Genomic DNA, 144,179 nt, shown 5'->3' with positions numbered 1-144,179 from the left:
GTTATGTACAATAGTATCAATACACAATAGGAGTGTGAAATCAAAAATAAATTACATTTATAAACTTATATGAATACAAATAACTAAATGAAATTCAATAAATAACTTCCCATTCATGTCCAGTATCAACAGTGATTTTGTCTTCAAGTCATATTGGATTCTAATAATGAAATTATTTAAACCACAAATAAACTATTTAAGAATTGAAAATGACAAAACGCTAATATGGATTGGAAAATCAATGTCCTATGGTGCAAAAAGTTTAAATACAACCATTTTTGACCCATCTCTTTAATGAGTCTAGATGGTCCACTTAACACATAATTTGTTAATTAATTATTCCATGTTTTATTAAGAAGAGAATTTTGTTTTGCATAGAGTTTTGTTTCAAAACAATACAATATGAGATTAATACAGTCTTAATAAATTACGTGATAGACAAATAAAAGTCAATAAATGGATTCCTTATTAAATTAAATGAAATGAGATGATTGCATATACAAATAGTTGATTTAAGAATATATGAAAAAAAAAGATGCCTTAAAAATTGAATACCCTACAATTTAACGAGTAGTATTCACTTATGAGCCATCACCCATTAGCCTAAATAGTCAACTTAATACTTATTATCAAGAAATTAAAAGACTTATTTTTCGAAAAAATGCATCATAACATATGGATATTATAAATCACATTTATATACTCATATTAATGGACATAACTAAGTACAAGTCAATAATATAATTCTAGCTCAAGTGATGATTTCAGTTTATTTAAAATATGAATTTACAAAAAAATGACTTTAAATAATGAAATTAGATACCTTACAATTCAAAAATTTCAATGACATAATTCATCCATGATTGTGTCTAATCAAACCTTGATAATCCACTTATCAATTATTATCATCATATATATGTTTTTTTAAGAAATGCAAAATTATTTAGAATACATTTTTATCTCAAAAATTACATATCACATTTATGCACTCATATTAGTGCATTTTATATGTAAACAATGAATAACTCACTTTGTATCTTGTTGATTTTCAATATGATATGATTGCAGTTACAACCATTAATTGATTCAAGCATATAGATTTATGAAAACTATCGATTGAGAAATCACATATCTTATGCTTCAAAAATATCAAATCATTTACCTATGACACATTTCTCATTAGCCTTACTACTGAATTATGCATTGTGAATAGTGAATATTGCACATAACATTTATCAAGTAAATTATTATAATTTCTTTAGTAAGAATAGCACCTTTGTTTGCAAGTATTTTATTACAAGGCCTTCAACAACATTCATTCTTTTGTAAATCATCATATTAACTTGATTCAATATTAAAATACTTTTAGTAATTTCAAACCAATTAGAGATCATGAATAGGTCAAACATGTGGTTGTTATGTACAATAGTATCAAGACACAAAAGGAGTGTGAAATCAAACTGTTAGAAGAAATTGATTTAAGCTAAATCATATTAATATGGCAACTCTAACCCCCTTTCCCCAAACCTACGGGGGATTTGTTGATTGAATGATGGTGATTTGAAGGTCTTATTGTAAATGACAATGATAAGTGTCCCTTGCATTTCTTTGAAACTAGTCTACTAAAACCTTAGTAAAATGTTCTTGTGCTCAATTTCCTATGGTCCCTATGTGCCTTTACGAACCACTAATGAGGGGGTCATCATTCATCTTCATAGCATGCAGACATCCACTATAATAGTTATACATTGTTGATCTAGGCATTTCAAGAAAGTTAGACACCATTGATCTATCTCCACTCAAATCCAAGTACATCAAATGAGAGTTCTTAAATGGGTATTCAAGTCATTCCATTATGATGGACAATGTCACAAATTGAAGTAAACAAGAAACTTTAGTAGTGACTTCTTGTAAGTAGTGGAGGCAAGGGTTTTCAAATATTAGCACAGTTGATGGTAGTGTGGATATTGATCTCTCCTTGTCAACATTGTCAAAACCAGTAATAGTCTCGATGTAAATCTTAATATGAGATTATTACAATCTTAATAAATTCCATGATAGACAAATAAAAGTCAATATATGGATTCCTTATTAAATTAAATGAGATGAGATGATTGCATATACAAATAGTTGATTTAAGAATATATGAAAAAAAATATATGGGTTAAAAATCGAATGCCCTACAATTTAACGACTAGTATTCACTTATGAGCCATCACCCATTAAGCCTAAATAGTTCACTTAATACTTATTATCAAGAAATTAAAAGAAGTATTTTTCGAAAAAATGCATCATAGTATACTCATATTGATGGACATAACTAAGTACAAGTCAATAATATAATTTTAATTCAAGTGATATGATTTCAATTTATTTAAAATACTAATTTACAAAAAAATGACTTTAAATAATGAAATTAGATGCCTTACAGTTCAAGAATTTCAATGACATAATTCATCCGTGATAGTGTCTAATCAAACCTTGATAATCCACTTATCAATCATTATCATCATGTATATGTTTTTTTAAGAAATGCAAAATTATTTAAAATATATTTTTTATCTCAAAAATTACATGTCACATTTATGCACTTATATTAGTGCATTTTATATGTAAACAATGAATAACTGACTTTGTGCCTTGTTGATTTTCAATATGATATGATTGTAGTTACAACCATTAGTTGATTTAAGCATATACATTTATGAAAACTATCGATTGAGAAATCACATATCTTATGCTTCAAAAAGATCAAATCATTTACCTATGACACATTTATCATTAGCCTTAATAGTGAAAAATGCATTGTGAATAGTGAATAATGCACATAACATTTATCAAGTAAATTATTATAATTTCTTTAGTAAGAATAGCACCTTTGTTTTTAAGGAGTTCTATTTCAAAACTTATATTTCACATTTATATATGATTATTGATACATATAAGTAAACATAAGTCATTAACAATAAAATGCCTCGATGGTTCATGTAAGATAATTTGAATGGAAAACAATTCATTTAAGAACACACGCACGCGTGCACACACATCTTAGAAAAAAAAATCAATACAAAAAAGTCATTGCAAAAACAATTATAAATAATAAGAAATATACATATTAATATAATTTGCATCCCATATATTTCAAAAAATATAAAATCATACAAATTGATTCAACAAAAACTATGTCCAAAATGTATTGAAAAATTGCAATGTACTTTTCAACAAATTTATAAAGGAAATTATCTCCATCAACTACAATGAAGTACATGTTCTATTGAACATTCGAATGTACTCATGTTTTTGTTTGATACGATGAAGTGTCTTAAGAAAGGGGAATAAAACTTGTAGAAGCCACATATCTTGCTCTTTTCCTGTATATGATTTTATCAAGATGTGGTTTGATCGATATCCGATGAATTGAGAAGTATGCTTTTTTGTATCTATTAGCAATACATTTGATTCTTCATAACTATCTCCATATTGGGACCACACATCAATCAACTTTTTCTCATAAAATTGTCTTGTTCTCCTTGCTTCCAATTTTGTTTGCAAATGACAATGAGCCCTGTCCCATGCAAATTTAAATTCCTCTATATCAATATTTGATTTTTCAAGTACTTTTCAGATGTACTTGTCAGTGACATTTAATGTCCATATTGCGACATCATAATTTTTTAAGCAATATTTTAATACTTCTGACTGAAAGGGCCTTAAAAAAAAGGACTTATCACCAAACTGCCAATCTGGTTCTCTTTGGATATGAAAATTTTGTTCATCTTTGGTGTATGATTGGAAGAATACTCCTTCCATTTCAAATATCAACAACATCTTCTGACTTGTAGTAATGCCCATCTGCATCTGCACTGTAACCACATGTATGATATTAACATATCTTCACTTCAACACTTCATTGCTTAAGGACATAAAAACCTATCATTTTAAAAATGATGTTAATATTTATTATGAATTATTTCCATTTGTATGCTAAGATAATTTTACAATGAGTTCATAGTATCACAAAATACAAATACAATTGCCCCATTAAAATGAACAAACAAATAATATGTTTACTTTATACATACAACCTAATACCTTTATTTAATTTGTATGGAATAAAAGTCTTATAAGAATGCATTGACCCACCATTTAAATCAATGATTTTAAGACTTATAATGATTTATTTAATTGCAATTGAAAAATATAATTAAAATGGTCTAGTGCAAGTAAACAAACTAATTATATATTATTTTTCACATAAAATATAATACAATTTTTAAATTTCAAACCTAATTATTATATGTTAGTTTATAGAGTTTCTACCTTAGTTTCTTTTGGTTCTTCTTTTAGTACAAATTGTATGTTTATTGTTGGTGCTACATACAACTTAATATAGTTTTTCAACTTATTTGGAATAAAAAAGGTTATAATAATGCAATGGGTCATCCTTCACATTACTAATTTATAAGAGGTATAACAATAACTTAAACCACATTTAAAGCAAATAATTGTAATGATCTAATTAAAACAAATAAACCAGTTATCTATTAATTTTACATACAATGTAATCCATTGTAAAAAAAAATATAGCATGGGAAATTTTGATATGAAAACATTAAATGACCATTCATCTCACCAAAAATAAAGAAAATCAAAATATTTTATTTTTGGTAATGACAAACCAAATCAACAATTCTTTTATTAGTGTTGTGAAATAAAAATAAAAATTCATGATGTCATACATATAATAGCATGAAATAGACATCAATAATCTTAAGGTACTTCTAAATGTAATTGAACATCCTTCAAAATAGCTCGCACATCCGTAGCCTTGTTGAGTTTATGCAATATTCTCCATAGCCCATTGATCAACCAATTATCCCCTTGATTTGCTCCAATAAATGGAGGGGCAAGAATCACATTTTCTTTTGGATTCTCTTTCACTCTCTCAATTAAACAATCAACTATAATAGTATTGGTTGCGTCATATTGGGTATGCATTTCCCACACTTTTTTTAATGATTTAGTGTGTATAACTTTCGTTGGATTGTCATTGACCTTATGTCCCTTTTGTGGTTTACAGTCTGAAGCAGTCCACTTAAACAAAAGTTTATCTTGTAATGTTTCTGAAACCAACTTTTTTAGAAATCTTGTTGTGCTTTGTTTCAAAGCTGTCGTCCAAATTGCAATGTCAAGAGATTCATTTTTGAAACACATTTCAAAAAATGATTTTGCATGTGGATGAATCCAAAATATTTTTTTCTCTATTGTGTAATCAGCATCAGCTCCCATTTTCTCAATATGCCCTTTGTTTGTTGCTTCATCATCGATGCTATGATAAAAAATGTCCTTTAGTTAAAAAATAACTAGTTTCTTTTCAGTTATTTTGGCTGCACACAATGGAAAATAATCTAGTCAAACCATTTTATTAAAGTTACAAAAATTACTAATTTTTTTTTTGGAAATGATACACTTACCTTGAGAGGTTTTCGTTCTTTTTATAGATGAAACAATAATTTCTTTTATCATCTTGTTAGAACCTGGAGTAAACATATTAAACCTTCAATCAAATACCAATTGTACTTCCTATTAAACCTTCAATCAAATACCAATACCAAGAAAAACATTAGTAATGCAACCTTTAAAAAGAAAAACACACACACACACACCTTTAACATTATTTTGATTGTTAATTTTATCTTTTTTATTTGTTCCTATAATAATAATATACAACGTTATGGTAGTTACAAGAATTAGAGTTTGAAGAATAATAAGATAAACAATAAGATAAGTTATAAGTATCTGATATGACATTATCTTCATATTTGTAACATTGCACCTCATCATCATCTTTGTTACCTTTAGCTGTCTCCTAATTAAACATATAAAATATTTTGAATTGTGAAAATGAATGGAATCATTAAATAATAAGGAAAACAAGTGGACAAATTATAAGTACCTGATGTTATATTTTGTTCTTGATTAAAGTTTTGTTTAACTTTCATTTGATCAATGTCTTGGTTCTCCTTGCTTGTCGCTATAATAAACATAAAAAAATGTTATAAATTGTGATAATGAACAAAATTCATTAAACAACTATACAAAAAAAGAATCATCTATAATCGTCCATAATAATATTTTGGTCTTGATTGTAGTTTTGTGGGACAGTCCCCTGGTCATTATATTCATTCTCTTTATTTCCAACTACAATCAACATATGAAATGATATGAATCACCATAATAAAAATAATAATTTAGCATAATAATAAAATAAATGAAAATGATAGAGTTATGTTGATTAATACCCATTTCTATCTCCATCGTGCCATGGTCATTGTCTTGATTAATTCCATTCATCTCATAATTCCCTGTAATAGTCATCCAAAAATATTATGAATAAGGAAATTAAATAAATTGAAAAATTATCAAGAGCAAAAACCAAAAAAATTATGTACCTGGTATGATAACTTCTTCGTCTCCTCCTTCTCCTCCTATTTCCATCTCTATACTTTTTTCAACATCATGAGCACTATGTTGACTATTTTTTTGCTTACCACTTTCATCATTCTCTGTTTTAGAATCTCCATCATTAATTATTTTAGTAAACACTTTGGATGTACCAATCAAACCATTTTATTCATGTTACAAAAATTACTAAAAAATTTGTTGAAACGATACACTTACCTTGAGAGGTTTTCGCGCTATTTATAGATGAAACAATAATTTCTTTTATCATCTTGATAGAACCTGGAGTAAACATATTAAACCTTCAATCAAATACCAATTGTACTTCCTATTAAACCTTCAATCAAATACCAACACCAAGAAAAAAATTAGTAATGCAACCTTTAAAAAGAAAAACACACACACACACACACCTTTAACATTATTTTGATTGTTAATTTTATCTTTTTTATTTGTTCCTATAATAAAAATATACAACGTTATGGTAGTTACAAGAATTAGAGTTTGAAGAATAATAAGATAAACAATAAGACAAGTTATAAGTATCTGATATGACATTATCTTCATATTTGTAACATTGCACCTCATCGTCATGTTTGTTACCTTTAGCTGTCTCCAAATTAAACATATAAAATATTTTGAATTGTGAAAATGAATAGAATCATTAAATAATAAGGAAAACAAGTGGAAAAATTATAAGTACCTGATGTTATATTTTTTTCTTGATTAAAGTTTTGTTTAACTTTCATTTGATCAATGTCTTGGTTCTCCTTGCTTGTCGCTATAATAAACATAAAAAATGTTATAAATTGTGACGATGAACAAAATTCATTAAACAACTATACAAAAAAAGAATCATCTAAAATCGTCCATAATAATATTTTGGTCTTGATTGTAGTTTTGTGGGACAGTCCCCTGGTCATTATATTCATTCTCTTTATTTCCAACTACAATCAACATATGAAATGATATGAGTCATTATAATAAAAATAATAATTTAGCATAATAATAAAATAAATAAAAATGATAGAGTTATGTTGATTAATACCCATTTCTATCTCCATCGTGCCATGGTCATTGTCTTGATTAATTCCATTCATCTCATAATTCCCTGTAATAGTCATCCAAAAATGTTATGAATAAGGAAATTAAATAAATTGAAAAATTATCAAGAGCAAAATCCAATAAAATTATGTACCTGGTATGATAACTTCTTCCTCTCCTCCTTCTCCTCCTATTTCCATCTCTATACTTTTTTCAACATCATGAGCACTATGTTGATTATTTTTTTGCTTCCCACTTTAATCATTCTCTGTTTTAGAATCTCCATCATTAATTATTTTAGTAAACACTTTGACAATTAAGAAATATGAACAAAATATTATCCAAAGTATTATAAGAAAAAATAATGAATTGTAGTACCTGAATTTTCAAAGAAGTTAATGGATCCTAGATTTGATAGTTGAAAAGATTTGTAAGTATTTAACATGATTGTCCTTTGTGTCTCTGTTTGCACAACACATGAAATTATTCTTCCATATGTACAACAGGCCTTGATTAAATTTGTCCCTGCATAAAGAGAAATGACCACTTTTGCATCACTACATTGTTGGTGTTTTTCCAATAAATCCATCCAGAAATCATAATCTCTCTCATTTTCATCGAATGTGTCTTCAAATGTGTGAGAGTATTTGATAGCCTCCAAAATTTTTAATTCTGAAGTATAGAAATGTATAGTAAGAACTATATCATAACTATAATTGTTTTGGGACTTATATTCATAAATGCCACTAGTCATTTTATAGTTGAACTTGGAGTTCTTTATGGAAATTTCCAAAGACTGGCGTACATCATTACAAAACCAAAGTTCTACTAAGAGAACTGTAGTAAAGTCATTCAACTCATTTTTTTCGATAAGAAATCGAAAAAATTCAATATAATATCCCTTGTGGAATTGTTCTTTTTCAAAGATAGTGTATCCAAAACAACAAGGTCAGTATGTAAAACTGGTTGCAACTGACATGGAAAAGAGTGCAAAAGTGTTGACAAAAGATCAGGGCCCCCAAAATGACAACCAAATTCAAAATTGTTGTCAACTTGTTGAACACTTGTCGATCCATTTATTATTCTGTCAAGGACTCCACATGCTTGCTGAGAAAGGGACTCTATCTTTGTATTACGTGTTCCTTTGACATAAGTAGACCCCTCCACCGTGTTGCAAAAATTGGTAAATATGATATCATTAATTTCATAATGCTCAAGAATGTTGAATGTGGTAAGAGTCATCTCATTCAAGGTCTGATCATGACTTTGACAATATGTAACCATTGCATCCAATATTGTTCTGTTGGTTTTCAATTTAGAACAATAATCTTTTAATTTTGTGGCATTTGATGGATGATTATGTGGAATAGAAAACCAAATGGTTCCATCCAATAGCTTATCTGCTACTGAAGCAATTTCTTCCATGGTTAATCCCTGAAGGGGCCGAAGAGTAGTTGCTGTCAAACTGTGTAGACTATTTCTCTTGTAGTTCTCAAAATCAGGTTGGCTTGGAGAACACTTTAATGTGCCTAGTTGGTAACGACTAAAAACAGTGTCCCATTTATCCCAAATAGGTTCCTCAAGATATAAGAGAATTTTTTTATCAGAAAAATTTGTAATTGGATAGTCGAAGAATGAGCACAACATTTCATCATCAACCTGATAAAATAAGAAATATAAACTAATAAGAATTCAATATAAAAATGAAACTAAATAAGGTGTTACAAACTAATGAGAATTCATTATAAATATGAAAAAATATGACTTATATTATCAATTTGAGTCATTTATCTACAATAAAAATAGATACATTAATAAAATGTTAAATGTAAAAATAATTAAAATTACATACCTTGTCTTCAGCCGTCTTAGAACATCCAATCCTCCTTTTCTTTAATTTGTCATTGGCAATTAAGAAATGCCTTGCCGAGTGCACACAATCAATAAATGGAGTTTTGAAGAACACCTTATTTGCAGAATTTAATTGACAACAAATGCAGATCACCTCAGTGGGTTCAACTGATGGATGCAAGAATCGAGCATTACGTTTTTTATATATATTTTTTCGCTTCTGTAGATACATTATATTTAGGATTTGTTAAAATTTCTTTCGCTGCTTGAATGGTGTGTTGACCATCAACTATCCAAAAATTGATATTCTTGGAATTTAGATCTGTCTCATTTATAATTTTGATAGAGTTTACCAATGGATTAGACTCATTGATGTCAAATGGAATCAGAAGAGCATCAGGTAATGAGGTTTGAAATTTTTCTAGGAATGATTTCACTAATACTTGAACATTTAAATCATCTCGTGATCTTAATTTGAACACTTTAGGGGCTTCTATACATCTTTCAACAACCACTTTTCTACTAAAGGAGTTTGAAAATAGATAGCAATGCTTGAAGGCTTCATGAATCTCATCACATTGATTTGCAAGGTTTGTTGTCTCATATTCAACTTTCCTAGTTTTTTGAAATTCTGTAGTAGGCTTGAAATCACTTTCTGTTATGTTCTCCTCCAAATCAGATAAATATACTCTTCTCAAAGCAAGTAATTGAGAATCAAGTTTATCATCTGGTATTTTATCAAGAAATTTACCTTTTTGTTGTAAATGAAGAAGTACAAATGATGTTTTTTTACTTCTTACATAGCGATATCTCAGAACGGTGGCAATGCGTTTTAAAAGATCTGCGCAACTATTTAGTCCAGATTTAGATAAGCTCTCATAGTTATCCAACTTGAACATTGAATTCTTTATCGTATTTGTTGAATCAGTACTTGAAGCTTCAATCAAATCTGGTCTAAAATTTGTATACTCCACTTGACATGAAATTAATTTTACCTCATTTTCTTTAATCATTTCCACTTGAAAGTCAATGTCATTTTCATTGCAAGCATAGCAATTAATTATTATTCCTAATATCTCTGGTTCTTTTCCATCTATTGATCCAAATAGATACATATCAGGAAACATATTCAGGGGAGCTTCTATTTGGATGTACCAGTCTTGCACAAACTCATATTTATTAGATGTATTGTATTTTTTAATCATTTCAAAAGTAGAAGTGGAAGGTGTTATTGATACTACCATTTGAGTTGAATAACTTTTCTTTTTCTTAAGTGATATTTGTAACATTTCATTTGCTTTAGGGCCAACCAATTCTGCAAATAACAACAAAAAAATATTTGCATGAATCAAAATGAAAATATAATTTCAAATATTGTCACATAATGTTCTTTTAAATATTGAAAAATCACATAATCTAACCATTTCTAAGAGAGTGTACATAAAATATAAAACCACATACCAGTTGAAGGAGGCATCGTTTGTATATCACTTATTTTTTGTTTCTTCTTCACTACTTTACTTCGAATTTCAGGCACACGAGATTCCACATTTTCTAAAAAAAAAAATTATGGAATACATAAAATACCAAATATTATTAAACAACCTTATAATACACGATTTCCATTTACATGCACAATGATAAATGAGTACATATTTTAGTGCAAGTTTACTATATGACACCAAAATTTATCACCTGGGTAAAATTGCTAGGAAAAGAAACCACCTAATCCAACCATTTCTAAAAAAGTACAAAAAATATAAAACCACCATACCAGTTGAAGGAGGCATCGTTTGTCTATCACTTGTTTTTCTTTTTCTCTTCACTACTTTACTTCGAATTTCATGCACACCAGTTTCCACAGTTTCTAGAAGAAAAAAAATATGGAAGACATGAAATACCAAATATTATTAAACAACCTTATAATACACGATTTCCATTTACACGCACAATAATAAATAAGTACATATGTTATGCAAGTTTACTATATGATGCCAATAGTTATCACCTAGCTAAAATTGCTCTGGAAGAAAAAAAAAAATTACCCATGTTGGTATGGGTTGTCCTCATTAAAACACCACTCCTAAGGCTATTTCCATGGTTTTTATTAATCAACAACTAGTTATTAACATAATGTCTAACAATTGTAACAAAGTATAAACTAATTTAAAATTTTCATACCATTTAAAGAATTTGGTGTCGTGTTTATTGAACTTCCTTTTTCCTTGGATGCTTCCTTTGAATTCTCAGTAGCTTCATAGTCCATGGTTTCTAAAAATAAAGTAAAATAATATTATCACAGTCTCGATTTATTGAAGAAAATACGAATTTATAAATACTATAACTACTCGCATCATTATATGTGTAACAAAATGAACAAGAGCAATAACAAGTGTAGAACTCACAATAATAGCTAATCAAATGTAGAACATGTGTTAGATTTCCTCTTAGTGCAAACTCAAGCTCCTAGAAACATTGTAGAATGAGAAATCTAGCAAGTGCTAGATTTATGTCTACCATAAATACATGTTTCTAACAACAACATTGTAGAGTATAAGAATTCTAGATTGTGTTAAATTTTCTTCCAACACAAACACAAGCATATTTTAATTTGAAAGAAATCTAACACATGTTATATTTCCTTCAAGCATAAACACAAGAACATAACAACATTGTAGGACTAAATAAGTCTAATGTGTGCTAGATTAACAACATTGCAATGTAAAATAAAATGTAATGTATGTGTTAGATTTCCTTTTAGCGCAAACTCAAGCACATAGAAACATTGTAGAGTGAGAAATCTAGTAAGTGCTAGATTTATGTCTACCACAAATACAAGTACATTGCCAACAACAACATTTTAGAGTATAAAAAATCTAGCTTGTGTTAAATTTTCTTCCAAGACAAACACAAGCACATTTAAATTTGAAAGAAATCTAACAAATGTTTTATTTCCTTCTAGCACAAACACAAGAACTTAACAACATTGTAGGACTAAATAAGTCTAATGTGTGCTAGATTAACAACATTGCAATGTAAAAGAAAATCTAACATGTGCTAGATTTCCTTTTAGCACAAAATCAATCACATAGAAACATTGTAGAGTGAGAAATCTATCAAGTGCTAGATTTATGTCTACCACAAATATAACCACATTGCCAACAACAACATTGTAGAGTATAAGAATTATAGGTTTTGTTAAATTCTCTTCCAACACATAGACAAGCATATTTGAATTTGAAAGAAATCTAACACATGTTATATTTCCTTCGAGCACAAACACAAGAACATAACAACATTGTAGGACTAAATAAGTCTAATGTGTGCTAGATTAACAACATTGCAATGTAAAATAAAATCTAACATGTGTTAGATTTCCTTTTAGTGCAAACATGAGCACATAGAAACATTGAAGAGTGAGAAATCTAGCAAGTGCTAGATTTATGTCTACCACAAATACAAGCATGTTGCCAACAACAACATTGTAGAGTATAAGAAATCTAGCTTGTGTTAAATTTTCTTCCAACACAAACACAAGCACATTTAAATTTGAAAGAAATCTAACACATGTTATATTTCCTTCTAGCACAAACACAAGAACATAACAACATTTTAGGACTAAATAAGTCTAATGTGTGCTAGATTAACAACATTGCAATGGTAAAGAAAATCTAACATGTGTTAGATTTCCTTTTAGCGCAAACTCAAGCACATAGAAACATTGTAGATTGAGAAATCTAGCAAGTGCTAGATTTATGTCTACCTCAAATACAAACACATTGCCAACACCAACACAAGCACATTTAAATTGAAAAGAAATGTAACACATGCTATATTTCCTTCTAGCACAAACACAAGAACATAACAACATTGTAGGACTAAATAAGTCTAATGTGTGCTAGATTAACAACATTGCAATGTAAAAGAAAATCTAACATGTGTTAGATTTACTTTTAGCACAAATTCAAGCACATAGAAACATTGTAGAGTGACAAATCTAGCAAGTGCTAAATTTATCTCTACCACAAATACAAGCACGTTGCCAACAACAACATTGTAGAGTATAAGAAATGTGGCTTGTGTTAAATTTTATTCAACACAAACACAAGCAAATTTAAATTTGAAACAAATCTAACACATGTTGTATTTCGAGCACAAACCCAAGAACATAACAACATTGTAGTACTGAATAAGTCTAATGTGTGCTAGATTAACAACGTTGCAATGTAAAAGAAAATCTAACATGTGTTAGATTTCCTTTTAGCGCAAACTCAAGGACATAGAAACATTGTAGATTGAGAAATATAGCAAGTGCTAGATTTATGTCTACCACAAATACAAGCACGTTTCCAACAAAAACATTGTAGAGTATAAGAAATCTGGCTTGTGTTAAATTTTCTTCCAACACAAACACAAGCACATTTAAATTTGAAAGAAATCTAACACATGTCATATTTCCTTCTAGCACAAACACAAGAACATAACAACATTTTAGGACTAAATAGGTTTAATTTGTGCTAGATTAACAACATTTCAATGTAAAAGAAAATCTAACATGTGTTACATTTCCTTCTGGCACAAACTCAAGCACATAGAAACATTGTAGATTGAGAAATCTAGCAAGTGCTAGATTTATGTCTACCACAAATACAAGCACGTTGCCAACAACAACATTGTAGAGTATAAGAAATCTAGCTTGTGTTAATTTTTCTTCCAACACAAACACAAGCACATTTAAATTTGAAATAAATCTAACACATGCTATATTTCCTTCTAGCCCAAACACAAATACATAACAACATTGTAGGACTAAATAAGTCTAGCGTGTGCTAGATTAACAATATTGCAATGTAAATGAAAATCTAACATGTGTTAGATTTCCTTTTAAAGCAAACTCAAGCACATAGAAACATTGTAGAGTGAGAAATCTAGCAAGTGCTAGATTTATGTCTACCACAAATACAAGCACGTTGCCAACAACAACATTGTAGAGTATAAGAAATCTAGCTTGTGTTAAATTTGTTTCCAACACAAACACAAGCACATTTAAATTTGAAAGAAATCTAACACGTGCTATATTTCCTTCTATCACAAACACAAGTACATAACAACATTGTCGGACTAAATAAGTCTAATGTGTGCTAGATTAACAACATTGCAATGTAAAAGAGAATCTAACATGTGTTAGATTTCATTTTAGCGCAAACTCAAGCACATAGAAACATTGTAGAATGAGAAATCTAGCAAGTGTTAGATTTATGTCTACCACAAATACAAGCAATTTGCCAACAACAACATTGTAGAGTATAAGAATTATAAACTGTATTAAATTTTCTTCCAACACAAATAAGCACATTTTAATTTGAAAGAAATCTAACACATGTTATATTACCTTCAAGCAAAAACACAAGAACATAACAACATTGTAGGACTAAATAAGTCTAATGTGTGCTAAATTAACAACATTGCAATGTAAAATAAAATCTAACATGTGTTAGATTTCTTTTTAACGCAAACTTGAGCACATAGAAACATTTTAAATTGAGAAATCTAGCAAGTGCTAGATTTATGTCTACCACAAGTACAAGCACGTTGCCAACAACAACATTGTAGAGTATAAGAAATCTAGCTTGTGTTAAATTTTCTTCCAACACAAACACAAGCACATCTAAATTTGAAAGAAATCTAACACATGCTATATTTCCTTCTAGCACAAACACAAGAACATAACAAAATTTTAGGACTAAATAAGTCTAATGTGTGCTAAATTAACAACATTGCAATGTAAAAGAAAACCTAACATGTGTTAGATTTCCTTTTAGCGCAAACTCAAGCACATAGAAACATTGTAGAGTGAGAAATCTAGCAAGTTGTGATGGATTTCTCACACAAAACAATCTCATACTCATCTCCATATCCATCCACTTACTCCTCCCCATCAAGGAGATGCATATACATGTTTATAAAGCACATCAAGTAAATTGTCTCTCTCACCCGTGTGAAATCCTAGTCTTTGTAAGATTTTCCAAACTTTGCAAATAGAACAAACTCTAACATTATCATCAAGAAATTAAATCCCCCTCTATGCTCACTAAATCTAGAGTTAAGATGGATCTAAACGAAAAGCATGCACCTTAGAAATTTGATCCCTTTGTAGGCTCAAAATAGTTTAGAAGATTTTAATTTGAGGGCTTAGATGATTCTTATCAATAATTTAGATAAAGAGTCTTACTTTTTAGTTAACAAATCTTTTTTTCCCGGAAATTTGAATCATGGTTAGACAAAAATTGTAGTATAAGAAATTTAATTCACATTCAAGACTTTCTTAACTCCATGTAAACATAAGCAAATTCTCAATCATGATTCTAATTCTCATTCAAGAGATTATTTAACTCTAAGAAAATATAGTAAAAATTACATAGCTACCCCAAATTTCATTTGGTGACTATGTTGTCTGTCTTATTTTTTCACCCATTAAAAAAAAATAATAAAAAAAAAAAAAAAAAAAAATTATATATATATATATATATATATATATATATATATATATATAATAAAATAAACTCTTATATCTTAATAAAACATGCTTGTGGGGGCAATTCAATTAGCAGTGGTCATGTTATGAAGTATTATGTAAACTATGAGATTCAAGATTCAAAACCCCTCTGGGTCAAACCATAGACCATAAAAAACCAACCATTTTAAGGATTGGTATGGCCGAGATCAGGTGCAATACCTTAGTGATTTTTACAGTTTAAAGAACCATGGGTTGCAATTTCTTAGACCATACTTTAATCCCTTAAGTAATGGACATGTTAACACACACACATAATATTATATGTGTGTGTGGGGTTCTTAGCATGTCTATTACTTAAGGGATTAGTTTTTGGTCTAAGAAATTGTGACCCATGGGTATATAAACCGTCAAAAGCACTTAAGTACTGCCCCTGATCTAGATCATACCAACCCTTAACAAGATTGATATTTTTATGGTTTCTCCTCTCAACTACCACAAATTTCAAACCTTGACCACCTTACAAAACCAAACCCTCAAAATCTAAAACATTAAAAAAGTTACTTTAAAAAAAAACTAACTTTAACCCACTTTTATACACGACCCATAAATAATAAAATATAACAAATATTTATTTATAATAATTTTTCATTTTAAAACTATTTTTTTAATAAAACATTACTTTTCTTATACCTTTTATTAATAAATATTATATCTTTAAAATGTTTTCGCTGGAGTATAACAATATTCAATTCCCCTTCATTACAACTCTAAACTTTCTCTAATTTTAACCATTTATCTTTATTAATCTTATGGTAAAGAATTGGCCATAAAAAAAATGTAGTTAGGCATTAAAAAGATATATAATTAGGCTATTTTCAAATTTTTATTTTGGATTATTTCTCTATACTATGAGTGGGAATCTTATTAGAATTTTATGAAATGATCAATCATTGAAATAGTCCTAGAAAAGTGGAAATTACTCTAGGCATAGAGCTCGGAAGGCTTGGAGTAAGAAGATAGCCACATATGTTGGTCGGACAACCCTCAAAAGGTGAGTAGTGGCCGTAGTAGAAAATGATGTATGACTAGAGATACACAAGGTTGCATGCGCAAGAGGTACTATGTACGGTTCCAATATTAGGAATTACTTTTAGGCATGGGTGATCCTCGAAGCATGGGACCATGCAACTCATCATTTGATGTTACATGATGGACCTATACACCTAAAACTTATGGGTTGAACCTTAATAATAGTGTACTTCACATGAAATTTAACATGGTTAGTTATATGTGTGCATTTTGATCTCTCCATGTATATGTTACGTAGAATCAGAATTCTCTATTTTATAAATATAATAAAATAAATATATTATAATTTTTTAATAAACTTTGTAATTTATTTTGGTATCTAGAGAAATTAGAGAAATTGGTAACGGGTTATCTCATACTTATGTGATACAGATAGGATCTCATATTCATGTGACATAGATAGGATTGATTTAAATCATTATCATTATAAATTCTAGTGGCGTATGTATGTTTTTTTAGCACATAAAAGGAAATTAGAGAGAAATGAACACTAGACCTCATACTCATGTGGCCTGTGGCCTAGATAGGATCAATTCCAATCCGTATCATTATAAACTCTAGTCGTGTGTGTATGTATTTTTAAGACATAAATGTAAATTACGGAGATTTGAACACTAGACTTCCTCACACATAATACGTCATTCACATAACCATTTCCTCTTGAATGTCTAGAGGCTTATAAGCATGGAAGTTTGAGGCTAGAGATTCTACTCGCAGTCATGCTTAAGAGCCTACCATGAGAGGCTACCTTCTGACAGATAGATAGTAGGGAGCTTTTAAACTACTATCAGTAAGAGGGAAATGGCTGCGTACTATGTCCTTAAAGAAAGAGGAAGAGTGGACCATCATTTATGACAGCCATCCGGCCATCGGCAATGAAAATTCAAAATTTTCCTGCGCCTGAATAACTGATACAAGCAGAGAAAGCCCCTGTGAAGATTTTTGCCTCATGAAGACACTTCCTGGCAGACCAGACAGCAACAGAAAACCTTATACACACACCACCACGAGCCTATTCTGATTCGGAAGTCGGAGCATGGTTGGAAATGATAATGAATTTTTTGAGGAAATTTGAAGTATGCCCCCACCAGACAATAAAAACATGCCGCAACATATAATCGTAGAACCAAGGTCAATAGAATTTTTTGACAGGTCCCTTGGCGAAAACCAGAAAATGAGCTCTATAAAACAGATGGGTCATAATCCTATTCTATACCATATAATCTAACATATAGAAAAGTTAAAACTCAGGAATCAAGCTTGTAGTATTGATTCCTGACCTATACCTGGAGCAATACCGAGCTTATAGGCCAGATGGGGTACCAAAACCTTCGACAGCATCTGAAAGTGGATATATATGAGAATGGAGATAGTATTAGATTGACACGGATGGAAATGGAGATGTGCCAAGTGTCGATCCAGAAATTGAAAGGGGAATGCCATCCACGTTCATGAGAGCATGCTTGGGAAGAGCTTGCAGCAAGAAGCAACTCCCCGAGCAATGCTTGGGAAGAGCTTGCAGCAAGAAGCAGCTCCCCAAGCAATGCTTGGGAAGAGCTTGCAACAAGAAGCAGCTCCTCGAGCAATGCTCTTATCCGCATTATCTGCCGCCATCGCCACCCAAAGAAACAATTAACCCTCCTGTTTCAGAACAATATCTTTGTTGTCACCTTTCAAAACATTTGTTTCTTGTGCTTCCGAGACCACGAATTTCCTCCAAAGCCGAGCAGAGATTATCTCTGACGTGCGTCCAGGCAGGTGAAAATTGTAGCATTAGGATTCAACTTATATATGTCAATATATTTGTCTGAAACCATACTAAAGCTAAAACCCTGAGAAAACGGATAAATTTGGGCAAAACTTGAGGATGAAGTTGTACAGTAGTTGTGAGGCATCTCTAGCTTAGATGTGTAGATTAGGGATGCATCGATTTGATGGACTTTCCAACATTGAAGTGCAAGAATTACATCATAAACTGTTCATTGAGGCTAAACGATCCCCAATTTTACAAAAATGAATATGGGCTCTTTTCTATCATTCCAGGTCGGGCCCTGTTATACATCTGTATTGGCCTTAGCAATACCAAGAAATGAAATCACAACAAGGTGCCACTGAATTACAGGAGGAATGGCCTAATTGGGATCTCTAGTTAGCTGATTCTGTGAGATTATATGCTACAGGTGTGCAGTATCCAAACCAAAACGAACCTTCAGAGGCCAAGATTTTCTGTGGAGTATACCTGCTTCCAGGGTTTATCAATCATTCCTGCATTCCATCTGCATCGAGATTCTGCATTGGGAAATACAATAGCTTGTTTATGTTATTATTTCCACAAACCCCAAAAATCATATTTATCCCCCCTCAAGCCCCCTAAGAAGAAGAAACAAAAAACTTGAACTACCTGCTACCAACTCAAACTATTAGTTGCTTCTAGTCTCCTTTATTATTAAATGTGTTTGTATTTTAATATATTGCATAGACACAAACTTTTGAGAGCAATTACTTCTCCAGATTTCATGTTTTTCATGATCTACTAGTATCACTCTGGCAGTTGGGTGTTCATAAACATATGTTGTGGAAATGTATTCTGATCATATTCACTTTAGAAGTTGCATTCATGGTTCTTAGCCATGTTTTACATTGTCCAGTGACTGGAGCTTCTTCCCTGGTCATCTCAATTTCAGCACTGTGATTTGATGCCAGCCTTGATCACAATTCATTGCAAGCTGCATTTTGGGTTTGAGTCAGCCTTTCTTATCTTGGATAACGTGTCTTTCTTATGTAAATATTTATGCTTTTCTAGATGTGCTATGCTACCTCTTCTTACTTCATGATGTCAATTTAATATTGACTGAGGTTTTGGGGTTGCAACACTTAAATCATTCTTAACTTCTCACTCAAACAATAGTCTTTTCATCCATTTGTAATCTATTTTTTCCCATGTTTCTAGAAAGCCCCTTTCTTTGGTGACTGTCGTGTATGGCTATATAATTATTTCTGATATTTACATGTCAATCCAAATTTGATTGTTTGGTCTAATATATAAATCATGAAGTCAAATCTGCATAGGTAAATGTCTGTTATAGTCATAATCTCATCTAGTGTTTTAATTCACATTTATTCAGAATAAGATAGGACAAGGTGAGGAAATTAACTTATCAGACATCAACGTAATCCTTTTGGACCATGCATTTCCAATATGTATATATCATGATTGTAAGTACTCACTTGATCCAGAAGGTGATATGAAAGATCTCTCATTCTATCATCAATAATACCATAATGTCCATGCACATGAATATTCAACAGCAACCCTAGAGCATTCAAGTAAACCTGAGAACCCAAAAGACAGCCGATTGCAAATGAAAACCAAGAGCATGTAATCTTAAGAATATCTTAGACCAGGTCACTCTCCCAATTTAGCAAAAATGGAGAAAGGTTATAGTAATCATGACGTGTGAAGGATCAACATTCTCTCTTTGCAAAGAAGCCAAGATATGGGAGTCATATATATGGAGCTCTTTACTCAAATGTGCATGGCCTTCCAAGTAACATAACGCTAGATGCCACCAACTGTGAGTATACCTGGCACCCTAAAATATGTCAGTGCATGATCGAACCCACTTTGCAAACTACCTACCATCTGTAATGTATGGATCACTGAACAGTGATAGAAGAGGGAAAAGACTACTTCACATGAATGAACAACAAGCATTCCATGAATTCAAACATGTTTTCATAAATTGGATTGCCTCCTTAAAGCAACATTCACGCTGAAACACATGACATAGCTGTACTAAAAACTAATGGATATCAAAGACATGTTGTAAAATGATTAACACAAATAAAGTAGGTGCCCCCAACCAAAACAAAATACTATTTCTCAAATGCAATGCAAAAAATAAGCCATCAATCTTGGATAAAAATTTAAAATACAACAGGCTAAGTGTCTGTTGTTTTGTGGCACACACCGCATGCTGAGACCATGGGCCATCACTTTTGATTGTCAAGCCTTTCCTTGAAGCCAATTCTGCATCCCCCATTCACCCAACCTCTAGTAAAGAAAATGAAAGCATTCCATATATATAGTTTTCACCTTGATTTGCTGGCAAAACCTGCCTTGATAAGTCAGAATCTATGAACAGAAAATCTCAGACTCTTCCTTAGGAACTTCTTCCTTAGCTTAAAGTGAGAAAGGCAAGCCTACGAAGATGACAATAGGTAGCTTGCGTAAGTTGCCTATGGGGTCTTCACCCTTATGGTTAGGAATTTTCCACCAAGTGAAACTTTGGGAGGTAATACTCCCTCGTGGAAGGTATATCTTTGTTGAGGCTATATATCTCCATTGATCTCCTTCAATTTACCATGTTTTCCTTCTTGGAATAATCTACTTGTTATGTCTATGTTTATGTCATTTAATTTCTTTTTGATCTTGTACTCATCTTACATTTCATTTCATCTCATTTTTGAGACAGAAGTTTCAATTTCAATCTCTCAACTTGGCATAAATTATAACTCCGTTCTTGGCAATTTCGGGAAGGGTTTTTCATTTCGGGCCTGGGAGTCCTCAAATCTCAATGGGTGTCAATCCATTATGTGGTTTCTAGATTAGGAGGCATAGCCCTGTGACACTTAAAAAAATATACTAATTCTCTATTGTGTCCTTGTTGCGTACTTGTTTTGTAGAGGAAACAACTATATGAGTGTGCTACACCATATCATTCAGAAAGCCAAACCCACAAAAATATTCAGGAGGCTTTCCTCGTTACCATGCTTCTTCCTTGACATAGGTTTAGGTTTTCATTCCTGTATACAGGAAGAAGGAACATGACCAGATTTATCTCTTTTGGATTTGGTGCTACAATCAAACAAGGCATTACTTGTAGAGTCCTGTCATAGGTTGTGAATGTGTTTTATGTTACATGTGCATAATTGCAAAGCCTTTTTGTGACACTGGTGAGGGGTGCATATGCAAGCAGTTGTAACTAGACAACATAGCACATAAAAACTTTTGGACATGTTCTCAAGGTTCATGCTGTTACAACTTAAAAAAGCTAGCGTAAGGTATCTATCAGCTTAAGCTTGACAATAATCTAAATCTTCCAGTCGATATCTAGAATTTTAATTTCTTTCCATTGGTAGGGACAGATTTTTCACTTGGAAGAATAGATCTAACATCGCTTCAACATCTTATATTTTAAAGCAAGATGGATAATCAGTGATCATGTGTTTTGTATAACTTCACTCTAGACACCATGGGTTATATTAAGTTATTAACAAAATTATAATCTCTTCTGACAGTAAAACATTTATAATCTCTAAAATCTCGTATCTTTTCCTTCAGTATTCTGGATGAGTGCTGCTGTCGCCCAAATCCCCACTCTTTAAGCCCAGCTACCTCCTTGATGGCTATGAGAAGATTCCTTTAGAATACCTCACCCAATCAATAAGAACAATGCCTTAAATTGGATCTATGGGTGAAACAGAGGAGTTAACTATTTGTTGTCCTACTGGCTGACTTTTAGTCATCAATCCCTTTGACCTATTTTGGTGTTTAGTGGACACTGACAGAAGTTTCAATTTCAATCTCTAAACTTGGCATAAATTATAACTCTGTTCTTGGCAATTTCGGAAGGGTTTTGCATTTCAGGCCTGGGAGTCCTCAAATCTCAATGGGTGTCAATCCATTATGTGGTTTCTAGATTAGGAGGCATAGGCCTGTGACACTTAAAAAAATATACTAATTCTCTATTGTGTCCTTGTTGCGTACTTGTTTTGTGTAGGAAACAACTATATGAGTGTGCTACACCATATCATTCAGAAAGCCAAACCCACAAAAATATTCAGGAGGCTTTCCTCATTACCATGCTTCTTCCTTGACATAGGTTTAGGTTTTCGTTTCTGTATACAGGAAGAAGGAACATGACCAGATTTATCTCTTTTGGATTTGGTGCTACAATCAAACAAGGCATTACTTGTAGAGTCCTTTCATAGGTTGTGAATGTGTTTTATGTTGCATGTGCATAATTGCGAAGCCTTTTTGTGACACTGGTGAGGGTTGCATATGCAAGTAGTTGTAACTAGACAACATAGCACATAAAAAATCTTGGACATGTTCTCAAGGTTCATGCTATTACAACTTAAAAAAGCTAATGTAAGGTATCTATCAGCTTAAGCTTGACAATAATCTAAATCTTCCAGTCGATATCTAGAATTTTAATTTCTTTCCATTGGTAGGGATAGATTTTTCACTTGGAAGAATAGATCTAACATCGCTTCAACATCTTATATTTTAAAGCAAGATGGATAATCAGTGAGGATGAGGATGGAAAGTTGGATGACTGGGAGGCTGTAGCTGATGCCCTAAATCTTTTTGAGGACTCTTTGGAATTGTCAGGAAAAAAAGTGAGGGAGGAAATACCCACTGTTGCTCAGTGTCAAATCAAAATTTGTTATTCAATTAAAGCAGAAAACAAAGAAATTCTAAACCACAGTACAAAATCAAGCCCGTAATGATTCCAAATCCTGTCTCATTGCCCAGTCTCTCTAAACTGCACAGCTTTCCAGCACAATCTGGGAGGCTATCTGCATGCGTATCAACTAATAGGACTAAACAAAGCGATCAAACCTATATCAACTAAGCAAATTGCAAATACTTACAGCCCAGGATGAACAAATTCTATGTAAAAGTATTTTTCATTAACAGAAAAAGAGAGTATATTAAAAACATATAGCAAAAACTGTTTAAAAAAAGTGCACATGTAATCAAAATTACAATCAGAAGTAGGAAAAAACCTATATTTTGCATGAACTCTCACTTCCAAAAGGGAAAAATCTGAACCAAAAACTTGTGCTGCTTGTAAATTTGAAGATTTGTTCTTCTGAATCAGACAGAATCCTGTATGTAAATATCGTGCTTGTGAATTTGTAAATCTCCGTACCTTATTGCTTTTAACGATTTGCTGGGTGCATTAATGGAAGTAAATCTAATAGCTCAGAACTGCCATATTTATTAATTCATTACAGCCCGAACTGTCTGATGACATCAGATTAGATATTAGATGGAGTGGGAATCAACACTTAGTTTACTAACTACTTTCAGACATCAGATTAGATATCAGATGGAGTGGGAATCAACACTTAGTTTACTAACTACTTTCACCTAGTTCAATAGACTATATTTACTGACAAAAATGTGCATGTAGATAGATATCGGGTATATGAATGAAAAATTTCAAATTTTAAAAAAACATGTATATTTTTTATATATGGAAAAAATAGTATTTGATCAAATTATAAGTAAAAGTTCAATACGCATGTAATGAAAAATCTTTTTTTTTTTTTTTAATGTTAAATAATATATTTAGTAATTATTAAAAGAAAAAAATAGATTTTTCAATTTTTTTTTATTTATGTTAAATAATAAATTTAGTAATTATTAAAAAAAAAATAGATTTGGAATTACTTCAAATACAGAATTTAGTAATTATTAGAAAAATTAAAATTAGAGGTTTTTTTTTTTTTTTTTTTAAATTCAAATAAGGAATTTAGGAATTTGTTAATTATTTTTTATCTCTATTTTTCTAGCAATATATACTTGTCTCATATAAAACCTCATGCAATAAGTTTGGTAACACCCTTGAAATAATATTTACTCTCATTTATTAAATATTTTGTATTTCCACTTTTCAACTTCAGTGACAAAGAAATAATAAATTTAGTTAACAATGAGTAAAATCCATCAAAAGTGTTGCCTAAAGTCATAGTTATTTGATCTATTACAGATGATGAAACTATTAGTGAAATGAAAGATTTCAATATGTGACATAGTAATCAAGATCATTTATAAGAATTCTTACCTATAACTATTCATGTGATACATAACTTTGGTTCCATTACAAGAGATATTGAATAATTAGGCCATGTTCATTTTAGCAATGATATAAACAATAATGTTCATTTTAGCTTACCTATTCAATTAATTTGGCTATTATATCCACTATCGACCACTTGGGAAATATCACATTAGTTTAAAACTTGCTTACTCGGTCCTCACATAACTAAACAATGGGTCATCAATTAACACAGTTACCTTTCCATCATCTAGCTTATCCATCTGCCAGATCACTAGCCGCTATCCCCCCAGGACACTTAATGCTCTATACATACTTACTGTCTCGATACTCGACACCTAACATACAGACAAGCTTGTAGATTGAAGCCCTAATGTCTCAATACTCGATATCTTGAAAGGCCAATGGTCGGGCTATCAAGCGATCAGGCCCTCAGAAGAGGCTAAAGAGTGTCATTAATACTAATTAGCTGATATATTAACATCCAAAAGCCCAACATCCATGTCATCGCTATATGGTTACCACTTAGACATCACCTCTCTGCCTAGTCAACCTTCCATTGCCATGTCTACATGCCACATCACTTGCCACATTGGTATGCCATGTCATCTAGACCCACATTAGTGCCACATCATAATGAGACGTTAGCATGTCAAATCAACTGCCACACAATTGACTGTGGTATCCCCGGATCCACGTCCACTCACCACATCATTACTCTATTGATACCAAGGTTTCTTGTTGGTGACTAGTGTCCTACTTACTAATGTCTACTACCCAATATTGTGCCATTTTGATAGGTTGATGTACCAACAACTAATACATTGCATTAGTGTTGGTTGACCTCGAGGTGTCCTTAACATAATTAGCCCGAAATTTGACCTCTCGATGGACTATAGTCCCAAACCATCAAGTGAGAGTCCTTGAACCCTCTATCTCCATGAGCTAATGGATAATGTAGGGTGATATGCTAATATCAAGGACATGTTTGACATGGCATCTAGGTTAGTTGGGGATTTTTGCACAATTAAGTGATGGGGAGCACTATTTTCCATCATTATAAACCATAGGTATATAGATGGTGTATGGGTGTTAATGTGAGGATAATTTTGCCCCACAAGGATGGCTTTGTTTGGGTCCTTGGACATCATCTAAGGAGAAACACCATTATCATGCTAGGGTCTAGTACGAGTGGTTTTTAAGGCTTAGTAATAATACAGACTATGCACATGGTACAAAACCACCCCCCAATGCCTCTAAGGTGAATAGTTGGCCTAGTGGTGCTCATGGAGACCATCTAAGGGATGGTTCTTAGGCCCTTGAACATTTTTCAAGGATGAAAACTAGTCCCTGAGGGCCTAAAAGAGGTGTAAGATAATGCTCATGGTCCATGTATAAGCTCCCAAGCCACTTCAATACAACACCTACAAAGCAAATATTTTCCCCACGTACGTTGTATGGACAATGTTTATTTCCATTTAGTGGTTAATTCCTATTGAAAAGTGTTTGAAATTTTTCATGTTATATGTTGATGCCTATTGCTACACTTTTTATCTTTCAATCTCTATTCTTCTAGCAATATATACTTGTCTCATATACAACCTCAAGAAATATGCTTGGTAACACCCTTGAAATAATATTTACTCATTTATCAAATATTTTGTATTTCCACTTTTCAACTTTATTCAAAAAGAAATAATAAATCTAGTTAACAATGAGTAAAATCCATCAAAAGTGTTGCCATAACAACAAATGGTTGTACAAGATTCTCCACCTCCTCCTATGGGTATTGGGGGGAAATGGTAATATGCTCATAATAACAATGCGTAGGTCCTCATGTTAATTCTCACATTTATTTTACCACGAGAGAAAAATCATATGACCCTCCTGAGTCAAGTTCTACTTCTAAGGACTTGACCACCCCTTTCGCTTCCACTAGATCTCTCAGATGAGATAAGTCTATGGAACTGCTATATCACTGGTGTAGGTGGGTGATATAGTTGGTTGATTTGTAGAAGGGATTTCTACATGGTATCAGAGCTGTTGATCATTAGAACTACTATTCAGGAAGTGTTTACATTCTATTTCTCCAGGCAGAGCCTGTAATCGGGCCAGGTAGCCTCTGGATTCATCCTTCCTTTGGAAGGTGAAATATCCGCTAAAAGCCCATACAGTCAATCTCTGTACGAGAAATATTTTGTTCTCACGAATCTTAGATCCGAGGCAGTTGAGTTGGTTGCTGGTGGAATTCAAATTTGCAGCAGTGTTTTCTTGGTGGCAACGCAACAATGTCTTTCACAAGATTGCGATTGGAGTATGCCCTTGAGGGTAGTACGAATTATATTGCATGGAAGGACAAGATGGAGGCAGTGTTGGATGATAACGGGCTGAAGGAGTTCATAGATACGGATATCCCAAAGCCTACTGATGCTACTCAAGCTGATGCCTGGCAAAAGAATACCGCAAAATGTCGAAGGATTCTGTTGGAGGGCGTGAAGGATCACATTGTGTCCAGCCTCCATGGAAAGGCTACTCCATATTTGATGTGGAAATCATTAACAGAATTATTCCAAAGCAAGAGCGATCAGAGGAAGCTGGCGCTCAAAGATAAACTCAGAAACATCAAATGTGAGAAGGGTGACAGTATGCTCAAGTATCTCACGAAGTTCACTCAGTGTCAAGATGAGCTGGGAAGTGTGGGGGTTACTGTCGATGATGAGGACTTGGTGAGCTTGGCTCTCCTTGGTCTTCTGAAGAGTTGGCATTCCTATCAGGACTCTGTCAATGGTCGGGAGAAATTGCCGGGATGGGAAAGACTGTGGTCAGATCTTGGGGAGAAATTGCCGGGATGTGCCACCCCATCTGAATCACTTTGTAGATCCATCTCGAACCCACCACTGATTTCCCTTCCGGTCTAGGAACAATCTCCCATGCACTGTTTCTGACAATAGAATCATACTCTTCCACCATGGCATCTACCCATGCGGGTTCCTCCACAGCTTCCTCGAAAGAGGATGGCTCAGTCACAACACACTTGCTCATAAGAGCCATGTATCAAGTGTACCAATCAGGTGACTGTCTCTGCCTGCGTTGGGCTGTAGGTGGTCCTACAACTTTCTCTACATCTTGAGCCAGTTGCTCAGCTTCTGTCAAGCGCTTTCGCCCTCTGATGGTTGGCGTTGCATGAGTGGTCTCTTCCACTCCATGAACCTCGTCCTGTGGCTAATCCACATCCTGAAGCTCATCCTTAGGAACTAATAGCTCCTCATCTGCATGCACGTGTAGTTCCCTCTCAAGCGAACACTTCATGGCTTTCTCCTCCTGAAATTTTATATCCCGTCGCACAACAGTTTTACCACTGTCTGGAAAATACACACGATAGTTGTGGGGCGTATCAGTGTACCCCACAAATATCCCAACCTCAGCGATCGGCTCCAACTTCTTCCTGGCATCCTTCGTCACATGCATGTAAACGTTAGCACCAAAAATCCTCAAATGAGAAAGATCGGGCTTCTTACCAAAATAAGCCTCCTCGGGTGTACTCATGCCAAGTATCCTATGAGGACAACGGTTCTGCACATAAACTGTTGTATTGCATGCTTTTGCCCATAAGTGAAGGGGTAGGCCCTGATCATGCAACATCGCCCGTGCAACACCCACGATCGTTCTGTTCTTCCGCTCAGCTACCCCGTTCTGTTGTGGGTTATGGGGAGCTATGAGCTCTCTACGAATCCCTTATGCCTTGCATAAATCCTTGAACTCGTCCAAGATGTATTCACCACCATTATCGCTCCTAAGAGCCTTCACCTTCTTCCCCGACTCCTTCTTGACCAGTGCTTTGAATTCACAGAACTTTGAATATGTCTCGCTCTTCTTCTGCATGAAGAAGATCCAGCACTTACGAGAGAAATCATCAACAAAAATCACATAATACCTGTGTTTTGCTGTCGAAGCAACTAAGAAAGGTCCACACACGTCTGTGTGAATTCTCTCAAGGATCGTCATGGCATGACTATCCTTCTCGTGAAAGGGAGCTTTCACAAACTTCCCCAAATTACACCCCTTGCACTGATCTGACTGCGCAAGAGTGCCTTTAGGAAGCCCTGTAGTGATCTGCTACAGTATCTTCAAGGCTCCATGGTGAAGGTGACCCAATCTCCTGTGCCACAAATTGCCATCATCCTGGCTCACCAATCCTTCTGCCTTGCCTGCCATTGCTGCGCATCCATCTAGATGCAACTGATAAAGGTTCCTCACTCGAACCCCTATCTTACGGGCCTCACCAGTTGTCTTGCTGCGCAGGAAATCTTTTCCCTTGCTGAAAACAACATCATACCCCTTGCCTTCTAACATCGCCACTGAGATAAGATTCTTCTTCAATCCTGGAACATGCATGACTTCCTTCAATACGAAGGGTTTACCAGACTCCCTCTCAAAGGAAATGGTACTGATACCGTTCGCACTGTATCTACCATCATCGCCCATCTCGATGTGCACTCCAAGATCTTTGTCCTCTAGATCAGAGAACAAATCTTTATCTCCCATCATGTGAAAAGACACACCACTGTCCAAGAACCACACTGATCCCATCACACTTGAAACCAAGCATGTGATCAATGAAAAATCAAGCTCAAACTGCGAGGCTAGAGCCTCTCCTGCTGAAGATCCAGCAGCCTGCTTGTTCTTCTTCTTCTGCGGACAATTAGTGGCATAGTGTCCGTGCTGGTGATAGTGAAAACACTTCACCTTGGACATATCCTGCTTCTTGCCTTTCGCACCAAACTGAGAAGCTTTCTTACTCTTCCCCTTCTTTGCTTTGGCAGCCAAAGCGCAATTTTCTTCATCAGCTCCCTTTGATGAAGATTCGTCCCTGGTACTCCGCCTGATCTCCTCCTGCACAAGATCTGACCACAGTCTTTCCCATCCCGACAATTTCTCCCGACCATTAACAGAGTCCTGATAGGAATGCCAACTCTTCGGAAGACCAAGGAGAGCCAAGCTCACCAAGTCCTCATCATCGACAGTAACCCCCACACTTCCCAGCTCATCTTGACACTATGTGAACTTCGTGAGATACTTGGGCATACTGTCACCCTTCTCGCATTTGATGTTTCTGAGTTTATCTTTGAGCGCCAGCTTCCTCTGATCGCTCTTGCTTTGGAATAATTCAGTTAATGATTTCCACATCAAATATGGAGTAGCCTTTCCATGGAGGCTAGACACAATGTGATCCTTCACGCCGTCCAACAGAATCCTTCGACATTTTGCGGTCTTCTTTTGCCAAGCATCAGCTTGAGTAGCATCAGTAGGCTTTGGGATATCCGTATCTATGAACTCCTTCAGCTCGTTATCATCCAACACTGCCTCCATCCTATCCTTCCATGCAATAAAATTCGTACTACCCTCAAGGGCATACTCCAATCGCAATCCTGTGAAAGACATTTCTGCGTTGCCACCAAGAAAACACTGCTGCAAATTCGAATTCCACCAGCAACCAACTCAACTGCCTCGGATCTAAGATTCGTGAGAACAAAATATTTCTCGTACAGAGATTGATTGTATGGGCTTTACCGGATATTTCACCTTCCAAAGGAAGGATGAATCCAGAGGCTACCTGGCCCGATTACAGGCTCTGCCTGGAGAAATGGAATGTAAACACTTCCTGAATAGTAGATCTGATGATCAACAGCTCTGATACCATGTAGAAATCCCTTCTACAAATCAACTGCTATATCACCCACCTACATCTTGGGTAAGGGTTTCTTTACGGTAGTCTTCACAAATATTGAGGACAAAGACAAAGTGTTTGAAGGAGGGCCCTACTTCTATGCAGCAGCAGGCCTTTATATGCGACCGTGGATGATGAACTTTGTCCCTGAGAGAGAAACATTCACTTCTGTCCCGGTCTGGGTAAGACTCTAATCGTTACCCCTTGATTACTGGCAAACGGAATCATTATCTGCTATAGGAAACAAGTTAGGGCATTTTGTCAAAACTTCTGAAGCCACCCAGAAGGGTAAGTACACTTCCTTCGCAAGAATATGTGTGGAGATGGATCTCTTTGGAGCTCTTCTGGATGAGGTCATTTTAGAAGTTTTGGATGAAGAATGGGTGCAAACAGTTGACTATGAACATATTCCTTTCAGATGCTGAAAATTCCATGAGCATGGGCACCTATTTAGAAACTGCCCTCTCAGCAAAATAGAGAACAAAAGTAAGGCGAACACAAAGAAAGATACTAAAGGCTTTCACAAAGTGGTTCATAAAGGAAAAGGGGGCAGGAGGGGGCTAAAGCAGCAGCAGATAGAAGGACCACAGACTAATCTGAATAGGTTCCAAGTTCTGGAAGAAGAAGAAGAGATAAGAAAGATAGATCAAGTAATGGAAGGAAGCCCAGGGGAAAAGGAGAAAGAGGAAGACACATATCAAACACAGGATAGTATCAAATAGAAAGAGACTATGATGAATGATGCAGAACCAGAGATGGACCAAGAAATGACCCAGAGTGAGATGGAAATGGAAGATCATGAACTACAGGAGATTCTTGACAGGGAACACCTAGATCTGGAAGGATTCTTGAAACAGGGGACCATGAGTGGGGTAGACTCTTTACTGCCAAAAGAATTTAATAGGGTACAACAAATGTTCCTATGGAAAACTCCGGCTATAGGGCTGGACAGACAAGGAAAAAGTGAAAGGCAGGGCAACGAAGGTGTGAAAACCATGAAAAACACACCGAGATTAGCTCCCAGAATTCCAGGAAAGAAAAGAGGCAGGAAAAAGCATAACGAGTTATTAATGGAATGTGGAAAGCTAATGATAGATTCAGGTAAGATGAAAGATCTAACCAGCTACTCCTTTACAAATCTTTAATAATGAAGTTTACATCTTGGATAGGTGCACTTTCAATTTTCCCACTTCTCCTTAGCATCATTGCCATCCAATATCACATTTAGCATATTCACCTTCACATTACACTGTTTCTTGTAGAAAAATAAGGACACTTGTAGCAGTTTGCAACCCGACTTCTAAGCTTGCCCAAATTTACACGAAACACATGATTTTCCTTAATGCTCTATACATACTTACTGTCTCGATACTCGAAACCTAACATACAGACGAGCTTGTAGATTGAAGCCCTAATTTCTCAATACCCGATGTCTTGAAAGGCCAATGGTTGAGCTATCAAGCCACCGGGCCCTCAGGAAGAGTCTAGAGAGTGTCATTGATACTAATTATTTGATATCTTAACATCCAAATGCCCAACATCCACGTCGTCACTATATGGTTACCACCTATACAACACCTCGGTGCCAAGTCAACCTTCCATTGCCATGTCAACATGCCACATCACTTGCCACATTGGTATGCCATGTCATCTAGACCCACATTGGTGCCACATCATAATGAGACGTTAGCATGTCAAATCAACTGCCACACAATTGACATGCGGTATCCCCGAGTCCACATCCACTCATCACATCATTACTCTATCGTTATCAAGGTTTCTTGTTGGTGACTAGTGTCCTACTTACTAATGTCTACTACCCAATATTGTGACATTTTGATAGGTCGATGTACGAACAACTAATACATTGCATTCGTGTTGGTTGACCTTGAGGTGTCCTTAATACAGTTAGCCCGACATTTGACCTCTTGATGGACTATAGTCCCCAACCATCAAGTGAGAGTCCTTGAACCCTCTATCTCCATGAGCTAATGGATAATGTAGGATAATATGTTAATATCGAGGACATCTAACCTAGACTAGGTTAGTTGGGGCTTTTTGCACAATTAGGTGATGAGGAGCACTATTTGCCAGCATTATAAACCATAGGTATATAAATGTTGAATGGGTGTTAATGTGAGGATTTGCCCAACAAGGATGACTTTTGTTGGGGCCTTGGACATCATCTAAGAAGAAACACCGTTATCATCTTAGGGCCTATGAATGGTTTTTAAGGTTTAGCAATAATATAAACTATGCACATTATACAAAACCACTTCTCGGTGCCTCTAAGGTGAATGGTTTATAGAATGCAAAAGTATGTTTATATAATTTATAGGATGCATAGGTTAGTTAATATTATATGGTTTGTATTAATAAAATAAATGGACAAATTAATAGAACTGCTGGAAAATGAACATTTAAAAAATTATTATGATGAAGACTTTTCAAACAATTTTGTGGGAAAATTCAATTAATAGAACTGTTGGCAAATGAACCTTTAAAAAAATATTATGAAGCAGACTTTTCAAACATTTCTGTGAGAAAATTTAAAATTTTGTGGGAAATTTTAAAATTTCACTTTTCCTTGGCTGGGCTTGGCTTGAATCAGCTGTTCTTATCTCCTTGTCTCGAAGTCCCACCGCCTGAACATTCTCTTCCAACGATTGATTGAGGTGTCGCTGTCAGGGTTCACACCCAGTAGGAAAGCTTATTTTCTGAACCAGTTGTCTTATATTATTATATGATATTTGGCAAGGTGGGCTCTAAATATCTGGTATTCAACGATTTGGGAAACTTTTGAGCAGACAGATCAGTGTGCTTTGAGGAGAAATAGCCAAGACAGGTTTACCAGCTCTGCATTTACTGCTATTTTTTCTGTGAGGCTGATCTTCCATAGTTTTTGCCTAAAACAGGTATGTGTTTTAGCTTTCTCTTTGTTTTCTTAAAAAATAGCTCCTTGAAGATAGGGTGTAGAAACTGCAGGCAAAATTTTCATGTATGTTTTAGCTTTTGGATCATCTCCAGTGCCATTCCTGCCTCCTTTGTAGCCTCCTCTATATCCACCTCACGCACCTCCTTAGTTGTTCCTGGGCTCACCTCCTCAACTCGAAAATAATTTCTTTTGAATCATTTTTCGATTGTATGGAGGGCGCAACAATTGTTCCTGGGGTTTTCGATTGTATGGAGGGCACAAAAGTTGTTCCTGGGGTCACCTCTTCAACTCGAAATAATTTCTTTTGAATCAATTTTCCATTGTATGGAGGGCACAACAGTTTTCATTAGTATTAGTATTTGGAGGGCATTTCTCTGCCGAGGCGTACCATCCCACTTTCTTTGGTTATCAAAGAGTTTTCCCTGATCAGTTCCTGCCCTGCAATCATCTTTGACATTGCTTGCATGCCCATCATAACTGAAAATGGGCGGATGAATTCAAAGGCATCTCCACTTCCCCTGAATTGCTTTTGCTGTTTGCACATCAAATCGAAGGCTTGAGGAGATGATTGATCAAGTGGGGGCACATGTACGCCTAGTGCCGATTTTGGTGGAGATTAAGGAGGGGACCCTCCGCTCTCATTTTTTGTAAAGTTATGATAATGCTTAGGGCATATCTTATGAATCATTAGGGGAGATGGATCCTTTGGGTAAAAAACCTTGACAAATTAGATCTCTTTTGTGGAGAGTAGAGTGAAGGTTAGCCATTTCGTCTGCGGACGGGGAAGATTTGTGATCGCACACACAGACATTTGAATTGCAGAGACGGAAGTAGAAGAGATAGGGACCATAGCCAAATGAGGAAAGTAGAAAAGACGCACAACAAGCAATATCATAGCAGAACAAGGAAAGTAGAAGAGACAGGGACCATAGCAGCTTCCTCTCACTCCAGCGAGAATCATTACATCCCGTCGTATACCCTACCGGATTCCCAATCGTTGCAGATTTCGTCATAACCTGTCATCTCAAGGTTAAAATTATATTAAAACACCCGGGACTATTGACCTTCCAAAAACTCATAAAAAATTTGTTCTTGGCACTTCTGCACTTGCTAAGACAGTGATGAAGGAAAAAATACTGGTTGTGGCTGAGCAGTATATGGATATCTACACCAAAACCCAAAACTGGTTGAATCTAGCCGATCTTGCATTGCAAGACCTTGATAGGGGTATATGGATGATAGGGGTATACCGATTTTATCAATAGGATGCATATGTTTGTATAGTTTTTTATTGTCTTAATCATATGACGAAAACCAGAGTACAAGAATATGGGTTTCAATGCTTTGCAACTGTTGAGTTCTTGAGGCTCGGTTGCAACTTGGAGAACTAGGAATATTTTGAGAAGAATATATATATTCTTTTCAATCCATGTCCTTGCCTTGCAGGACATTGAGAGGGGTATATAGATTCTTCTCAATGGAAAACAGTTGCCGTTTGTGTGGTTGTTTATGATCTTGCCATTTATTCACGTATTTTTGTAATATGTAAAAAGTTGCAACCTCATTAAATGACACTTACACAGCTAGAATACACCAGTGCTACCTCTAGAGAGATAAAATTAGTTGCGTTCATCTGATTCCTCAGTGCTCAAGATACTGGCCCATTGTATAAACATAATCGAAGGGAATATCCTTCGCTTTGACAAGTGAAATAGCTAGTAAACTCAAGGCAGCAATATCAAGATGAGTCCATATGTGCTACATTATTAGATTGACTTGGTAAACTGATATCCTGTTGCCTGTTCAGATTGTTGGGGCTACCTTTAGATTCTTTCTTTTTGATTGTACAAACTTTAAACACATACCCAACCCATTTCCTTGTAAGCATTACTAAGCATAGGATGATAATATGGGGAATTTTCTTGGATCGGATTCCAGCGTAGTTATTTCCTCTGCTTTTGGGCATATGTAAAGTTAAGTGCATTTTAATGGAATGTGATTGCTTGTTTCTGTGTTAAGATATCTGCAAATTTCCTTGCTGACACTTTCACATCAATGTAAGAGAAGTCCTTATAATCAAATGGGTATTTATCCTAGGAGTTTATTCTTGCACATTCTCACACTTTCAAGGCTTGCATATGTGCCATAAATCATAGACAAGTACCCAGACTTGGAAGAAAACTCAAAGTTAGAACCTCTTTTGACAGCGTATAGGTCCTCCTCATAAGACAGTTGTAGAGACTTCTACCTTCAACGCGGTTGGGCTTTAAGACTATGGCTAAGACATGCTAGGTCTCCTTACTTGAACAACACCTAAAACACATCCTTTAGGACTGTGTATTGAGTCTCTTTCTTATTGTGGATTAGGGGTTCATTTAGGCTCCCTTTGACTGCGTCTTAGCTGTGAATAGAAGACTGCAGTAGGGCTCTTTTGGAGCTTCCTTTGACAGCGTATGGAAGCCTCCTTGTTGTGATGAAGAGCATTCTTTTGGGACATCGAAGGAGCCTCTCTTCACTGTGATTTAATCACTTTAGGACAGCATATAAGGCTTGTGGCTAGGGCACGTTGTACAGCAACTAGGGCTCCTCCAAGGCTGTCCTAAAGGGCTCTTTAGATCAATCCTACACCTCTTGACGAGACTGTCCTATTGTGCCACTGCTGCACTATGTCATGGTTGTCCTGTTGTGCCACTACTGCACTATGTCATGGCTGTCTCGTTGTGCTTTTCCATACCATAACAACACCATGAATTTGCTACACTAAATACTAGTTGTGCCATGTTGTACCATTGTACCATTGTGTCCCATTGTGCACTATATGCCATTGTACCATTGCTGTCCCATTGTGCACTATATGCCATTGACCATTTTTGTCTCATTGTTGTAACATATGCTGCACCATACTGCACCAAGTTGCCTTTGTTGTCCCATTATTGTATCATTGCAGCACCATGTAGCATTGTTTTCCCACTGCTGCAACAAACATCTTGTTGTCCATACTGCTGCACCATTGTTGCACCATACATCTTGTTGTCCATTCTGCTACACCATAGATCTTGTCGTCCATACTGTTGCACCATACATCTTGCTGTCATCGATAGTACTACTATGGTCCCTAACCCCATTTCCCTGCTCATTAATCAGATGAGAGGTACTTCCAATGAGTCTCAGATTGCATGGGTAGAATGCCTCGATAGGGGAACTGATCATCTATCCTACAGGAGAACTAATCATCCTGGCTCACAGGAGAATGAATCATCCTATCCCAAAGTCACCTTGGGGTATTACAAGGGAAGGCTAAGCTATTAATCTTGTACACAGTGCACCATTAGGGGAGGGTGAGTTGCCCTATGGTCGTGTGTTGCTCCAGTAAGTACCCCAAGCCCCTTAGATCTCCCAGAGCTCAATGCATGCAACATGCAGGACCCTTATATGAAGGTCTCTCAACGACTCCAGGTTGTTCGGGAAAGTCACAGATTTGACCTTTCCCCTGGGCTTTGACAAAATGTTTGCAACCTGTACATCAGTCTCAATCTGAGGGAGCCTCCTCACTCATCAACTTACCATATTCTAGATAAGTTAGTATCTGATGTCTATCTAATGGAGAAATCATCGAATACAGGATTCCTCAACAATCGAATCCCCCCCTGGTTGTCACAGAGGATCACAGTGGTATTCATCATGTGTACAAACAACGCACTGAAGAGCTTCCACAACTAGGCAGCTTCACACAAGATCATACTCGTAGCTATGTATTCGGTCTCGGCGGTGCTTATAGCAATCGACTTCTGCTTCTTGCTCATCCATGATATCGAAGCAGAATCCAAAGAGAACTAACACTGAGAAGTTCTCTAGTGACCCTCCCCATTGCCTGCCCAGTCAACATTCGAATAATCATGCAGCTTCATATTTCAGGCAGTGAATCTCAATCCATGAGATTGTGCTCCGAAGATATCTCAAAAGATTCTTGGCACCAATCTAGTGAGGCTCAACCAAATATGAGCTCACCATGCTAACTATAAAACATATATACGGACGAAAGTTCACCAAGAACATCAATGCAAATGAGTTTATGAAACTTAGAGGCATTTCCCAAATCTGGTCCGGCATCATCACAATATAACTTCTGAAAGTTAAGATCCTCGAGGTAGTCACGGTCTTGCAGTTTACCATTCCACATCTGGAATCCAACTCTCTCTTACTTTTGCAAGTGAGAGGGTCTGCACCTATCAGAAATAGGTCGTTCTTAGAAGGTGTCGGTATGAGAGGTCTATCATCCAAAATCTTCAAACAATGGTTTGCATTGGCTTCACTCTTAGTGAATCTCAGCTTCATCTGACAATTATCAATCCTCTCATATCAAACCCGGGGTGATTTGCTTCAAGCCATAGAGGGCAGCATATTTGACGCAGAGGCCCAGAGAGGCCAGCGTATTTGATGCAGAGGCCCAGAGAGCTAAGGCAGGGCCTCCTGGGGCTGACAAAGGCCTAGATAGGCTGACGCAGGGCCAACGCTGGGCAAAGAGAGGCTGACGCAGTCCAGATTGGCAGACGCTGGGGTTTCAGTGCAATTCTGTGCTGAGGAGCTGCCGGAATGATTATCTGAGGTTTCCGCCAGGAGATCTGTCAGAAACTGGGAGGTATTACTGCTAAGGAAATTCTCTGTTGGGTAGGCCAGTTTTGACACCCAGATTGTACTCTTATATTGCTTAGTAAAAAAAACCCTCAGATAGTTGCACCGGTTTTCCCGCATTGGGTTTTTTCGGGGACATTGGTCCAAAAATAACAGTGTCATATGGTGTGTTTGTTTCTATTTCTTTTAGTAGCCTTTTAGTAGCCTTTTGTGTTGCAAAAAACACCTCTTATACTCCCTTTTTTTTCGACTAGCCTTTTGATAGTAATATATACGAAGGTCTCTCAACGACTCCAGGTTGTTCGGGAAAGTCACAGATTTGACCTTTCCCCTGGGCTTTGACAAAATGTTTGCAACCTGTACATCATTCTCAATGCGATGGAGCCTCCTCGCTCATCGACTTACCATATTCTAGAGAAGTTAGTATCTGATGTCTATCTACTGGAGCAATCATGGAATACATGATTCCTCAACAATCGAATCCCCCCCTAGTTGTCACAGAGGATCACAGTGGTATTCATCATGTGTACAAACAACGCATTGAAGAGCTTCCACAACCAGGCAACTTCACACGAGATCATACTCGTAGCTATGTATTCGGTCTCGGCGATGCTTATAGCAATCGACTTCTACTTCTTGCTCATCCATGATATCGAAGCAAAATCCAAAGAGAACTAGCACTGAGAAGTTCTCTAATGATCCTCCCCATTGCCTGCCCAGTCAACATTCGAATAATCATGCAGCTTCATATTTCAGGCAGTGAATCTCAATCCATGAGAGATTGTGCTCCGAAGATATCTCAAAAGATTCTTGGCACCAATCTAGTGAGGCTCAACCAAATATGAGCTCACCATGCTAACTATAAAACATATATACGGACGAAAGTTCACCAAGAACATCAATGCAAATGAGTTTATGAAACTTAGAGGCATTTCCCAAATCTGGTCCGGCATCATCACAATATAACTTCTGAAAGTTAAGATCCTCGAGGTAGTCACGGTCTTTTAGTTTACCATTCCACATCCGGAATCCAACTCTCTATTACTTTTGCAAGTGAGAGGGTCTGCACCTATCAGAAATAGGTCGTTCTTAGAAGGTGTCGGTATGAGAGGTCTATCATCCACAATCTTCAAACAATGGTTTGGATTGGCTTCACTCTTAGTGAATCTCAGCTTCATCTGACAATTATCAATCCTCTCATATCAAACCCGGTGTGATTTGCTTCAAGCCATAGAGGGCAGCGCATTTGACGCAGAGGCCCAGAGAGCTAACGCAGGGCCTCCTGGGGCTAACACAGGCCTATATAGGCTGACGCAGGGCCAACGCTGGGCAAGGAGAGGCTGACGCAGTCCAGATTGGGCAGACGCTGGGGTTTCAGTGCAATTCTGTGCTAAGGAGCTGCCGGAATGATTATCTGAGGTTTCAGCTAGGAGATCTGTCAGAAACTGTGAGGTATTACTGCTAAGGAAATTCTCTATTAGGTAGGCCAGTTTTGACACCCAGATTGTACTCTTATATTGCTTAGTAAAAAAAACCCTCAGATAGCTGCACCGGTTTTCCTGCATTGGGTTTTTTCGGGGACATTGGTTCAAAAATAACGGTGTCATATGGTGTGTTTGTTTCTATTTCTTTTAGTAGCCTTTTGTGTTGCAAAAAACACCTTTTATACTCCCTTTTATTTCAACTAGCCTTTTGATAGTAATATATACGAAGGTCTCTCAACGACTCCAGGTTGTTCGGGAAAGTCACAGATTTGACCTATCCCCTGGGCTTTGACAAAATGTTTGCAACCTGTACATCAGTCTCAATGCGATGGAGCCTCCTCGCTCATCGACTTACCATATTCTAGATAAGTTAGTATCTGATGTCTATCTACTGGAGCAATCATCGAATACAGGATTCCTCAACAATCGAATCCCCCCCTAGTTGTCACAGAGGATCACAGTGGTATTCATCATGTGTACAAACAACGCACTGAAGAGCTTCCACAACTAGGCAGCTTCACACAAGATCATACTCGTAGCTATGTATTCGGTCTCGGCGGTGCTTATAGCAATCAACTTCTGCTTCTTGCTCATCCATGATATCGAAGCAAAATCCAAAGAGAACTAGCACTGAGAAGTTCTCTAGTGATCCTCCCCATTGCCTGCCCAATCAACATTCGAATAATCATGCAGCTTCATATTTCAGGTAGTGAATATCAATCCATGAGAGATTGTGCTCCGAAGATATCTCAAAATATTCTTGGCACCAATCTAGTGAGGCTCAACCAAATATGAGCTCACCATGCTAACTATAAAACATATATACGGATGAAAGTTCACCAAGAACATCAATGCAAATGAGTTTATGAAACTTAGAGGCATTTCCCAATTCTGGTCCGGCATCATCACAATATAACTTCTGAAAGTTAAGATCCTCGAGGTAGTCACAGCCTTGCAGCTTACCATTCCACATCCGGAATCCAACTCTCTCTTACTTTTGCAAGTGAGAGGGTCTGGACCTATCAGAAATAGGTCGTTCTTAGAAGGTGTCGGTATGAGAGGTCTATCATCCACAATCTTCAAACAATGGTTTGGATTGGCTTCACTCTTAGTGAATCTCAGCTTCATCTGACAATTATCAATCCTCTCATATCAAACCCGATGTGATTTGCTTCAAGCCATAGAGGGCAGCGTATTTGACGCAGAGACCCAGAGAGGTCAGGGTATTTGACCCAAAGGCCCAGAGAGCTAACGCAGGGCCTCCTGGGGCTGACACAGGCCTAGATAGGCTGATGCAGGACCAACGCTGGGCAAGGAGAGGTTGACGCAGTCCAGATTGGGCAGACGCTGGGGTTTCAGTGCAATTCTGTGCTAAGGAGCTGCCAGAATGATTATCTGAGGTTTCAGCCAAGAGATCTGTCAGAAACTGTGAGGTATTACTGCTAAGGAAATTCTCTGTTGGGTAGGCCAGTTTTGACACCCAGATTGTACTCTTATATTGCTTAGTAAAAAAAAAACCCTCAGATAGCTGCACCAGTTTTCCCGCATTGGGTTTTTTCGGGGACATTGGTCCAAAAATAATGGTGTCATATGGTGTGTTTGTTTCTGTTTCTTTTAGTAGCCTTTTGTGTTGCTAAAACACCTCTTATACTCCCTTTTTCTTCAACTAGCCTTTTGATAGTAATATATACGAAGGTCTCTCAACGACTCCAGGTTGTTCGGGAAAGTCACAGATTTGACCTTTCCCCTGGGCTTTGACAAAATGTTTACAACCTGTACATCAGTCTCAATGCGATGGAGCCTCCTCGCTCATCGACTTACCATATTCTAGATAAGTTAGTATCTGATGTCTATCTACTGGAGCAATCATCGAATACAAGATTCCTCAACAATCGAATCCCCTCTAGTTGTCACAGAGGATCACAGTGTTATTCATCATGTGTACAAACAACGCATTGAAGAGCTTCCACAACCAGGCAACTTCACACAAGATCATACTCGTAGCTATGTATTCGGTCTCGGCGGTGCTTATAGCAATCGACTTCTGCTTCTTGCTCATCCATGATATCGAAGCAAAATCCAAAGAGAACTAGCACTGAGAAGTTCTCTAGTGATCCTCCCCATTGCCTGCCCAGTCAACATTCGAATAATCATGCAGCTTCATATTTCAGGAAGTGAATCTCAATCCATGAGAGATTGTGCTCCGAAGATATCTCAAAAGATTCTTGGCACCAATCTAGTGAGGCTCAACCAAATATGAGCTCACCATGCTAACTATAAAACATATATACGGACAAAAGTTCACCAAGAACATCAATGCAAATGAGTTTATGAAACTTAGAGGCATTTCCCAAATCTGGTCCGACATCATCACAATATAACTTCTGAAAGTTAAGATCCTCGAGGTAGTCACGGTCTTGCAGTTTACCATTCCACATCCGAAATCCAACTCTCTCTTACTTTTGCAAGTGAGAGGCTCTGCACCTATCAGAAATAGGTCGTTCTTAGAAGGTGTCGGTATGAGAGGTCTATCATCCACAATCTTCAAACAATGGTTTGGATTGGCTTCACTCTTAGTGAATCTCAGCTTCATCTGACAATTATCAATCCTCTCATATCAAACCCGGGGTGATTTGCTTCAAGCCATAGAGGGCAGCGTATTTGACGCAGAGGCCCAGAGAGGCTAGCGTATTTGACGCAGAGGCCCAGAGAGCTAACGCAGGGCCTCCTGGGGCTGACACAGGCCTAGATAGGCTGACGCAGGGCCAACGCTGGGCAAGGAGAGGCTGACGCAGTCCAGATTGGGCAGACGCTAGGGTTTCAGTGCAATTCTGTGCTGAGGAGCTGCCGGAATGATTATCTGAGGTTTCAGCCAGGAGATCTGTCAGAAACTGTGAGGTATTACTGCTAAGGAAATTCTCTGTTGGGTAGACCAGTTTTGACACCCAGATTGTACTCTTATATTGCTTAGTAAAAAAAACCCTCAGATAGCTGCACTGGTTTTCCCGCATTGGGTTTTTTCAGGGACATTGGTCCAAAAATTACGGTGTCATATGGTGTGTTTGTTTCTGTTTCTTTTAGTTGCCTTTTGTGTTGCAAAAAACACCTCTTATACTCCCTTTTTCTTCAACTAGCCTTTTGATAGTAATATATACGAAGGTCTCTCAACGACTCCAAGTTCTTCGGGAAAGTCACAGATTTGACCTTTCCCCTGGGCTTTGACAAAATGTTTGCAACCTGTACATCAGTCTCAATGCGATGGAGCCTCCTCGCTCATCGACTTACAATATTCTAGATAAGTTAGTATCTGATGTCTATCTACTGGATCAATCATCGAATACAGGATTCCTCAACAATCGAATCCCCCCCTAGTTGTCACAGAGGATCACAGTGGTATTCATCATGTGTACAAACAACGCACTGAAGAGCTTCCATAACCAGGCAGCTTCACACAAGATCATACTCGTAGCTATGTATTCAGTCTCGGCGATGCTTATAGCAATCGACTTCTGCTTCTTGCTCATCCATGATATCGAAGCAAAATCCAAAGAGAACTAGCACTGAGAAGTTCTCTAGTGATCCTCCCCATTGCCTGCCCAGTCAAAATTCGAATAATCATGCAGCTTCATATTTCAGGCAGTGAATCTCAATCCATGAGAGATTGTGCTCCGAAGATATCTCAAAAGATTCTTGGCACCAATCTAGTGAGGCTCAACCAAATATGAGCTCACCATGCTAACTATAAAACATATATACGGACGAAAGTTCACCAAGAACATCAATGCAAATGAGTTTATGAAACTTAGAGGCATTTCCCAAATCTGGTCCGGCATCATCACAATATAACTTCTGAAAGTTAAGATCCTCAAGGTAGTCACGGTCTTGTAGTTTACCATTCCACATCCGGAATCCAACTCTCTCTTACTTTTGCAAGTGAGAGGGTCTGCACCTATCAGAAATAGGTCGTTCTTAGAAGGTGTCGGTATGAGAGGTCTATCATCCACAATCTTCAAACAATGGTTTGGATTGGCTTCACTCTTAGTGAATCTCAGCTTCATCTGACAATTATCAATCCTCTCATATCAAACCCGGGGTGATTTGCTTCAAGCCATAGAGGGCAGCGTATTTGACGCAGAGGCCCAGAGAGGCCAACGTATTTGACGCAGAGGCCTAGAGAGCTAACGCAGGGCCTCCTGGGGCTGACACAGGCCTAGATAGGCTGACGCAGGGCCAACGCTGGGCAAGGAGAGGCTGACACAGTCCAGATTGGGCAGACGTTGGGGTTTCAATGTAATTTTGTGCTAAGGAGCTGCCGGAATGATTATCTGAGGTTTCAGCCAGGAGATCTGTCAGAAACTGTGAGGTATTACTGCTAAGGAAATTCTCTGTTGGGTAGGCCAGTTTTGACACCCAGATTGTACTCTTATATTGCTTAGTAAAAAAAACCATCAGATAGCTGCACCGATTTTCCCGCATTGGGTTTTTCCGGGGACATTGGTCCAAAAATAACGGTGTCATATGGTGTGTTTGTTTCTGTTTCTTTTAGTAGCCTTTTGTGTTGCAAAAAACACCTCTTATACTCCCTTTTTCTTCAACTAGCCTTTTGATAGTAATATAATATGTGGTAAACCTGGTGTCACAAGGCCTGAGCAACTCTCTAGATGCATTATTCTTGTACAAGCTCAATGTGAGTTGATGGTTAAATATGAAGTGAGAAATTTGTTTCCCCCTCCGAACTGTCTCATTAATCCATGGAAACTTTGCCAAGTCATGTAACAATAAGTCAAGACAATGAGCAGCACAAGGTGTCCAATATATTTTTCTGTATTTATCCATGATCATTTTTCCTGCTCCGACACAATTTGAAGCACTATCAGTTATAACCTGGACCACATTTTCTTCTCCAACCTCAAGAATAGCTTCCTCTAAAATCTTGAAAATAAATTCAGAGGTCTTCTTATTCCCTGATGCATCAACTACTTTCAAAAAAAGTACCCCTTTAGGGCAATAAACCAACACATTAATAAGAGGTCTATGATTCATATCTGACCAACCATCTGATAAAAGTGTGCACCCTGTTTCCTTCCAAGAGTCTTTGATCTTCTGCAAATTGTTTGTAACTCTTTCTTTTGACCTCTTTAAAAGAGTGGTCCTTATAGTCTCAGAACTAGGAGGGACATATCCTTTACCAAAACCTGCCATCATCTTACACGCATTGATGAAGTAAGGGCTTCTTGCCACATTAAATCGAATTGCAGATTCAAAAAACATATCAGCTACAACATCATCAACTTCTTGTTTCTACATGGGCTTCCAAAGAGAATTTAATGTAGTTGTCCCACTTGATTTACCGATCTTTGACTGAGATGAACTCCCAACACCAACCGTGAATTTTTTCCTTTTTTAGATGATTGCAATGTAGAATATTAATATATGTCCAAAGTTTTGAGTCGTTAGCTCAGATTCTATAACTATAAGTTATTATATGATGGACTAGAGGGTCGACGGTACCTGTGTTACGTGTAACGTGTTCTAGTCGTGCACACTGCAGTCAACGCTGAAGCTCGAATGGAGGTGCAGCAAATCACGATTCACACTGCACAGCCTACGGCTATAGCTTACAGGCTCACACGGTAGTGGGCACGGGCTCAAGCAGCCACGTAATCAGTGACTAGCAGTGACTGAACTTGCAAGGTGTCGGCGTGCCGCTGCAGGACCACACCGATCTCCTCAAGGCTCACACTGCATAGCGCAATCAAATGCACAACAATATGCCAATACAAATGCACTCCTACTATGCCAATACAAACACTCTGCTAACTCAATACTCTATTCACTCGACCGACCGCACAACTTGTGCCAAATCCTTAGAGTGCCATTGTTTATAAAGAAAAAATTGGCGGGAATCGTTGCAGAAAAGCAGTATGCGGCCCATGGTTTTTCACGTAAACAGGCAAATAAAACCGTAAAAAAAACTGGCGAACCCTAAGTCGAACCTCAAAAAAAAATCGATCAAATTCGCGTTCAGGTTCGTGTTCGGATGAGGTTCAAATTCGATTAGGTTCGCCTTTTGGGTTCGAATTTCAGGTTCGGCGAACCTGAACGAATTTCAAATTTTTTTTTGAGGTTCGCCGAATTTCGAACCTGAACCTTCAAATTCAGCGAACCTTGTGACATAGCCTGCTACATGAGGGGAATGGTCCCTTTGTAAGATTTTCCTTCGGTACATCTCAGACATGTACCTTCATGCTCCTTTTGAATTCAGGCATCCCAGTCACCATCTGACTCACATCGAGTAAGGCCCCACAATAAGTAGACCTTTGGTGCTATAGATGAGATGTGTCAACTAACATGGTCCCCAATGGACCATCTTGCAACTTGGTACAAATTGCCAACGCTGAACCCATGAGTAAAAGCATCTTTGAAAATTCTATTTTCAAACACGTACCTTCCCATCGATGAATGCCACCCTGAAACCTTTGACTTCCATTGCCGAAATGGACACCAGGTTCTTCTTGCGATCAGGTACATAAAAGAGATTCTGTAAATGAATTGAGTTACCCTCATTCAATTGAGGGGTAACATTTCCTACACCCTTTCCGGGATAGGTGGCATCGACTCCAAGTATAATCCCACGATTGTTTCTTACCAAATTCAAGAGAGCACCCTTCTATTCGATGAAGTGCCTTGAAGCACTATAATCAATAAGCTAGCTTCCCACAGAATCTGAAGGAGAGGGCCAATACAAGATAACGCTTCTTTATCTTATCAGAAACAACATTTGATTCTTCATACCTGGGGTTCCTTGCTTTCCTTGAAGAGTCAGTCGTTTCCTTGATGACCTTCATTATCTGTCATTCCTTCGATCATTGAAGATGTCCTTGGAATGATTGTTATCTTCATCAATAGATGTGTCCTTGCCATTTGTACACTCCTTCGCATAATGGCCGAACTTATTGTAATCTGCCTTTCCTTTCACCCTGAGATCCAGACTTCCCATTGAAGTGATATGTAGGTAGGCCATCAGAAGCTTCCGCTGCGCCATTCTGATGATATGCTCTGCTTCGACTTTACCCTTGGTGAATTTGAAGAGGGATGAGGAATCCATGGATCCTTTTGTCCTTTCCCAACTGCCTTCAGTGATTGCTCTTTCACTCATGACTGCGTATGGGATAAGGGATTTTCCTTTCATGACTGCATATAGGATAAGGGCTTTTCCTTTCATGATAGCAAGGGCATTCCATGTGTAGAGCACTTCTTCTAGGACGATGTTGAGGTGCCATCTCCATTAGGCAGCGTAGCGACTAGGTTTAGGGCATCTCTTCTCCTTAGACTTGCGGCTAGGGTTTATGCCTTCATTTCCATGGCTGCGTATTACTACTTCTTCATAGGGCAGCATTTAGGGCTTCTCCATAGGGCAACATTAGGGCTTCCTTCACCGTGCTAGATCTCCCTTTCCTCCCGCATCTAGGGCTTCTTCATTAGTGCAGTGTAGAGCCTAGGGCACTCCCTCTAGACTAGTGCTATAATTGGTCACTTTTGATGATGGTGATCCTCTTGAGCGTTCATTCTCCACACTAGCAAATGCATATATTGGATTAGGTATAGAGAAGGAGGATGATGGGTGAGACAACAATGGTAATACACAAATTCTAATGATTATGGCATCGAGGAGGACTACTGATAGTCATCGGCTATGAGAATCTTCCATCTATGGTTCTAGTGTCCATGCTATTTTGTATTTTCCATTGGCATTCCAATCTGTAGTAGCATTGAATCAATATCTATGTTGTATGTTTTCTACATTCTGATTTTTATGACTTAATGAGAAGACCACAGTTTGTGGTTCTAACTTCTTGTGTTTGCCATTTGATCATCATTGATGTAGTACTAGTAAGTACTAGTTGTATGATTGAATTTGTATCATGTAAATGTTCTAGTTTCTAAATTCTAAAATAATTGAAATCCTTATTGTCATGTTTTTAGAGTCGATGTGTCTTGTCTCACATATGAGAGATGAAACACTTGGTATTACCTTAGATTGGCTATTTATTTGGTATTTGCCACTGTAAATGGGTTGTTGTTATTTGGTTGCTTCAAGCTGTTCATGTGCTGTAGGTGTAGAATTTCTTTGCTAACAAAATTCAGAGTTGATTTGCCTCCCAAACAAATTATTGTTTGTGTGTGGATTTTTTGATTTGTTGATCTTATATGTCTTGCCATAATATTACAAGTGTCCACAATGAATGAAACTCTGTGATTTCTTGTTGGGGTTGCACATTCTCTAAGCATGCTCCTATTTGGATCGCAGGAAAATCAAGGTTATGGTCTTGAATACCAACATGATTGGACCAAGAACCAATAATGTATGTCTAACAATAGACCTTAGGCATCACAAAGGACACACCTCCAGTCATATGATGGTCTGATAATTGATGCCAAAGAATTTTTAAACTCCAGTATCAGTTGTAGTTGCTTTAGTTTCTTAAATAGTTTCTTCTCCTGTGATTGGGTGCATAGTTATACTTATCTATTGATCTGATTTTGTCAAAATTTGGGTTCAAAAACTATCTTGAATTCATGTCTGGAGGGATATAAAGATAGTGGTCACTGCAAAAGGTAAGTTATTAATGGTAGGTGTTGCCCATATTTCAGAAATTTTGATATAAATCCTGAGAGAAGCTTTGTATCCTAAATTGAGTGGGGCTTTAGGATTGAGAGACTTGGGGATCCTAAACAAAGCATTGGGAGAGAAATTATGTTGGGATTGACTTCGGGTTAGAGATGAACTCTAGAAACAAATATGGGATATGAAATATGGCCACTCTTCTCAATCGAAAAAGTTGCAAGCAACCAAGCATCCTCTAAGATCTTCCATATGAAATTTGCCACAGGCCAACTAGACCTTAATTCAAAGTCATGTTTTTTGAGAGACCTGGAATGGTCACACTAGTGACTACATTATTCTCAAAAGATTCTTGGCAATAGATGCCACAATTGAGGGATTGTTAATCTTAGAGATTTAATAACATTTACTTCAAAGCATCAGGGTCTTACTGTAGAAGAATTTTAGAAACTGATTCAATCCCCTAGGCTATGGAAGGAATGGAAAACAGTTGAAGATTGGCAATCACATCCATCTTTCTCTCCCTGGCCTATTTTAGCTCATGAGCTTCAAAAATGAAAAATATCCAATGCTCAGGATGAAGACAAACTCTGGCGAGGTTCTCAAACCAAAGGGATGTTTACTCTCAAGGAATCCTACTCTCTTATAGTTGGTCATCAAGACATCCACTAGGATCCCATTTGGAAGAAAATCTAGATGAATGGTGTTTTCCCATGGTCCTCAATTCCTTTGGCTAGTTGGATGACGTAAGATCCTCACATGGGATCAAATCAGGAAAAATGGATTTTAGGGCCCCTGACTTTGTACTTTATGTTGGAATTATGAATATTCTATGGAGCATATATTGAATGTATGTCCTTCCATTGAACATATTTGGATGCATATTTGACTGCCTTTTGGATCCTTGTACTGTAACTTCAACAGTTTTTTATACTTGTACTCCCTCATAGATCCAGCATATTCAATAGTCCAGTTCAAAATAGAGAGTGGATTATTTCCCGTAGTTTTGTCATGTCGATGCTTTGGAAAGAAAGGAAAAACCAAATATTTAAGCAAAATAAAGAAAGGACAAAGTCATGGTCTACATCAAAGTGCAACATGGGGGTTACATTACTCCTACTCAAACTCACAATGAAATGCTGAGGTGCCAAGTGTATTACCATGAAAGTCTACAGCTCCCTTACTTTCAGTGTCTGTGAAAATAGGATTAGTTTAATGAACTGTATTTCTGTGACCTCAAAAGTGTTTTCAGGATTTAAATTATCAGCAAGGAAAGCGTGATCTTCACCATACTTTTCATATGGTTGATTTTCTTCCCCTACCTTTGCATGTTGTATATGTACTTGTATGTTTCTTTGGTAGAGATTTCTCCTCCATGAGAAAGACCGCCCCAAGAATGCCTATCTGCCCTCTTAGACAGAGCAATATCTGCGTGATAGAGATGAGATCTGTAATTTTCCCATTTGACATTGAGCTCCATCAGAAGAGCCAAATTTTCAGCATGTGGCCAACTGGAAGAGGAGGAAATGACAGATTGTTGGCAGCCAATATCAGCAAGAGTGAACAGCTCATGCCTGTGAAGAAACTGGATGATTGGGGGAGGAAGAATGTGATTCCCAGCCAATCCAATGATTACTAAAATGGCTTACAACTTCCTGTAGGATGTCTTTCTGAGTAGTTAGTATTATATTGTCCATATTTCTAATATACCAGATTGTGTTGGAATTTTTTCTTTTGGAAGCTATCTTATGAAAGTACTTAGTATTATTATCTCCCCTAGAAACCTGCGTCATTTTTATTTTTTGTCTCCATTCCTCTGCCTGATAATTTAGAGAGCTCCAATATTGTATTTTTGCTTTGTTCAGATAGGAAATTAGGACTTGTAGGGTCCATCAATTCTGAAATCTCTTTATCTATAATAGAAAACTCCCGAGAGAGTGTCTTCTTGCACTTGATGATGCATGTCTTAACCTTTGACTTTAGCCTGTGCAGTTTTTGAGTGACCTGATACATCATTTTATTTTTCATTATCCCTAAAGGCCTCATCCAAGATATCTTAATCAGGTCCACTAAATATTTATCTTGTAGCCATACTTGATTGAACTTGAATGGTAATTCCTTGGCTTCTTGTTCACCATTCCATTCCAAAAAGATTGCATTATGATCGGAAACTAAAATTCCTTGGGGCAGAAGCAGATGCAACTCAGTTGCTTGAAAGCACAAGTGGATGTAGAAGGATCGAGTTTTGTACATATCCTATGGGGAATGAGCCTGCCAAATCAAACAAGAATCTAAGAGAAACAGTTCAGGAGGATGATGAAGTAAGAGATGGTGAAGGGGGTTTGGGAGGAGAAACAATGCAACTTGAAGATGAAGAACAAGCTCCAATGGAATGGGCGAGGACAGACTTAGCTGGTGAAAATCAAGGGGAAACATTAAACACCAGGACTGGTGCTGAACCAAAAAGATTACCTGATACATATAACAGTGGCCAGCATTTGGTGAGAACATCCCATCCTATTGGAAACTTGTTAAATGGGGAGAGGCAGAGTCAATCTCCTGTCAGTCAGCAGCATAGAGATGAGATAGATGCTAGAAACAAGGGAGATAAGCATTCGATAGCAACAATTGATCTATTAGCATCAGAGGTTGCTGGTAGTTGGGCAGTCAGTACAGTTGGTTCAGTTCATGGCGACAATGAATCTCTTCGGAGTGATGACAGACAGCCAGGGACAGGAAGGATCAGTGATGAAGGAATTAATCAAGATTTTGATGCTAGTCAGATTGCAGCAGCAGGTGAGAATATTAGGTCCAGGCAAGATCTACTATTAAGTAGCTTGAAGTGTCAACACACAGTGCCTGAAGATGCAGTGGCAGGAAGTCAAAATTCTCCACCTCCCAAGTTAGCTTCTCGGCAAAGCTATGAGCACCAAGCTTTGAATGAGATGCTTGATATTGTTGCCCCTGATTTCAGGCAGCTTCATGGACTTAGAAGAAATAACGATAATGCCCCTGACACTGAAGAAGATATTGAAGGGGAAGAAGATGATAAAAATCATGATGATGATGACACTGAGGAGGGTTCAGAAGAACCAGAATCTGAATAGGAAACTGTCTTTCTATTAACTCTGGATGTGTCTGAACACATGCCAAATGCTTCTCCTGTCATGGCAGTGCAATTGTTCTTTGGTAAGCCATGCCATTATTTGGTGTTTTTATGACTTCCATACCTAATGGTTTGAAAGTTTGACTACTGTAGTTTGGTTGAAGCAATGATCCATGGATGGTAATGCCCATTAGATGTATAAGCGTGCTAAGCTTTTGCTTGGAAGGTGCTTAGAAATCTTTTGGCTCTCTGAACATTGCGATTTCTTGTATAACTGTAGATGAGTTCCTATTTATTGACTGTTATTCTACATAAGCAGAGTACACTTTGGCACTTTGGTGCATAAGCACCTTGACTCTGCCTCTGTAATATTGATTATAAAATTCTAGCAGACAAGATCTGTGAGGAAGTGCTCCAAATTTCTAGGAAAACATCATATATTTATGATGATATACCATTGCTTAGTAAACTGATGCAAACAAATAACAGGTTTTTTTTTTTTTTGGGCAAACGAATATATGCATTTACTGGGAACCAATTACAACTAACAACCAAAGATACTACTTGAATCTGAAATCTTCCACCTTTGCTTGCTAAGAAACTATTTATCTGTTGATATTTCTTCATCCTTTTTCATTCTCACTCATCTTGTTCTTCATTTCTGTGCATGATCCTTCTTTCCTGCTCACTTTGTCATCTTAATTGCTCCATCTTAGTCATAAGCTTCTCTTCTCATTATTCGCCAAGTTTCCCCATCCATATGGCCTCTCTTGGGAATCTATTTCTTGAGTATTAATTCCTAGAGTCGACATACTGTTATCCTTTCTACTACTATTGTTTATAGGAACTTATTCTAGCGTAGGCACCTACACTTCATTTGGCAGCTCCCAAGGGGCATGTTCTTTCTTGGGAAAAGTATGATTCTGATTTATGCCTATAGCCTTACCATACATTTTGATGTCATCCCAATCAAGTCTACGTAGGAATTTCGCTATTAGATGTATGGTATTATGGCATCCCAAACATCTAAAAGGGATTCCCCAGTAATCCACTCGTTTTATGATAGATTGTGTACTCTAATAGATATCAAGGGTAGCCGAGAGACCTTCTATGGAATCTGGTTCAATGAAAAACCATGCTACTCATTTTTCTAGAAGGCCAGCACTCCCTTCATCGACATAATAGAATTTTCCTATCTTGTTGGCAATTTCCATGATTTCCTTCTTGGTCCATAGTTCCAAAGGAAGGCTAGGGAGTTTAACCCATATGTATTTTCGCTGGGGATCTTCTTTAATAGGATTAAATCTGACTGTCTAATTCTACAAGCATAAAAATCCCCTACCTTTCACACATGAGATTGAGCCAGTCCTATCTGCATCTTCCACTGTCATGAAGTGGAATCCAAACCAACTATTGAGGAGCATGCTTACCTTCGGTCTATTTCCAACAATACAGAACCAACATTTCTGCACCCATTCTTTCATTTGTCCACTAGACATCCTAATGTGTTCCCAGTGGCCCACCAATACCTTATGCTTCATCTTTACCACATTATCCCAATATATATCAATACCCATAATGAGTTTTTGTATCTGTTCCTGGTTCTTGATCGATTTCTTTTACGTTTGTCTATTTTTTTTGGATCGGGTTCCATTTGAAGATTCCTTTCCAAGATATGTATCTGAGTCCTCATGTTGGGATGTTTTCAACAGGCCAATGGATGTGGGAACTTGATTTGGTCTTCCCAGTCTCTCTGCAAATTCATTTTCTATGACTATCGATACTTCTATAATTTTCCTGTCATCATAAATCTATTCCATAGAAAAAGATTGACCAACCATGTCAATATTGACTATTAGAACTGCATTACTTTTTAAAGCCAACGTATTGGTCACCACAATGCTACTACATATGGGTGAAAATAAAATCCAAATAAAATATGAAAGTGTGACCAATTTTATTTGTACTATAGAACAAAGGCTAGTGGGTTAATCTCCTAAAAAAAGGTGTTAACATAGTCTGTCGAAAGGTACATTTTGCATCAGGATAACCCCTAGACTGCTATCTTTTTATGAGGAAGCAAAAACATGGAAAATGTTTGGTTAGGTAGGAATACAACTTGTCAATTTGGTCTAGCTTGAGTGATTAAAAGAGAAGGTTGTTAGGCTCTCCACCATTTCATGGATTGATATAGTGATGAGACAAAAGAAGCTCTCTCTTGAGACTTGACTAGGTGATTCATAACAGTTGTGGTGTTGGTGCCTTAACTTAGCCAGAAAATGCCAAAACTCTATTGATGCACAAAATTTATTACTGAATCTACCTCAGAGTATGCCATAGTCACTGAATATGACATGCATGGTTTTACCAAGGAGGCCCTAAACTTTTGAACAATGAAACTTTACATTGGTATCTTGGCAGTAGCTGCATTGGTCTTATTAGCATTACACCACTTTTAATATGGGTCTTCACAACAGAGAATCACCATTACACTTTGTTGATTTGTGTTAAAAAGAAACATAACACGCAATAGATTTCTTTTGGCATGCAATGTTGTTGTTGGTAGTTTTCTTGTATTTGTGCCACATGTAAAGCTAACATGCGTTAAATTTCTTTCACCTTGCAATATTTTTATTGGAAACGTGCTTGTGTTTGGGCTAGAAACTATGCTAGATTTCTTTTTCTTTGCAATATTGTTGTTGTCAATTTGGTTGTTTATGATAAAAGGAAATCTAGCAAGTGTTAGATTTCCTTCACCTTGGCAATGTTATTGGAAATGTTGTGCTTGTGTTTGGGCTAGAAGTTGTGCTAGATTTCGTTTGCTATGCAATATTGTTGTTTTCAATTTGGTTGTTTATTATAGAAGGAAATCTAACACGTGTTAGATTTCCTTCACCTTGGTAACGTGCTTTTGTTTGTGTTAGAAGGAAATATAACATGCACTAGATTTCTTCTGGCATGAAATGTTGTTTTTGGTAGTATGCTTGTATTTATGCTACATGTAAAGCTAGCACGCGTTAAATTTATTTTACCTTGCGACGTTGTTATTGGAAATGTGATTGTGTTTTTGATAGAAGTTGTTGGATTTGGTTTTCCCTACAATATTATTGTTGGCAATGTGCTTTTGTTTGTGCTAGAAGTAAATCAAGCGTATGCTAGATATCTTTCACATTGCAATGTTGTTTTTGGCAATGTGATTGTGTTTGTGCTAGAATAAACTTTAGAATGTGTAAGATTTCTTTTACTTTGAAATGTTTTTGTGAGTAATATGCTTCTATTTACGTTAGAAGGAAATTTAGCATGTGGTGGATTTCCTTCGCCTTACAATATTCTTATTGACAATGTGCTTGTTTGTCCTAGAAGGAAATCTAGCACGTGCTAGATTTATTTGACCATGTAATGTTGCTTCTAGCAATATGCTTATGTTTGTAGTAGAAGGAATGATATTGATTGTTAGCTTTCATTTGAGGAAACAATGTTTCATTACATACAATATTACTACCATGCTATTTTAATTTTTGCATCTATATTACTTTTTCGTAAGTTGTGTGTTTTTGTGAAAATATAAAGTCACAATTTACACGGTTCAACCTTTTAATTACAAGTTACGATTTAATTGTTGTTGCAGAATTGATACAAGCTACAATGGAAAATATAATTTTGGCAAAAGGGGACTATGTTGATCTCCTTATTAATGATCAAGTCATTGGGCTAGGAAGGGTCGAATCTGCAGAGTCTGGAACTTATTATGTTGGAGAAAGGGTTAACGCTGGTTATGTTACAATTTTGATAATTGATGTAACTCAACCACATTTGATTGATGAGGATGTTAATGAAGGGGACATACATCCATGGAAGATCATGGATTTGAGACACAACATAGGTAAATCAAAATATTGAAGCATGTGTTATATATTATTGATAGCATAATAAATGTTTTTTTTGAGTAAATACTAACCTTATTTACATTTGTTTATAGGTGCAAATGTTTCTTCCACATTTTCTATTGGAGCCAAGGTAGATCTTCTGCAACATGGAGTGAAGGTGGGCGAGGGCTCCATATTCAATACAGAGCTTGGGCATAAAGTGCATGGAAAGATGGTAAAGAAAGGATGCATAGTGGTTAAAATCGAGAAGGTGTTAAAACATAATGCTCCTCTACCACATCCAACAGGATTTGAGCATACACTTGGGGGTGCATTAGAATCTTATGAAATTTGGCCAGAATCAGATTTGGAGCCTCACTGTCATGATCATGCCACAAATATTCCCCAAGATAGGGTTAGATTCATATGTACAAAGGTTTCTCTTACACATGAATGCATGGGAACAAGCATGTGCATTGCCAAAGGAATGCTAGTTAATGTCCGCGAGGATGACATTGTTGAGGGTGAAACACTAGGTGAAATGGATTTTGGTGTTTTTCTAGAAGAGATAGATGGAAATTGTGAGATATGCAGAATTGGGGATAAGTCTATACATTGTTTGGTTAGATGGCCAATAAATAAGTTGGTGGACAACAAAGGTGTGATATTAAGGGTTAAGGAAAAGTTCAAGGAGCCACCCAAGGAAATGGTGATATGGGATGTTATAGAGGACACAAATCCCTTAAACAATTGGGATGGGTACTTTTGTAATGTAAAAGATAGAAACTCAATTCATATGCATGTAACAAGGCCATATAAAAGGATTAAATGAGTTATGGCTACAAAAAAAATTTCAAAATGTCAAACAAAAATAGATGAAGAGAAAGAAATTCGAGTTTTGGCAGCAGATGTATGTTGTAGAAAAAATTGTCTTCAACATGTTGATAGGAAGGCCATTGTAGGTGCTAGAATGGATATGAGACAAATAAATAAAAATGGTATTAGAGAATTTGTCTTGAATTCACTCATGTCAAACAGTCATGTCAAAGGGCCATGGCCATGGACATGGCTTACCACCTATTGCTAGAAATGTAAAGGACATGAGATTTAATGGGAATATTATTTGTAAGAAAGCATGGTATAAGATACATAAAATTCCTCAAAGCACATTCTATAACTACCAGTATTATTTCCAACATGGAAAAATCAAAGCTATTCATGGTAACACCAACACATGCAAAGCAGGAGCTCACACAGTGGCAGCCATAGAAATATTGCACAAAATTGTAATGGATAATTCATATTTTTCATCAAACCAAACACGTCAAGTTGAAGAAGATGGAACATTTTCTCCTTTAAGACTGCTTCCTTCGACTTACACACAAAATTCTTTGTTAAAAGAGATCAATGAGGGTCTTCAAAAGCTCAATTACCCATCAATATCACAGTCGACAATGAGCAAGATTTGGAATACTAAGTTTCGAGATGTGGCATTTTCAAAGAACACTAACTTCAGTAAATGCAATGAATGTATTGTGTTGAAAGCACAAATGAAGTCAACAACTACAAAAGAGTTGGAAGAAAAGGCACGAAGTAGGTTGAAGAAACATAACAAGATTGTTATGTGTGGAAGATATTGCTACTATGCCCATAGAATTATGTCAGAGCGGTTTCCAAAGGAGTATTTGAGCATTATCCATGATAAAATGGACAAAACAAAGACTTCAATCCCAAGGCTACGTGTCAAATCAAAATCTATTGTAGGAACAAATTTAGGTTTGTCATTGAAAGGTATGCTTACACATGGGCATAAGTCAGGAGGTTTTGGTCATTTCTCCTTACCATTTGTCCATATGGGATCACAATTTACTATTACATCTCTTGCAAAGTGCTTAAGGGACCTTGAAGACCCACAAATGGATATGTATGGTGATCTACTTTATGAAAGTGGAATTTCAAGAAACCCACTTACAAATGCATTACTTGACACCTCTATTTACTCAAAATGTCAAGGGTACAAGGATGATTTTATATCTCATGGAAGTTCAAAAAGTCAAAATGTTGATTTTAAACCTCTTCCTCCACATTTGTTGTTACAGTTGGACAATGCAGCAAGTGATAATAAGAATCACTATCTTTTCATGTTTCTATCACTTTTAACTGCACTTGGTGTCTTCATCACTATTGAGGTTGGGTTCTTGCTTGTGGGGCACACCCATGAAGACATAGATGGAACCTATGGAAGAATGTCTTCCAACCTAAAAAGTAAAGATATTTATTCTTTACCTGAAATGATGGATACATATCACACAATTGAAGAAAATCGAGTGTTTCCACCTACACTTATTGACAAGGTCTATGACTTCTAAAGTTTCCTTAATGGATACATCAAGGAGGGAAAAAATGCACTAGTTGGACATCTTAATGTCCAATACTTCCAATTTCTTGTACTCAATGATGTTCCAGTACTAAGGTACAAAGAATCAATTAGAGATATTGAGTGGTCAGAACCAGTTGAGTTATGGAATATAGATGATGAAGGCCGACCTATAATTCCCATAGGGAAGCCATATTTCTTAGCTTCCAAACAGAATGATGTCTTTTTAAAAGAACTAAAGGAAGGGATAACATCATACATAAAAATGTGGAAAGACACTATTGGGAATGAGGATTCACTAATTGTTACGGAGGAATGGAAAAATAAAGTAGTGTATTGGGAAAAAGTTCTTGATACATTAGATGGAATCTATAATGATCATAGAATAATAGATGGAAGTGATTCATCTTCTGAGGATTTCTGGCCCAGGACAAGGCACATTGTTGATGTTGATAGTAATGCACTCCAAGTAATGTCAAGTATTATGGATGGAGATTTTGATAATGTGATAGATGAACCAATATATGTTGGACCTAAATGCAAGAAGCCAAAACCAGCTTTCAATCCGATGATTGATGTTGAGAAAGGAAAGATGTTGCTAGTTAGATCAGAAAATAAGGATGCAGGAGAGATGATTTGGATGGCAAAATCCATCTCAAATATCTTTAGGGATAATGAAAGTGAGAATCTTCATGTAAAGGTTGACTGGTGGAAGCCTATGTCAGGGAAATACAATGGAAAATTTTTAGAGCAATATTGGGTACCAAATCCTGATGACACAGAACTTGGCTCTATTCCAATTAATACCATAGTGTGGGCATGGATGCCAAAGAAAGAACATTGCAAGAAGATCAAGATAAATAAATATGGTGTAGAAGCCATTCTTGATCTACTTGAGCGAATATCTTAAGAGTAGGTTTATATGATTCATGAATGTAATTTTTTTTGAAGGATCTATTAATATACATTCATACACAATTTTCCATATTTGTTGTATATCAAATATTCTCTTCATATTCTTTTTGGAGGAGTTTTATATCATTTAATATTTCAATGTAATCATGTGTTATACAAATTACATGACAATGCCATAAAATATTTAAGTTTTCAAAGCTTTATTTGACCAACATGACTTCTCACCATATCAAATATGCATAATCAAATTCAATAATGCACTTAAAAACATCTTCTAAACTTGGTCTATTAAAAAAACAATGGAGTACCTAATTAGTATTATATTTAATATAAACCATTTAAACACTTAATGAATAAATGCTAGACACTAGATATAATGTTTGAGGTGAGTTTTCCTTAATTTTCCTTATTATAATTGATATAAATCAAATTCACTATCTTGTTGCACTCTAATTTATAAAAAAAATATTTTGATCATTAAACAACACAACTAGAATTATAAAATATTTCCTCTTATAGATTTTGAAGTGGTGCCAACATTGTACTAGTATAATTAATATGTACTTAACGTAGGAAAAATAGTTATTGTCAATTTAAAATGGTCAATAATAGTAAGAAAAACAATATTAGTATATTCTTAAATAACTTTATAGGTAAGTTTTTTTTTTGCAAAATCTATTATTCACGAGTCAAATTTAATACATAAATATAAATGTTAATGATAATAGAAATAATGTAAGGAATCTAAGTTTTAGATGAATGTTAATATGTTTTTTTCAATATAATATCCTTAAACACTACAGGAATATAAACTAAACATTTGTAATAAATATCTTAGTCAATTTTCTCTCTTTCTTGTTGTATTTGAAAATAATCAAATTGTACTACTTTGTTACTATTCTAATTCATGATTGATTTTGATTAGTCAATAATAGTAAGAACAACAATATTAGTATATTGTTAAATAACTTCATAGGTAAGTTTTTTTTTTGCAAAATCTATTATTCAAGAGTCAAATTTAATACATAAATATAAATGTTAATGATAATAGAAATAATGTAACTAATCTAAGTTTTAGATGAATGTTAATATGTTCTTTTCAATATAATATCCTTAAACACTACAGGAATAAAAACTAAACATTTGTAATAAATATCTTAGTCAATTTTCTCTCTTTCTTGTTGTATTTGAAAATAATCAAATTGTACTACTTTGTTACTATTCTAATTCATGATTGATTTTGATCATTAAAATGATTAATAATTGAGACGAGAGGCTCATTTTACAACCCAATATGGGGGGAAAAATAAAAATTATGTTCTAAATAGAAAAATAAAAGAAATGAATATTTTGTAAAGTAATTAGAAGTATATAAAATGTGTGAATTAGATTTTTAAATTTTATACTTTTCAAAAAATTTCAGCTAGAGATACAGAGAAACTATTTGAAGATTTATGTTAACTAATTTATGTCAATATCAACTTCATATATATCTATATATAAGAAAAAAGTTTTTTATGGTTAAAATTCTTATTTGGTCATATATATACTCTATTTAGCATTCAAAAATACAGTTTCAACAATGAAAAATAACACATTGTATCTTTCATTCAAAATATTTGCACGTGAAGAAATTTGATCCTTACATCTCCACTTAAAATGGATCTATGATGGTATATATTGGACACATTACTATGATCATTTGTCATTAAATAACTTTATACTTAATATATAGCTTGCTTATTAATCTATTATTAATTAAGTAAGTCTCAAGTTTTAAACATAGAAGTACAAATAATAAATAAAAATAAATTATGCTACTACTCACATTCAACATTTAATTTGATCTTAAAAAAATATTTTCTCCTCAACTCTAAAATGATGCAAACTTCCTACAATAGTATGTAATGTTGATGGTGATAATGACGATTATCATCCACTAAGACCAAATAAGGTATTTAAGAAGGTAAAAAGATATTACTAAATGTTATTTCAAATTTTATTGTTATGCTAAAAAAACATTAAAAGGAGTGTTTCAAGATCATCATAATTTTGTTTAGTTAAACAATCTTGGAGGTTGGTAGCGTCACACATATTTTGAAATTTAATTCCAATATGTGTATAAACTGGATGATCTATGACAGTTTTTAAATCTTCAACCATATTACTAGTGTTGCAAAGGTGATAGCCTTTTTATTGTGCTAACACTCTTTGAGTAATAATCATAACTTAACACATACATGATATTTTACGATATATTGGATTATAATTAAATGGGTTAATAATAGCAACATACACATCATTATTTTCATAAAATAACCTTAACAAACTTATCTTTTAACATAAACCATACAAATATTAAAAATAGATAATGTAAAGAATTCACATTAAGATGTGAAAGATTTGCTTTTGCAAGTTTATATAAATTTGTTTTATAAATTTTATCATGATAATTTTTACACAAAAAATGGTGAATATCTACATTAAAATTAGTGAACTAAGTGACTTTCTAATTCCTCATTTTGAAAAAATTTAATCTAGTTAATGTTCTAAATAATGGTATATATTGGACACATTACTGCGATCATTTGTCATTAAATAAATTTATGATATATATTAATCTATTATTATTTAAGCAAGCCTCAATCTGCGACTGACATTCAACATTTAATTTGATCCTAATTTTTTTTTTCTCCTCAACTCTAAAATAGTGCAAACTTCCTACAATAATATGTAATTATGATGGTGATAATGATGATTATCATCCACTAAGACCAAATAAGGTATATAAGAAGGTAAAAGGATATTACTAAAAGTTATTTTGAATTTTATTGTTATGCTCAAAATGCATTAAAAGAAGTGTTTCAAGATCGTCGTAATTTTGTTTAGTTAAACAATCAAGAAAGTTGGTAGCGTCACAAATATTTTGAAATTTAATTCCAATATGAGTATAAACTAGATGATCTATGAGAGTTTTTTTAATCTTCAACCATATTACTAGTGTTGCAAAGGTGATAGACTTTTAAATTGTGCTAACACTCCTTTAGTAATAATCATAACTTAACGCATACATGATATGTACTATATCATATTATAATTAAATGGGTTAATAATAGTAACATACGCCATTATTTTCATAAAATAACCTTAACAAACTTATCTTTTAATATAAACCATAAAAAATATTAAAATAGTTAATGTAAGGAATCCAAATTAAGATGTGAAAGATTTGCTTTTGCAAGTTTATATAAATTTGTTTTATAAATTTTATCATAATAATTTACACAAAAAATGGTGAATATCTACAATAAATTAGTGTACTAAGTGACTTTCTAATTCCTCATTTTGAAAAAACTTAATTTAGTTAAAGTTCTAAATAATGGTATATATTGGACACATCACTAAGATCATTTGTCATTAAATAACTTTATACTTAATATGTATCTTGCATATTAATCTATTATTCATTAAGTAAGCCTCAATCAACTTTTTTATTAACATAAAAGTACAAATAATAAATAAAAATAAATTATGCTACTACTCACATTCAACATTTAATTTGATACTATTTTTTTTCTCCTCAACTCTAAAATGGTGCAAACTTCCTACAATAGTATGTAATTATGATGGTGATAATGATGATTATCATCCACTAAGACCAAAAATGGGTAAAAAGATATTACTAAAAGTTATTTCGAATTTTATTGTTAATATGCTCAAAAAGTATTAAAAGAAGTGTTTCAAGATCATCATAATTTTGTTTAGTTAAACAATCAAGAAGGTTGGTAGCATCACAAATATTTTGAAATTTAATTCCAATATGAGTATAAACTAGATGATCTATGAGAGTTTTTTAATCTTCAACCATATTATTAGTGTTGCAAAGGTGATATACTTTTAAATTGTGCCAACGCTTTCTTAGTAATAATTGTAGCTTAACACATACATGATATTTACTATATCTGATTATAATTAAATGGGTTAATTATAGTAAAATACACATCTTTATTTTCATAAAATAACCTTAAAAAACTTATCTTTTAATATAAACCATAAAAACTATTAAAATAGATAATGTAAGGAATCCAAGATTAAGATGTGAAAGATTTGCTTTAGCAAGTTTATATAATTTTTTTTATAAAGCTTATCATGATAATTTTTACACAAAAAATGGTGAATATCTACATTAAAATTAGTGAACTAAGTGACTTTCTAATTCCTCATTTTGAAAAAACTTAATCTAGTTAAAGTTCTAAATTCTAGATCCATTGAAAACTTCCAAATTTAATGAAATATGTGTTATGACAACTTTGCACCTACTGTAGAAGCAGCACAAATACAATCTTACCGGTGTTTCAATAGGCAACATATAATATTCATTATCAAAGAAAGAATATGTAATATTTTTTTTTTAAATTGTATATTTTTATTATTTAAAATGTGTTTTTAATATATAAATAAATAAAACCTCATAGATGTCCTATTAAATTTTAAAAATCCCCCAAAAAAATCAAAATCATCTCCTAGTTAGACCAGGCCAAAGAGAACTAGAACTAATTCTGACGTTTCCAATACATATTACGTTATTATGTAGGTTGGGATTCCTCCAAAGCCGCATTTTTTTGGATGTGGGCCGTGGTAGTGACTTCACTTGGTTCCAGTGTGATGCTTTCCACGCATAAGTTGTGCCAAGATATGCAGCTTAGGCCAGTCTCGGCATTGCTTATTTCATTTTAGTAATTTGAGTAGACTGCAGAAGAATTCATACAATGCATAGTTAAGGTAGCATACCTCTCCCACTTGCTGACGATGTGCAGTACTTTGCTGAATTCTGTTTCATTCCCTGATATTATGTTCCCTAATTTTTTTAATAAGCTTAGTTAGCTTAACGATTTTTTTGCTGGATTTTGTTTCATTCCCTGATTTATGCTCCCTATTTTTTTCAATAAACCAAGTTGTCTCTTTGCTGAATTTTGTTTCATTCCCTGATTTATGCTCCTTTTTTTTAATAAGCCAAGTTAGCCTGCTAGACAATGACCAATATTTTAGCGAATTTGTGTTTCTTTATGTTTTTGAGTTTATGTTCCCAGATTTTTTAATAAGCCAAGTTATGAGCTTTCTCAGTCTCAAAGTTGATTTTGCATTTTTGGTTGGTACCGGGCCCATCACACTTTCACTGGTACTTTTCCAAGTTTATGTCCGCTGAATTTTTTGAAACTCTGATTTTTAAATAAGTCAAGTTATTAGCCTGCCGAATGTCAGAGTTGGCTCTGCATTTTGGGTTAGTAGCCCAAGCATTGCTTGCTTGCAGCTTATCTCTGCTTGTTTATGCATGCATTCCAATCTGGCAATTAGCATTCTGAATTTCTAGATATTCAGGATATTCGAGGTAGAAATCACGGATATTGGCAAGACCCAATTGATACATATCGAAGTTTTTATCTATTTGTTAGCATCTACATCATGGACTGCATTTGTTGTATGTTCTGTTCCCTTTTTGCATTTCTATCTTTTGGATGTCTTAGGCACTTCCTTAAGTTACTTGAGTTACTCTAATAGATGTATTTAACTCTCTGCATTCTCAGCTTTTTCGGTTATAAATCGACACTTATTATTTCCTTGAGTCATTCTATCTTGGGTTTTGCAGTTTGATGTATTTGATTCTCTGCATTCTCAGTTTTTTCGGTTATCAGTGGACACTTATTATTTCCTCTAATCACTCTATCTTGGATTTTGCAGTTTGAGACAACATGAAAGGGCTATATCTTCTGTGCAGTCACTCTATCTTTGATTTTGCAGTTTGAGACAACATGAAAGGGCTATGTCTTCTGTGCAGGGAGGGACCACATCCCTTGTACAAGCCAAAGAAAGATTCCTTGGTGCCAGACAAAGATCTCCCGTGTGCTGCTGTGCAGGCAGGGAGTGTCCATAGTCACAACTATAAAGGAGCTTCTCAATGTTGAGTAAGCCGATCATAGGTCATTTATAGGAGTCCTTGTTAGAGACTTTGTTTGGGTCTGGCTAACCACTCAAACTTGGTTGACAGCAAATTCTGTTGTTTTGGGCATGTGATGCTTCTTTTAATTTATTCAAAACAACTTTTAAAACTGTGAAATTTTTGAATTATGGAATCTGATAATAGACATCGGAAATGTCACTACATATTTTAACAATGCCTGATAGACCCCTCCCTGGTATGGGGATGTAGGAAAAGAAAATGGAAAAGGTGTTTCAGGTGAAGACCTTACTCGTCATGGTGGGCGTAAAAATAAATTGAGGTGATATGACAGGTGTGGATATGACCAGCGGGGATCTTCAGAAAATTTCCCTGCACGCATGGATGGTGTTTTGGGTGTTGTCACTGGTATGGTGAGTCTTCCATCTCAATGGGCAAAGAAATGCCCCAATTACCCATCTCAGTTACCCATGCTTGGCAGACCATCTATGTAGGATCAAAATAAATCCACTTTATCTGCTTGCTCTGTCTTTTCAATTGAAAGTTCAGCATAATTTCCTGTTTTGGGTATTGTCAGTGGTATGGTGAGTCTTCCATCTCAATGGGCAAAGCAATGCCTCATCAAGAGATGTCACTGTATTTTTGGTGGAGGACGAGATGGGGGATGCATGTTCTTTGGTGATGATCTTGTCTCCACCTCAGCCATAACTTGGTTAGCCATGCTTGGCAGACCATCTATGTATGATCAAAATAAATCCACTTTATCTGCTTGCTATGTCTTTTCAATTGAAAGTTCAGCATAATTTCCTGAATTTCACCTTTCTCAACAAATAAAAGTGTCATCAATATAATTGCTAGCAAATCGAAGTTTATCGCATATCAGAATTCATGTTTAATTTCAGTCTCAAGGAACATAACGTAGAATCATTTGTCAGTCTCACCGAGTTACTTTTCTTGAATGCTCTGATTCATCAGTGCCTTTTTTTTGAATTCATTTGTGTGCTGATTATTCCATTGTCCCAAAAATTGTGGAAACTGTATTAGCTCCGGTTTGCTCTCCTTTCACATGCTTCAATACAGAAACCTTGATTATATGGACGAGACAAAATTCCTCTTTATCCACACCATGGTCATTTTAAGCTTCAGATTATACATAATGATTTTATGTTCGACTTTGCAGACTAAGTTGGTACTCTAGAGTTTCAACCTACTCAGACACGTTTGGGATGCATGTTCTTTGGTGATGATCTTGTATCCACGTCAGCCATGACTTGGGTTTACCATCCTTGGCAGATCATCTATGTAAGATGAAAATAAATCCACTCTCTGCTCACTCTGTCTTTTCAATTGAAAGTTCATCATAATTTCCTAAACATATTTCTCAACAAATAAAGTTTATCACATATCAGAATTCATGTTTAATTTCAGTCTCAAGAAACATGGCATAAAATCATTTCTCAGTCTCACCGAGCTGCTTATCTTGAATACTATGATTCACCAGAGCCTTCTTGTTTTGAATTCATTGTGTGTTGATTATATCGTTGTCCAAGAAATTGTGGAATGTGTATGAGCTCTTGTTTGCTCTCATTTCACATGCTTCAATACAAGAACCATAAAGAGTCTGGATAAGGTTATTCATCTATAGCCTGGATTATATGGATGGGAGAAAATTCCTCTATATTATTCACAATGTTTTTCATCATCTTCATTTTATGTTCGACTTTACGGAATAAGCTGGTCTTCTAGAGTTTCAACCTACTGAGTCTATACATCTATAATTAATTCCTGTAAGTATGGTTTCTGTGCACTGAGGTATAGCACTAAAACCATTATCCTTCTTGTTTCCTTTGGAAAGTTCTTGTTCCTCCTTTGCATGTGCTGTTCATCTAAATAAGGAGGAGCAAATTGGATATGTTAATATCAGACTTATCTAGAGTACAAATTATAAAAATTGTAGCTATCAGCATGATATTAGTATCCTGAATGCTTCCTCAAATTTGTGAAATGTATCAGATCTATTCCAGAAGGTTTATTTGGTCATCAATTTAAGCATGCGAAAGCTTTGACATACCCGTGAGAACTCTCTCTTTCCACCAGACGAGATTGTAACGTAGGATAACATTCAAGGATCAACATTATGAGTCTGCCAAAGAACATATTGCCGCAAAAGCTATTTATTGATTAAATCAAAACCATTGCTATGATTTAAAATAATAATAAATGGCAGGATAAAAGGAAAACAACTGATGAATGGGTTTCAATGCACAGGAAAAATCTAATGTCTGCTTGGGAATTTTAAATGGCACTGCAATAGGTAATGTGAACACAAATATTCTTGGAATTGTCTGGGTGTGTTTTTGTCTGGCTGATTTTTTTACAAACATCTCATGAACGACCTTGGGTGGGCTTGTATCTAGAACAGTTGAGGCATGCTCTCAATCTCGATGTTGGTGATGTTATTAAGATAAAGTAACAAAATTGTGTTGCATTTGCAGATATATCTTTGCAAGGACACCTTTTTGTTTATGACAACGAGAAAAACCAGATGGGCTGGTCTCATACAGATTGGGAAAGGAATCCCAAGTTCTGAACCTTTTCCATATTTTATCTGCCCATATTATTCTATAGGATTTAATGCAATTTTTACAATTTTCATATGATTATGTCGTAAATAGTATAATTTTATTTTTATTTTATTTTCCATTTAAATTATAAGAATATATCATAAATTGCATTTTATATTTAATGCAATTTATATTTATCAATTAAGCTAAGGAGTTCCATCTACGTTTTTATGAACTTGCATTTTAGAAATCTTTCCTCATTTATAATTAGTACTCCATCACTGCTCTCTCCTCTTTGTGTCCTGTTATTCCCTCTGATAAAATCACTACCAGTAGTGCCCATGTTTTGGCGTTCAATATAAAGAAAGTCTTTCCCTTTATTTCTTTTACCTCCATAAACAAAATAAAATGAAATAGATGGGTTAGGTTGCTCAGATGTTTAATATTTCTAATATTGCACTCATATATAATAGTGTTTAATATTACACTGAAATATATATATAATAGTGTTTAATATATGTTTGGTTTTCACACCCATACTTATGACACTAACCAGCATGTAGATATTAGAGATATTGATTATATTTCTTGATAAAAGATATTGATTATATTTCTCAACTTATTTTTTTTTTTTAATCAAATTTTATTAAACTTCATCAACCACAGAAATAATACTTGGAAATGAAAAACGTAACTTTTTAAATTACAATCAAAATAATTTTTTCAATATATATTAAAAAATACAAATTTATCTGTGTACAATTAATTACTCGATAGATCACCGAAAAAATACAAATAAAAGTACAAATTGCATTGAACAGTCCATTAATAACAAGTAGTCTGTCTATAGTAAAAGAATATAGCGACAAAAGCAGACTTCAATTTCATCAAACAGCCCATGAAAGCAATTAATCTCTTCCGTAAGAGGTATATGGCAGCAAAACCTAGAAAAGCTACCCAAGGCAAACCAAAAGCTGAAAAGGACAGACAACTCTAAAATCTTTTGATTTGCTTCAATGGCGGCACTCTTCACTAACAATTTTCAACAAACAAATATACACCGGTTTAAGATCGATTTGGGGACTGGGCGTTTCTTTTCAAAATGCATCATAATCGTGACAAGCAAATGTCTAGAAAACTTTTCAATTAAAAACGAAGAAGTTTAAAGAAAATGGTATAGGGAATGTTTCAGCATTTAGACACTCCAACATGGGAAAGATGCCTCCCTTGAATAAAAATTCAATATTTATTTTCTTGTGTAGATTAACTCATATATCTTTATTTTTTCTTCTAATCAAGTAATGTATCAAGAGAACAGTTCTATGATTCCAAGTTTCCAACACGAAGATTAGTTGACTCCATTTAAGCAGACTTTCTGTTAAGAATATTAATCCCGTCTGTTTCTATGACGGGTAGTAGGCGATAGTCTGCGGGGATTTAAGAGTCTGTAGGAGTCAATGAAAGTTGTTGAAATAAATGACATTCGGCAGATTGCACGGTAAAAACTGTAAAAACTCTGGCTGAAATTATGTATAAATAAACAGAAACTCTGTTAGAGAGTCTTCAACCTCACTTTGTGAGTTTCAATATGGTATCGGAGCCATGTGAAGGCTTGTAGAATCTGCAGCCCGTGCACCGTATTCGCAGCCTTCTGTGTGTAAAGCCGTGGATTGTGCCCCTGCTGTGCCGAGGACCATCGCAGCCTGAGTTAGCTGCAACTGTTGATTCGTTGCGTATGGTGTGACGGAGAGTTTGGCAGATGGAGCCAGCTTGGAAGTTTCATTTCATTTGTGACGGATCACTGAGACCAGCGTGAGAATTGACGTTGGTGGTACCGAAAAGCCACAGAGAGCTGGATATACGCCGAGTGGTGTGGTGTTAGAGCCTGTGGCAGGGTTTTGCGACCTGGGTCGGCTGAGGCTGGAGAGCTGACCGCTGTGCAGAGTGCGTGAGCTGAGCATTCATATTCCTGATCTCTGCATCTCGCTAGTTTTCACGTGGGTTTCCGATTGGAGAAACAACGGTCATATCTGCAATATGAGGAGATGCTTGCCAGGGGCACTGAGTTTACAGATTATTAATGTATGGATAGCTTACCTTGTAGCTCTAAGGTGCGGCCGATCTGGATGAAGAGATTGATAAATTGGCCGATGATTTCATCTCTAGTTTTCACGCCACTTTCTGATTAGAAAAACAGCGGCAAAGACTATAGAGCATTGGCGTAATTCGACTCCTAACAGATGTTCAGTTGCAGTGTGTGATCCAATGCATAATCCCGACGAGGTGTGGCGATGTATGAGGAGGTGTAGTCAAACTGCTTGGCGTAGTCGAAGTATTATGTAAGCCGGCGTGGAGTTGCCTGCAATAGTGATGGATCGGCGTGGTGTGAGAAGAAGCACTCTGCGCATCGTTGACATATGAAGGAGAAAGGCGGATGTGACGTCATATGAACTCCAGCCGTGAATGAATGAGTGACATGTTAGCTGATGTGACCCAGCCCACGCGCCCGGTTAGCCTTCCTTTACACCTGTTATGGGATTTATGACGTGGAATGTCCGGTTATTGTTCTCGGCGGTTGCATGCAATGTGGATAGTGGATATTTTGGTTAGGCGACTGGTAGTGAGTTAATGCTTCATTCAATGTTCATTTACGAACCTCGCGCTGGTTCCCTCCGCTTGTTCTTTGCCCAAACCGCCTTGGTTCTCGGTCATTTGCGAGTGTTCGGTTTGAGTGTTTGGTTTTGCGGTGCGGCTCTGCGAGGGTTTGTTGGTTACTCTGTATGGTTTTTTTTTTGGCTCCCGCGCGTATGGCAGTCTCTGGTTTTCCTTTGGGTATGGCTGCAAGTAAATGTCAGCCTTCCAAGCTTGGTTGTGTGGCTGTCTGTGGACTTCTCTTGTGGCACGAATCTGCCTGGGCTCTAGAGGTGCACTTGCTCGAACTCTTTTCAAATAGTAAGTTCCCTGGTCTCGTTCTGTCGTTCTTCTGTAGGTTGGTTCTGGTGTCTGGTCCCTCGTCCGATGATTGTCACTTGCTATTGTTATTATTGTCGTTGGTCTCTGCTTGTAATGTAAAGTGGGTTAACTTCAGGTGCCCTTGAACTCAGGTAACAGGGTGATGGATTTCTGCGGCTCCAAACAGGTACATGGTCCTCTCCTTGATTTAATTCGGCCTCCTTCTGGCGTAGACACTGACCAGGCCTGCTCCTTCTGTCTCAGGCTCTTTTGTTCTGTCAGTGGCTCTGTTCCCTGAACTCTTTGGTCCGGTCACACTCAAGTAATCTAGATAACCCTTCTGTTTCCATTTTGCTTCAATTTTCCAGGTCTCGCTATACAGATGTATTGACTAAGTTTTGTTTGGTATGTGCAGGTCAATGGCTCGACCTGGGTACATGGATTCCTTATGGGTTCGGTCTCCCAAACGTAGCAACTCATTGCCTGTAGGCTCCGGCTCTTAAATCTGTCAATACACTGTTAGGGTCTTGAGTTTTCTGGAGGGTTCGCAGCGCGCCGTTTTGCCTTCGTGTATAGTCTGTATCCCTTTCGAAAATGTAGTTTCAGTCTGGTTGTGGTTCCTGTTCTGGTTAACTGTTCGTTTGAATTATGGGTGGTCACTGTTACCAAACCCTAGGCTACGGTTTTATCCACTCTGTGGACGCGGCACTTGTTTCTATTTATAAATGCATGTAATACATTTATATTTCTCGGTCAATAGCAATGGGAACATAATTTTGTCATCTCTGTTTACGTATGAAAAATATGAAGGGTTGTTCAACAGTGCCTCTGCTTATAGGTTGTTTTCTTTGGCACTCTGTTTCCGGTTCTTTATCCTCTCGGTTGACTTGCTGTGTTGCACTGTTCTAGCTATGGTTCAATACATTTGTTCTTTGCTCTGTTTTCGGACGTATGCACGAATTCGATGTTGTTTGTTGTTGGGAACACAATGAAACATGACCTTACAGTGGTCGGTCTTTGTTTGCTAGCACTGTTCTTACAATACGTTAAATGAAAAAAGTACAGTATTACAGTAAATAGGCAATGATACAGATGGACAGTTTGGAAATAAGATCTGTCTTTGTTTTTATTTCTTTTTCATGAAATCACTGAACCTTTCTCTTGTCTTACATTGTTGTTTTTATACATTTTTTGTTACAGTTAATTGAAACTGCCATTGCTTTCAATTGAACATAAATGATATGGTTGTGTAACTGTTGGAAATAATACTGAGAGGGGGGGGGTGAATCAGTGTTATCACATTAATAAAACTTTTTCATTTCCATAATCAGATTCATATATGCTACTTCCACAACTTCTTATGATTAAGTTAATTGATCTTCAATGAGTGCATTAGAACATTATCAACCATATTATAAGATAACAGATGCCGTAATAGAGAATAGATCATCACACATAAGGCACACACATGAACACCATGATATAAGGTGGAAACCTAATGCGGGAGAAAAACCACCTGCTGCAAGTCATCTCAATCTTCTTCTTAATAAGAAAATCCTTTTACAATATTTATACTGGTGCAGTCTTATACCAGTACTGGAGCTACAACCCCCTTTGCTCTTGTACTAGCCGATCCATTTACTAGTACGCAGGCTGCTACCTGCTACAATGCTCCAAAGATCTCCCTTAGCTTTTGTACTAGCTTAGATACTAGTACATAGGCGCTGGCCTACAATCTTCTCTCCTCCAGGTACCACGTTTCATCAATTTTCAGACTGGATACACTGAAGCACAACACATAATCTGAAAGGCCACTTTTCATCCAATTTTCATACTGGACCCAACAACAACATTGAAGCTCATAATCAAATAACCTTCTGAATCACCCAATCACCAGATCCATACATATACAATGATATTATGAGAGTTATCAACCAGATCTAGTACATAAAGATAAGTCATTAATCATGTTGTTATCTGAACTCAATACCAGTAACCAAACATCAGTTCTGCACCCAAAACCCTGCAGAATAGTCAAAGGCAGTTAAAACAAATTTTAAGCAGGGATCGCAACTTCACTGGTATAGATCTGCAGATATCTGTACTACCTCCGCACCTGCGCCCTCTGTGGCGCCGCGACCATCGCACCTGCGCCTTCTGTGGCGCCTCCACACTGCGCCTTCTATGGCGCCTCTGTGGCATCTCCGCACTGCGCCTTCTGTGGCGCCTCCGCACTGCGCCTTCTGTGGCATCTCTGCACTGCGCCTTCTGTGGCGCCTCCGCACTGCGCCTTCTGTGGCGCCTCTGTGGCGTCTCCGCACTACGCCTTCTGTGGCGCCTCCGCACTGCGCCTTCTGTGGTGCCTCCGCACTGCGCCTTTTGTGGCGTCTCCGCACTGCGCCTTCTATGGCGCCTCCGCACTTCCGCAGCTGCAACGCTCAAGAGATCACCCTTCACAGATTCGCTTTCAACTTCACTTTCATAGATCAAACTTTCAAAACCATAACCCAATATTTCAGATCTTAAGATATTCAATTGCAAGGATGAATTAGCCAAGTGATCTCCTTTGCTTTATATAGGCTTAGGCCTTTCACAATACCACGGGCCAAAACCATAGGATCAAAAAACTGTTGGACTAATACCATGAACCAACCATGAAAATACGTGAGATCAACACTTTTGACGAAGTACCATGGTCCAAAACCATAGGTTCAAATACTAAGGACTAACTACCATGGACCAAAGGTAAGTTCTCCAACATATACGCGCTTTTCCTCATAGATTCAAATACCAAGGACTAACTACCATGGACCAAAGGTAAGTTCTCCAACATATACGTACTTTTCCTCATAGGTTCAAATACCAAGAACTAACTACCATGGACCAAAGGTAAGTTCTCCAACATATACGCACTTTTCCTTGCATGAAAGTGCGTGAACTTTTTCTCTACATGAAATAAACTTTTCTCTGCATAAAAGTGCGTGAACTTTTCTCTACATGAAATAAACTTTTCTCTGCATAAAAGTGCGTGAACTTTTCTCTACACTATAATTTATTATCTGAGATGAGTGGGTTGCCATCAAGTACAACATATGTATCATAATGCCAACAATCTCCCCCTTTGGACTTGATGGCAACAACAACCAATCACTCTCCCCCTTTGACATCAAGGGCAAAGGGTTATGCTCCCCCTAAGAACATGCTCCCCCTGAATATGAACCAGATCTGTAAAGAAGAAACATAATCCACCAAACACCATAAATGACCATGAAAGAGATAGATTGCAGCAATAATCAGACCAGCATCCAAGATCTCCTTCTGTACGTCCTCCATAATGCCAACAATGCATTATAAGCTCCCCCTGAGTACCTGTTGAAATCTCTGAATGAGCTCCCCCTTTGTATATGTCATGGTGCACTAATCTGATCATGCTCTTTCTGAGAACAAGCTGAAATGTCTGCTCTGCTATATAGTGTTGTTCATGCTCAGGGTCCCCCTGACTGTAAGCAAGGTTTGCAAAAGGATGTTCTACATCACAAATGACCTTCCTAAAAGATTCAATACATACATCCATCACCCAACCAAGTGGGGATATATCAGAAAAATGAAAACCAAATACATTACATCTTCATCCCAGGCATAGTGGGGAAACCAACATAGGTCGTTACATGACCTGAAGAGATGACACTATTACATCATGAGTCTTGATATGACATCACCTAAACAAGATGAACATCAGCAACAACACTTTATGATCTGCTCCATAGTATCTGTCAACAGCAACTAGACCAGCAACTTGTATTAGTGCATGAATCATCAAGGTATGTCCGCATCAACAGAATTTCACATTCTATAGCCATCCAGATCTACATGAATCAAGTATCATCAATTGGGAATATCTGCATTAATCAACATATGTATGAAACAATCCTATCATCATATAGATAAGAGCTCATTATCATCATGTCTCCAACAATGCAACTTCGAATAATCATCCCTGTATCCAGCCAACAATCCTCATCCATTTGTGCCAAGAATGAAAGGAATCATAACTGTAATATATGATCTTTATGCATATGACGATAGCGGTATATGAGTGACTCAACATCAAAAAGATGTGAATTCAAGCTTATATGAGTGACTCAACATCAAAAAGATGTGAATTCAAGCTAAGTGCTTCCCATGCAAGCATTATTAGAGAATCAACCATAAATCTGATCCAAGAACCATGTGAACAACTCATAACCATAGCAAGATGAATCATTTATCCATATAAGTATCATCACCAAGGACTATTAACCATAATGCCAATAATGCATTAAGTCCATATGCTCCCTCTAAACTTGTGCCATCTGTCTGATCATGCATATCAATAAGAAGTATCAAGACATCATCAATATCAAATTAGAACCAAAACACTTCTAACCATCATATCCACACATCATTATTATTAACTAGAGCAAAATTGATCCTTCTCTTGAATCTGTCCCTACTGCCTTTCTTCAAACAATCATATACGCGACTGTGCAGTAACTAACTCGCGTATATATGCAACTTTCCTTTATGGAGTTTGCATATGAGATTCAGGACACTGAAGTTTTGTACTTTCAGCTCCTTTTGATTCTGGTATGTCTGTACGTTGTGCAGTGCCGCCTTTTTCTGACTGTACTTCCTTTTTCCTCCATATCTTCAAGCGTGATGATGACATTTTCTCCTTTTGATATGGTGCCCACACTTTGTTCCTGCATTCCTTAGCTATATGTCCAAGCTTGTTACATGCATAACATCTTACATGTTTCATATTCCTCCTGTAACAATCAGCAGCTTTGTGACCAAACATATTGCAAGCAAAGCAATATCCATTAAAGTACCTTGAATGTGATGATCTTTCTGCATAATGGTCTTGAACCTTTCTTCTTCTACATCTAGCTGCAACATGTCCAAGATTATGACATACATAACATTCAACATTATTCATAGGAGGAGTAAAGGATTTTCTTTGAGGAATCTCTTTTCTTGGTTGATGATGAAATTGATCTTTCATTTCTTCGTTGATCACTTTAGATTTCTCTTTAGAGTTCCTTGCCTCACATTGTGAACTAGATTCACCTTCAACAGATTCATGGAAACCAAGACCAGTCTTTATAGCAGGAGACCTTTGACTACTAAGAATATCATCCAAGACTTTAGAACTATCTTGAAATCGTAAAAGCTTATTCTTTTCTTCTAGTTTACCTTTCAAGATATTTACCTCAACCTGAAGTTGTTCTTCCTTTTCAAGAGATTGCTTTTTCAAATCTTCTTCAGCTTTCCTTCCTTCTTCCATTTGTTCCCTTAGTTTGAGAATCTCCTTTTCTTGTTCTTCATTCAGATCTTGCTGCATTTGACGAACTCGGAAGACACATTCTAGTTGAGATTTTAAGCTGGTGACTTCGTTTTCTTGTTTTGCAATAGCTTGGAGTAGATCTGTATTCTGCTTCTTTGATTCTTCAAGATCTCCTTTTAGTGAGAGGATTGTAGCTTCAAGATTTTCATAGTAGCTGGATCTATCTTTGAGTTTCTTGATGGTTGTGCTTCTTTCGTTGACTTCTTTTCTTAATGATGTCACTTCATGCTGCAATTTTTGACATTGGTCTTCCTTGTCCTTGAGTAGCTTTCTTACCTTGTTTCCTCCTTCTAGTGGGGCCTTTAGTTTGGTAGCTTCTTCTTTGAAATCACATTCCCTTTTGTTCAATAGATCTTGTTGATCTCTAATTTTGTCTGTCAACCTTTTAAATTATGCCTCTATTTGATATCTTTCTTGTTCACCCATAAGAGCAAATTCAGTAGTTTCGCTATCACTTTCATCTCTTCCAAAAGGAAAGATAGCTGGAACATCAGAGGATAATATATTCATCCCTGATAATGATTCTCAATCTGATTCTGAATCTGAAGAGCTTCTTATACCTAATCCCCAATCGATTCTCCCACTGTCATAGTTCTTCTGAGATGACTTCTTTTCCTTAGGTGCTTTCTTCTTAAGCTTCTTTCCCATTGTTCCACGGATCTCCTTCAAGCGATCAAGCTTCTATCAAAGGACCTGCTCTGATACCAATTGTTGGAAATAATACTGAGAGGGGGGGTGAATCAGTATTATCACATTAATAAAACTTTTTCATTTCCATAATCAGATTCATATATGCTACTTCCACAACTTCTTATGATTAAGTTAATTGATCTTCAATGAGTGCATTAGAACATTATCAACCATATTATCAGATAACAGATGCCGTAATAGAGAATAGATCATCACACATAAGGCACACACATGAACACCATGATATAAGGTGGAAACCCAATGCGGGAGAAAAACCCCCTGCTGCAAGTCATCTCAATCTTCTTCTTAATAAGAAAATCCTTTTACAATATTTGTACTGGTGCAGTCTTATACCAGTACGGGAGCTACAACCCCCTTTGCTCTTGTACTAGCCGATCCATTTACTAGTACGTAGGCTGCCACCTACTACAATGCTCCAAAGATCTCCCTTAGCTTTTGTACTAGCTTAGATACTAGTACATAGGCGCTGGCCTACAATCTTCTCTCCTCCAGGTACCACGTTTCATCAATTTTCAGACTAGATACACTGAAGCACAACACATAATCTGAAAGGCCACTTTTCATCCAATTTTCATACTGGACCCAACAACAACATTGAAGCTCATAATCAAACAACCTTCTGAATCACCCAATCACCAGATCCATACATATACAATGATATTATGAGATTTATCAACCAGATCTAGTACATAAAGATAAGTCATTAATCATGTTGTTATCTGAACTCAATACCAGTAACCAAACATCAGTTATGCACCCAAAACCCTGCAGAATAGTCAAAGGCAGTTAAAACAAATTTTAAGCAGGGATCGCAACTTCACTGGTATAGATCTGCGAATATCTGTACTACCTCTGCACCTGCGCCTTCTGTGGCGCCGCGACCACCGCACCTGCGCCTTCTGTGGCGCCTCCACACTGCGCCCTCTATGGCGCCTCTTTGGCGTCTCCGCACTGCGCCTTCTGTGGCGCCTCCGCACTGCGCCTTCTGTGGCGCCTCTGTGGCGTCTCCACACTGCGCCTTCTGTGGCGCCTCCGCACTGCGCCTTCTGTGGCGCCTCCGCACTGTGCCTTCTGTGGCGCCTCTGCACTGCGCCTTCTGTGGCGTCTCCGCACTGCGCCTTCTGTGGCGCCTCCGCACTGCGCCTTCTGTGGCGCCTATGCATTGTGCCTTCTGTGGTGCCTCTGTGGCGTCTCCGCACTGCGCCTTCTGTGGCGCCTCCGCACTGCGCCTTCTGTGGCGCCTCCGTGGCGTCTCCGCACTGCGCCTTCTGTGGCGCCTCTGTGGCGTCTCCGAACTGCGCCTTCTGTGGCGCCTCCGCACTTCCGTAGTTGCAGCACTCGAGAGATCACCCTTCACAGATTCGCTTTCAACTTCACTTTCATAGATCAAACTTTCAAAACCATAACCCAATATTTCAGATCTTAAGATATTCAATTGCAAGGATGAATTAGCCAAGTGATCTCCTTTGCTTTATATAGGCTTAGGCCTCTCACAATACCACGGGCCAAAACCATAGGATCAAAAAACTGTTGGACTAATACCATGAACTAACCATGAAAGTACGTGAGATCAACACTTTTGACGAAGTACCATGGTCCAAAACCATAGGTTCAAATACCAAGGACTAACTACCATGGACCAAAGGTAAGTTCTCCAACATATACACGCTTTTCCTCATAGATTCAAATACCAAGGACTAACTACCATGGACCAAAGGTAAGTTCTCCAACATATACGCGCTTTTCCTCATAGATTCAAATACCAAGGACTAACTACCATGGACCAAAGGTAAGTTCTCCAACATATACGCGCTTTTCCTCATAGGTTCAAATACCAAGGACTAACTACCATGGACCAAAGGTAAGTTCTCCAACATATACACACTTTTCCTTGCATGAAAGTGCATGAACTTTTTCTCTACATGAAATAAACTTTTCTCTGCATAAAAGTGCGTGAACTTTTCTCTACATGAAATAAACTTTTCTTTGCATAAAAGTGCGTGAACTTTTCTCTACACTATAATTTATTATCTGAGATGAGTGGGTTGCCATCAAGTACAACATATGTATCATAATGCCAACAGTAACTACAGTTCGGTTGACATTACAAGATCTTTATTTAGACAGTTTTTGTCTTTTCCTCTTTAAGTTGACAGGTCAATTTTTAAACTATTGTTTATTACTGTTTGGACCATAACAACCGTAACCGACCATTTAACTTTGACTAACATAGCAACTAAAAGTAAAATAAAATAAGATCCTATCTCATGACCTGATACATTAATCATAAAAAAAAACAATCCAAATACTCAAACAACCTTCCAACCTGGCAAAGACTTCACCTAGTCATGGTGAGCTAGATGCTCCTGCATCAGGCTCCCGGGGCAAAAAGAAATCATGGCTCCGGTCCATGAGCTTCTCGACTGAAGACCCTGTTTGTTCAATTTGCCTGGCATCAAGCCACGAACTGTCCTCAATAGGACGGTTCTTCCACTTGACCAGGTATTGCACATACTCCTTCCGTCGAGTTCGTTTAACCACCTGAGTGTCGAGAATTCTTTCGATCTCGGGAGGTTGAACGTAAGGCATCTGTCTCTTCCAAGCTTCTCCTTCATCTTGGGTATTCCGTGTAGGTCGCGTGGTTCCATCTTCTCCCTTCTCCTCTGGGTCAGCCGTATAGGGAAACAGGTCTGCTACGTTAAAGATAGGTGAAATGCCTATTCCGGGTGGCAACTGTATCTCGTAGGCATTCGCTGAAAACTTCCGAAGGACTTTGCAAGGCCCTATCTTTTTATACTTTAGTTTATTGTACGTACCTTTAGGGAAGCGTTCTTTGCGCAAATGCGCAAAGACTTCATCCCCCACATCAAACTGTACTTCCCTTCTCTTCAAATCTGCTTGTTGTTTATACTTTAAGTTGTTGTCCTGCAATTTAATTTTTACCTGTTCATGCAAATCTCTCATCGCGTTAGCGAAATCTTCTCCATCTGCGCTTCACCTTTCCTACAGTCCAAGGTCCCGCAGTTCATGCACTCCGCGAGGATGCATGTCGTACAGGATCTGAAATGGGCTAAAACCTGTGCTGCGGTTAGGCGAGTCGTTGTAAGCGAACTTTGCCTGTGCAAGCGCTCGATCCCACATCCGCGAATTCTCTCTGACCAAGCTTTGTAACAGGTTTCCCAGACTCCTGTTTACAACCTCTGTTTGCCCGTCGGTTTGTGGGTGATATGCAGAACTGTAGCTTAGCTGTGTGTCCATTTTTTTCCATAAGGTACGCCAAAAGTGTCCCGTGAACTTCACATCCCTGTCTGAAAGGATAGATTTAGGCAATCCATGTAACCTGACAATCTCATTGAAAAACAAGTGGGCCACGTGGGTGGCATCACTGGTTTTTCTGCAAGGAATAAAATGCGCCATTTTTTAGAATCTGTCCACTACTACCATTACCGAGTCGTATCCTCGCTGTGTCTTAGGTAGACCTAAGACGAAGTCCAAGCTGACTGAGTCCCATGGTCTGCCTGGAACAGGTAACGGTGTGTACAGTCCTGTGTTTTGACTGTGACCCTTTGCTAACTAGCACACTTTGCATCTGGCCACAAATCATTGTACATCTCTCCGCATCTTTGGCCAAAAGTAAAAATGACTAAGCTGCTCGAGTGTCTTGTCCATGCCGAAATGTCCGGCCAAACCTCCACTATGCTTCTCTCGAATAATATTCTCTCTCATCAAGCAGTCAGGTATGCACAGTTGTCCTCCCTTAAACAACAACAACAGCTGTAGATTGTAGTCCAACCAAGGACTGTTATCTCTCACTAAGGGATTCTGACATGCCTCATAGGGCTCCTTAAAATCTGTATCCGTCTGGTATAAGTCCTGTAAGTGCTCAAAACCCAGCACCTGCACAATGCTTTCCCGCTGAAGTATAGCTTTCCTACTTAGCACATCTGCTACCTTATTTGCTTGCCTGCTAATATGTTTCAATACGAAATTGAAACTCTGCAAATACTCCACCCATTTGGCGTGTTTGTGGTTCAGCTCGTGCTATTGCATTACATATTGTAGTGCAGAATTATCTAAAAACAGCACAAATTCATTACCCAATAGATAATGCCTCCAGTGTTTTAATGCCTGTATAACAGCATAGAACTCCTTATCATACGATGAATATTTCTGTCGACTCTCATTCAGCTTCTCGCTGAAAAACGCTACAGGCTTATCCTCCTGACTGAGTACAACTCCAATTGCTGTCCCACTGGCATCACAGCGAACCTGAAATAACTTCTTGAAATCTGGTAATCTCAGGATCGGCCTCTCAGTGATCTTTCTCTTTAACAACTGGAAACTTCTCTCCGCTGCCTCTGTCCATCGAAAAGGTTGGCTGGCCTTTTTAATGGTGTCCAACATAGGCGCACAAATTTCGCTGAAATTCTTTATGAATTTCCTATAAAAACTCGCTAATCCGTGAAAGCTACGTACCTCAAATAAATTTTTCGGAGATGGCCAATTCACTATCGCTGCCACCTTCTCCGGATCCATTTTCAGTTCATTCTCTGCTATTACAAACCCCAAATAAATCAATTCCTTCTACAGAAAAGTACATTTCTTCAAATTTATTAGCAATTTATTCTGCTGTAATTTCTCCAGCACCTTACGCACATGTTGAAGGTGTTCTTCCCTTGTCCTGCTAAAAATAAGTATGTCATCCAAATATATTATCACAAACTTCCCAATGTATTCCTTCAGCATCTCATTCATTAACCTCATGAATGTACTGGGCGCATTGCTCAGCCCAAATGGCATGACCAGCCATTCGTACAGCCCCTCATTCGTCTTAAAGGCTGTCTTCCATTCGTCCCCCTCTCGTATTCGAATCTGATGGTACCCGCTCTTCAAGTCTATCTTAGAGAAATACGTTGCCCCGCTTAAACAATCCATCATATCATCCATCCGTGGCAGTGGAAACCTGTACCGAATGGTGATTTTATTGATGGCCCTTGAGTCGGTGCACATCCGCCACTCTCCTCCCTTCTTGGGGGCGAGGACCGTTGGAACAGCACAAGGGCTTAAGCTTTCCCTTATCAATCCCTTGTCCAACAGCTCTTGCACCTGCTTCCTAATTTCTTCATTGTCTTTGGGGCTCATTCGGTATGCCGCTTTGTTCGGCAAACTGGCTCCGGGTATGAAGTCAATATGATGACTTATGCTCCTTTTGGGGGGTAATTTGTCTGGTAAGTCATCTACAACTATGTCCGTAAATTCCTGCAACATTTGCTAGATTTCCGTAGGTAAATCTGATACCTCTGTATGCAACAATACTGTCCTTGCTTTCTTTACAACTGCGTAACCTATCTCACTGTCCTCAACCTATTTTAGAAACTGTTTTCCGCTGACCAACAACGTTCTTGGTTCACTAGTCTCTGCTGTCCCTTCTTCCTTGATGGGCACAAGCGTATGCTTGATTCCATCCTTAACAAATTTATAATAGTTCGTCAATCCATCGTGTACCACTTTCCTGTCGTACTGCCAAGGCCTGCCAAGTAGTATGTGACATACATCCATCAACATGATGTCACAAACAACTTTATCCTTATATCTGCCTATTTGAAACTCTACCTCGCTCTGTTCATCCACCAGCAACTGATGGCCTTTTTGCAGCCATGAAACTCTGTAAGGATTGGGATGCTTCAAGCGTTTCAACTCCAATTTTTCCACCATCTTTGTGGACACTAAATTATTAGTACTATCAATGTCAATAATTAACTTACAACACTTACCTCACGACTTACAAATTGTTCTAAACAAAGCCTTCCAATGCGTTTGTTCGGTGACCTCCTTGACTGGTTTTAACAACACCTTGTGCAACACCAGAGCTTCCCCTGTCTCTGGAGCATTTTCTGCTTCTTGGGGAGGTGTCGCTGCTTCATTTGGTTGTGCCACATATGCACCGCGCTGTCCAGCTTGATCTGCTTCTGGACATTCAAACAATTGGTGTCCCCATTTATGACACCTATAACACTGATAACCAGCCCCTCTACCTCGGCATTTCCCCTGCCTCGCTGGGATGACCTACCGCCTCTCACGCTATCACCTCTGTCTGCTGATCCGGAAGCTTTAGAACTGCTGCCTTCCTCGTTGCTATTATCACTCCGGCCTCTACCATATGATTTGCCTTTTCCTCTGTTGGCTCCCCGTCCTCTCCGGGCATTCTGCGTTCTGGTAATTTTCTCCTCAGCCTTCATCGCACTCTGATACGCTTCCTCAGTGTTGTTCGGAGACAAAACACTGATTTCATCCAAAATATCTAACCTTAGCCCATTAACATACCTGGCTGTTCTTTCTGTTGTATCCTCTGTATATCTGGCTCGCAAATTCACTCAATAGAACTCCTCCGTTTACTCCCTTACTGTTAATCCTTTCTATTTCAGATTCTGCACCTGCTTGTGCAGTGCAATCTGATAGTCCCTCGGCAGAACTCTGCCCTTTAACTTGGCCACCATCCTTGACCAGGTTTTAATCGGCGCCTTGTTCAATCTCTTCCTCTCGTTTTGGACACTATCCCACCATAGGGCTGCGTGTCCCTTCAATTTCGTCGCAGCGAGCTTAACACTGGGGTCTTCGCTGACTTCCTCGCAGTCAAAATACTTATCCATCTCACTGATCCAATCCAATAAAACTTCGATAGACAGGCTGCCGTCCTAAGTCGGGAGTTCTGGCTTGGGTTTACTGGTTGCTACTAAAACATATCTCAACAATCTCACCTCTGCAGACTCACCTTCTGGTCCATCTACTGCTACTTCAGTTTCCTCTTCACTGTCATCGCTTATTTCTGGATCTCTTCGTCTACCTGCCTCTACTGCCTCCAAATGGGTAGCAAGAATTCTGATCTCCTCTCTCAATCCTTCCTCTGCCAATCTTCGAGCACCTCTGCCACGACCCCACCTTCCTCTCTCCATTCCTCCTACCAACATAAACAACTGCTTTGATACCAGTCTGATGTGACCCAGCGCACGCGCCTGGTTAGCCTCGCCTTTACACCTGTTATGGGATTTATGACGTGGAATGTCCGGTTATTGTTTTCGACGGTTGCATGCAATGTGGATAGTGGATATTTTGGTTAGGCGACTGGTAGTGAGTTACTGCTTCATTCAATGTTCATTTACGAACCTCGGGCCTAGTTCCCTCCGCTTGTTCTTTGCCCAAACCGCCTTGGTTCCTGGTCATTCGCGAGTGTTCGGTTCTGCTGTGCTGCACTGCGAGGGTTTGTTGGTTACTCTGTATGGTTTTTTTTTTGGATTCGGCGCATATGGTAGTCTCTGGTTTTCCTTTGGGTATGGATGCAAGTAAATGCCGACATTCCAAGCTTGGTTATGTCGCTGTCTGTGGACTTCTCCTGTGGCATGAATCTGCTTGGGCTCTAGAGGTGCGCTTGCTCGAACTCTTTTCAAGCAGTAAGTTCCCTGGTCTCGTTCTGTCGTTCCTCTGTAGGTTGGTTCTTGTGTCTGGTCCCTCGTTCGATGATTGTCACTTGATATTGTTATTATTACCGTTGGTCTCTGCTTGTAATGTAAAGTGGGTTAACTTCAGGTGCCCTTGAACTCAGGTAACAGGGTGATGGATTTTTGCGGCTCCAAACAGGTACATGGTCCTCTCCTTGATTTAATTCGACCTCCTTTTGGCATAGACACTGACCAGGCCTGCTCCTTCTGTCTCAGGTTCTTTTGTTCTGTCAGTGGCTCTGTTCCCTGAACTCTTTGGTCCGGTCACACTTAGGTAATCAGGATAACCCTTCTGTTTCTATTTTGCTTCAATTTTCCAGGTCTCGCTATACAGATGTATTGACTAAGTTTTGTTTGGTATGTGCAGGTCAATGGCTCGACCTAGGTACATGGATTCCTTATGGGTTCGGTCTCCCAAACGTAGCAACTCACTATCGATAGGCTCTGGCTCTTAAATCCGTCAATACAATGGTAGGGTCTTGAGTTTTTTGGAGGGTTTGCAGCTCGCCGTTTTGCCTTCGTGTATAGTTTGTATCCCTTTCGAAAATGTAGTTTCAGTCTGGTTGTAGTTCCTGTTTTGGTTAACTATTCGTTTGAATTATGGGTGGTCACTGTTACCAAACCCTAGGCTAGGGTTTTATCCACTCTGTGGACGCAGCACTTGTTTCTATTTATAAATGCATGTAATACATTTATATTTCTCGGTCAATAGCAATGGGAACATAATTTTGTCATTTTTGTTTACGTATGAAAAATATAAAGGGTTGTTCGACAGTACCTCTGCTTATACGTTGTTTTCTTCGGCACTCTGTTTCCGGTTCTTTATCCTCTCGGTTGACTTGCTGCGTTGCACTGTTCTGGCTATGGTTAAATACATTTGTTCTTTGCTCTATTTTCGGATGTATGCACGAATTCGATGTTGTTTGTTGTTGGGAACACAATGAAACACGACCTTACAGTGGTCGGTCTCTGTTTTCTAGCACTGTTCTTACAATATGTTAAATGAAAAAAAATACAGTGTTACAGTAAATAGGCAATGACACGGATGGACAGTTTGGAAATAAGATCAGTCTTTGATTTTATTTCTTTTTCATGAAATTGCTTAACCTTTCTCTTGTCTTACATTGCTGCTTTTATACATTTTTGGTTACAGTTAATTGAAACTGCCATTGCTTTCAGTGGAACAGAAATGATATGGTTGTGTAACTACAGCTCGGTTGACATTACAAGATCTTTATTTAAAGAGTTTTTGTCTTTTCCTCTTTAAGTTGACAGATCAATTTTTAAACTATTGTTTATTACTGTTTGGACCATAACAACCCTAACCGACCATTTAACTTTGACTAACATAGCAACTAAAAGTAAAATAAAATAAAATCCTATCTCATGACCTGATAAACTAATCATAAAAAAAAACAATCCAAATACTCAAACAACCTTCCAACCTGGCAGAGACTTCACCCGGTCATGGTGAGCTGGATGCTCCTGCATCATTAGCGATGAGAAAACGGGTGTAGTGTGAGTGTGTTGCGAAGCCTACGAACAAATACGCCCAATTGCGCCCAGCGGAAACGTGATTAACCAAGGCCGCTCGAAGTATTAGTTAAAAATTGATGTGTTTGAGAATGTGAAGAAGTAGCATATGCGTGAAGCCTGCCAAACAATGAGACTTCAAGACTTGATCAGGTGTGTATACAATAAGAAGATATGTAGATTCTGTAAGGAGCCTGCATTCATCGAATACATTCGCTCAACTTTCGAATGGCGTGGCGACCGTGGTGTGGTGCGCTGTGCGAGCTTGGCGCAATGGTGTTGGGTCTGCCTGTGTTGAGTTGTGAGACAGAGTGATTTGGTCCATTGGCTTGGCGCGGATGCATGTTGAAGAAGAATTGTTTCAGTGAGGCTGTTGGAAGTACTACACACCTACATGTGGACACTTAGTTAGAGCATGGGACTACATGCAAGATTCCTTCTGCATGATTTACTCCCTGATTTTCTCCTTCTTTCACTCCGCAACAAGTTAGTTCTTCCGCATGATTTACTCCCTGATTTGCTCCTTCTTTAACTCCACAACTGGTTAGTTCTTCTGCATGATTTACTCCCTGATTTGCTCCTTCTTTCACTCTGCAGCTGGCTCGTTCTCTCCAGAACTTGTTGTAGGTGTTGAGTCTTCTCATTGATCACCACTATGGTGCATTACCTTGGGATCTTCACCCAGTAATGTTATATCATGAGCATTGTAACCTATTTTCTAATGAATCATTCTTTTGTTCTTTCGACTTTCTTTTAGAGTTTTTGCTCTGCAAAGCTGTGTGTTCAACCTTTACTAGCTATATTCATCTGTGCAGGTTTTTTAACACATTTACATGGTATCAGAGCCCACAGGTTGCTAGATAAAAGGTGCACCAGTGCTTTATTTTGCAGGTATTACAGCTTGGAGATCGAAGATCGACAGAAAATGGAGTTTCCCAAAGCATCGATTCTAACATCGTACAACTATCACGAATGGAAGGACCAAATGGCTCGATACCTTCATCAAAAAGGGTTGTACAGGATTACCATGGCTGCAGAAGTGGAACCCACTTCAGCCATAGAGAAATCCAGGTACCTCAACCGTATGGATGAGGCCCACGGATCCATATGCATGTGCATCTCTCCAGAGTTGCAGTTTCATCTATCTGCCTGCAATACTCCCAATGAAATTTGGAAAAAGGTTGAAGAACTCTACGGGAAACAGGATGAGATGAAAGGACATTTGCTCGAAGTGGAGTTGCTGTCATTAGATCCACGGAACTATGATAGAATTCAAGACTTCTTCACCAAATATAATGATCTATTGCTGCAACTCAAGGGTTGTGGAATTGACAAATCCAAGGAGGAGTGTCACCAAGTTCTCTCTATTATGTCAAAGCTCGGACCGGAATACTCTGTCTTTGTGTCTACATTTCATTCAGTAAGGCTCGCAACAGGTAAATCCTACACTATGCCTTCTCTCAAAGAGTTCATGGAGTCCCTTACTTTTGAGAAAAATGAACTCATTGGCATGGGGAAAATCAAACCTCCAAAAGCACATGCACTTGTTGTGCATGATGGAAACCACAATAAAAATCACATATCTTATTCAAATCAGAAAAATCAGCAGCAAAAAGACAAGGGAAAAGCGCATTCCCATCCAAAGAAGGAAGGGTACGCCAAGCCCTTCAATGACTCCTCCGGCTCGAGAAATGAGAAAGGGAAGAAAGGAAACAGATGCACCTACTGTCAAAGAGGATTCTGGATGGAATCCTCTTGCATGAAGAAACAAATTAACCAAATTGCAGAAATCCTTCAGAAGCACAACCTTGGGGACCACATCCCTCAGGGCGCCAAGAAGAAAAATGAGGATCCGCCACACGGGAAAGGTAACAATTTTCATGCTTTAGTTGCAATTAATTGTTCCCCTGATGCGTGGATTATAGATTCTGGTGCATCACATCATATGGCTGCTGCAAAGGAAGTCTATTCCTCTTTGGATGCATGCAAAGGACCTCCCATCCTCATGGGAGATGACTCACCTATTGAGGTCACCGGAAAAGGTAGAGTGGAACTTTTACACGGAAGCTTTAAAGATGTGCTTCATGTTCCAAAACTTTTGGTAAACCTGCTTTCAATTTATCAGATCACTCATTCCGGCACCAGAAAGAGAGTGGAATTCACTCCAGATGCAGTGAACATATATGACCTACATAGCAGCTCCAAAATTGCAACCGGTGAGGTAAACAATGGAGCCAAACTGTATACATTTTTTGAATTTATTGAATCTGAATCCTCCTTATTGCTTACACATGCTGATGATAGTAGTAGGCTTTGGCACGAGAGGTTTGGTCACTTAAATTATAGGTATATGCAGCAGCTAAGCAAGCATGAGATGGTGGAAGGCTTGCCAAATATCAGTTTCTCCAAAGGAGTTTGTGAAGGGTGTGTCCTTGGCAAACATCCTAGAGAAAATTTTGACACTGGCAAGAGTCACAGAGCATCCTCTCCTCTAGATCTGATCCATAGTGACCTCATGGGGCCTTTTCCTCATCCTTCCATCAACAAAGCAATGTATGTGCTAACATTTATTGATGATTTCTCACGGTATACTAGGGTGTATCTTCTCAGGACCAAATCTGAAGTTTTTGCGCACTTTGAAGATTTCAAAGCACTAGTTGAGACACAATCAAAGAGAAAGATCAAAGCCCTCCGTACAGACAATGGGGGGGAATATGTTAACACTACACTTCAAAACCTTTGCCTTGAGTTTGACATACAATTGCAGTACACAGTTCCATACACTCCGCAGCAGAACAAAGTTGCTGAGAGAAAGAACCGATCTCTCAAAGAGATGGCTTCCTGCATGCTGCATGCTAAGTCACTGCCTCATAAGCTATGGGCTGAAGCACTTAATTGTGCTAACTACATCCATAACAGATCTCCTCATAGGTCTGTCAAGGATCAGATCCCCTTTGAGGCTTGGAGCGGCACTAAACCGGAGGTCACCCACTTCCGTGTTTTTGGCTCCCGAGCATGGGCCAGGATCCCCTCTGAAAAGAGGAAAGCTCTTGATCCACAGAGCATTGAGTGCATCTTTGTTGGATACCCTGATGGTGTGAAGGGATACCAACTCCTGATTTCCTCTACGGACAAGCTCATCATTGAGTGAAGTGTCAAATTTGAGGAAAGTCTCTCGCATGCACCTCAATCGCCGCATGCAGACACCTTTTATCTACCTCATGTCCGAGATGATGACTCAGTACACTCAGATGCAAATACAGAGCATGCAGATGTCGAGGTAGAGCATGCAGATGCAGAGACAGAGTCTTTAGATACAAATCTAGTGCATGCATATGATGATCCACATCCAAGCACAGATCGGGCTTCCCACAGTGAATCAACTTCCCCTGTCATAAATCAGAGAACAAGGAGCTTACGTGAGATATATGCACAAGACCACCTAGCTGCTAGAAATGGTCTTGTGGGGGATAATTCTGATCTGCAGAGGACTAGCTCAAAGTTTATTGAGCCTCCTCTTGCCCTCACTGCCACTGAACCATCGCCATCCTGGCATTGTCATTTGGTTCAGTCTTCTGATCCACAGTCTTATGCTGAGGCTGCTAGGCATCCATCTTGGGAGTCCACCATGGAGGAGGAGTATAACTCCCTCCTCGAGAACCAGACCTGGGATCTGGTCCCCCTTCCTTCAGGAAGGAAACTTGTCCGATGCAAATGGGTCTACAGGACCAAGAGTGTTGCAGATGGGAAAATCACTAGACAGAAAGCTAGTCTAGTAGCCAAAGGCTTCCAACAAGTGTATGGCATTGATTATGATGAGACCTTTGCTCCAGTAGCAAAGATGGATTCCATATGCCTTACACTTGCCATTGCGGCGGCCCAGGGATGGGAAGTACATCAGATGGATGTAAAGAATGCCTTTCTTCACTGAGATCTATCAAAGGAGATTTACATGGAGCAGCCACATGGTTTCATTCAGGGTTCATCTTTGGTCTCCAGACTAAAGAAATCTCTGTACGGCCTTAAGCAGGCCCCGAGAGCTTGGTATGTGAAGATGGATTCTTTTCTCTTCTTACAAAACTTTGAAAGATGTAAGTCTGATCTGAATGTTTACATGCTCAGGACACATGATTTTCTTCTTATCTTAGTTTTGTATGTGGATGATCTCCTGATCACCGGCAACTCGGTTTCAGCCATTGCTGCAATCAAGAGGGCCTTGCATGATAGGTTCTTGATGATGGACATGGGTCCATTACACTTCTTTCTTTGACTTGAGATCAGCGAAGATGCCACAGGCATCAAACTCTTTCAGGCTAAGTATGCACGGGATCTCCGCGAGAGATTTCACATGACTGACTGCAAGCCAGCACCGAATCCTTTTCTGTCTAGGGTCCGCCTTGAGGATGGAGGTGACACTCCATTAGTTGGCAGCACTCTCTACCGACAGCTAGTGGGGAGCTTATTATACCTCACCCACTCTAGACCATATCTCTCATATGCAGTAGGGGCAGTTTCCAGATACATGTAGGAGCCGCATGAGCTACACTGGAACGCTGCCAAGCGCATTCTCCGATATGTGCAGGGCACCATCACCTTCGGGATTCACTATGCAGCAGGCACTGCATTGAATCTCCTTGGCTTCACAGATTCTGATTGGGCAGGAGACAACACTGATCGCAAGTCCACTTTTGGATATTTACTCAGTCTAGGATCTGGCCCTATCTGTTGGTCAAGCAAGAAGCAGGCTGCTATTGCTCTCTCTTCAGCTGAGGCCGAGTACAGAGGAGTAGTCAACATCACCATTCAGGCTTTGTGGCTACAACACTTCCTCATTGAGTTGGGCGTCCAATTCCACCAGCCCATTGTCATTTGGTGTGACAACCAGAGCACTCTCAAATTTTGCAGGGATCCAGTACAGCAGCAGTGGACGAAGCACATAGAGATCACTACATCAGAGACTTAGTACATGATCGGGTCATTGATTTATAGTTCTGTCCTTCCACAGAACAGACTGCAAACATCTTCACCAAGACATTCACTGAGCAGAAGTTTCGCTCTCTGCACGATCGTCTTGGAGTGAAGGACACAGTTGCTTAGCCACTGTGTTTTCTTCCTCTTTTCTTTTGATTACATTGTATTTTGGGGGGGTTTTTCCCACGAGGTTTTCCCTCTTTCCTCAATTTTAGTACAAGTTGCACTGTATTTTGGGTGACCTTTGGCCTTAGTTGCCAGGGCTCATTTTCTATTTTTCCCCATAATGGTGTTCAGGGGGGGTGTTGGAAGTACTACACACCTACATGCGGAAACTTAGTTAGAGCATGGGACTACATGCAAGATTCCTTCTGCATGATTTACTCCCTAATTTTCTCCTTCTTCAACTCTGCAATTGGTTAGTTCTTCTGCATGATTTACTCCCTGATTTGCTCCTTCTTTAACTCCGCAACTGGTTAGTTCTTCTGCATGATTTACTCCCTGATTTGGTCCTTCTTTCACTCTGCAACTGACTAGTTCTCTCCGGAACTTGTTGTAGGTGTTGAGTCTTCTCATTGATCACCATTACTGTGCATTACCTTGGGATCTTCACCAAGTAATGCTATATCATGAGCATTGTAATCTATTTTCTAATGAATCATTCTTATGTTCTTTCGATTTTCTTTTAGTGTTTTTGCTCTGCAAAGCTGTGTGTTCAACCTTTACTAGTTAGATTCATTTGTGCAGGTTTTCTAACACATTTACATGTATAGGTTTGCCGTTACACCAAAACCCGGAGGTATTGGTAAACGTTCCAAACCAGTAACTAGGATCCCCAGGGTGGAAATTACGGATTCTATAGAGCTGCGGTGATTCTTCCAACACCCCCCCTCAAACGCAACTCGGGGGTGTTAGGTTCCTATACCAATAGGTTTCATTTTTCATGATTGACTGTGGAAGTGCCAAATATTATCATCCTTTCCAGGTTGCAAAGGTTCCATATTTTGTAAACAAATGAAGAAAATTAAAAAATGAAAAGAGGGTATGCCCTAAAAGAATAATCAAAGGGCAAGAAAAATGAATTGGTCAGAAAAAATAATAAAAATGAACCCCAAACCAAAAGGCCAGGAAAGTGGCCAGTCATAATGCCACTGCTATCTGATTTGCAAGTTCACAATGTGCAAATACTGTTGCTTATCACACTTGATGGATGGCCCAATAGTTCAATCTGGACCACTCCATATTTAAATTTGATGTTGTAGAATAGAGAATGAATGTCTGTCCAAACAGTTCAAGCTTGGCAGATGAGTAGATAGGTAGAGAAATTAAGGAGCCCAACTGCTTAATCTTGGCCCTTGGAAGAGATAAGGGTAGATTTAGATAGGAGGGCAGTCAAAAGAAAAGAGGAACTTCAGGGTTTGCTACTTCAAGTGCACCCAATCAAAAGGAAGAAAATATGTTAGGTGTATTAGGCTGGGTAGGCAGTTTGAGGTTGCAGAAGCAAGGTTGTGATCTTTTTGTCCTGTCAAGAAGGATTCATCTCTTCAATGACACAAGTACCATGTCAGTTGTTTGGTTGGAGGACAGTGGAAGCATGACTAATTCCCCTATCATTCCCTTAGAAATCATTTGCTAACATCCCCTCAAGGACCTTGGGATCTGCCCAATAGTCCTATTTCACTTCATTTTACGAGAAATGATAAGTTAAACTCTCAGTTTACTTAGTTGAAAGAAGCCACATTTCTTGTGTAAAAATCATCATTCCATACTCCTTTCATTTCCCTATGCCTAAGTTTCACTCTATAAACTTAGCATTTATTCATGCAGTTTCATTCCATAAAGTCATATTAACTTTTAACTTTCTTATTTAGCTCCCTCAATCATTTTTCCCACCTCTATTCTACAAAAAACTATATAAAAACCCAAAAAATACTAAATACCCTTTCCCTTGGCAAAGATAGCCATACAATACAGTTTTCGGGGAATATTAAGTCCATTTGGGACCTTGGTATTAACCCTTCCGCGTATAAACCTTCGGAGTTTATTTAACTTCAGGTTAAATAAATAACCGTGCAAACCCCCTCCCACATAAGCTATACCTTATTACCCCTCCACGCATATATAAAAGGGATTCGTTTAAACGTTGAGTTAAACGAATAACCAAGCCCACCCGCATAACCGCATAAACCCATAATTCCAAAGTTTTTACACCTGCTAATATTAAAAACGTTTGAAAAATATGCGCGGGTCCCATACCATATCCACCTGCCACATACCTTACCCGTCCGCCATCCGATCCAGCGCCCTCAATCCAACGGCTGGCGGCAAATATCGCATGCCCTGATCCGCCGAAGGTTAGCGTCCGGGGGATGGGCGGTATTGTTGCCGTACCCCTGCCACGCATCAATCTCCCGGCGTGATCGGAGCCCCCCTTGCAAAACCACCCTGGGCCAAAGGCGGTGTAGGGAAAACCGCTTACCGCCCGCCACCTGCCCCCTGACGTCAGGCCCACGTCACCCGGTGACGTCGCGTCCACTTCACCCGCCGCTGCTCTGTACCACTGCCACATCACCCGCTGACATCACCACCCTGCCAACGTGTCGTCTGCCATGTCATCATACACATTAGCTGCCACGTCATCTTCCGTACCCGCTACGTGCCAAAATTACGTCAGGATGACGTCATCACTAAAAAGCGCCAAAAGCGCTAAAATGTCCAAAATTCATTAAAAATTCGTGAAAACGACTATTTTGTTTATTTTCTAGTGTTGCGCCTGCGAAGAACGTGCATGCGACTTTACGACCAATCTGCCTCCTGAAGTTGTACAGTCCATCAACCTGCAAATGCGCTCTGTAGCTCGACTCCACAACTCGAGTCACCCCTGCTAACTATCCTCTGCGACATAAAAACAGGTATTTACCCATTTTTCGCCCAAAAACCCTATTTTTTCCAAAATTCTCTATTGAAATCGTCTAAAGATCTATAATTCGAATCCAAGGGTGCTCCTGCCTACCAATCACCACCTTGTATTCACTGTGTAAGCTATTGATTCAAAGCAAACCGGCGAGCGGTGCCCTCCTTTGCAAATAGGTCCTTAAACCATATTTCGAGCCCGTTTTCACCAGCAGAGTCTGCAAACTGCCCATGCATTAAGATAATTTATAAAAAAATCCTCTGCAAAGACCACCATTTCCTCTGCATTCTGCTCACATAGCTTGCAATCTAGCAAATTCATTTAAAGACCCTGCTACACCCTACAACATTTGTTTTTGGACCATAAATTTTACACAGTAAGGTCAGTTCTAGATAAGCTCATTCTACAGCTCCTTGGCAAAGCCTCAGAGGCAGTTTTCACCATTCAGTTGTTGCACAAATCCAAATTTCAAAATACAAACAAAGAGAATTTGAAGATGGCCACTCCAGCAGCTTTAAACATCACTCCTCTCAATGCACCTCACAAGGAACTTGAAGCATTACCTTTGGCTGATAGGGACCACTTAATTCAAGACTTGGTTGGTGACAGAAACCAATTTTAGACCTTGTGTCAGCTGAGGAACAGTTACCTGAACAACAGTGACATTTATGGAATTTGGGAATCAAACTTGCCCATCTACTTCCTCCCTTCTGTCAATATTTTCCCTGAAATAATTCGCCTCTGCTGTGAAAACTATGACCCAACTCAAAGAGCAGTCAAGTCTCCATCTGGGAGCACCCTTTTCCATATAACTTCTGACTCAATCAACCAAATGCTAAACTTCAAGCAAACTCAGCTTCTGGTCCCTTTTTCTATGAAATTCCTGCTTGATGAAGGTCCCAAACTCTCCAACTCAGAGATAGCCCGAATTGCCAAAGTATTCATGAGAGCAGACCGCCAGCCTACAGGGCCACCTCCTTTTCTCTATGTGCATTTCAATGAAGTGGGCAAATTACTAGTAGATATGATATCTTATGTGCTGGGTTTCAAAACAAGTGAACATATTGATCATACTATATTGGTCTTGTTGTCTGCATTTACCCCAGGACAGCCCCCTGCTGTCAAATACAACTATGCCAAATTTATTGCCAATAAGATACATGACCAACTGTTGAAGCTGGATAGGGAGGGAGTCTTCAAATATTCATCCTATATCTATCATTTGTTCATGTATTATCAGCCAGATTGCTTCCAATGCCCCATCAAAAGATTGGACTCTAAAGGAGAAAAGAGGTCTGTGATTTTTTGGACCTCAGTCTTTCATGAAGTCCACAACTCCCCCTACTCTTACTGTGAGTTCATTGACCTGTTTGTCTATCCAGTCTCTTGTCTCCTGATGAGAACTCCTCCTACTAGGCTATCCTATGACATGCAAAAAATATTGCAGCTTTCAAAGAACTACAAAATAGGTGACTGGTACTTTTACCAGAATCACACTGTCATTAGGATATATCGCTGTGAGCTCTGTCCCTACAAGCTGCCAAGATATGTGCCAATGAGACTGTTTGCCTTGGAGTATTATAGGAAACTCATCAATTCAGATTTAACTCATTTTCATAGTGCCAAGAAAAAGGCTCGCTTGAAATTCAAAGACCAACTAGGCCCCTTTGTCATGAACAAAAAAGAAGGGTGGCAAGATGCTGATCAAATATTGGGGGAGAAACTCAAGTTAAAAAGAATTTTTTGGTGGGTCCCTTATGACCCAGATGGCTTTATCAATGCCAGAAAAATAAATTATAGGCTGTCAGCCTATGAACATTGTAAAATCCCACAGATTGAACAATTTGCTAATCAAGATGAGTGGGTGCAAGGTACACTAGTTGAAGAATTCACCCAAGAAGAAATAATGGAGCAAAATGTAAAAGATTTGGAAAAGACTCTTGACTTGGATTCTTTTGAGCAGGTAACATTCAAACTGCCACAACAAGTCTGAGAGGGCACATCAACTGCTGCAGCTCCACAAGCTGCCCAAGAAAGATCTACACCAACAACAGGTACAACAAAAGGCAAGGAGGTAATGGATGCAAAGCAAGAAACAGTGACAGAACAACCTACTACCTCAAAGGAGCAGAGTCAAGGGCAAGCCCCTCCACTGCAGACCAAGGCACTACAGGTGCCAGCTTTACAAACTCCTCTCAATGAGGAAAGAGGCAAGAACCGAGACAGGGAAGAGACCACACCTCCAAGTGGGTCAACACATCCACCAGAAACCAAAAGACAGAGAGTTGATCCTCAAGTTGAGGAAGAAATTAGTGAAGAAGTCATAGAGAGTCCAAGGAGGCATAGAGAAACTAGCCAACAAACACCTACTAGCTCATTCCAGCAAGAGCAAGAGAGGCAACATGGTATGGAGGTGTCCTCCTCAAGACAGCAAAGCAAGCAACCGCTTGGTATTAAAGGAACTTTCATGGAAATCAAGGCCCAAAATGAGTTGTTAAGAGTATAGCTGTATGATCAATTCCTCAAGACAACACCCTCCAAACAGCAGAGATTAATGGCAACTTATGACTTTAAGGAGGAGAAAATGATTCTAAGTCATTTCAAGCCTAAGATACCACAGCCCCAGACAGCTGCAGATTATATAAAGACAAACTTAGAGGTCCTCTCCAAGGACATACACCCGATGGACCAAATTGAGCTACACAAGCAAACAGGTGAAATGGTCTATGCAACACTAGCAGACAAGGCTATGCTGGCCCATCAAATGAAGGAATCATTGAAAAATACAAACACTCAATTGGATTTGGAGAGAATGTCTTCCTCGGCCAAAGATAACAGAATGAAGACATTGGAGGAAATCATTGTGGAACTAGGGCATGATCCTAAGAAGGATTCCAAAGGCATCCAGGCCCTCATAAAGAAAAAAGAGGAAGATATTGTTGCACTCAGAAAACAATTGAGGCTACTTGCAACCATGCATCCTCAAACTGCAGAACTTGTGCAAGAGAAAGAAGGTGAAGATATGATGGATCTGCTGAAGAAGATGAACCAAAGGATAATTCAAATGGAGCAAGAGTTGGAAAAAGCATTGAAAGGCAAGCAGGGAGAGTCGACCTCCCAGCCACTGGTAACAGCTCCAACAGTCCCCACTACCCTTCCTGCAGCAGCAATTCCTCCTATCATTCCAGCATCCACAATAGCTACATCAACTACAGATGCTATAGCAGCAGCAACTACAGCACCAGAATCTAGCATGAGTATGGAAGAAATGATGAAAGCAGTCAAAGAGCTAGAAGTTCAGGTGACAGAGGTGAAAGAGGCCAAAGAAAAGTTGGCCATGTTGGAGGCAAGCTATGACAAGTCCAAGATGACAGTGGCTGAGAAACAAGGGGAAATAAAAGCCTTGGACAACAAAATAAAGGCCTTAGAGAAGGAGCTTGCTCTAGATAAAACTATAGCTGAAATCAAGAAAATTTTGTGGGCCAAAATTGGCCAGTCAATCACTGACCAATTGCAATCAATTCAGACCATACATGAACAAATAGAACTAATAGGCTTAGCTCAATCTGAGACTCAAAGGGCCAGAGCATCATTGGGAAATATGCTTGAGTAAGCCAATAGAATGATTCAGTTCCTGAACACTCATACCAAAGAGCAGTTGGCAGCATTAGATATCAGTAGCAGGACAGATACTATTCTGACAGTGAAAAAGGTGCTGACCCTGAGAAATTTTGTGCAGACTCTAGAAAGAAAGTGCCAGGAAATGCAAGTAGAAATAAATGACTTCAAACTAAAGGTTGCATCATTGCAGAGCAGAGGGTTACCCAGCCTATTGACCAGTAGTGGCAGACTGCTGACTCGTGAATAGTATACTACCAGGATAAACAACTATGTTTCCAATCAGATTACAGCATCCTCAAGTACCTCAGAAGAAACAGGGCCTCCCTCTGGACAGAGTCTTTATGACAAATTAGAAAATCTGTTTTATATTGAACATGAGATAAATCACCTGTTTGAGGTTCAGCCCAACTTTTATAGATATACTGAAGCTGATGAAACACTGATTAAAATACAAAGACATCAGCTGCCTATAGAGGATTGGTGGCAAGCAATGCTGGAAATTCTACCCAGGTAATTTGATTTTTGTCCCATTTTGAGTCAGCTATAGATCAGCACCTCCACATACACGGGTCACCTGTTAAAGCGGAAAGACAACTGAAAGAGGAAGTCATATTGAAACTGCAGCTTATTAAAGACAAGACCGAGCACCGAGGACAGCAAAACAGCAAGACAGCAAACATAGGAACGCAGAGTAAAGACGCAGCTCCAGCCATCTCACTCAGTCTAAAAAGTCAAAAATCTCTGACAGACTAACCATCAGCATACCAACAATTACTGCAGTATTTATTTATCTCATTTACTTCTTTTGAAGAGTTGGTGAAGAAAGTTATTGCATGAAGATTTATCTACAAGATATTTTGTATCTCATTTTTGTATAAATACCTCCCCATAGAATGTATTTGGGGTTGGTGATTTTCTCTCTGGACTGCGCTGTACATTCTGAGACTGTTTTAATACAAAAGCTGTTGAAGTTCATTGTTGCTAATAGTCTGGATGTGGATTTGATGTTCTGGGACCTGCTACAGAATTCCTGTGTCATTCTATGGATCAATAAGTTATTCTAAACTATGTTTTATGTTTTCTATGTTTGCAAATTTCATATATGTTCCATAATCTTGGTAACAGAGAAGAAGAATAGCCCAGGATTTGTTTAAATGCACCCTGTGTTCAGTCTCTGCTATTAATTGTGTTTTCTTCAGAATTAGTCATAAATATGAATTCTTAGTTGCTCATGTTTGCATTGATTCTTTCACTTTGAATATTACCTAGGAATTCTTTATTGCTCCTTGATAATATTCATGCACTTTCCCTCTGCTAGCATAATGAAAGATTCTTGATTGCCTTTCATTCCCTGACTTCATTCCATCAATTTCAGATTTGAAAATTGTTCCAAAAATTCCTATCTTGCTCTATAGCATTACCACTTACCCAAGAAACACTTTCAGTAGTACACCATCATTGACTCCACTGCCCAATCGTATAAACTGTTTTTGACTTGCACCCTAGTCCTATTTGAGATCACCAACCAACAAATCAAAAACCAAACTCTGTGCAACATAACTAGCCTAAAATACTCCAAAACAAAGCTAAATTACAAAGAGAGATCCCTCTCTGGTCGCAGGTAGGATAGAACTTGTGGCCAAAAGACTGGTTAGTGGTTACCTCGGCCGTATTCCCTTCAGGAGGCAGGGAACAACCTGAGTGATAACATCATTGGCGACTCCAATGGGGACTCTGAATGGCTATTTGTAATTGCTGTCTATTTTCTAAAGCTACAGATGGAGCTTGAAGTTAGCCAGGTAGCCTTTGAAACTGTCTTTGCTCTGAATTTACAGGAGTAAATAAAAGTTGCTTCAGTCAATCTCCAGTATAGTTTTAGGCTTTAAACAGTTTTTCAAAAGATTTGATCGATTTCCCTATTTCATCATATTCAAAGGAAAGCCCAAAGCTTCCTATATTTCAAAGAAACTGTTGTAGAATATTGTGAAAAACTGTGATCTTAAAACATTCCCAGAAAATACCAAAAAATAAATTTAGAAGCTGGCTCCAAAGAATAAAACTCGGTACACGAGGTCGAATCCTGATCCAGACCCTCCAACTGTTTTTGAAAATCCCAACTTGATCCCTAAGACCCTTAGGAAACAAGAAGAAATAGAAATATTCGCCGATTTAAACCTTCAAACAGCTCAGTAGAACTATATCCCAACTCCTTCTAAAGCGTCAGTCCGTCCTCACACTACTGTTGCTTCTCCTAGTTCTTCATCAACCTCTCAAAGCACCTTCTCCACACCGCCATCCACTGCACATATTTCCACCGCTGTCCCTGCAGTTTCAGCTGTCCCATTCCTTCCTGTTGCCCCATTTATCCCTGTAAATATGGCAAACCGTTATGCTCCTTTACAGTTGCCTGGAAATCCAGGGGCCATGCCTTAGGATTATCAGAGTAAAAGCACATATTTTGATGGTACTGGCTCCCATACAGCCCAGCAACACATTAAGAAAATGCAAGACTATTTTGAGAATTATGAAATAGATGGTGATAATGTGAGGATGAAGATTTTTGTCCAAAGTCTAACGAGTGATGTAAGGATTTGGTTTAAAGCGCTTGCTGCAAACTCTATAGCTGATTCAGAAGCTCTTTATCAATCCTTTTTAAACAGATGGGAGAAGAAGAAAGACCCTCTACACATTTTAACGGAATATGACAATTTGAAAAGAGGCCCATAGGAAACCGTCCAGGACTATTGTGCTAGGTTCAACAATGTTTATAACGCTATTCCTCAAAACCCTAGACCTCCACCTGATTTAGCTTTGATCAAATTCCCTAATGGATTTGATTCTGACATGGCATATCAACTGAGGGAAAGAGCCCCTCCAAGCTTAGCAGACATGCAAAATATAGTTGTTATTGTGGAGGCAAACCTGATTGCTAAACGTAATCGGGCAAGAGCTGAAAGAAGGACAACTTTCAAAGAAGAGCCTTCAGCATTTGAACAAAAACTTGATGCAATCATCAAAGGTATGGACAGACTTGGAGATAGGGTGGAAACTATTGAAAGGAAATCATCATGGGAAGGTCAACCAAGTAACACTGCAAGAAACCCAAACTTTAGAAAAAATCAAAATCCAAATGTTGGAAGGGCTGGCCCTGACCAGAACATCAGACCTCCATTTCAAGAGAACTATGTCGAAGCCTCAACCTCTAGTGAACCAACAGAGGACCGTCACATCAACTTAATGGGTTTACACAATGAGCAACAAATCTTTTTAACCCAAGAGGATCAAGAGGCTCACAATTTCAATCAATTTCAAACCAAATCCGGAGAGTCATTTGATTTTAGGGAAGGCTATGATGCAGCAGTCTATGAGGTTCATAAACAGTACAAATTAAGAAGAAGAACAATAGATGTCCCTGAACCTGCCAAACTGAAGGATACCAAACAGCCAAAGAAAACAAAGGATAAAACTGTCCTGATAGAACCCTCTACTAAAACAGACCCAGACCCAAAGGAAGTCACTGTGGAAGACATATCGGACCTACAGCCTTCAAAGAACCAGCCATGCACATCCCATTCTTCAAAAGAAAATCTTAACTATTCTCATGAAAATAATTTCAAAACATATTTACCTCAAAACAACATTCACAATGAAGAGAAGGTCAATGAAAATTCAGCTGAAAAGGAAAAGTCTGCTGTCCATAATGCAAAAATTCAGATAGAAAAACCTTTTAACTTACAAATAGAAATTGGCAAGCTGAAAATAGCGATTCCTCTCTCTGAATTGGCCAAACATGAAGTTTACAGACAGCAAATCAATCGGTCACTACAAATACCAGAGAATAGGGATGCAGTCAATGTTCTAGATGATCAACCAGAACTGATTTTTGGTCCTGAAGTCAATGGTAAAATAGTAGATGGAGGGGTTCCTCCATTCTATGTGAGCTTAAACATTCATGACAAGGTGTTGCATAATGCTATGTTTGATTCAGGAGCTTCCCATAACCTAATGCCTAAATTTGTGATGGAGAGACTAGATCTAGATATCACAAGGCCATACAAAGACTTGTTCTCATTTGATTCCAGCCAGGTCAAGTGTCTAGGCCTAATCAAAGACCTTTGTGTATCTTTAGTCCAATATCCAGCGAAAACAATTTTGATGGATGTGGTGGTAGCTGATATTCCACCTAAGTATGGTATGCTTTTGTCCAGACCTTGGGGTGCAAAACTCCAAGGATCTTTGCAACTAGACATGTCCTATGCCACTATTTCAGTCTTTGGACAGCGAAAGAGATTATACCGGGAAACACTAATGAAATATGTGGTTAGCAGTCAAGAAAACCCCAAAACTTCCCCATCTATTCTATGCATTCCGATATGGATTCATTCATTTTATATAATGCTAGGAAGTGTCCCAAAACTGATCTCAAACTCCTAGAAGCAGCACAAACACAAAGCATAGAGGAACAATCTAGTGCCCAAGATCAAAAAACTGTTGATATTATTGATGCAACAAAGAGAAATAATATATCATATGAATTGCAAGAGCCAAATCTGCCCATTGAACAAGCTTCCAAAGCTTTTAAGGCTAATCATAACCAAGAAATCTTATGGTACTTAGAGTTTGACGGCTCGGTAAACAAATTAGGAGCAGGGGTAGGGGTTTGGACACACAACATGCAAAATAACCATGCTGAAGGTCATGCATATAGGTTAAATTTCAGATGCACAAACAATATGGCCGAGTACGAAGCCTTGTTGTTAGGACTCAAACTGATCAGAGGTCTTGGGGCAACCAAGGTTTCAATTCTAGGGGATTCAAATCTGATTATATAGCATATGAAGGGAAATTTTGTTACAAATGATCTTAGGTTGAGAGCTTACAGAGGAGTAGCCATTGAAATACTTAAAACCTTCTCAGAATCTCAGCTCACCAAAATTCCTAGAACGCACAATTTACATGCACACAGCTTGGCAACTTTTGCCGGCACTTGCAAGCTACCATTTGAACCCAACCACCACTTCACTACTGAAATCAAACACAGATCCCCTATCCCAGATAATGTCAAAAATTGGCAGGTCTTTGAGAATGATACACAAATAAATAACTTCCTGACTCTGAAAGAGGAATTCTCTAGCATAAACATTGATACAAGCACCATGGATGACCAACAACAGATAGACAAAATTGAGCAGAGTGTATCAGCTGAAACAACAAATATGATTCTACACCCAAAAACTTTTGATGACAAGAATTTACAAGAACTGAAGCAAACAGATCTTGATGAAATAGCTGAGGCAGAAGCTGAAGTAATTGAACTAAAGGATAATTTTCTGCCCACGGGCTTAACTCCTTTAGAGGACATATTTGATTCAAATGACATTCCTAGAAAGCCAAAGATGCAACCTCTCAATGCAGAAATTGAGGACTGTAACATTGGAACCACAGAAAATCCCAAAATGATAAAACTATCCAAGACATTGCTTGCTAATCAAAAGCTAAAGTACATTGAGTTGTTTAAGGAGTTCCAAGATGTCTTTGCCTGGAGTTATGAGGACCTCAAGTCCTATGATACTTCGGTCATCCAACACACTATACCTTTGAAAGAGAATCAAAAACCTTTTAAACAAAAGCTTAGAAGGGTGAATCCTATCCTCCTTCCCCTGATTGAAAAAGAAGTTAAACGTATGTATGAAGCTGGAATCATTGCACCTATTAGGTTCTCAGAGTGGATTTCAAATCTAGTGCCTACTAGGAAGAAAATGGGAGAGATAAGACTGTGTGTTGACTTGAGAAATTTGATCAAAGTCTCTCTCAAAGACCATTACCCCTTACCAAAAATGGACCATATCCTACAAAGGGTAGTGGGAGCTTCTAGGATATCATTGCTAGATGGATTCTCAGGATTCAATCAGATTTTAGTCCACCCGGATGATCAGGATAAAACTGCCTTCACAATGCCTTAGGGAACCTACAAATATGTCAAAATGCCTTTTGGACTGAAAAATGCAGGGGCTACATTTCAAAGAGCAATGGACATAGCCTTTGCCAAAGAGATCCATGATTTCTTAGTCATATACCTTGATCATCTCACTGCTTTTTCAAAATCAGACCAAGAACACTTAGAACATTTAAGGCAAGTGTTCGTAATTTGCAGAAAATATGGCATATCATTGAACCCAAAGAAATCACTGTTTGGCCTAGAAGAAGGCAAACTCCTAAGTCACATAATCTCAAAAAATGGCATCAGAATTGACCCGGACATAATACAAGCTATCCTCCAAGTCCCTCATCCAAGAAACATCAAAGAACTCCAAGCTTTTTTAGGGAAGATCAATTTCCTAAGAAGGTTCATTCCCAATATGGCCGAGCTAATAAGACTGTTGAACAATATGCTGAAGAAAGATTCTAAAGTCAAATGGACAATGGAAGCTAAACAAGCCTTTGAGGACATCAAAACAGCCCTAACAAAAACACCAGTCCTCACAAGCCCCAAGTTTGATAGAGATTTCATCATTTTTTCTTTTACATCTGAGCATACTATTGCTGTTGTCCTATTACAAAAGGATGACCAAGGATGTGAGAAGCCCATTGCTTTCTTCAGAAAAGCACTTAGAGATGCTCCACTCAAATATCAGATCATGGAAAAACAAGCTTATGCCCTTGTAAAATCCATCAAGGATTTCAGAGTTTATATCTTGTACTCTCATGTGATAGCCTATGTTCCAAATGTTGTGGTTAAGGATATTTTAACTCAAGAAGGGATTGAAGGTAAAAGGGGCAAATGGATAGCCAATATCTTAGAGTATGACATTGAAATCAAGCCTACAAAATTGATAAAATGACAAGGGTTAGCCAAATTAATGACTGAAACCAATTTTCAAGCCCTTGACATCAATGAACTGGATAACGAACAGGAGATGGCGACTCCACAGATCAATCAAGCCTTTTTACAATCACCTTGGTATGCTGACATATGTTTTGTATTGTTAAACCTGCAAGCTCCTCCAGGGTTGTCCAGGACTAAAAAGAGATTCTTGAAAATGAAGGCATCAAAGTTTTGTATTTTAGATAATGTGTTGTTTTGGAAAAATCATGAAGGTATTTTGCTTAATTGCCTAACATTGGATGAAACTGACAAAGTCCTCAAGGAATTTCATGCAGGAGACTATGGAGGACACTTGTATTGGAAGTCAACAGCTGATAAGATCCTGAGGGCTGGATTTTATTGGCCCTCCCTATTTGCTAATGTGAAAACATTTGTAATGGCCTGCCATAAATGCCAGATCTTTGAAGGCAAGAGAAAGCTATTACCTTTGCCCCTCAGGCCTATTTCAACTGAAAGACCGTTTCAACAATGGGGTTTAGACTTTATTGGTGAAATTCACCCTCCCTCCTCTGGCCAACACAAGTGGATTTTGACTGCCACAGACTATTTTACCAAATGGATAGAAGCCATCCCTTGTGGGCAAGCCAATGACTCAATCATCATGCAATTCTTAGAAACCAACATCTTGTCTAGATTTGGCTGTCCAGAAAAGGTTATTACAGACAATGCTGCTGCATTCAAATCCAAAAGAATGATCAATTTTTTCCATAAATACCACATTACCTTAGGCCATTCCACAGCCTATTACCCCCAAGGTAATGGCCTAGCTGAGTCATCCAACAAAAGTCTCATCAACATCATCAAGAAGGTCTTGGAGGAGAATAAAAAGAATTGGCATAAGAAATTGGTAAATGCACTATGGGCAGACAGATTGACCACCAAAAGATCCATTGGAACAAGCCCATATGAATTGGTTTATGGAATGGAGGCAAGATTCCCTTCATCTTTGGGAATCCCAGTGATAAAGTTGCTGCAAGAAATACAAGCAGAACCTAATGATATTCAGAGAAGGATCAATCAAACTATTCACTTGCAGCAGACAAGGGAAGAAGTATATCAGAGAACCCAGGTTCTACAAGATAAACTCAAGAATATCTTTGACAAAAAAACAAAAGCTGAAGATTTCTTCATAGGAAACAAAGTGCTAAGGTGGGACTCTAGGAGGGAAGACAAAGGAAAGCATGGCAAATTTGATTTCCTGTGGAAATGACCTTATATTATTTAGGCTGTACAAGGTAACAACACCTATTTTTTGAAGAGTTTGGATGGCACAGATGCTGAGGAAGGCCCAGTCAATGGGCGAATGCTCAAGCATTATTTTGATTCCCTTTGATCAACACAACACAACTGTATATTGTACATAAATATTTGTATTTCCACCAGTTTTCATTTACAACAATTAGATAAGGAACAAGATGCAGCAGATTTTGAGGAAAAAGTCAAGGAATTACACCACTTTTGGTGTATATTTTGAATTTACCACAAGAGATCAAGAAGAAGACTTGGGAACTATAAAGATGATGATAAGCACTCAGAGAAACCAGCAAAGACAGAGCTGTAATTTTGCACAGATCAGCTCATGAGGAGTGCACACATGCTACAAAGGTTCAGATCATTGGTTTCTAGGAGAAGGAAGTTTTGAATTACAACAGCCAACTCAGAATAAGGCCATCTGACCTGCTGTTCTTGGCTTTTCACCAGGAAAAGCCATCCCCAAGTGGAGCCACTGTTAGGTTCCTATACCAATAGGTTTCATTTTTCATGATTGACTGTGGAAGTGCCAAATATGATCATCCTTTCCAGGTTGCAAAGGTTCCATATTTTGTAAACAAATGAAGAAAATTAAAAAATGAAAAGAGGGTATGCCCTAAAAGAATAATCAAAGGGCAAGAAAAATGAATTGGTCAGAAAAAATAATAAAAATGAACCCCAAACCAAAAGACCAGGAAAGTGGCCAGTCAAAATGCCACTGCTATCTGATTTGCAAGTTCACAATGTGCAAATACTGTTGCTTATCACACTTGATGGATGGCCCAATAGTTCAATCTGGACCACTCTATAAATTTGCTGTTGTAGAATAGAGAATGAATGTCTGTCCAAACAATTCAAGCTTGGCAGATGAGTAGATAGGTAGAGAAATTAAGGAGCCCAACTGCTTAATCTGGGCCCTTGGAAGAGATAAGGGTAGATTTAGATAGGAGGGCAGTCAAAAGAAAAGAGGAACTTCAGGGTTTGCTAGTTCAAGTGCACCCAATCAAAAGGAAGAAAATATGTTAGGTGTATTAGGCTGGGTAGGCAGTTTGAGGTTGCAGAAGCAAGGTTGTGATCATTTTTTGTCTTATCAAGAAGGATTCATCTCTTCAATGACACAAGTACCATGGCAGTTGTTTGGTTGGAGGACAGTGGAAGCATGACTAATTCCCCTATCATTCCCCCAGAAATCATTTGCTAACATCCCTTCAAGGACCTTGGGATCTGCCCAATAGTCCTATTTCACTTCATTTTACGAGAAATGCTAAGTTAAACTTTGAGTTTACTTAGTTGAAAGAAGCCACATTTCTTGTGTAAAAATCATCATTCCATACTCCTTTCATTTTCCTATGCCTAAGTTTCACTCTATAAACTTAGCATTTATTCATGCAGTTTCATTCCATAAAGTCATATTAACTTTTAACTTTATTATTTAGCTCCCTCAATCATTTTTCCCACCCCTATTCTACAAAAAACTATATAAAAACCCAAAAAATTCTAAATACCCTTTCCCTTGGCAAAGATAGCCATACAATACAGTTTTCGGGGAATATTAAGTCCATTTGGGACCTTGGTATTAACCCTTTCACGTATAAACCTTCAGAGTTTATTTAACTTCAGGTTAAATAAATAACCGTGCAAACCCCCTCCCACATAAGCTATACCTTATTACCCCTCCGCGCATATATAAAAGGGATTCGTTTAAACGTTGGGTTGAACGAATAACCAAGCCCACCCGCATAACCACATAAACCCATAATTCCAAAGTTTTTACACCCGCTAATATTAAAAACGTTTGAAAAATATGCGCGGGTCCCATACCATATCCACCTGCCACCTACCTTACCCGTCCGCCATCCGATCCAGCGCCCTCGATCCAACGGCTGGCGGCAAATATTGCATGCCCTGATCTGCCGAAGGTTAGCGTCCGAGGATGGGCGGTATTGTTTCCGTACCCCCGCCACGCGTCAATCTCCCGGCGTGATCGGAGCCCCCCTTGCAAAACCACCCTGGGCCAAAGGCGGTGCGGGGAAAACCGCTTACCGCCCGCCACCTGCCCCCTGACGTCAGGCCCACGTCACCCGGTGATGTCGCGTCCACTTCACCCGCCGCCGCTCTGTACCACTGCCACATCATCCACTGACATCACCGCCCTGCCAACGTGTCGTCTGCCACGTCATCATACACGTCAGCTGCCACATCGTCTTCCGTACCCGCTACGCGCCAAAATTACGTCAGGATGACGTCATCACTAAAAAGCGCCAAAAGCGCTAAAATGTCCAAAATTCATTAAAAAGTCGTGAAAACGACTATTTTGTTTATTTTCTATTGTTGCGCCTGCGAAGAACGTGCATGCGATTTTACGACCAATCTACCTCCTGAAGTTGCACAGTCCATCAACCTGCAAATGCGCTCTGTAGCTCGACTCCACAGCTCGAGTCACCCCTGCTAACTATCCTTTGCGCCATAAAAACAGGTATTTACCCATTTTTCGCCTAAAAACCCTGTTTTTTCCAAAATTCTCTATTGAAATCGTCTAAAGATATATAATTCGAATCCAAGGGTGCTCCTGCCTACCAATCACCACCTTGTATTCACTGTGTAAGCTATTGATTCAAAGCAAACCGGCGAGCGGTGCCCTCCTTTGCAAATAGGTCCTTAAACCATATTTCGAGCCCGTTTTCGCTGGCAGAGTCTGCAAACTGCCCATGCATTAAGATAATTTATAAAAAAATCCTCTGCAAAGACCACCATTTCCTCTGCATTTGGCTCACATGGCTTGCAAACTAGCAAATTCATTTAAAGACCCTGCTACACCCTACAACATTTGTTTTTGGACCATAAATTTTACACAGTAAGGTCAGTTCTAGATAAGCTCATTCTACAGCTCCTTGGCAAAGCCTCAGAGGCAGTTTTCACCATTCAGTTGTTGCACAAATCCAAATTTCAAAATACAAACATAGAGAATTTGAAGATGGCCACTCCAGCAGCCTTGAACATCACTCCTCTCAATGCACCTCACAAGGAACTTGAAGCATTACCTTTGGCTGATAGGGACCACTTAATTCAAGACTTGATTGGTGACAGAAACCACTTTCAGACCTTGTATCAGCTGAGGAACAGTTACCTGAACAACAGTGACATTTATGGCATTTTGGAATCAAACTTGCCCATCTACTTCCTCCCTTCTGTCAATGTTTTCCCTGAAATAATTCGCCTCTGCTGTGAAAACTATGACCCAACTCAAAGAGCAGTCAAGTCTCCATCTGGGAGCACCCTCTTCCATATAACTCCTGACTCAATCAACCAAATGCTAAACTTCAAGCAAACTCAGCTTCTGGTCCCTTTTTCTATGAAATTCCTGCTTGATGAAGGTCCCAAACTCTCCAACTCAGAGATAGCCCGAATTGCCAAAGTATTCATGAGAGCAGACCGCCAGCCTACAGGGCCACCTCCTTTTCTCTATGTGCATTTCAATGAAGTGGGAAAATTACTAGTAGATATGATATCTTATGTGCTGGGTTTCAAAACAAGTGAACATATTGATCATACTATATTGGTCTTGCAGTCTGCATTTACCCCAGGACAGCCCCCTGCTGTCAAATACAACTATGCCAAATTTATTGCCAATAAGATACATGACCAACTGTTGAAGCTGGATAGGGAGGAAGTCTTCAAATATTCATCCTATATTTATCATTTGTTCATGTATTATCAGCCAGATTGCTTCCAATGCCCCATCAAGAGATTGGACTCTAAAGGAGAAAAGAGGTCTGTGATTTTTTGGACCTCAGTCTTTCATGAAGTCCACAACTCACCCTACTCTTACTGTGATTTCATTGACCTGTTTGTCTATCCAGTCTCTTGTCTCCTGATGAGAACTCCTCCTGCTAGGCTATCCTATGACATGCAAAAAATATTGTAGCTTTCAAAGAACTACAAAATAGGTGACTGGTACTCTTACCAGAATCACACTATCATTAGGATATATGGCTGTGAGCTCTGTCCCTACAGGCTGCCAAGATATGTGCCAATGAGACTGTTTGCCTTGGAGTATTACAGGAAACTCATCAATTCAGATTTAACTCATTTTCATAGTGCCAATAAAAATGCTCGCTTGAAATTCAAAGACCAACTAGGCCCCTTTGTCATGAACAAAAAAGAAGGGTGGCAAGATGCTGATCAAATATTGGGGGAGAAACTCAAGTTAAAAAGAATTTTTTGGTGGGTCCCTTATGACCCAGATGGCTTTATCAATGCTAGAAAAATAAAATATAGGCTGTCAGCCTATGAACATTGTAAAATCCCACAGATTGAACAATTTGCTAATCAAGATGAGTGGGTGCAAGGTACACTAGTTGAAGAATTCACCCAAGAAGAAATAATGGAGCAAAATGTAAAAGATTTGGAAAAGACTCTTGACTTGGATTCTTTTGAGTAGGTAACATTCAAACTGCCACAACAAGTCGGAGAGGGCACATCAACTGCTGCAGCTCCACAAGCTACCCAAGAAAGATCTACACCAGCAACAGGTACAGCAAAAGGCAAGGAGGTAATGGATGCAGAGCAAGAAACAGTGACAGAACAGCCCACTACCTCAAAGGAGCAGAGTCAAGGGCAAGCCCCTCCACTGCAAACAGAGGCACTACAGGTGCCAGCTTTACAAACTCCTCTCAATGAGGAAAGAGGCAAGAAGCGGGACAGGGAAGAGACCACACCTCCAAGTGGGTCAACACAGCCACCAGAAGCCAAAAGACAGAGAGTTGATCCTCAAGTTGAGGAAGAAATTAGTGAAGAAGTCATAGCGAGTCCAAGGAGGCAGAGAGAAACTAGCCAACAAACACCTACTAGCTCATTCCAGCAAGAGCAGGAGAGGCAGCATGGTATGGAGGTGTCGTCCTCAAGATAGCAAAGCAAGCAACCGCCTCGTATTAAAGGAAATTTCATGGAAATCAAGGCCCAAAATGAGTTGTTAAGAGTATAGTTGTATTATCAATTCCTCAAGACAACACCCTCCAAATAGCAGAGATTAATGGCAGCTTATGACTTTAAGGAGGAGAAAATGATTCTAAGTCATTTCAAGCCTAAGATACCACAGCCCCAGACAACTGCAGATTATATAAAGACAAACTTAGAGGTCCTCTCCAAGGACATACACCCGATGGACCAAATTGATCTACACAAGCAAACAGGTGAAATGGTCTATGCAACACTAGCAGACAAGGCTATGCTGGCCCATCAACTAAAGGAATAATTGAAAAATACAAACACTCAACTGGATTTGGAGAGAATGTCTTCCTCGACCAAAGATAACAGAATAAAGACATTGGAGGAAATCATTGTGGAACTAGGGCATGATCCTAAGAAGGATGCCAAAGGCATGTAGACCCTCATAAAGAAAAAAGAGGATGATATTGCTGCACTCAGAAAACAATTGAGGCTACCTGCAAGCATGCACCCTCAAACTGCAGAACTTGTGCAAGAGAAAGAAGGTGAAGATATGATGGATCTGCTGATGAAGATGAACCAAAGGATAATTCAAATGGAGCAAGAGTTGGAAAAATCATTGCAAGGCAAGCAGGGAGAGTCGACCTCCCAGCCATTGGTAACAGCTCCAACAGTCCCCACTACCCTTCCTGCAGTAGCAATTCCTCCTGTCATTCCAGCATCCACAACAGCTACATCAACTACAGATGCTACAACAGCAGCAGCAACTACAACACTAGAATCTAGCATGAGTATGGAAGAAATGATGAAAGTAGTCAAAGAGCTAGAAGTTCAGGTGACAGAGGTGAAAGAGGCCAAAGAAAAGTTGGCCAAGCTGGAGGCAAGCTATGACAAGTCCAAGATGACAGTGGCTGAGAAACAAAGGGAAATAAAAGCCTTGGACAACAAAATAAAGGCCTTAGAGAAGGAGCTTACTCTAGATAAAACTCTAGCTGAAATCAAGAAAATTTTGTGGGCCAAAATTGGCCAGTCAATCACTGACCAATGGCAATCAATTCAGACCATACATGAACAAATAGAATTGATAGGCTTAGCTCAATTTGAGACTCAAAGGGCCAGAGCATCATTGGGAAATATGCCTGAGCAAGCCAATAGAATGATTCAGTTCCTGAACACTCATACCAAAGAGCAGTTGGCAGCATTAGATATCAGTAGCAGGACAGATACTATTCTGACAGTGAAAAAGGTGTTGACCCTAAGAAATTTTGTGCAGACTCTAGAAAGAAAGTGCCAGGAAATGCAAGCAAAAATAAATGACTTCAAACTAAAGGTTGCAGCATTGCAGAGCAGAGGGTTACCCAGCCTATTGACCAGTAGTGGCAGACTGCTGACCCATGAATAGTATACTACCAGGATAAACAACTATGTTTCCAATCAGATTACAGCATCCTCAAGTACCTCAGAAGAAATAGGGCCTCCCTCTGGATAGAGTCTTTATGACAAATTAGAAAATCTGTTTTATATTGAACATGAGATAAATCACCTGTTTGAGGTTCAGACCAACTTTTACAGATATACTGAAGCTGATGAAACACTGATTAAAATACAAAGACATCAGCTGCCTACAGAGGATTGGTGGCAGGCAATGCTGGAAATTCTACCCAGGTAATTTGATTTCTGTCCCATTTTGAGTCAGCTACAGGTCAGCAACTCCACATACACGGGTCACCTGTTAAAGCGGAAAGACAGCAGAAAGAGGAAGTCATATTGAAACTGCAGCTTATTAAAGACAAGACCGAGCACCGAGGACAACAAAACAACAAGACAACAAACATAGGAATGCAGAGTAAAGACGCAGCTCCAGCCGTCTCACTCAGTCTAAAAAGTCAAAAATCTCTGACAGACTAAACCGCCAGCACACCAACAATTACTGCAGTATTTATTTCTCTCATTTACTTCTTTTGAAGAGTTGGTGAAGAAAGTTATTGCATGAAGACTTATCTACAAGATATTTTGTATCTCATTTTTGTATAAATACCTCCCCATAGAATGTATTTGGGGTTGGTGATTTTCTCTCTGGACTGCACTGTAAATTCTGAGACTGTTTTAATACAAAAGCTGTTGAAGTTCACTGTTGCTAACCGTCTGGATGTGGATTTGATGTTCTGGGACCTGCTACAGAATTCCTGTGTCATTCTATGGATCAATAAGTTATTCTAAACTGTGTTTTATGTTTTCTGTGTTTGCAAATTTCATATATGTTCCATAATCTTGGTAACAGAGAAAAAGAATAGCCCAGGATTTGTTTAAATGCACCCTGTGTTCAGTCTCTACTATTAATTGTGTTTTCTTCAGAATTAGTCATAAATATGAATTCTTAGTTGCTCATGTTTGCACTGATTCTTTCACTTTGAATATTACCTAGGAATTCTTTATTGCTCCTTGATAATATTCATGCACTTTCCCTCTGCCAGCATAATGAAAGATTCTTGATTGCCTTTCATTCCCTGACTTCATTCCATCAATTTCAGATTTGAAAATTGTTCCAAAACTGCCTATCTTGCTCTGTAGCATTACCACTTACCCAAGAAACACTTTCAGCAGTACACCATCATTGACTCCATTGCCCAATCGTATAAACTGTTTTTGACTTGCACCCTAGTCCTATTTGATATCACCAACCAACAAATCAAAAACCAAACTCTTTGCATCATAACTAGCCTAAAATACTCCAAAACAAAGCTAAATTACAAAGAGAGAGCCCTCTCTGGTTGCAGGTAGGCTAGAACCTGTGGCCAAAAGACTGGTTAGTGGTTACCTTGGCCATATTCCCTTTAGGAGGCAGGGAACAACCTGAGTGATAACAGGGGGAATCGAACCTGGGTCCAAGCTCTGATACTATGTGGAGATTTGCCATTATACCAAAACCCGGAGGTATTGGTAAACGTTACAAACCAGTAATTAGGATCCCTAGGGTGGAAATTACCGATTCTATAGAGGTGCGTTGATTCTTCCAATAGAGGCGGCAGCAACTACAACACATCCTAGTTGCAAGGGAGTGCTTTGCAAGATCTGGAGGACGCTAGTATCATTTCAGAGTCCGGAAGTGATCTAGCGAGCGGTGTATTGGATCATGTGCCTGTAAATTGAGGGACCTGGACCGCCATTCTTAGGCTAGGTAAATTCAAACTTGGTGACCGTGGTAGAAAAGTTGATGAAGACTGCTACATTTATTGTGTCTTTTCACTACTGCATGAGAAGTATGGAGTGCCAATGTGAGATCTAGTACTCAAAGTCCTGCAACGAGAAATTGATGTGGTTGAGCAATTGAACGTGGAGATGTGTTGATTTGTACATTGTGGTGCAGCATATGGGGAAGGAAATTCGTAAGGCCGTTGAGTAGCATGGCTCCAAGCCAATCTTAAGATCTGGTGTGGTAGATTTGCATTGAAGGAGCTTGAGGCCAAGGAGCGTCGAGGGCTATAGATGCCATTCGAGAAGTGTTGCTCTTACTAAAGTGGTGAACCCGATGTGAGCCCAGGTGAGCTGTGAGGTGACAGAGCTCAGGTGAGTTGTTGAGAGGTCGCCTTGTGTGGTGAAACTCACTAAGCTGTGTATGGCCAACTATTGTCTGGAAGACGACATAAGGGTGAGCCCAAGAGCGTGTGAGCTTAGAGATAGAGCTATAAGCTTGATGGTGTGTAGAGTTGTGGGCTCTGTGGTTTGAAGAGCTAGAGGAGGGCTCAATAGTTGTGAAGTGAGAGTGGAGTTTGCCCTATTCTTGACGTTGTTGGAGAGCATTGTTTAAGACTTGTGTGGCGCAGAGAGTTTCCAGTGGAGTGTTGGTAGATAGGAGTGTCTACAATCGAGTGTCCATTGAAGAAGGTTGTGCCAAACGTGATCCCTGTGTAGCGAGAATTTCCAGTGGAGTGTTGGGAGATAAGAGTTTGCAACTGTATGTCTTCTGAAGAAGGTTGTGCCGATCGTGACTCCTTTGTGGTGTAGATAGGATATGAGTGTTTGCAATCGAGTGCCCACTGGAGAGAGTTGTGTCGACCGTGACGCTTGTGTGGAATGGAGAGTTTCCAGTGGAGTGTTCACAGATAGGAGTGTCTGCAACACTATGTCCACTAAAGAGAGTTGTGCTGTGTGAAACCAACAGCAAAATATGAAAGCCCCCTTATCAAGTTTTTTTATATTGTTTTAAGCCCTAGCTAAGACTGAGACCTGTTAGCTTTGTTGGCGTTTGGCCCAAAAATGGATCCAAAATACTCCCAAAGTCTCCAAAGTTTGTTTAAAATCATGCAAAAGGATCCAAAAATTCTCTTAGAGTCTCCAAAGTTGCTTAAAGATCATCTAATGATCAAAATCAGTGCAAGAGGAAAGCCCTTGGAAGGGCAGAAATGCACTATTGGGAGGCAAAAATGCTTAAAAAACCATGAGAAACCCACAAACGCAGGCTTAAACAGTGACTGAACAGCCACCATTAGATCTGGTCAATCAACGGCCCAGACCTGGGCGGCGAATCATAATTGGCCGAGCAGAGGGGACAGTCTAACGGCGGGCGCATGACATCGTCGATCAGCGATCGCCAATGATTGGATCGGCAGGTCGCATCGGTAGTCGCGGTGGTGGAGAACATATGTTATGTTATATCAAGGCCCAGGTGTTGAGCGATTAGCAATTGCGATTTATTGCATCGCTATGTCGCATCGGCAATATACCACAGGTGGGGCCTAGGCACAGGCATGTGTGCGACCCGATGGGTTGGACCCGACGTAATTATATGCGATATTTGATAACTTTTGAAGTCCGCACCAAAGCCATTTTAAAGCGTTTTTCATGTATTTTCATTGTATAATGAAATACAAAGGGAACGGGGGACAGCACCGATGCGATATAACCCGGACCCGAAAGGGTTTCGGGAAGCAAAATGGATATATTTTCAAATCCGCGGAAGGCCCATTTTTAATGTATTTCATGTATTTTCGTTGTATAATAAAAATACGAAGGGAGCATTGGCCGGCAATGATTGCGATGAGCCCCGGACCCCAAAGGGTCCGGGAAGTGGAATATATGAAATTTGAAGTCCGCCCAAGTCCTTTTTTAATGATTTTCAACGTTTTGGCACAATTTTAAAAACACAAAGAAATCCCGAAACAGGAGCCCGGAAAGGAAAAGAGAAGGACCAGAACACACACAGGGAAATCAAACAAGATTAGGGAGCATCAACAGTGCAGCTTAGCCGAAGATAATAAAGATCATGGAGTAGACAGCACAACTGTCCAAAACAAACAGAAAGATCAAAGGCCACAGTGCAGCTCATCAAAACAAGTATCATGGGGCATCTCTGGCACGAGAGAGCTCCCAGATAGCGCAACAAGCTACCCAAAATATCTGAATGCGGCTATTCTTCTGTCAGAAGAAGAAACCTCTGAACCATGCTACCTATTGAGGGAATCAATCAGTTGAAGAGATAGAGGGATAGATTAAGACCGCTCAAAGCCTCAAAAGGCTTAGCATCATTGTAAAGAGCTATAAATATCTGAAAGCAAAATGTAATAGAGGTTAAAACTTCTGGACACTGTAGAGACTTTGCTACTCAAGCATCTCATCTTCATTCACTAGTAATACAAGCTTCTTTTGCTGTTATATGTTCAATATTCCATTTTCTCTTATGTTCTAAGCTTGCACTTGAACAGTTTGTTCATGTTTTCTTTTGTGTCTAAGGCCAGATAATTGTCATCTTATCTCTGCTTTGATAAATCAGATTTGCAAGCTTCTTTGTTGCCTGTAGCTAGCCATTCATATGTGGTCATATATGCATCTGCTGGTATAGTCAGTATTTTATTTTTGCTGCCTGTAGCTAGCCATTCATTTATGTTTATGTATGCATCTGTCGGTATGGTCAGTATTCTCCATCCATTCATTGAAACTACAAATTGTTGAGCATTAGTGGTCTAAAGCCTTGTAAGCTGAGGGTGTTCATGCATGTCTTGAGTAGAAACATAGTTGAAATGGTTATCTGGCTTGATCCAAACCATCATTTATTCCAATAGTTCAGAGAACAATATTGAAGATTATATGTTACGAGGCATCTCCGATCTGCAACCTAGGAGAGTTTCCTGGAGTGATAACATAATTGGCACCACTGCCAGGGAGAGGAAACTGAAGCTCAGCTTCACTGGGAAATGACAGAGATCTAGCTTTGATGATAGACAAAGTCTGGGCACTTTTTGGTTGTAATCATCTATCTGGTGACTCTACTCGAGGCCGAACCTCTTGGCGACTCCACTTCATAGTTCTGGCTCAGTTTGTGAGGCATACTTGGATAAATCCTCAGAAGCTACAAGCTAACCCAATACCTGACCCTGAAAAAATCATCAAAGAGAAAAAGGCATTGCAGAAAGGAGCATCGGGTTCAGGTAAACCTAAACAATCTTCTGTATCTCTTCAAGAAAGCCTTGTAAGTTGAGGGTGTTCATGCATGTATTCAGGAAAAACATAGTTGAAATGGTTATCTGGCTTGATCCAAACCATCATTTATTCCAATACTTCAAAGAACAATATTGAAGATTATATGTTACCAGGCATCTCCGATTTGCAACCTAGGAGAGTTTCCTGGAGCGATAACAAGAACAGCGAGCACTTTAAAGTTTAGGTCGTTGTGATTAAGGGGAGGTTTGTTAGAATATTAATCTCGATGCCTATTCCCATGATGACTAGTCGACGACAGTCTGCGGGGAATTAAGAGTCGGTAAGAGTTTGTGAGTGTTGTTGAAATATAAATGACAGTCAGAATATTCACTATTGAATCTCTGATTTAGATTATGTATAAATAAATAGAGGTTGAATGTAATCGATAAACTCTCTTGGAGAGTCTTTAAGCTCACTTTGTGAGTTTTCAACACTTTCATGAAAAGGGGAGGGAACTGTGGGGTAAACAGATTTATTCATGTATTTGGTTGTGACATAGCCACTTTGAAGTAGAAGTATTTTAAGTATGTTTTTAAGGTGATTAATCACACTTAATTTTGATTAGTCTTTTAATATGAAATAAAGAAGGATTAAGATACCATTATCTACTTTACTTTAGGTGTCATGTTCAATATCTATCTCTATTATCACCATTGTTTCAATACGGGCGTCATAATGAACAAGGTCATTTTTCAATCTTTGTTATTACGCTGAGTGGCCTTCGTCGATGCTTTGGGACCTTTCTCACACTTGAAGCCTGTGGGATTATTTTTTCATAATTTCTACTTTATTGCATCAAGCTCTTCTATGACGAAGATTTCACAGATCAGACGTTGTATGGTAGAGATAATTGTTTTTTTGTGCTGGTTGGGGGCTTGGCATGTGCCACGGGTAGGTGTCAACAAACATTGGGAGCCCCTTCTTAAATATAAACCAAACATCAATGTATTATCAAATCGGTGGTTCAGGATTCATTTCCGACAATCAGATGATGTGGATCTCATTCTAAAATCCTTGTGGCTTAATGGAAGAAGTTCTCTCTAGTTGCACATATGGTACACAAGTTTCATTCCACTTCCTGAGGTCCCATATAAGTGGATGATTTGATGAAATTATCAGGGTTACCACTTTAATTTTGACTAGGAAGGCTATCAAGGAAATTGCAAATGTTGTTGGAAAATTTGTATATCTAGACCCAAAGTGTCTGGTGGCTATGGATAAGCGAGTGGCTTGGGTTCTTGTGGAGATGATTTTTTCTAGTGGGATTCTGAAAGATATTGATGTGGGAGTCTTTCAGATACAATTAGCGCATAGAATTTTGGGGTAGACCCTTCTGATGCTTGATATGCTACCACATTGGACATGTCATGGCTAGATCCTTTTCAAAGGTTCAAGAAGAAGCAAGAATCCTGTTACAAGGATCATTCACGGAGATTGCTAGTGGTCAATGTTGTGAATGGGGACATCGTGCATGAATCTCCAAGTAAAAATCCTTCTCATATCTCTTCCTCTCTAGATTGTGAATTAGGTAATTCGTTGGGGGCATCCTCTACTTGCTTCAATGAATCTATTGATTTATGTCATTGAAATAATGAGAAGCTTTTGTTACAACCGAAGAATTTGAGATGTCCCCAAGGCTCAGTATTGATTTCTGTTTCGTTTGGTTTCCCTGTGTCAAAAGCCCCCAACTCGTTTTGGGGTGTGTCTCTGCTGCCACACAGGATAGAGCCTTTCCCATTAACCCTAGCAACTTGAATGGGATGGAAATTGAGTTCTTAATGTAGAAACCCTCCACTGACCTCATGTCTACTACCATACATCATGACCGTGTATCTTCCCCTATTGCTTCCATTAGCCCGAATTTTGCAATGATGTTACAATCTGTCGGAAAAGGAGAAAAGGTATTAAACTTCAAAAAAGAAAAATTTATGTGGTTAAGCCACTCATTTTCAATGAGGAAGGTATTTATGTGAAATTACTATGGAGTTGTCTTTAGTGTGACTTTTTGGACTTTTCGGTGTTGGAATCTGGTGGAAAAAAATGAGGTGACATCTTGATTTGTGTTATTTAAACTGGTCTTTTGCCTGTATATATGAATTCAACACCCTAAAAAACCCATAGGAAACTTCAATCGTGCAGGGGTAGGGGTTACCCATTAAGTTTGTGATTTCAATAAATTCTTGCTGGATTTTAGAGAAATTAGGTGGGAAAAACCTACCAGAAAAGCTTCCAAAAAGTCTCGCTAAAGACAACTCGCATTCCTATCACTGATTTGAGTCACCCTCGGGCCTTTAAAGACCCTGTGCTTGTTGCAAATGTTAAGACATAGAAAATTTTATCTCTCAATTTGCGGGGGATTGGGGATAACACCAAAAAATCATCTCTACACCATCTACTTCAAACTGAGAATCCAAGGATAGGCTTCGACGGAAGTTTCAGTTAATACTTTTTTATCATTATGTTTCGAATGGTGTGTGGTGGCATTAAATTCTTGTGGTCTTTCTGGTGGCTTGGCCGCATTATGGGACCCTTGTATGGTCTAATTTAAGGGCTTATAATTTTTTCGCATGTATAATTTTGATTTGTATGGTCAGGGGCTTCCAATGTTGGGTCCATTTTCTTAACGAGTTGTCTTTAGTGAGACATTTTGAAAGTTTTTTCGGTGGGTTTTTTTCGGTGTAATTTCTTTAAAATCCGACAGGAATTTATTGAAATCACAAGCTTGATGGGTAACCCCTGCATAATTGAAGTTCCCTAAGGGTTTTTCAGAGTGTTAAATCCATATATACTATCAAAAAACCAGTTTAAATAACACAAATCAAGATTTCACCTCAAAATATTTCGTCGGATTCTAACACTGAAAAATCCAAAAAATCGCACTAAAGAAAGCTCATTTTCTTAATATTTATGCCCCTTATTGGCACAGGGCAGAGTTTTGGCAACATATGGATGCTTGTGGTATATTAAAAGTTGGAATTTTAGTTATGGTTGGGGACCTAAATTTACTTTTCTACTGAAGAATGTTGGGGCTTGCACTGTAGATTGGATGCTATGGGAAATTATTTGAAGGATTTGTTCAATGACAACCACCTTGTCGATGTAAAATTGGTGTCCATATCTCCTACTTGGTCAAATGGACGTATGGAGGTGGATTAGAATGAAAAACATCTTGACCGTTTCTTAATGCATGAGAATATCCTGGAAAAATTGGGCCATGTTCGCTCGTGGGTGTCCGAGGAGAAAATTTATGATCATTCACCTATTAAATTACAATGGTTAGGGGAAAAATTGTGGAAAGGCCTCCCTTTCAAATTTAACAAGACTTGGTTGGATAACCCAATTTTTTGTAAGTTGGTTCGACATTCCTGGAAAATGTGTTGACACCTAATCATCAGGATTGGGTGAATAAATGAAAATGATGTAAATAAATAATAGAGAATATGAATAGTCACTGGGAGATGAAATGAACAATATCTCCTTCATGTATATAATAAACACCAACCTAAATGAAATCAACGATTTGTTTCGAGGAGTTGCTGCCTGGTCTGAAATGGTATCAGAGCCAGCACCATTTTTGGCTTTTAACTGCCATTGTAACTCTCTTCTGCCATTTTTCAATAATCTGGGTCTGCCCTCTGCCTGAAAATCTCAATAACGCTTGAGCTTTTGTTGCTCTTTCCACGTTGGTATAACGACGCTCCATCTATGATTTTCCATACAATATGTTGTTGTCAGTTGCCTAAAGCTTGCTCCGTGTCAGTATACATTTTATTCTTGCCTGAAGCTTTCCCTCCAAACCGTTTGGTATAGTTCGCCCCCCAAACCGTTCTGTTGGGATTTCTTGTGTCCTCCATGTGCTGTCAATAGGAATCTGGGTTTATTCACCCTTGCAATGCTTATATGTATGTTAAAAAAACGTTGAGCTTCCCTCGTTTGTTGTTTTCGTGTTGAAAATAAACCCAATCCAGTGCTATTTGACGATTGGCTATGGGATATATGTGCAACCATCATGGATATATCTTGTGGTTAAGGAATTTGGGTTCCACTGTTGCCTTTTTGGTGTACAGTGCATTACATCATGTTTGTAATAGATGGTATGGGTTTCCACTATAATGCTCCAGGCACCACAAGCAGTCCGCTTTTGCTTCTGCTTTAATGACCCACGCTGATTGCTTCTGAGTAGCAAGAACTGCACCACAAGCAGTCAGCGTTTGCTTCCACTATAATGACCCACGTTGAATTCTTCTGAGTAGCAAGAACTACACCACAAGCAGTCCGCTTTTGCTTCCACTATAATGACCCACGCTGATTGCTTCTGAGTTGCTTGGTTATGCGCAATGCTGATTGCTTCTGAAATTTTTTATTACGACAATTTGCACGAAGGATGGACGTACCACTCAGCTCGTCTCCAATGCCCTCGACATGAGGCTCAAAGATGACTTGGAGCGTCTTAAGAAGATTAGGAACCATCGTGGACTACGACACTACTGGGGACTCCGTGTTCGTGGACAGCACACAAAAACGACTGGTCGTAAGGAAAAAAAGTTGTTGGTGTCTCAAAGAAGCGTTGAGTATATATTATTTTTATGAGAAATTGTTATGTGTAACGTTCCTAGAAATTAGCCCAGTTTTGTAAAATATTGTTGTGCGGTCACCTGCCATCAATATATCGAATTCTGTCTAAAATATTGTTATTGTCTCTGCATGATGCCACCATATTTTTCAGAAGACTCCATATAGATTTCGTTTGTATTTTTCTATGCATGTAACCCCAGAACGTTACTGGCAATGTTCATCGAAATATTGAAATTTCTGGACAGCTTTGAAGCACATTTTTTCCAGCAGAAGTTTTTTTTACAGTATGCATTCAATCATATCTATTGTGGGAATAGTTCTTACTGGAAAGGAGAACTATCCTAAGTGGTCCTGGATGATAAAAAACACCCTCATTTTCAATGAGTTGTGGAAAGGAGTGTGTATTGGAGACGGAGACAAAGAGCCATAACAACCTACCTCAGACAAAGAGCTCGCCATTTGGGAAAATAAGAACAGCAAAGCCTATGCATTAACTGCAGTGTCTGTAAGTGAAGAGGTGAGTCGCCATATTTCGCCATTTTCAACTGCATTCGAAGCCTTACAAAATTTGAAAGAACTCTATGAATCAAATTCTGCACTTGAAGTTGTTCAACTCATGATTAAACTCTTCACTCTTGAATTGCAAAATAATGATCCTCTTGCTCTTACATCCGAAGTAAAATCTATAATGCATGATATCAAAGCCACTAAGGTTGAATTGGATATTCCTCTTATCGCTTTTCTCAAGGAACTGTATCCTACTTACTCCAATTATCTTGAGTCATTGCAAGAAAATGGAAATCTCAAAGATATTACCTTTGACACTCTTGTGAAAAAATTTGCTAAAAGAGAGAAAGCTTTTGGAAAGAAGACAACCCCTGAATCTTCTGAAGAGGCTGTGTGCCTTGCTCATAAAGAAAATAATCCTGCTCAAGATTCTTCCAGAGGAAGAGGTTGTCGAAGAGGAAGAGGCAGATATTTCAGAGGCAGGGGGGGCAGACACTCTCAAGGAGAAAAGGCATATTTGCACTGCATACGCTGCAAAATAAATGAATCACATGATGCCTCTACATGCAAGTTACCATGGGACAAAATTGAGCAGCAAAGAAACCAACAGAAAGGTAAAACTAATGATACAGACAAAGGTAAAGCACCTGAATCCACTCATTATGTGGTGGCACAATGTAATATTGGAGTAAATGAAGATTTATTTAATGCTTCACTTGCTTCTTGAAAAAATTATTGGTTGCTTGATTCAGGAGAAACTTGCCACATTACTCATAGAAAAGATTTTTTTGAAGAATTTACTGACAATGTTGAGGAGCAGTATACTTTGTAGACCAATCAAAAATCAAGCCATCAGGGCTTGGCACAATCAGGCTTAAATTGCCTGGTCTTCCAGACTTCCTTCTGCATCATGTTCTATATCTCCCACAACTGAAGGAAAACTTTCTATCCTTGGTCCACATCCGCCAGCAAGGTCACTCCATTCATATGTTTGATGGCAAGCTTGAGGTGAGAAAAGCATCTGACCACTCACTTGTCATGAAGGGAATAGAAGAAGAAAGGCTTCTCAAGCTGCAAGGTACCTCTGCTCGTGCACAACATTTCTCATACAATTCTCATTATGAAGAAGGTACACTTCGATAAAGTTTATTATGGCATGCTAGATTTGGACATTTGAACTATAACAACCTCCGCTTGATGAAGAAAAATGGTGTTGCTGGTTTGCCTACAATTCCTAGGAAACTTAAGCAATGTGATGCTTGCATTCTAGGAAAGCATAGCAAACAATCTTTTCATGATTCACATTCAAGAGCACATAGAAAACTTGAACTCATTCATTCAGATTTATGTGGTCCAATGCTTGTTCCTTCTGCAAATGGAAATAAATATATGATGACATTTATTGATGACTACACCAGAATGTGTTGGGTTTATTTATTGAAGAACAAATATGATGTTTTTCATAAATGGATTGAAAATGATGCACAATCTCATATTGGGTCTATTCGCACTGATAATGGAAAAGAATACACATCAAATGAATTTGAAAACTATCTCCACCAACATGGGATCAAACAGAAGGAACAGAGGAACGAAGATTTCCCAGGGTTCGATCTTGAGACCTCCTATCGTCATGCATCCAATTTTTGTTAAGGGTTTGGATGGCAGAACAAATCGCCTACAGGTTTCTGCATCTCACCTCGCGGCTTTGGATCTGAAGGACAGGTTTTTCGATTGGATTAAAATCCCCTCGCAGCTTCAGTGGATCGTTTCGGACATCCGCTAGATCGATGATGACGCCCCTCTGGTTGCTGGCCGCGACGGCCGGCACCCACAGGCCCATCTCCTTCTTCGCTTGAGAGGGGGCAAAGGGGGTTTCGGCCCTATTCAGAGGGGCGACGCCACCAGGGCCGGCTAGAAGAGGACCAGCAATGCTGATGCTTACGGTGACATGAGTGGAAGGAGGCTTCACCACGTGAATGTCGAGAAGAGACCTGAAGTTTTTCACACAGATCCGGTAACTGCAATCAAAGAAGGGGGCCTGCATGCAGCAGATCTTCCCCCTCTCACAACAGATTGGGCCAAATCCTGTAGATACAGGATGGATTGTCGCGACATGAGTGGAAGGAGGTGCTGCCATGTGAACGACGAGAAGAGACCTGTAGTTTTTCATACTGATCCGGTAACTGCAGTCAAAGAATGGGGACCCGCATGCAGCAGATCTACCCCCTCTCACAACAGATCGAGCCAAATATTGCAGATCCAGGGTGGATCTATCAGATCTGTCCAGTTCCAAGCAGAAGATAGGTGGAAATCTGCCAGATCCAGAAATCAAATCCGTAAAACTGGACCTGGACAAGGTAGACTCAGCGGATCTGAAGCAAATTTTTATCAGATCAACAGAAGGCAGACATGTTTGTGTGCATATTTGGAAATGGATGAGTGTATTGGAGTTAAAAAAAGAGATCCAGGACAAACTGGGAATTCCAGTTGCATTACAAAATCTATTATTTTCAGGGCTCTGCTTACAAGATCAACACACACTCCAGCACTATAGGGTTGCAAAGGACTCAACCATCATCCCCAATCTGAGATTGCGAGGTGGATCCAAGGGAGCTTCCTCAAAACCTACAGGTACCTATCGTGATGCAGCCAAAGGGAAAGAACCTCTAAAGGGGAAAGAATCTACAGCTGCTAATGAACCCCCAGGGCAGTATATCGTGGATCAAATGCCGGAGAGCCCCTCTATCTCCTTGGACTTACCAGAGGTAAATTACATATTCTCAGATCTACAAAAAAATGCAGTTATTTGTAGATTCAACTGTTTTTGGCCTAGAACTGATGCATTCTACCAATGGATCCACACGGTTTGGACAAAAAACTGCCAAATCCACCTATGCTCTAAGGGTTTCTTCATAGTAATTTTCCACTCAGAAGAAGAAAAGGAAAAAATTCTCAACCAAGGGCCATGGTTCTGGGGCAGTGCTGGACTTTTTGTTACTCCATGGTTCCCGGATTTTGATGCCAACACTATGGTGGTATCAAGGATGCCAGTATGGGTTAGGCTGCATAACCTCCTGTTACATTTCTGGCATTCCAAGGCCTTAATAGTTATTGGAAATACCCTCGGGAAAATGTTAAAGATTGATGCAGAGAGACATATAAAGGGAATCTTTACTTTTTCTAGAATATGTGTCGAGGTAGATCTTAGCCAAGGATTACTTGAAAGTATAATTCTGAACTTCAACAATTCACAGTGGAAACAATCTTTGGACTATGAGAATACAACTTTCAGATGCAGGGGGTGTCAACGAACAGGTCATCTGTACAATGCATGTAAAAGTCTCAACAAGAGCAAGACACAACAAAGGAAGCCCAAAGGATGGCAGAATATAGATGATGTCGTAAAGAAGAGAGATTCAGAAAAGAAAGAACACAAGACAGCTCAGGAGAAAGACCAGGACAATAAGGAAAAAGAGATTATTGAAGAAAAGGAGGAAGATCTTCAGCAGGAAACAAACGGAAATAAACGTAGTCACAGTCCTGAAGGATCAGATTCAGATAAGGAGCAACAAATGAATCCAGAGGAAAACCAGCTAGCTATTACTGACTCCATGCACAACACAGATGGTTGGCGAAAAGTGGAGAAAAAGAAGGGTCGAAAGACTCAGGTTAGCTGGTCTTTATTTATTGCTCTCCGAATATCTGGAAAGCTTTTTTCTTTTATGTTTGTAGTCAAAAAGGCAGAAAGTTGATACCAATCATCAGAAGTATCAGAAATGCTTACAGCATATGCAATGTAACTTTTTATTTTTCTTAATAAAAAGTTCACTTTTTCTTCGGAAAAAAAAAAAAAAACATGGGATCAAACATCAAACAATTGTGCCTTATAATCCCCAACATAATGGTGTAGCTGAAAGAATGAATAGGACAATCTTAAATATGGTACACTCCATGCTCTTCTTCAAAAATATAAAAATAATGTTTTGGGCTGATGTTGTTCTATGTGCTGCATATATAAAGAATAGATGTCCATCTAATGCTATTAGAAACAAGACTCCATATGAAATGTGGTATGGGCACGTTATTTCGGTAAAGCGTCTCAGGGTCTTTGGTTCCACCTGTTATGCCTTGATACCAAAGGCACATAGAAACAAACCTGGTGCAAGAAGTCATAAGTGTATCTTCTTGGGGTATTCAAACACCTCCAAAGCATACCGTCTCTATGATGAAGTCAATAAAAAGTTTGGTGTATCTAGAGATGTATTTTTTCTTGAATCATCCAAAACTGACAATGTTGTTGAGCGGCAACTTGATTGCTTGGATAGATTCGAAAATGCAAAATCATTTCAAGAATTTGATAATCATATTCCACATCTTGAAGGGGGGATTCATATACTAGATCAATATGTGGAATCTTCTTTTGAAGAACTCTCTCCCCCGCATGAAACTCCAACAACGGATGATGCTTTAAGTGATGTGATTGATAGAATTGGGAGACTCAATCTTGATTCAGTCCCAACTCAATCAACAGAGCAGCCTGGACCATCTGAGAAAGGTCCTCCAAAGTGGCTGATAAAGACACTTGGAAGCGTTCATCCTGATGAGGTTGGAAAGACAGGAACTAGAAATTCAAACCGGCAAAGTGGAGGTGATGTAGATGACTTTGATTCACCTGTTGATATGGATGTTTCTTATGATTGTGAATTGAATTTGTCTACAGATTTTGAACCAACTTCCTTCAAAGAAGCTGCTTTTCTTGATGAATGGAAAGAAGTGATGCAGAAGGAGTATGATGCCCTGATAAAGAATGACACTTGGAAGCTGGTTGATCCTCCATTAGGAACCAAACCAATTGGCTGCACGTGGGTCTACAAGAACAAGTATAAAGCAAATGGCTCACTTAACAGGCACAAAGCCAAGCTTGTGGCAAAAGGTTTTGCATAGAAGGAAGGGGTCGATTATGAGGAGGATTTTTCCCCCACAACAAAATGGGCTAGCATCTGGACACTCTTTGCCCTAGCAGCTTAGAACGGTCGGAAAGTCCATCAAATGGATGTAAAAACTACTTTCCTAAATAGAGATCTAAAAGAGAATGTTTTTATGTCCCAGCCGGAAGGATTTGCTCTGAAAGGACATGAACATAAAGTATGCAAACTTGTGAAATCCTTGTATGGCCTCAAACAAGCACCATGAGCCTAGTATGAAAAACTAACTGAGCATCTTCTGAAACTCAATTTCAAACATTATGATCTTGATGATGCAACTTTATTTGTCAAGAAAGTTGGCAAAACAGTTGTATATCTTGTGGTATATGTAGATGATCTTTTGATGACAGGGAACAATAAAAGCTACATTGCATCCATAAATAAGGAATTGGGAAAAAGTTTTGAAATGACTAATTTGGGCTATGTTCATTACTATCTTGGTATTGAAGTAACTCAACATCCAAAGTCCATATTTCTTTCTCAAAAGAAGTACATTGGATATCTGTTGAACAGGTTTGGCATGACAGAATGCAATCCTCTTACTACTCCAATGGAAAAGAAAAAGAATTTGAGGATGCAACAAAGTATAGACAACTTGTAGGAAGTCTCAACTACCTAACTACTACCAGACCAAACATTTCATTTGTTGTTGGAATCCTCTCCAGGTTTATGCAAAAGCCTTGTGAGGGACATTGGTCTGCTGCAAAAAGAGTTCTAAGGTACTTGAAGGGGACTCAAGACTTTGGAATCAAGTATACACAGGTGGATGACTTCAGCTTGATTGGATACTCTGATTCAGACTTCGATGGAGACAAAGAAACTAGGGTATCTACTTCAGGATATGCTATGAGTCTTGGATCAGGAGCTATCTCCTAGAGATCACGCAAATAATCAGTTCCAACAGATTCCACAACAGAAGCAGAATATGTGGTAGCAGTTGAGGCAACAAAAGAAATTGTGTGGCTTAGGAAAATTCTTGAAGATTTGCAGGTAAAACAAGTACAATAAACTCCACTCATGATTGGCAATACCTCTGCAATAAAGTTGGCGAAGAAACCAAAGTTCCATGATCGAACGAAGCACATCAATACTAAATATCATCTCATTCGACTTCATGTTGAGGCCAAAACAATCCATCTCCGCCATTGTTTCACGAACGAGAAAATTGCAGACATCTTCACCAAAGCGCTTGGAAGAGAAAAGCTTGAAAGATTCAGAACGATGCTTGGACTCACGAACATCCCTTCAGATTTAGGGGGGAATGTTGACACCTAATCATCAAGATTGGGTGAATAACTGAAAATGATGTAAATAAATAATAGAGAATATGAATAGTCACCGGGAGATGAAATGAACAGTCTCACCCTCATGTATATAATAAACACCAACCTAAATGAAATCAACAATTTGTTTCGAGGAGTTACTGCCTGGTCTAACAAAAAGTATGGGCATATGAGAGGAATTTGTGATGTCATTGTTTTCAAAAATATGCACACTCTTAGAAAGGAAGTCTAAATTTGGGAGCGCAGGAAAAATGATAAGGGACCTGGTTAATATTGAAAAGACTATGGAAGGTATTAAATCGTAGATGGATTCAGATTTCCTGGACCAAGCTCGTTAATCTATTTTTATGGAACTAGAAATAAAAAGAGGAAGATTCTCAAAATTCAGGAAGAGACCTAGTAACTTAAAAGTCGTGCCATCTAGATCTCTAGCGAAGATAAAAACACTAAGTTCTTTTAGTGGTTCACATCCCAAAGACATGCTACAAACACAATTTGGAGAAGCAATTTTTTTTCTTTGAAAACATGTATATGGACAAACTGACTGTCGATATTGATAAACAACTCTCATTCGTTGATACCTACCCTACCATGTATTTGGACGCAGATAATGAGGCCATAAAAGCAGCTATCTCATTGGATTAAATTTCAAGGGTCCTTCACACTTTTTCTCTAAGGATAAATGCTCAGGCCCTGATGGGTGGACAATAGAATTTTTATTGCATTTCTTGGAAAATTTGTAACCAAACTTATTATCTATGGTGGAAAAATCTTGAACCAATAGAAATATTTTTGGGGCTATAACTTTAACATTTATAGTGCTCATCCCTAAGACCTCTTGTCCATTTTGTTTTTGGGATTTTCACCCTATTTCTCTTTGTAACATTTCCTATAAATTGTTCTAAAAATTAATTGCCAGCGATTTGAAGGAAAAGTTATCAGATTATATATCGGAGGAACAGTTCAATTTCCTTAGGAAGAGGCAAATCCAAGATGTGATAACGATTGACCAGGAATGCATCCACTCAATTAAGTCTCAGAAGAAGGAGACCTTAATGCTAAAACTGGATTTACATCGATTCTATGACTGAGTTGATTGGTCTTTCCTCCGAATGATACTTTTCAAGATCGCACTGAACATTACTGTGGTGGATTGGATAATGGAGTGCATCTCTTCGGTGAACTTTTCATTTCTCGAAAATGGTGTGCCCTTGACCTTCTTCAGGACCCATAGAGGGCTTCATCATGGATGTTCTTTATCTCCTATGCTTTTCGTTATGGTGATTGATGGTTTTAGCAAGAAGATTCAGGAAGCTCGCTAGGCTAGTCTTTTTTGTGGCTTGAAGGTCACTAGGAACACCCACGTCACCCATCTAATGTTTGTGGATGATGTTTTGATTTTTGGGGAGGTATCTTTGAATCAATGTAGGTAATTATATTGCATTATTTCTTGTTTTGGTGAGGCCTCCGAGCTATATGAAAACATGCATAAGTCTATGTTGATTAAAGAAGTTGCAGAGAACAATGTGACCTTTGATATTGCAAATTTGTTCAATATAAATACCACTCTGTTGGACAATGATTTTTCATACTTGGGTGTCAGGCCGAAAGCAAATAAATATGGGGCCTGTGACTGATATCGTCTGATTGAGAAGTTTGAACTCACACTATTGACTCATAGGTGGCTCTCACTCGGTGGCAGGGACATCCTCATACAATATGTATTGCAAAACATTTCAACTTACTGGATGCATTTGTTTTTATTATAATGCAATATCATAAACACAATAAAAGCGGTTTTTGCAAAGTTTTTATGGGAGGGTGTGAGGGGTTGCAAGAAGATTAATCTTGTTCGTATACATGATATATCCCGTGGAAAAGAATATGGGGGATGGGGACTATTGGATATGAAACGTTTCGGGTGGCATCTTCTCATAAAAAGCCTATGGCAGGCCATTCAATGGCGATGGAATGTGGCATGACATAATTATAGGAAAACATCTAAAAAACATGTTTCTTACTGAATGGTTCAGATCTTGTTCAGTAAAGACTAGAAAGGGATCCTATATCTAGAGAAGTTTCTAGAAAACCAGTGGATGGATTTTTGAGAATTTGAAGTGGAAATTTATCAATGGATATAAGATTTTAATTGGCTCTGACCCAATTTTGGGTATGCTACTTCTAAATCTAGAGGTGGAGGTATTAAAATCTTTACATTCTAGAGGTTATTTTTTCTTAGCTCAGATTATAAAGGAGTTTGAGTCAATTAGCTATCGGTCTATCTGGAAATCGACTACTTTTATGGGGCTAAGAGGTTCGATTGCTGATTCTTGGGCCAAGTGTATATACGCCCTCAGCATTTTGGGGATTTCAAAATGGATAAATTCTTATGCTCTTAGCTAGTGTGGATCGGTAAAGTAGGGAAATTTGGTTGTATCAAAGATATATGATTTCCCACCGTAGAGACTTAGTCATAGTTTAAGAAGTTGTTGGTTCATGTAGCTTTGGAGATGCAATTTTCCCACAAGGATTGTACTATTCGAATGACTTGTTTGAAAAAATCGCATTTTAACCTGGGGCATTTTGTGTAGGAGGGGTTTTTGTGGCCTTGAATTTTGTCTTATGTGCAAGGATACAAATGAAATTGTGTTACACTTATTTTTACAATGTCCATGTGTTGTTGTTATTTGGCTACAAGTTTTGCAGTCATGCAATCTATCCTCGAGGTGGTGCTTCCCTACTTTGGAATCATGTTTCATATGGTGGTTGAGTAGGCCTAAAAATCACATAATCTTACCCTAATTGACTATTTGGGGCATTTAACGGGTTAGAAATGCCCTGATATTTGAAAATAAGAAGTTTTATGTGGGGTGGATTTCTTTAAAGATATGTGCATGGTATAGAGAAATTGGACTGAGAGAAACAAAGCAGAAACCACAAAGGGCACCTAGAGGCCCTCCAATGTTGGAGTACCCGAGAATATTTTTTGATGGAGTTGTAAAATAAGGTCATTGTGGGTGTGGCGCGGTGATCATTAAAAATTCAAATGAATAGTTCCACCTTTTTTGTTATGGCAATGAGGGCACTAATACTAGGGTGGAAATTATTGCATTATAGGTCATGTTGTTCTTTCCCAAGTACATCAATTTGGAGCAGATCAGCGTTTGTGGTTCCAGATGTGATCCATCCAGCCAGACTCGATGCTTTGATGCTGTTAGGCTGGAAGGATCACATCCGAAACCCAAAAAACTTATTTGGTTGCATCTCCTTCACTCATATCTACCGTGAACAAAATATTGGAGTACCCGATAAATTGGACTGAGGGAAACAAAGCAGAAACCACAAAGGGCACCTAGATGCCCTCCAATGTTGGAGTACCCGAGAAGATTTTTTGATGGAGTTGTAAAATAAGGTCATTGTGGGTGTGGTGCGGTGATCATTAAAAATTAAAATGAATAGTTCCACCTTTTTTGGTATGGCAATGAGGACACTAATACTAGGGTGGAAATTATTGCATTATAGGGCATGTTATTCTTTCCCAAGTACATCAATTTGGAGCAGATCAACGTTTGTGGTTCTGTGATCCATCTAGCCAGACTTGATGCTCTGATGCTGTTAGGCTGGAAGGATCACATCTAAAACCTAAAAAACTTATTTGGTTGCATCTCCTTCACTCATATCTATCGTGAAAAAAATATTATTGCAAACTCTTTATCAATGAGAGGTCTTTCTACCACACCTGGTGTCATACATTTCGAGTTCCTTCGGAATGGTGATAGGATGGAGGATGATTCCATTCCATTTGGTCAAGTTTCAGCTGTTTTTTTCCCTGTTATTGATAATAATGATCTCTTTTTGCAAACTCATATTTTTTATCTTTATTGTTTCAATTGTTGTTTGATTTTGGTTATGTCGACTTTATATATTATTAGGTGATGGAAGAGTGGCATCATTTTTTATTCCTCATGCACTTGTATATGAGACCAAGTAATATATTAGTGGATATTATGATATAGCTATGTTATAACTTAGTTGTGGTAGTTTTTTTACCATGACTGATGATAGGCATTCAAGACTAAATACGACTATGTACTGATTTTCATTAATATGAATATCATCGTTTTTTATTTCTGTGAAAAAAAAATCTACTTCCATGTTATTAAAATCCAATTTATTTCTCCCAAACATGTTTAATTGAAAGTTAATGAAACCCCTTGTATAGAAGGTACATGCCAAATAGATTAGTTGCCATGATAATCATATGGTTCATTCTATTTATTTCACACATTTGGAATATATGAATAACATCATCATTCATATATATATATATATATATATATATATATATATATATATATATATATATATATATATATATATATATATATATATATATATATTTGATATATTAAAAAGTTGTGTGCACACGTGTGTGTGAATTTTTTCATTTACTTTTACATATATAATGTTTAAAATTAAATTACCCTCCTATAAGGGAGAGTGAATTTTCTTTTTCTCGTAATATATAGAATGTTTAAAAATTTTAAAAATTGCAATTTTTTATTTTTTATTTTTACATTTTGCTTCTAAATAATTGTTTATAATATATTTATAGTGTACGAAATTTTTAAAGTACATAAAGGTTTATATTTGTTTCCATTATTTTTATGTTTGTGTTGAAGATATTTATTATTTATAATGTTTATAGTAGAGAGATTGACCTATGTATACATAAGTGGATCCAAGTCCATCTCCTTGTTTTTCAATTTAAAAGTCTAAACTTAAGTTGGATCCAATGGTTTAAAGTGAAGAGGTTTTCACTATTGGGCAAGGTTGAATTCCCAGAGTGCCTAATCTAGAAACAAAGGGCACCTTGAGTTAGTGATTGAACGTGTGATTTCTCCTAGAGAAACCATATTAAATGGTTTTGTAACTTGTGCACACATAAATTAGATCAAACCCCACCCCATGTCCTTTTTCTAAACTCCCCACAATGGGTGATTATGAAACTTGTGTGAGGTTCATTTATGTGAGGGGATGTTGAGGGATGGTGGTGTCCTATACTGCCTCCCACCCAGTGATGACAGTTGAATTATAACCATGCATGTAATCATCCTTGGAGTGATTTGGTTATCACAGGGGGGTGGATTAAGTCTAAATTTAATACAATCTTGTGCCATTATTGTGAAGTGTTAATACTTGGTCAAGAAGCTTTTTTGGCTAAACGAGGGTTGTGTACAGATAATTTTGAAGCACTCTAGACTTTATGGATTCTAGTGGATTGACATGTTATATATGTATTATGGGACACTTGTGGGGCCTAGTTACTCTAGGAATCGTTAACTTTGTTTCAATTTCAATGGTGAAGCTTTACGAATTATAAGTGTTGTAGTTCCCTACAACAAAACTCAAGGCATGTTGTTTTAAACATAGGCTCAGTGGTTAAGACTACAATGGTATTCAACAACTTTGGTTTGGCTTTGAGTTTTGTGATGATGGAGTATCCTCCAACAAGCATTAGCTTTTAGGTTGGTTCTTGCTATTCTGTAATAGCCATTTCCTTTGGTGGTTGTGGTTATGTCTTTGTTTTAAGATTGTATATGTTTAGGCTTTTATGTCTTTGTATTTATGTCAAGGCTTTTTCCTTCGATTATTGTATCTTTCCTTTTCGATTTGTGTTCAACTCTATTCCTTGGAGGTTGTCTTTCACTATATTTTTTGAGTTTGGTCTTATTAGAATTGGGGTTGAGCTTCTTGGTGGGGAAAGTTCATTGTTTTTAAATGTTATCTCCTTGGCTCTTAAATTTCCTACCTTTCCTATCACCTCTCTTATCCCCTCTGCCTACTTACTTTCTTCTTATCATTATTCCAGTGGCATGTATTATATGTTGATGGTTTTCTCTCTTGTAAATATAGTCCTCCCTGGTCATCCTGAGGATCACATGCGAAGAAAGTTTCACCCTCCCCCTTTTAGTTTTCAAGTTGAATGTTTGGTAGAATGATCAATCGTTGTATATGTGTGTTTTACCTCTTCTAAAATAAGGAGAGTTTTAAGAGGTTGAAAGGCAGGGTGACATAAAAAGAAGATTTATTACTGAAGATGAAGTGGAGAAAGATTTGTGTTGAATATAGTGTAACTAGGTTCGGTCTTCATAAATGTAATTTTAATATTTGTATTTATACAAGAAAAGAAATATTATGTTTGTTATATTTATCAATGAGTTTCTTGCTGATTGAAATAGGTCTAGCACAAGTCAAAGTGCTATAGGTAAGTCAAAGAGTCAAAAGAAAAATTTGAAGACCCTTAAGGGCATGTTACACCAGGTATACATTTGTATAAGAGTCAAAATAATAACTCCAAGCAAAGTCACAAGTCCTCTCCATGCAACGACATCACCAAAGAAGCTAGTTCGAAGAAGAAAAGACAAGCCGGCCTGAATTCTCTAAATCAGCCTCAAGTCGGCCTAAAGGAGGGACAAACCTCTATATATAGAGGTTGTCCACTCCTCCAACAAAAAGATATAATCACCTATGAAATCAGCGAGAAGGAAGACGAGTTAAGGGTGAAGGGAAAGCGAAGAAAAGAAGTCTCTAGTGCAGTGAAGGAGGAAGAAACATTGAGCCTTGGAAGTTCGTTCTAAGGGTGAACTACAATCACGCATGCGAGAAAACGAGGGTTATCTGCGGTCATTACAACAAAACTATCACAGTCACATATTTCTCATTGTTTGGGCTATCATAGTAGGCCTATAAGGCCTCTCTCTCGAGCGAAGAAGAATCTCACTCAAACGAGGAAGAAAGGAAGACTCTAGCACAAGAATATTGAAGGAATCCTCCCACATGTGTGAGAAACTAGGGCTGCACTATAGTCATAACAAGTCTGCAACTACACATCAAGAAGGAGCTTTGTTGGACAAGAGAAGGAAGATAGCTTTATAGGTGAAAGACTTCACTAAGGATCAAAGATATGTATCTTTTCTAGAGCTAGCATAATAAGGACTATCACTAGTTGCCGGAAGAACGAAGTGTCGAGAGAAGGAGGACGAAGTGTTGGGGAATGAAGTGTCGGGAAACAAAATGTCGAAAGAAGGAAGGACTTGACTTGTGCTTGGAGGATATTCTTGTCAAGGGTCTGGGGTTTGACATTGATCAATAATAAGCTTCAATAAGAGAAATTTACGAAAGGGCTTTCCTCTCTAAGAGAGAGAGGTTTTGCTCTGACAGAGAGCCAATATCTTGTGTTGTTGTTTCTCTTGTTTTGGTAGCAGTTTGATGAAGTAAACACACATACAATAATAATAAGAGAAGAAGATCAAGCTAACAAGTTAAATTGGAAAAGTGCTTCACAAATTGTTATCAAGTATAGAAGAATCCTACTATATCTAATTGCCCTAGATTCTTCAACATGGTATCAGAGCTAAGGTGACACATCAAGGAAAGGGCATCTCAAGAACACTCATAAGGTGACACATCAAGGAAGGACATCTCAAGAACAACTACAAGGTTGAAGCATCAAGCCAAGAAGTCTCAAACACATCAAGGACAAGAAGGTCTACCATCTACTATTCATCAAGGAAGACTACTAAAGAGAAGCCTTTCATATAAAGGCACCTTCAAGAAGATCAAGTAAAAAAGGGACCTACATCAAGCTACACCATCTTCAAGGGAAGAAGAACTACAAGACAAGTCATCACTCTCCAAGAAAATCTCATCATCAAGCAAGTCTATTTGAAGAAAGCAATTTGAAGATCATCAAGATCCAAGAAGGCAAGCCATCAAGTCTTCAAGAAGAAAGAAAGACTATTACATCACAAACTCTATCAAGTAAGTATATATGTCCCCTCCTTGACATACATTTGCAAGGAAATCAACAAATTGGTTGGGGCTACTAACTTCCTTGCATGGAAGAAGAGGATTGATTTACTTCTCAAGGAGAATGAACTTTTAGACCTCATCAAAAGGAATATCACTATCCCTGCTAAGGAACAAACTCAAGCCTTAGCCAAGTACAATAAGGATGAGACAAGAGCTCAAAGGATTCTAATAGAATCTATCAAGGACTCTCTCATTCCTTATGTCTCCAAATTTGAAACATCAAAAGAAATATATGATAAACTAATAGAGTTATTCTCATTAAGCACAACTGGAGAAGTGATATCTCTATGAAATGATTTGTACAAAATGAAGATATCAAAGGAAGGAATAACTCCATACTTCATGAAGATCTCTGAGATGAGAGTTCAACTTCAAGAGCTAGGAGAAGTCATATCTGATAAAGAAATGACAACTGTAGTACACAATGTTCTACCTGAGGATTGGGCAACTTCACATCAAGCATATATCCCAAGAAGGAAGCTACCCCACTAAGTGAACTATGGTCTCTATGTAAGATAGAGGAAACTAGACTCAAAGCAAAGGATGATGTGGGATCAAAGGAGTAGGCATTTGCTACCATGGCCAAGAAAAAGGGAAAATTTGGCAAATTTGATTCACGAAGAACAATCAATAGAGCTATGTCCAAAGTCCAATGCTTTGGATGCCAAGAATATGGACACTACAAAAGGGATTGTCCCAAACTTAAGAAGCACAACAACAAAAAGAGAAAAAGGGAAGAAGCTCACATAACTCAATAAGTGAAAGAAGAAGACAAGAAGCAGAAGAAGGAAGATCCTCCATATCTCTATTATGACTAAGTCAACCTCTTTACTTAAGCCTTCTTTCAAGGTTTTGAGTAGCATAGCAGCGTATAGAGATAGGATATAATGCATGGTTTAGTATCATCTTCTAGAATATAGGATCATGGTGTAGATATAGTTAAAGATATTCATATAGAAGGAGCATACCTATTATAGGACCTCATCCACAATGAAAGAATAATTGATCATGATTAATAATCTTAGAAGGCCTCTATCATCAAAAGGAAGAAACGTTTGCAAGATAAGGGTCTTCAAGATCCTCTAATAGAATCTTCAGAAGAAGGTTGATAAATAAGAGCAGATGTCTTATTGGGAGTCCCATTCATGGGATTCAAGAAAGGATAATATGCAGGCAAGAAAAGATGAAGCAAGAAAGGATAAGCCAATCAAGAAGAACCATCAAATGAAGCCAGGATGATCAAAGAATAATTAAGATGAGGTGTGTATACATCAAAGTTTAATTCATGTCATCATATATATTATTGAGTCATGGGGATATTTCTAAAACATGATCAAGCATAAAAGGATCTCTTTCACCAATGACATGCTCGAAAGCATGTACTACAATACAAACAAGGTCAACATGAAGAAGAGGAGTATAAGGTGGTTGACTAATCAATCCAAGAAGAAGCAAATGAAGAAAGAGATCAAGCATGTGAAGAACACCATGGTCACAAAGAATCACTATCTGATAAGATCCATTAAAGACATCTCCCGAAAGAAGGCATGACAACTCTGACAAAGGAAGAAAAAGATCAAAGGACCCTTGACACCTATGAAGTCTTTGGAGATATTAAGGTGCAGATAACTGATTCAACTCTACAAATATTTCATGATGAAGAAGACATCCAAGCATTATTTGATGTTGAAGAAATATCAGGATGAAGTCATGAAGGGCTACTAAATCGAAGTATGGAAACAAGCAAGTACAACTAAGCATCTATGTGATAAATATTTCGAAGCATAATCAGAAGACAAAGGAGCAGCCAGATGACAAAATAACATGACATATATCAAGAAGGCCACTTTCCACGAAGGAATCAATGACATGACAAGTCAGGAAGGAAAGTGATCGATGCCCAGTTCCCTACCAAGAAGAAGGTCAAACAAAGACTTCATGACATCAAAAGAAAGAAGGAGATCAAGCAGCTAAAGGACCCACGAAGAAGATATTGTTGATGAATGGACAAGTCCCTAGCTAGGAGGGAGTTCTAACAAGTTCCCAATCACAAAGGAGCTTGATCAAGTTTCTAGTCAGAGGAAACTTGGGCATGTGTTCCTCAATTAAGAGGAAGAGATAGACACAAAATTCTTGTATTCACTTGGGAAGAAAGGATGGAGGATTGGCTAACCATCTAGGATCTGATACTCTTTGAGGATGTGTAGGGCATCCAAGATAAGAGTAGGCAAGAGGATTCATATTCTTTGAGGGCTGGGAACCCAAAACAAAAATATTCTTAGAAGGTCATACTCAGTGAACACCTGGGTGGGTATGTACCTTGAGAGACAATGATTAAGGTGTCTATAAGTCATTGGTCTCACCAACATTGTGCTCTAATCTTATGAGAGATAGACTATTAGTCAAGGCCTTGTTATAAACAATGTTGGTTACTATGATGCTATAACATATGGATTGCCAATCCAGTTTCTCTTATGTGAATTCTTCAATATTGAAAAATATCCAAACACCTTGTAATGATCTATGAATACCTCCCTAGTTAAGAGGGAGTGTTGAAGAAAGTGTAACTTAGTCTAGTCTTCATAAATGTAATTTTGATATTTGTATTTATACAAGAATAGAAATATTTTTTTTGTTATATTTATCAATGAGTTTTTTGCTGATTGAAATAGGTCTAGCACATGTCAAAGTACTCTAGGTAAGTCAAAGAGTCAAAAGAAAAAATTAAAGACCCTTAATGGCATGTTACACCATGTATATATTTGTATAAGAGTTAAAAGAATACCTCCAAGCAAAGTCATAAGTCCTCTCCATGCAACGACATCACCAAAGAAGCTAATCCAAAGAAGAAAAGATAAGTTTGCCTAAAGTCTCCAAGTCGGCCTCAAGTTGGCCTAAAGGAGGGACATACCTCTATATATAGAGGTTGTCCACTCTTCCAACGAAAAGATATAATCACCTATGAAATCAACAAGAAGGAAGATGAGTTAAGGGTGAAGGGAACACAAAGAAAATAAGTCTCTAGTGCAATGAAGAAAGAGGAAGAAATATTGAGCCTTGGAAGTTTGTTCTAAGGGTGAACTACAATCATACGTGTGAGAAAAGGATGGATATCTGCAGTCATTACAACAACACTATCACAGTCACATATCTGTCATTGTTTGGGCTATCAAAGTAGGCCTATAAGGCCTCTCTCTCAAGTGAAGAAGAATCTCACTCAAGCAAGGAAGGAAGGAAGAATCTAGCATAAGAATCATGAAGGAATCCTCCCACACACGCGAGAATTTAGGGTTGCACTAGAGTGATAATAATTTTGCAACTACACATCAAGAAGGAGCCTGGTTGGACAAGAGAAGGATGGTGTCTTTATAGGTGAAAGACTTCACTAAGGATCAAATATATGTATCTCTTCTAGAGATAACATAACAAGGACTATCACCAGTTGTCAGAAGAACGAAGTGTCGAGAGAAGGAGGACAAAGTATCAGGGCATGAAGTGTCAGAAGAAGGAAGGACTTGACTTGTGCTTGGAGGATATTCTTGTCAATGGTCTAGGGTTTGGCATTAATTAGTAAGAAGCTTCAATAAGAGAATTTATGAAAGGGTTTTCCTCTCTAAGAGAGAGAGGTTTAGCCCTGGCAGAGAGCCAATATCTTGTATTCTTGTTTCTTGTATTTTGATAGAAGTTTGATGATGTAAACACACATACACTAATAATAAGAGAAGAAGATAAAGCTAACAAGCTAACAAGTCAAATTGGAAAAATGCTTCACAAATTGTTATCAAGTATAGAAGAATCTTACTATATCTAATTTCCCTAGATTCTTCAACAAGTTAGAGGTTGGATCCCTGACACTGGTAATGCCAAGATCCACAATACCAGATATATGACACCCGTGGTATCACTTATGAATTCTTGAATGTTATAGTGAAAAAAAATAAATTTGAAAAGTATCAAAGCGAATTAACTTGACATTGCATGATAATTTTTTGAGGAAAACATTTGTATAATCTATGTACCTAGAGAGAAAAATAAATTAAATTGTAGAAGCATGAATAAATATATGAAATAAACTAGTACATAATAAGGGAAATAATGCCGTTAATTAAAGTATTAAGAAGTATAAATATACAAAGGACAATTGGATTTGGATAATTTCCTAGAGTTGTTCCAAGGTTTCTATCTTCAAGTACATTTTATTATTATTTCCTATTATCTTCTATTATGAGAAGAAATCTCTTTATCTTCTATTATGAAAAATATTTAGCATTGTTCTATTATAGATGATAGGAATTGCCACGTGAACTCTATTCTAGCTATATTTCAAACCCTTCTCCAATCTACAAGTATATGTATGCAAGGATGGGTCTCTTTTTCTTCCTCTCCATAGTTTAACTAGGGTTTCTAAATTCAATTAAATGAAAGTACATGTAAATATACCTATGTTAGGGCCATGAAAATAACTCCATATATCTATTTAATGTCATATCCAAGACCTCTCACAATACTAAAATTGAACACAATTTTTGTTTAGACAATTTGAAAGTTCTAGGTAGTGAAATACATTTTCCAATTTTGTAAGTGAAAGTATAGAGTCATTCATGTTGCAAAAAATAGGTGCCTTCTAGTTTAAGTTTAGCCAAAATCTATACTGGAATTTATCTTTTTAGTACAAGAGATTTAATGTTATCAACAACTTCCACTTCTAGTAAACCTTCTTTTTCCACCTACCAATTTCGAAAGAAAATATTCAACATATAATAGACTAACAAATGTGTACATACTTGAAAAAATAACATTCTGCAAATGTTTAAATAAATTTACTTTACTAACATTCTTTTTTATTTTTCAAAGTTTAAGGTGATTAACATTCAATATAGATATTTTTCCCTTATATATAAAAAAGCTTTTAATTGTACATGAAATACATTAGCTTTTCCTAGAATTTACTATTAATAGTAACAAAAGAATTGGGTATTATATATATATGCACATACTTGGTGGGAGTAAAACTTGCAAGTAGTGGACCACTTCATTATAAGATATTTTCACTAAAAAATCACAGGACATGAAACCCAAGACGAAGAACAAGAAAGAAGTGTGAGTGATGTTGAGATTGAGATTGATCATCCAGGTAAAAATTCAAGCAGGGTTGATAAATGGAGGAAGGTAAAGCGATTCAAGAGACCAAAAAGAGGGTCCAAAGATGGTATGGAATCTAGCTTAAATAAGAAGAAGGCATACCAATTTACCTTTTAATGCTTGTAAGTGGAGTAATCACTCCTCAAAACACACAATTCCAATTGAGTGATGAAGATCCTAGATTAGGTGATTTCAAGATTCCCAAAAATGGTTGTTGAAATTGGAAATGTATTATAAGAAGCCTCATTCTAAGAAAATTAATGGAGATGCTAGTCTCTATGAGAACAAACTAATGAACCTGAGGTATTAACGGATAAACATAAGGAAACCATGATAATGAAATTAATTAATTAATATGTAGACTAAATTAGGATTATTCTAATGGGAGAGGGACAATAAGTCATAAGTTAGGAAAATTATAAACCTGAGGTATTAACGGATAAACATAAGGAAACCATGATAATGAAATTAATTAATTAATATGTAGACTAAATTAGGATTATTCTAATGGGAGAGGGACAATAAGTCATAAGTTAGGAAAATTATAATAACATAGTTGGGTTCAACCAAAACTTATCATAAAAATCATGATGTAGTGATATTTGCATAAATTATGCCCTACAAGGAACAAGAATGCAAAATATAAGAGTAAATTATCAATTGAAAATAAAATGAAGAATCTAAATAAAGTTTGGCACTTAAATAAAATTTTGATTCTCTCACAACATTGTAAGGAAATGATTTTGTAGATAAAGGAGTGCTTTTTAGAGAACTTGTACTACAACATTTTGTTGAACAATGTCAATATAGGCTTAGAAGCAACCTAAAACTAAGTATATTCAATTACATAAAGTACTTAATTTAAATAGAAAACTGATCACAATAAGATGTTTGCCAATAAAGAAGAATAACTACAAGGAAATTGGTATCTAACATAAAAGAAGCAACAATTTCTATCAAATATAAAAATGTTGTGTCACAATTAACATTCACATTCTAAACGTGCATACTTAATGAATGATATTCATATTTGATAGAAAATAGATACATTGGCATACGAAAACTTGAAATTGAAAGCACAAACACACCAAGACAAAAATTGGAGATGTATACTTTCTTTCATAGTTACTAATTTTTGAACACATATATCATGAGCTAAACTCAGTGGCAATTATTTAATCCAAATAAGGGGTCACATCCAATGTTGGATTTATGAAGGTAAAGAATATCAAAGAAAGTATCTCTACAAAAATCATCCTTACCCATTTTTATAATGCTTTAGAAATTTTCTCTTACTTTTTGGATAATAGAATTATAGGAATACACTTATATGATCTCTTTTAATGACATAGATATGGTGATGATGTATGTATGGCAATTTATGTTTTTTTAATGTATTTGTGAAGCACATGGGGAGCAAGAATAGGTTTTATTAGTGCTAGGTCATGGTCTCTTGAGAGTCTTTCATGTTTATATGCAACCAACACATATCATGGAATGTAATATTACAATTTTATATTTTGTAATAATAATATTACATTTTTAAGTGTCAAATTTCCAAAAAGCCTCATCCCATCATTATTGAACATAGAATTACATATCTAAAATGCACCATTATGAAACACATAATTACATATCTAAAAGACGGAAGATTGTTCTTGTAAACCATTCACATAAAAATATCACGTTCTACAAGAGGAAGGCATCAAATAAAAGACAGAGAATATTGTTATTGTTAACCATGAAATCATAGCCGTTGTCTATCGAGGCTCCAATTGCGCCCGAACGATGAAATTCTCGTTGGAATCTAGTAGAAAAAATTCAAAAAATCCAATCTTGGGAGTGTTTGAATCATTTTTTTTATGGTGGAAATGGATTCAACACCATCAAAAACCTCTAGGGAACCCAAAATCAAACTTGATAGCTATAACAAAGATTTCCAAAAATTTATGCCTAAATTCTTCAAAATCCTACTAGAATTTTCATTGTTTTCAGAGCAAAATGGTAACCTCTTTAGACTACAAAAAATCACATAACAATGACACATTTTAGAAAAGTAATATCAAATAAAAAACAACATCATGGTATTAAGAAATAAATCCTTTGATGCTCAATAATTGTTTTCTATTAAAAATATTTACATAATTTTCCTTTTTCCTTTTATAAGAAGTTAATAGAATGGATTATTAGAAATTAATATATATATATATAGAATAATCCATTCTATTAACTTCTTTTATATATAGAATAATCCATTCTATTAACTTCTTATAAAAGGAAAAAGGAAAAAAAAAAAAAACACAAATCTAAACTGAAAAAGGCAATAGAAAAAAGAAAAAAAAAAACATAAATCTAAAAAGAAAAAAGAAAAAAACATTAATCTAAAAAGAAAGTATTGATGAAAAATTTAGAAAGTATTGAGATCAAACGTGGGTGGGGAGTGCTTTTGGCACTTGGTCTCAGCTGTAATGGGTCGTTCAAGTATCCGTTGAAAGAAAGTCTATATACATTCACTCTCAGAGAATTTCAAACATATTTTCTCCTCCTCCATCCTTTATCCACGGCCAGATATGTTTGTGGAGTTGGATGTCTCTATGTGGTATGGTGTGCTTCCTCTATGTGATATGTTTGTGGAGGTTGGTTATCTCTGTGCGGTATGGTGTATGATTGGTTGCCTCTGTGCGTCTATCTTTGTGTTGTATGGTGTTTGAATTTGTCGGTGTGTTGGAGTTATGTGGTTTATATGTGATATGTTTGTGGAAGTTGGTTATCTCTATGCGGTATGGTGTAAGATTGGGTGTCTCTGTGTGTCTATCTTTGTGTTGTATGGTGTTTGAATTTTTCGGTGTGTTTGAGTTATGTGGGTTTATGTGGGAGGGGAGCAAGAGGAAACTCTTTTTTAAGATTTGGTTCATCCTTTGGAATTATTTAAGGTTTCTGACATTCAGGGATATTTCATCTGATCTTTGGTATGAGAAGCAATTTTGTTATCATCTACTTTCTTTCCATTTACATTGAAATTTCCTTGTGATTTTGCAATCACCACATTTGAACTTCGTTTTATTTGTTGTCGCTTACATTGAAATTTCCCTGTGATGAAGATAGCAACCACCACATTTGAACTATGTTTTATTTGTTGCTATTATTTGAAGATAGCAACGATACATACTCCTACATTTGGTGTATGAAAAAACATAACACGTATACATCCACAATGTACATCACAAGACATACATTCCGCACACAACATGCAACAACACAAAATACATACACATACACATGATATACAACACAACTCATACATCTACACTCGATGTACAATGCCACACAATACATGTACCTACACAGAGTATAACACAATAAATACACATGTCATGAATCATTCAACGACTACACATTGCACATACATAGTACCACATGTACATAACACAACATGTATGACATGCACATAATACCACACATACACCAATACCATATGTACCACATGTACACAGTATCACTTATACACCACAACTGCCTGCACAACGTGTGCATAGCATCACATGTAGACGACACCACCTGCACAATGTGTATAAAATGCCATATGTACACTGCACCACCTGTACAACGTGTACACAATACCACATGTACATAGTACCACATACACGACATGTACACGA

This window comes from Pinus tabuliformis, chromosome 2_2, assembly GCF_031772625.1.
Source record: "Pinus tabuliformis cultivar Carrire ecotype Pingquan chromosome 2_2, CPIR1, whole genome shotgun sequence".
Lineage (NCBI taxonomy): Eukaryota > Viridiplantae > Streptophyta > Pinopsida > Pinales > Pinaceae > Pinus > Pinus tabuliformis.
This window is presented reverse-complemented; position numbering follows the sequence as displayed.